Source organism: Agelaius tricolor, unplaced genomic scaffold (genome assembly GCF_023055355.1).
Source record: "Agelaius tricolor isolate 1412-34295 unplaced genomic scaffold, bAgeTri1.0.p SCAF_1, whole genome shotgun sequence".
NCBI lineage: Eukaryota > Metazoa > Chordata > Aves > Passeriformes > Icteridae > Agelaius > Agelaius tricolor.
In genome coordinates this window covers 80,882,655-81,026,833 of record NW_027269261.1, presented here as the reverse complement: position 1 = coordinate 81,026,833, position 144,179 = coordinate 80,882,655, and the positions used below count along the sequence as shown (strand labels likewise).

General features: G+C 38.1%; 2 protein-coding genes across 7 annotated transcripts in view; both read right to left on the bottom strand.

Annotated features, from left to right (window-relative positions):
* The window catches only part of KIDINS220 (kinase D interacting substrate 220), a 75,674-nt gene extending 31,500 nt beyond the window's left edge, over positions 1–44,174 (bottom strand). For 2 of the 4 annotated variants that reach the window (XM_071441126.1, XM_071441142.1), the window contains exons 1-22: positions 44,003–44,174; positions 36,583–36,727; positions 32,220–32,318; positions 30,666–30,764; positions 29,133–29,231; positions 28,084–28,185; positions 27,559–27,657; positions 26,459–26,656; positions 24,510–24,608; positions 22,052–22,150; positions 21,285–21,383; positions 20,163–20,340; positions 19,480–19,644; positions 17,973–18,152; positions 17,460–17,625; positions 16,428–16,579; positions 13,811–14,100; positions 9,952–10,092; positions 9,100–9,343; positions 8,844–8,932; positions 7,725–7,869; positions 5,989–6,151 (exon numbers count right to left, since the gene is read on the bottom strand). In XM_071441126.1, coding sequence (XP_071297227.1) covers positions 5,989–6,151; positions 7,725–7,869; positions 8,844–8,932; positions 9,100–9,343; positions 9,952–10,092; positions 13,811–14,100; positions 16,428–16,579; positions 17,460–17,625; positions 17,973–18,152; positions 19,480–19,644; positions 20,163–20,340; positions 21,285–21,383; positions 22,052–22,150; positions 24,510–24,608; positions 26,459–26,656; positions 27,559–27,657; positions 28,084–28,185; positions 29,133–29,231; positions 30,666–30,764; positions 32,220–32,318; positions 36,583–36,690 — 3,014 coding nt within the window. In that variant the 5' untranslated portion in view covers positions 36,691–36,727; positions 44,003–44,174. Of the gene's footprint in view, positions 1–5,988; positions 6,152–7,724; positions 7,870–8,843; positions 8,933–9,099; positions 9,344–9,951; positions 10,093–13,810; positions 14,101–16,427; positions 16,580–17,459; positions 17,626–17,972; positions 18,153–19,479; positions 19,645–20,162; positions 20,341–21,284; positions 21,384–22,051; positions 22,151–24,509; positions 24,609–26,458; positions 26,657–27,558; positions 27,658–28,083; positions 28,186–29,132; positions 29,232–30,665; positions 30,765–32,219; positions 32,319–36,582; positions 36,733–44,002 lie in introns of all 4 variants that reach the window. The other 2 variants (XM_071441132.1, XM_071441150.1) reach the window with 2 other exon arrangements.
* A 3,681-nt stretch (positions 44,175–47,855) lies between these two features.
* Positions 47,856–141,134, bottom strand: MBOAT2 (membrane bound glycerophospholipid O-acyltransferase 2). 3 transcript variants are annotated; one of them, XM_071441100.1, is made up of 13 exons: positions 140,951–141,134; positions 123,452–123,597; positions 119,989–120,066; positions 83,067–83,162; positions 79,063–79,118; positions 71,927–71,981; positions 70,962–71,145; positions 65,079–65,271; positions 62,624–62,727; positions 62,224–62,288; positions 57,368–57,500; positions 54,743–54,894; positions 47,856–54,262 (listed from the first exon to the last, which is right to left on the bottom strand). In XM_071441100.1, exons 1-13 carry the CDS (start codon positions 141,020–141,022, stop codon positions 54,040–54,042), a joined length of 1,557 nt encoding a protein of 518 aa, XP_071297201.1. In that variant the 5' UTR covers positions 141,023–141,134; the 3' UTR covers positions 47,856–54,039. The 3 variants fall into 3 exon arrangements, with proteins under 3 accessions (XP_071297201.1, XP_071297211.1, XP_071297219.1); XM_071441110.1 differs by lacking the exon at positions 140,951–141,134 and adding an exon at positions 140,564–140,692; XM_071441118.1 differs by lacking the exons at positions 119,989–120,066; positions 123,452–123,597.
* Positions 141,135–144,179: the final 3,045 nt, after the last annotated feature.

Genomic DNA, 144,179 nt, shown 5'->3' with positions numbered 1-144,179 from the left:
AATACATTCTGCCCTTCCATTGATTTGTTGGGAACTCCTAAAGACACTGTTTCATTTTCTGACTGAAGTGGGGCACAAAACATTGTTCAGAGAAATCAGCAACAATTGATAAATTCCTTTCCTTACTGCAGATTTACTGCCCACTACTGTGTTAGCAGGATTATAGATAAGATTACTTTCCCCAGCAGGGTATGATATCTATATCCACAATGACTTTGACCTGCAACTTACTCACAGCTACTTCTACAATCTTCTGTGAAACTGTTATCCTGGTTATAAGCCCACATGGCATCACCTCCCTCTGTCAGACCATTCACTGGTATGTCAAATAGCACAAGAATTATTTTTGGAAACCTCACCTGCAAGTTTCTCACGACACACATACTACTATCTTTTGCTTCCTTCTTTTGTTTTCCTGGGGCAATCATGCCTGTTATTATCCTAGATTTTAATATGTTTAGATGTTCTAGATTAAGATCTTGCTTAAAATGTCTTAAATTTCAAAATACTTCCTTGTCTTCTTCCTACGTTCACTGACTCAGTTGAGAATTCAGTTTTGTGAAAGGTATCTTTTTTCTACAAAAGCCACAGTGACTTTTCCTAAGATATCATTTATTTAGATCTGACACTGTCATTAATTCTGGTGTCATGGATGCTTTACTTGCCTTTGCAAGAGAGCACATTCCCATAGCTGGCTAATTTACAAGTCTGAGAAGTCTCAGTTCCAAACATTCAAAAGAAACTTGCTTTAATCTGACAACTTAATTCTCTTAGAAATTTATTTGCAGAAAGCCTACATATTTTATTTCACTTCAGAGCTTTAAAAATTTGCCTTTTGCAATTTCTGCAAACCACTTTGGTATTACACAAAATTGACTCTTTACAGTAACATAGAAGAGAATGCAGCACAACATAAATGTAGAGAAATATTAACTCTATGTCATAGTTATAAATAAAATGGTGAAGATAATTAAATTAGACCAGGATGGAGATATGGGTCATGACAACAGTAAGCTTGACCACCAAAGAACCTAAACACAAAAGGGGAAGGAGAAAGAAAATCAGAATTAAGAGCTTAACCTGGAGAGAGACTACATGAAAATCCTGATGATGAGAAAAGGCAACATGTTACCTGAAGGAGTAAATACTACTACTAATAAATACACCAGGTGGAAAGCAAGACCAACCAGACAAGTAGATAGAGAGAGGCTGAAACGAGAGGATGGAAGTGAGATGATACAGCAGGTCAGTTTAAGGAAGTAAAAAGAGTAAAGACATTTTTCTCGAGCATATAAACTGAAACCAACAAAGCAGATTCAGCATTTTCTTTTCAAAATTTGCCACAGTGACAGAGCATGGGCTTGTTCCCCTCTAAAAAGATTGAGAGCATAGAGTCTCTACTTGTTACCATATGAGATGTTAAGTGACACCAGCTCATAAAGGTTCTTCACAGAATGTGCCTGTGTCACAAACTGAACCCTAATTTTCTTTAGAGTGTTGGGGGGGGGGGGTGGGTTCTGTCTGGGGTTGGGATTTTTTGTGGTTTTCTAATTGGTTGTGTGGTTTGGTTTTTTGGTTGGTTTGTTGTTGTTGTCATTGTTGTTGTTTTTGGTTGTTGTTTTGCGGGGGGAGTCTGTGTTCTTTTGGTTTTAGTGGAGTTTTTTGTGAGGGTGGTTTTTCTGTTTGTTTGTTGGGTTTTTTGTTATAGACCGTGGAAGAAAGTTCCCAATATGATATTCAGTAGGTTTTTCATCTCTGCACAGTATGAAACAGGAACTATACACTTCTCCTGACAGACCTGGTTTCATACTCATCAATTTAGTCTTTGATATTCTTCACAGTATCTATAGAAAAACACAACTTTACTTTCCCCAACAAGCCTTCATAATAAGAATATATTAGCTAGCTTTATTTTTAATGACAAATTGAATCACAGAAATAACAAGTATACTTATTTAGTTACCAAATTGAGGTATGCATTTTTTTCCAGAATACTCCACCAACTGAAAGCAGAGCTCCCAGTAGCTCCAGATATAGCTGAATACTTAGCAATATCAGCCTACAGAACCATAAGCTGTACACCACCTCCCTCCCCACAGAGGCATGAATACTATCCAAGTGAAAGGTACTACAGAGGTGACTAGTCCAGCATCACACAAACTCTAATAGTCGTGGAACGGCGTTTCATTGTCTTACTCTAGTTATTGCATTCAACTCCAAAAGATAGCACTGCAATGTAACAGAAAATGGCTTTCTCTTTTACTACACTTTGCAAAATTAAATCCTGGACATCACAAGATGGGAATCTCACGGAGGCAAAATACCATGTAACCATGGAAATCATATATCATTGTGCCTGCATAGAGGAGAATTAACTAAAGACTATATTTATTCTTTTGCTTCTTAGTGCTTGACTACCCGATTCTTCCCGCTTTCCTGTATTTTTTGTATGTTATGAAAGTATCGCTTTCTCCTGGAAACAGCGAGCCGAGGCTCTGGCGCCAGCGCTCTCCGCGGCTGGGCCGAGCCGGGAGCGCCACCTGCCGGCACCGCGCCGCACTGCACAGTCCCTGCGGCACAGCGCTGCCGGGGGCAGCGGGGGACAGCCCGCCTCGGGGGGCACAGGCGGGGACAGCCCGCCTCGGGGGACACCGCTGGGGACAGCCCGCCTCGGGGGGCACAGGCGGGGACAGCCCGCCTCGGGGGACACCGCTGGGGACAGCCCGCCTCGGGGGACACCGCTGGGGACAGCCCGCCTCGGGGGACACCGCTGGGAACAGCCCGCCTCGGGGGACACAGGCGGGGACAGCCCGCCTCGGGGGACACCGCTGGGAACAGCCCGCCTCGGAGGGCACAGGCGGGAACAGCCCGCCTCGGGGACACCGCTGGGGACACAGCCGTAGGGCAAGACGGGGTTAACTGCCCCATCCCCACCGCTGCACCCCCACCGCACACAGCGACCATCCACAGTAACTCCTCCGCTAAAGGGAGCTGTAAGTGGTCAGTCCAGCGCGGTCACCCTCTGCTCTGCACCGTCTGCAGCAGAGGGGAAGGCAATGGAGAGCTCTCACTGCAAGGGAATCCTTGTGATTCAAAAGCCTTTTAACACTTGATCTTTTAAAATCTGGAAAAGCAACTGTAATATCAAAGGATTCTCTTTATAGAGAACACGATCAAGTGTGAAACTCTTACATTTAACACAGAACCTACAAGATTCCTTTCAGCGACGAGATATCCAAGCAGCAACCCTAAAGCTGCAGTGTCACAATAAAAAGTAGTTTGACAAAAACTATTAAATACTAGGAAAACTATATTCTTGATTCTGATCTAAAATATCAAGATATTAAAAGAAAACCCTTAAGAATAAAAAGCAGAGAACAACAAACTCAGTACAGGAACAAGCTACATAATTATCAATATCTGGTATCTATTTATGAGACTCCAAATGGGAAAGCTGCTCTATAAACTAATAAAACTTAGAAAACTGAAACTGAAATTTTAGAAGAGGAATGAACTTTGAAATGATAGTGAAACAGTTATTTGAGTCACGTTACTTTGAACAGCTGCAGATAAAAAGACACTGAAAAGATTACTTTGGATAAAACAGAATTTTTAGAGCTCTATATAATTCCAGAGAAGAGTTTACAGACCTTTTCACATTCAGCATATGGTAAAGATGATCACCCAAATCACCTGACAGATGAGACCTCAGCTTTGTCAATACTTCAGGAGAGTTACATATTTAGTTCCTTACACAGGTTCAACAGAAGGGGCTGAGACACATCAATTCTCTTTCTGAGCATGCAGCAACATTATTGTTAGAAAACTTTTTTTCTTTAATTATTAACAAGCTAAAGAAACTGAGTCTTTTAGCTTTATCATTTTTGTACCAAATAACCCTGTTGGTATTTTTTTTGCTAAACAGAAAATCCTGAATATTGGTCTTGCTTTCCTTTTCCTCATTTTTCTGGTATTGCAGATAGAATACAAACATCTTTCCTTAAAAGATGATGATCACCTTCCCTTTTCCAATATATTGTACAGGGTTCTTCATTGTTTCTTCCCATTATGTACTCTGGTTTTAAACACTAAAAAATCACCTATACACTTGTAATTGTCAGTTATGAACTAGCAGTCTACTCAAGTGGCTGTATCACTTCCAAACAACCTGCATAGCAAGAGGTACAACATAGCAGCAGTCATGAATCTCTTCCACACCTTAACTAATAAACCATGACATGCTCCAGCTGGCACTAAGCATCAACAACTCAAGTGTTTGTGCTAACAACAAACAATCCAGAACCCAAGCTATTCACATTCACTTGTGAATGTCCTTTTCTTTTATTTATGTTGGTTTACTACGATTTAACATCCATGAATACTGAAATTACTAGCACCCATTTACGAGAATAAATCAGGTCTCTAATACCTCCTCTGGTTTATCAGAGGACAAATACTGTTATGTCTTGAAGACATCTTTGGACTTCAATCATCCCAAAGTGATTTATTACTCTGGGTGCCAACAGTCAGAAAACTGTAATGAGTTTGTTGGGTAAATAATGAAAATATAAAATTGTGAAACATGCTATACAGAAATCTGAACAATGAGAAGTTTGAATAAAAAGCATGACAGGAAAGGGAATTCCTGATGATTCTGAATTACTTTACTTAGCTGATCACATAAACGTTTGTGACACTAGTTGTGTGAACATATACAGTGGAAAGATGGGTTCCCTGTGCTTTGATTTCACAGGTATATTATACTCACAGAGGAAATGCAAAACTCAAAAACTGGGTCCATACTCTAGAGGAGAGTGTTTTCTAAACATGCACTCAATTTACCTGTGAAGTCTGGTATTTCTAAAGCCATCTTCCAGCTTCAAGCCAGTCAACTACTTCAGTCTACTACTTGCCCTCTTCATTTGTCTTCAATCCTCAGCCTCATCATGCCCAATCTACTCTTATCCCTCTACCTTCTGAGATTTCTGTGTTCAGATCCTAACTGCACTTCAACTTTTCTAAAACAACTCATTCAATCTTTCTCAAACAATCCTAATTCCATTCTCAACACTTCAACCATTCTCAGCCCACCCCAGACCCTCACACAGTTGATCTCCTACTCCTTGACTTCCACTGCAGAGCACACTTCCAGTATTTTCTCTCCAAGTTCATTGCCCTGGACCCGGCAAAATCTCTAGATTTTCTGGTAACTTGCTCAATCAGTCACAATCTTCTCTCTTTACCTTAGCTGTTCTTTTCATCTGATCTCCATTATATTTTATCCAAGTCAAACCTTTCCTTCTTCCCCCCGACTCTGATTCTCAGATTCTGCTTTTCTTCTATAGGCCCCACTCTCAATGACATCTCTCTCTTCCATTCCTCTCACTGTCATCAGGTCACAATCCACAAATCCTTTCTTACAAGCAGAGGGATCTGGAGAGAGATGTTCACTGGCAACACTGGGCAATTTGTTCTCAGTAGTAATACCTAGACAGCTCTGTTGGAAAGCAGCTAGTAGCAGAAATGGAGAAAATCATGCCTCTTTTTTCACATCCCTAACTGCAGCACATGGCATTGCCATAGCACACCTGCTAAGCACAAAACCTTCAGAGATTTTTATCAGTAAGGCCAGTTTCTGCTGAGCTTACTTCAGATTAACAAAGAAGTGGAAAAAATACCCAACTTGTAGCTTGGCCAAGGTAAAGATGAAAAGGATATCAAGAGACAAAAGTACAGTTAGCTGCCTGTGAAAGAATACCTGTACAGTTCTCTTTAGTTTAAATACAAAGCACTCATTCATACATAGTGCATCAAATAGCAATGAAACTCACTTAGAAGTTTTCAAAAGTCAGCAAAAGAGGGTGAGATTGTGGGAATTTTAGATTACAACCTGATAAATGTTTGAAAGCCATGTTATTCTAGTGATCATTAATAACGATCACTATTTTAATCACTGAAATTGCACACCATTACCAGAATAATGACTACCTCTCATAGATGGTTTTTAAAGTCAGGTGATCTGGAACACCTTCAGTCTCTTCAAGATGCAGGATGAGCCAAGATGTTCTGTATGGCCACTGCTCTGTGAGATTGATCCAACTTGCCAGTCTGTCCCAATTGAATGTGATTTGATTGGCTCTCAATAAACGACCTAAAAGAACAAGAAAGAATAAAAGAAAACATAGAGGATTTTTTCTCCCATTTGAAAGACATCTTTTTTTCCCCTCAAAGTAACATCTATGTTACTATATCATTATCTGATGTGTGAACTTCCTGCTATTACATTTTTAGCTCAGTAAATTCAAAATCATTGCAAGGTGCATCTAAAAATATAACTTTACAGTCTAATAAAAATCCTTGCAAATACTGGTCAAAATATGAGACTCTCCAAAACTGTCAACTTCAGCCCCAGTTTAAACACTAATTACTATCATCCTGCTGCGGGTGAATCTTAACTTACTTCAACCAAATTCAATAAAGAATTTCACACAGCATTAATTTCTCCATCTAAACACAGAATTTTATGCTAATACTTTGACAGATTTTCTATGCACTGCCATATGAAATGTGGTCAAAACAAGTTAAGCATACAACTGCCAACTTCAATAGCTATAAAAAAAAGGTTTTAGGTTAGTAAGGTAAGGTATAAATTACAAATAACTTTATTTTAAAAACCAGAAAAAGTCAATGCTACAATTTAGGCACTTGAAGTTTCAGCAAATTTTCTGTAAGTCCTTTATTAGTATCTGCAATTACATGTAACCTACAGCCTGAAGACTCTGTTCATAAAGGCGTTTATGAAATCACCATGTCTAACCACAGATTATACTACACTAAAGTGTTCTTGTAAGGTCTATTTTTTTAAGTTTAATTTTACAACTAACTTTTGTGATTTTGTTATACTTTCACAACTGCACTGTAATTTGCCAAAACAAGACAGGTTACATGCAACAAATTGCAGTAACAAGCTAAGAGAAAGGACACTTATTTAAAACATTAGCCCAGAATTTGACATCTGTTGCAGATTTATTCTCTTAACTATACAGTGTAAAAAGTAACTCACTTTCTTTGCTCTGGATAGCTGTAGGGCTACCCAGTGCCTTCTAGTGTCCGTAATAGAAAAGACACTAAATAATCACTCCCCATTCACTTACTACACGAAACATGTTTTTATTAAACCTCTGTAAGCCCTTTCCCAGTTATTTCCAGTTTTTAAAGTTCAGAGATACCAATGTCTTGACTGTGTTTTATTGAAGAAAAACAGGTGACAAAATGCTTTCATCAGTCTCACACAATCATTTAGGGAAAAAGAACTGCAAATACTCATAGCAAAAATAAACAGGATATATACTTGGTTTTCCACTCACACCTTACGTTTTCACATGTCAGCACTATAATCTTTGCTCACACCACAGTATTATGAAATGGAAAAATGTAATTTTCTTATACCATTTCAAAATAAAAAAATGTAAAATTTCCTAAAAATGCATCATTTGTCTCCCAACTGAAGTCAATGAAACAACAAATATTATGTATCTTTCAATTCCATGTAGAATGGTCAATAATGTTTTCTTACATTCTGGAAGAGTTTGCTTCAGAAGGACTTTCAAAAGCAACTCATGGACTGACTTGTTCAATTTAGTTTACATACGTACAAGTCTGAGTGTAACTAGAAGGAGCCAAAACACAATCCTGTTTACTGCACACCAGCATGTCATGCTTACCAGTCACTGAAACAATATTTAGCAACCTCCTCATGGTCTGAGGGCTGATATCACTGAACCAATCCTCTGTAACCAACAGCTTGGTCAAATCAAATGACATTTGGCGGGTAATGGTCCTCTGCATCTGGCGCCTTCGGTAAGTATCCTGATAATGAAACAAAAACCCAAGGAATACTGATTAATACCAAAAGCTTTTATGTATTTCAAATACTTCAGTTTTACTTGATAATCAAGTTAGAGCCTTTGTGAGTAAGTCTGTGAGGCTGACAGGTAATATCAAGCACACAAGAATTTAATTCTGATTTACCTATGTAAAAGCTGAACATTATTTCCATAGAAGCCAAGAAGTGGTAAGAGTTACACATTTTACTTCTACATCAATTCTGAGAGGGCAAAATAGAGTGGCATAGCCCAATATTTTCTAGAAAGACTACTACTTTCAGCATTTCCATCATCACTTCTGACTGTCTTTCTAGTGAATTAATATGATCCATTTGCTAACTACAAGTAAAAATTCAAGTGACCATCAGGCTCCTCCACTACAAAACTCCCAAAGTCTCTACCAACGGCAGCTCTAAAACCTCAGTAGCCTCAGAGGCTGTGTTGCTTTTCACAACTTTCTAGATACCTTTTATTCAACCAGTTTTGATTTTATGAAAATTTGAAAGAACAGATAGCAGGAAAAGAATGTGTTAGACATTGCAGTACAAGTCTCGTACTTAATATTGCTTTGATTAACTCAGTTACTGTCTCTTGTTGCAACATCCTGCAACAACTGATGTCAGGCTTACACAAAAAAAATCCAAAATACACACAGAGACCATAGCTCCTACCAGATCTGCTGTATCACCTCAGCATTCACAGAGAGCTGTATTTATTTTTTGTGGAAAGGAATACTTTGGTGAGCAAGCAAACTTTTTCCTCTTTGACAGAGCATCCATCTAATCATGTAAGAATGGACTTTTCTTATATGGATAATTTATAAAAATTTAATAAGAATGGTTTGATAAGTCTTCCAAGTTGATATTATTGAAAATGTCAAAGAAAAAAAAAACAAAAATAAACAGAAAAGAAAAAAAGGTTTTACCAGTATCTATTTAGACTAAAAATCCTTCTCACCCGCCTGTTGAGAGCAGTTTTGCTACCAAGCTTGGCCATGTCTCCAAGACTGTTCTGAGAAACTCTCCTGTCAACCTCTTCATGCAATCCTATGGAAAGGAAAACAAAGGTAGGCATCTTCTCCAGTCATATACATTCGACTGACCTATAAAAATAACACTAAGGATCTGTCAATTATTTAAACAATTTTTTCCAGAACACAGATTTTGGATCATTGTTTTTGTAATGCTCATATCACCGTCCTGCAGAACCTTACCTACATTATCTGAATAAGGAATATCCCCATTGGTTGTTGAAGCTACCATCAGTTTTTTTGCATTACTAAGCCCTCGGCTGTTCAGAAAAACGGGCAAATGGACAATATTTCGCATGTAATCATGGCCATTGATGTTTGAATCCCGTAGAACACTGTTGAGATTCTGGTTAATTGCCTTTATAATAATGTGTGGGTCACTTGCAAAAATCGCAATGAACGGGCCTTTCGAAAACAAGACTCGCACCTGGAAAAAAGTAGACAGTAAACCTTGTTAGTAACAACTAACTGTAGCTGCAGATCACTTGAACATTTGGCTCAACACTTTATATTCATTCTGTTCAAGGAATAAACCTGAGAGGCCAAGAGATGAACGGACATGTCAGCTTCTTCTATATGTAATATCTAACATTAGGAACTTATCCACAGCTAGAAATAAGCACACGCAGCAATTTAACAGTAGAAGTTACAGTGGAAGTCATCACCAAGGATGTATCATGCAGTAATGTTCCAGTTCCCCACAAATATTTAGCATTTAAGTATTCTTCATCTAAAGTACTTCAATGGTAAAAATATGAAAAACCCTCCAAACATTTTAAGCTTGTTTCAACAGAATAATTATTTTCCATAGTTTATGTTTGATTGTTTCAAACCTTCTCAAAAGTACTAACATGCAATTTAATAAATAAAGCCCATCACTCTTAGCATTACAGTATGCCAATGTACACAAATATTAATTACCACACAGCTTTCTTTCTACAGAAAACATACAATAACTGTATTTATCTGAGCTCATTTGTGGAAGAGATCATGCATTTAATCCAGAGGTTATCTTTATAAAATGATCCAACTCACAGTATCAAGCATCTGTAAAACCTTGTCCTGTTCGCAAGCATCCAGTCCATCAATAATTACAACAAGCCTTGTCTGATTCTGAGTGAAGCTGTCAATGGTTTTTGCCATTTTGGCCATCAGTTCCACTTCACATTTCAAAACCTATAAAAATGAAAAAAAAAAAAAAAGAAGGAAAAGACATGTCTATAATACTTAAAACTGATAAAAATACATATATTTCCTTTTGCAGATTGCTATTTGTCCTGAAAATACTTCAGTAAGATTACAAGAATAAATTTACAAATACTCAAAGTGAAAAGTCCTAAAATGTCACTACCAACATATTAATTTCCTATTTGAACAAAAATGTACAGCAGAACCATATATTCCACTTTGATATAACAAACTATCCTTATTTAAAAACCATTACAAGGTTATTTAAGAAAATAATATTTATGCACAGTAAAACAGAAGTAAATAAAAGAGCATTTGTGGCTTCAGCTAGTCCTCAAACATTGCTCTGCATAAAATGTACAGCAAAGTTTTCTATCTGCCTTCCAGCCAAGCACATTATGCTCTTAATCTAATACTCAGTCACTGCTCTTCAAGATATGCAGTCTGAAGATTTGTTAGGCTTTTCAACATTGTTACACATGTAATAACCAACCATAACATAGAAACAAAGGTGGAATTTGCCTTTCCTAACTTCAGCAGCTAACAGGTAGACATTAAAATCTGAACTCTTAATCAGTAGATTCATTAGAATGTGCACAATAAGATGACATAAAACACGAGATTAATAACTCTCATGAAATAACTACTTCTTTCCTTTGATGGGAAAGGGTGAACCTAACTCCTAAAGGCTGAAGTTATGTCAGATAAATACCACTCAACAAACAACTGTCAAGAAACACAGTACCAAGACACAATCAGGTCCTCTGTACTGTAAAAGCATGGCACTAGGCATGCTGGCATCAGATGGGATTCACCTTTCTCAAAGGGCAAAGAGAGCCTTTGATCAGGAGCCAGCAGGGTTAACTAACAAAGCTTTAAACAAGAGAAGTGGGATAAATCAGGCTTGCCCACCACAAACTGTGGTATGACACACCAAGGTTAGAGGGATGCAGGGCTAGTGAGGGCCCTCATCTGAGATGTGCTGGCCACACTGGAGCATACTTAGAAGTCTTATGGAGATGAGGCAGGAACTACTGAGGTAACAGAAGCCAACAGGGAAACACCACTAAAATACTTCAAAGGAATTAAAGGGTGCTCCTCTAAGAAGGTGACACAGCTGACAGCCCAGCTGAGGTGCCCCTACCCCAGTGCACACAGACTGGGCAACCAACAGGAGGAGCTGTGCTGCCAGAAAGCTTTGACCTAGCTACCATTCCAGAAACTTGGTGGATGAATCCCATGACTGGAGTGCAACTGTTGATGGCTGCAGGCTGTTCAAATGGGACAGGAGGGGAAGGAGTGGAGGAGAGGTTGCCCTCTACATCAAGAGATGGAGAGATCACAAAAAGATGCCTCTGAGAAGCAGCCACAAACTGTCAGTGCAAAAAAATTTGCAAGGACCAGACCAATAAATGACACCTTGGGGTTTGTGTCTGTAACAGGCCTGATCAAGGGGGACCTATTGGCAAAGGCTTTGTGTCCTACATGAAGGATGCTACAGGAGGCATCATGCTCATGGGCTTGCATCCTCCTGGGGAACTTAGATGACGCCAGCATCTGGAAATGTAGCCCCATGAGCTGCCAGCAATCCAGGAGATTGTTGGAATTCAGCTAGGTAATAAGAGACAAGCCCTACCAGAAGGGGAGCAGCACTGGACCTGGTGGTCACTAATGTAAGTGAGCTAACTGGAGATGTCAAGCTTGGAGCTGCATCCTGGGCTGCAGTGATCACACACTGCTGGAGTTTGCAGTCCTGAGGGACATGGGTCAGGTAAGGAGTAAAGTCAGCACACTGCATTTCAGGAAAACAAACTTTCAGCTCTTCAAAGAGATAGTCAACAGACCCCCTGGAAAACTGACCACAGGGACAACACAGCTGGAAGATGTTTTAAGGATGCTTTCCACGGAATACAAAAGCCTGTAATCCCTAGAAGAAGAAGAAAATTGGCAAGGAAGAATAAAAGCTGGTTTCACTGAGTAGAGACCTGCTGGTCAAACCAACAACCAAGATGTAAATGCACAGGCAGTAGAAGCAAGCACAGGTATGCTAGGAAGAGTATAGGGACACGGTCTGGTTGTGAGAGGATGTAGTGAGGAAGGCCAAGGTACAGTCGGAGCTGAACTTATCATGAGATGCAAAAAATAACAAAGTGTCAATGGCTCAGTATCCCAATGGACACCAGCGACAAGTGCTGTCCCTCAGAGATCCACACTGGGACCAGTGTTATTTAATATCTGCATTATTGACATGAATGAAGGGATCAAGTGCATGCCCAGCAAGTTTGCAGATGACACCAAGGTAAGTGGCACGGTTGACACACCTGAGGGACAGGATGTCATCCAGAAGGACCTACACAAGCTCAGGAAGGGGGTTCATGAGGTTCAACAAGGCCAAGAGCAAGGCCCTGCACCTGTGTACTGAATCCTTGGTATCAATCCAGTCTGGGGGATAAACAGATGTAGAGGAGCTCCGCCAAGAAGGACTTGGGGGATGCTGGGGTGAGAGGCCATGTGCCCTTGCAGCCCAGAAAGCCAAAACGTGTTCTGGGATGCATCCAAAGCAGTGTGGACAGCAGGGGAGGGAGGGATTTTGTCCCTCTCCTCCACTCTACTGAGACCCTACCTGCAGTGCTGCATCCAGCTCTGCACTCCTCAATACAGCAATGACACCAATGCATTGGAGCAAGTCCAGAGAAGGCCACAAAGATGATTAGAGGGATGGAGCACCTCTGCTGTGATGAAAGGCTGAGAGAATTGAGATTATTCAACCTGAAGAAGATAAAATTCTGGGGAGATGTTTATTGTGGCTTTCCAGTACCTATAGAGGCCTGTAGGTAATATGAGAACAAACTTTTTGGTAGGGCCTTTTGCAAGAGGACAAGGGAGATTGGTTTTAAAAACTGAAGGACAATCAATTTAGGCTAGATATAAGAAAGAAGTTTGTTTAAAATGAGGTGGTAAAGCACTGGTACAGATTGCCCAGAGAAGTTGTGGATGCCCATCCTTGGAAATATTCAAGGTCAGGTTGCACTAACTGACCTTCAAAAGGTCCCTTTCAACTCAAACTATTCTATGACTGTATGAAAAATATTTGTACAACAGATTTTTATACATTGGCTGTAATCTACAAAGCTAAAAATCACGATGCTACATTTTACTTTCAAAGAGGAGCATATAGCATATCTGATGACAGCCTGAGAGTATATTTATCAGTTTATAGATATAAGTCAGCAAAACAATAGTATTTCCTCCCATTTTTCATTAAATATGTGGAGTGTTTTGTAACATTCTTTCAGTGCTACAATTCCTTTCTTAGCAAAGAGGTCTTGCAGACAGACAAAGTTAGGCTTGTTTTTACACCTTTAGAAGATTCTCAAAGTTATTCTTTCTCATCTTGTGATCTAAAGTAAGCTTTTACAAAATAATGGAAATTGAGAATTGTTTTCCAAGTACTTTCTTCCCAGCAAAAATAAAATCAGAAAACTGAAACCCCAAATTTAACATTCATGATTAAGCAGATAGATGTCATATACTAAGCACAATTACCACTGGCACAGAAGTGTTCCATTCAGTAAAAACTCACCAAGTCTCATTCTCCTGTTGTGAGACTTAGCCTGATTAAATTAATGGTGCCCCTAATTAATAATGCTCCATGTCTGGGGGTTTGTTTCATTTCTTCTAAGGGCCAATTCATACAAACACTCACCTTCATGAAGCCCTCGCTTTTCAGCTTGTGAAGCTTGGAGGCAGCACTGTGCAGACGTTTTCTCTGAGAATTCAAAACCGAGTCCATCACCTGCCACCATGTGCGGCAATTCAAGAAAAAGGCCAAGCCAACAATACAGGTCACTGTTATGAGAATAACGTTCACTGTCATGTTGGCTGACTCCACATTAAAAATCGCCAACAGGGCGATCGCAGAAACAACGCAAGACAAGATGAACAGGAAAATCACAAAGGATGGGAGGCAGCAAGTTTTCTTCCATTTCTTTTTACCTAGGAAACAGGTATTGCTGTTAGAATTAATGAACAATGATAGGTGAGTGAAAAATCTATTAACTTGCACACTTCTCATAAAACACTAACTGGCACAAAAGCTTACTGCAGTGTTACCACCTAGTCACAAACCAGTGGAGAAAAAAATCTATTATTTGCCAAAATTCTTGGAAATCATAAAGCAGACATATTCCTTTAATCTTTAGTTTATTTCCATCATTTCAAGAAATCCACACTGGATAGAAATTACAATTTTGTATCAGTGCTATCACCCCTTTTGTGGCATCTCTTTGCAAAGTGTATTTATGTAAATAAATTGTAGGACAACAGTACAGGAACTACTCAGTTTTAAACTGGAACCTGGTACTTACATAATCTAATAGTAATGGTACCATTGAAGAATTAAACCAAAATTGCAAGCTGCAGCCTGAGGCCATCCTTTCTCGCATGCTAAAAAACACACAAACAGCAAAACTGCAGCAAATCTACTTTGGACAGCTCACAAGGGCCCCAGAGGAGAGTACAGAGCTCCTGACTTCAACTGGACTGATAAGAAAGAAGCAAATACTGCAGCTGGAGCTTAGCACAGCTAAATCAGTGACCAAAGAAACAGCAGTTTTCCAAAGCAGCAGTCTCTGCCTTTAGGACTTGTACAGATCCAGTGGTACATCTAGAAGATTGCTATCTTCTGGACACATTTGTTGATAACAAAGAACAGAACAGCAATGATCTGAAGCACAATTATGAGAGCTAAACATCAGTATTTGAACTACAGGGGGAAAATCAAACTTTTAATATTCTAAGTAGAAAGAATACTCAAGGTTTATATGTGGCCCATATTATTCTCTATACCAAGGCATGAGCTGCAAAGGTTTTTCACATTGCTGACATAACTGACTTATAGGATTGTGCTGCAGGACAAAAGCAACAGAAATGCATTATGACAGAAGTGAGAGGCAAGAAACAAAGGGGAACAGCTCAGATATAATTAGATTCAGTTCTAGGCTTAAATAAAAATGCAAGCATCCACTTACTAGAAAGAGACAGAACTGGATTAGAGAAACACTTGAATATCATGAACAATGTCATGACAATTGAAAGAGGTGCGTCTGCAAGTTTACAGACATAGCAAAAATTAAGATACAGAAGGCTAAAAATAAGCCTCTATGGAATTTCTGTGAACAACTAGAGGCAATAAACCTATGACCCTGGACCTGTAAACAACTTGAAAAAGGAGAGAATGTGCAAAATCATCAAATAAATAAATTTTAAAAATCAATTAGATATGTAGACAGAGCACAGGAAGGCAACAGGGCAAAGAATACAAGTGAATGTAAGATTACAAATGAAAGGGAAAAGATGATTACTGCAAATAATCACAAGAAGCCAACACTACACTGCCACTCTCTTCAGGAGAAATTAGAGCATCATGAAAGCTGTTTCACTGAGATTAAGGAGAGGAACTGCAGAACCTAACGTGGAAAAAAGGGTGAAAAAATCCACACATCTCTTTCATAAAGAACACTTAGTGAATTTGAAAAAGAACAATGAGGAGTAAGTTGGTTCAGCACACAGCTGAACATAGCAAACATAGCATGTCTTTTCTAGCCTCTGCAAAATAGAAGTCATTTCACTTTGTGAGAGGTGACAGATTCCTCAATTTCTGGACAAAAAGAAATGAAAAATAACTGACACACACTAAACTTAAAGTACAAATAAATCCTCAATTAATTGCAAGTTAAGCTCTAGTACTCCTTCACAACATCATACTCTACTCTGCAAATTTCTTTTTCTAGAAACCTACAGATGAAGCAGAATGAAAAAGCTTGTAGGATCAAGTGGTACATTTCATCCCCCTAATCACAGCAATTTATAGGATTAGACCAACATGTTCTACACATTTACTATTTCCAAGAGTAAGTAGTGGTCACTCATAAAAGCTCTAAATTAAAATCTAATAAACTAAACAAACCTATCATAGCAATACATAAAACATACATTTCCCTTTATCTGACTCAGACACATTGACTTAATTTCTATGGAAATATGCTGCATCGATAAGGATATAATATAAATATGTATTTCCACTGACATTTCTGAAAACTGTACTTCACAGGAGATATTCCTTTATTATATTAATAAAATCAAGATTAGCAAATAAAACAGGGCATTCCAAACAAAGAGTTTCCCCTTCTCTATGAATTTCTGCATGGCTACAACAATTTCTAAAAAGAGCTTATAATGCAAAAAACAGAAGCCCGGGTAACAGTGCACTGAAATGGAATAATTGGAAATGTCACTCAGGTAAAAAAAAAAACAACAACCACCTTGTGTATCTTCTGTCTTGAAAACTCGAAATAGCCTTGTTGCTAGGAAACCAAATTCCCTTTCACACGCATCAGAGAGGGTAGCAATCATCTCAGCCAGTGAAGTCTCTCCACCTACACTGGACAGTCTATTGTAGTCTGTAAACAAAAATCTGAAAGAGAAAAAGCATGTATTTTGTATACTTCAGAAAACTTTAAATATTTTCTGGCTACTTAAACAGAAGTCTTGCTGCATCTCTCTACTAAGAAGTTTTTTTAAGTGGTACAAAATGTAAAACACTTAAATTTTTTTTTAAATCTACATGGAATTTAACTATTTTCCTATTTATCAACCTCTTCTTTGCCCCACTTCCTATTCTAAAACTTAATTTCTTTTAAAGATAAAAACTGTCACATCACTAATAGTACCTCAGATGACAGTAAAAACATCAAAATATCTTTATGATGCCAAACCATAATATTGACAAATATTTTCAAAACTGCATTCTGATCTATTTTCAAATATTTATAGAGGACTAGAAAAAATACAGAAACACAAGATGACATAAAAGTACCATGAGGCTAAAATAGAAGTCTTTAAGCAATAGATGTAAATTAAATTTTCAAACACACAGCATAAATTTTCTTGCTTTCAGGTACACTAGAAGCTTTGAACAGTCTGTTGCTCTACTTGCATGGAGGAAAAAAAACCCCAAACCTTAACAGAAGTAATCAGTGGAACAAGCATTAAACATAGATAATACACAACATACATAATTCTTATTTTATCTGGTATGAATTTTCATTAGTACAACAGCCAAAACCCCTAATTCTAAAAAGCACTTCCACCAACTTTGGCAGATAGTAGTGTTCTCAAGAAAAACTATCTTCTTCACACTGAAAAGTTTATTATCTTCTAGAGCTACTGTTTTTCTAACAGGAATCTCAATAACTTTTCCTGTGAAGTTAACATGCACATTAAACACACAGTTTGAGAAGTATCAGAGCAAGCCTGACTGATTTATTCAAGAGTAAATAAATGAAATAACTAACCTGACAGGTAAAGCTTTAGTGGTTTGCTCTGGTAGTTCTGGTGGGTTCACAAACATGAGTTTGAGCAGCAACTCTAAATATCCAACATGTCTTGCCAACCTTGTACTTAACACCCAGGCCCAGTTCCATCTCTCCCCTTCTCTCCGGCCACCAAAGTAAATTACAGCTAAAATATTAAAAAGATGTTACAGTTTTAATTTAGTCAACATTGACAGCTGAAAGAATCAGGAAGTTTGAACAGATAAAGTATGGAGTTGTGTAAAAAAAGTTATGAACTTTTAGCAGTTAGGCTAAAAATGAGAATGGTAATAGTAACACAATGAAATTAATAAACAAAATCCTTCTTTGTTCTCAAGAATGCCCTCTCACAAATTACCAGCAAAACGAAAGGTCCAAAGGGGTCTTATTGTCTACAAAACCATTTATTTTTTCTGAATAGCAAAGCATATCTACAAAGCAATATTTAATCCCAAAAATAGATAAAAACCTTCAAGAATTCCATACAAGACTTACTAAAGAAAATGTAGAGAACAGCTAATAAGCTGAGTGACACTGCTATTCCAAGCTTTGCATCCACGGTGAAGGCAAGCAATAAACCCAAACCTCCACACAGCATGAGTGTGAGGAATACAACAAGCCAAGAGAACTGAAACAAAGGTTCAATCTGTTGTCCTGCAAAAGTCTTCATTTCATCTGAAACAAAAACACAAAGACCAGTTAACATAGGAAGTCACTAAAGAACAGATCATTTTTGAAAAGAACTTTTTCAGCAGACTGAATAACTTATCTCGATTATTGATCCAAAAAGACAATGATGCTTGAATTCTTCTTCAAACATCAATACAAAACCTTAAGTTTTCATCTATGCAATGAATGGAAATATTTAAATACACAATACTCAGATTCCTTGCTGCAGATTTGCTACTTCTAAAAGCATATTAAAAGTCATGCAATCCTCCTGCAAAGTGTAAAACATATTTTATGACTCTGAGAAAAATAAATCCACCACATCTGTCAAAAAACCCCACCCAACCCCAAAATCTCAATCACTGAAACATGGACTGTGTTCCTCAGTCAGATATAAGAGTACAATGTGAAGGTGGTGGTATTATTTCTGTTTGTGGATTCTTATTTACTAAAACAGGAATTCCTGAAGGAACTTATTTTGGTTCTATGGAGTAAGAAATAATAGATACACAATCCAGAACAAAAACAGGAATGAGGAACAGGAAGAAAACACTGAGAAAGTGCTTTAGAAATGTAAAAGCTCATCAGTAACAAATATTGCAGTCTTTTTGTATATGACATAGAACAGGAGATGAAAAAATGAATGCAGAGATCCCATTTTGGCTAATAGAGAAATCACAGAAAGTAAGAAACACCAAGATTGGTAGAATTATTTTGAATTATATTGAAACTTCTCAGAAAAACACCCTTTATAAGAAAATGCTAAAACTAAATAAGATGCCTATATTTATCAGGAATAATATTGATTCATTTCATATACTGCATTTGCCTTCCTCTGTCATTTCAGAAAAAATACAAAAATAAGAAACAGGAAAGGAGAAGAAAACTAGGTGCAAAGAACATACACTAAAGAGAATAAAAGATTAATAGCCTGATAATTGTTCTTAGGCATTGAAAAGAAAAAGACACATAGGATGCACAACAAATAAATACTGCAGGAAGAGGTCTGAACCTGATCTGACACACAAACAGGCCCAGCAAGGCATATTTTGGCAGTCAGACTTTCTGCAGTACCTAAAGGGTAGATTCACTGCTGCAGGAAACTCACAGGAAAATAGACAAAAGCACTTAAAGACTGTCTTGACATTGTTTGAATGAACAAAGCAATCTATGGATGAACTGACCACAGTAAAATTTAAATCCTTTCATCATAGAAACAGAGACCAGATACAACATCACATGGACCAACAAACCTCACAAAAACTACTAACTCCAATGTGATACTTTTCATAGAAAGATTGTAAGTACTGAAAAGACTAAATCAAGCTTTTACCTTCCAGTTTCTTAAGCAGGAAAGATTTTCCACTTCCCCACTGTGCATACAAGCCTACACAGATGGGGGGCTGCATGGTTGGTTCACTCAGAATATCAGCCAAAGCGCTGCTGTACAGATCATAGCCCAGCATGTCACCATCAGATTCAGTGGGAGACAAGTGTCCTGCAACACAAACACTGTGCTACACAACTTTGCTCTAAGAAAGCTCTTCAGTACAACAATTTTCATACATAAAGTCATGACACGTTCACCCATATCTGTGTATATACTCCTGCCCTATAACAGCTCTTGTTCTTTGTACATTCCTGTTCAAAGGAATTTTAAATCATCCACAAAAATGATACATAATTATCACAACTATTAAAGTCTACTACAAGATTCAAGACTCCAAACCACAGGAAGTCAAAGAAAGTAATTCCACACAAGCAAGATCCAAATAAAAACAAAGCAATCAACAGAAGTCACGTAGTATCTAACACCTAAAGTCAAAATAAAAGGTTATTTTACCTCTGCCAGGCTTTTAGAGTGATGAGTTTTTTCCCCAACTCATTATTTTTAAGCCTTCCTGTTAGGTGCAACATTAAAACATTAAAAAATCTGTAGTCACCTTTCAAAACATAATTGAATAAACTGGATTGTCAACATATGAGTGATTTAAAAAAAAAACAACTTATACTTACTGGCACCAAATATCTGTGTTAAAATACTCTTCTGGTGGCTACAGTCAATATTGTAAGGGGTTTCTCCTGTCTTGTTGGGTCTATAAAGCAATCGACCATCTTTTGGATTTCTTAGGAGTAATTCAGCAAGTTTACGGCTTCTTCCACGAATAGCAATGTGAAGTGGAGTATCTCCTTTCTGCAATTAAGTGAGAAGCCAGTAATATCTAACAGGAATTCCTAAAACTATGGACACACTATATGTTCAACACTGTTTCAGAAGCACTATTTCCTTGAAATAAACTTTAGGACAGTTTCAAAAGCATTACAGCAAGCATTTTTGCCCTTGAAAAAGCATTACAAATGCTTCAGAGAAGACATGTGAAAAAGCAGTTCTTAGAATGCTAAACTTTAGACATTGCCTTCTTTCTTAAATGCTTATTAATATCTTAAAGCTCATGAAAACTGTAGTCTCTGTGTAGAAATAAATGTCTACAGGCAAACTCAGGGACTTGTTTGGAACAAGAGATAGTGCTTGTTTCAATGTCTGCTCAGACTTCCCCAAAAGCTTCACAGTAAAAGCTTTCTTATTGCATCAAATCAATATAATTACTTATTCACCCTAAATAAGAGGTAAAAAAAAAAAGCACCAAATAAATATTCCTGTATTTAAGAGGTTTGCAGTCAAAGTAGGTAATGCATAACAAGACAGCAATAACCAGCTGTATTTGTCCTTGGTGTCCTTTAGTTTCATGTTTATTAATCAAAAACTAACATTAGTGACAAATGGCAACCATTCTGTATGCTCTTCTTCAAGTGTACTAAAAATTAGCTGTTTTATCTGTGCAAGTTTTTATTCCTCACCTGGATTTTTTTTCAAGTAATTAAGAGCGCCCTAATACAAAACAAACTAAAACCCAACAATACACTTATGGTGGAAACAAATTTACACTTAAGTGTTCTTATCTTATTATTTAATTATTAAACATATGGGAGACTAAGCATTTAAGTCTTATTGTCTACTTAATTATTAACCATATGGGAAGCTCTCTTTCTGTATTAGCCTCAACAGCTCTCTCCAAAATCCTGCTGCAAAACTAAAATGATTAAATATACTAAAGTAAACAAACAAATATTCTTTACCTTGTCTACAGCAGAGACCTTAGCTCCTTTATCCAGAAGAAGCTCTACTATTTCAATATTTCTCATCTTGGTTGCCTTTATAAGCGGTGTCTCTCCATCCTAAAATGGAAAAGTAGGACCAATATAAAGATCTCCATATATCCAAAACCAAGAAAAAGAAATTGTGATTGGGTAACAAATTAAAACAAAAAGATTTAAGATAATTAAATGTGCTACTGTGCAAGCAACAACACTTCAGCACCTACGTCTGTGAAAAAGTATCCCAGACCCAGTTATAGACTGATTAAAATCAAAGAACAAAATACATTTCTGTCAATAACAGTGTCAAATAGAGAAAGACAAAATTCAGATATAACACAAGATATCTGAAAATATTTCAATGCTGTGCCAACTACTTCTCTTATTTTTTTCCTTACTGCTGCACATGCCTGAACTCATGCCTAGTAATATCAGAAACCTCTTTCCTCAGCTTCCAGTAGCATTTGCTCTTTACTTCTTATTGCTGGTCATGTCAATGATGCTGAGGTAAAGAATCCACATGCTCCCTCCTATCCCTGTTTGCTATTTAACAGCAAATCATATTTATCAACAGAGGGAACATTACTATTGCTGAGAAGTCTTATTTCATGAAAAAAAAAAAAAATTAACAGTATTAGGGGTACCAACACTTCACAAAAACTGAATGTGGTATGATCTTCACATCACACAAGAGCTGAGAAAAGAACAGATGTTAAAAAAAGCAATTCAATTAAAATTCTAATTGTTACCTTGGTACATGTCTCAGTATCAGGGTTGCATTGCAAGATATCCCTCACCATTGTAGCATTTCCTTTCTCAACTGCCCAATATAAAGCAGTTTTATTATCCTAAAAAAATAAAAAGAGAGTATTAAACACTAACAGTACTTTCATTTAGTTGGATTAATTTCAAAAAAAGTATTTAAAGTACAACTACTATATATTGAAAACTGCATATAATACAGCAATTTTTAGCACAGCTGAAGGCAAAGGGAAAGGTCAACAAATCTAATTGGCATAACAGAAGAATTTAGAGGGGACGATTTGGCTAGGGAGTATAAATCTATTTTGAAAACCTTTGTGAAATGTTTTAAGAGCTTTAACAATCCAAGCAGACTTAATCTGTCTTGAAAAAGTTTCTGAAACTACATGTAAGTATTCAGTTCTAACTCAAATATACAAATTACCTAATGAAATAAACCAACTTTTTTTCAGAGGCTTTGGAAGTTGGGAAGCTATAAAAGTAGATGGACAAGAAAGTCAACACAAAGAATGCAGATCAGAATACTAGAATGCAGATCAGCAAGACATTTCATCAGTAAACCTGGGGGAAGGTTCACAGCCACAAATCTGCTTCTGTCATCTTCTTTTCCTCCCAGTGATGTGTGGATGAGTGCTACCCAGAAAGTCTTCACATATGGGAAGACTTTCACAATCTTTCTGTAGCCTAGTGATTGCATCATGACTCTTTCTGTTTGATGCATATTTGTGTAGAGACATTTAAGAATAGCCTCTGAACACACACCTACTTCTAAGCAGGAATGTCAAAGTGTCCCTTGCAGCCTTCTACCTAGCCTGCTTCTTTCATTTGCAGCTCTTTCTCTTCCACTCATGGGCTCCACTGCAAACTGAGTTTAAAGCCTTTCTCAACAGTTTAACAAGCCCAGTCACTAAGATTTCTTTCCTCTCCAATCACTTGAGTTTCATCTTCTCTGTCCTTCAGTGAGCTGGCTTCTAAGACATCAGCCTGAGCTGTACATCAGTCACACAGCCAGGTGCTCCCATCTGGGTCCTTGCCCTGCCCAGCAGGGCTGAGGAAAACTCTGAGCCCTCACCTGCCCCAACACCCACTCTCAATGGCCTTTTAGTCACGTTTTATCTGCTGAAGCTATCCACCAGCTAGTGACCATATGAATGAATGATCAGCCAGGAACACTGTTGCTGGAAAGCTGATCAAGACTCAGCAGTATTTCTGAAACATCACAAATTTGGGCAGTCAACACATCTCCCCAGAACAGGCCAGCAGGCAGGTGCTGCAGTGCCAAACAGCAGGGAAGTTGCTCCCAGCAGGGAAGTAGCACTCATCTCCAATTTTGATACTGCTGGTCCTAAACTATGATCTGAAGTGAGGAGCCAAAATGTTGCTCTGATGATACTGACTCCTGCTGTGCCTCCTGTAAGGCCACAGAAGTGTTCTCTAGATCAACCACTGCAAATTGCCACTCAAGCAGCCTCACATTGCCAGAAGTCACAAGCTTCCCTGCTACCAAAGATGCTGCATCCTCCTGCTGCTTCTGTATTGCTTCTGTCACAGCAAGATGTTGAAAAGCTTCAGATTTTCAAACCCATGTCACAGCCAGAAGCTGAGACACATGGGTTGCCAATGTCAGGGTAGAGGAAGAGATTCAAACACTACTTTTTCTTGAGAATAAGAACTTGTTGGCTCCTCAGAGACGCTCTGCAGAAGCAGCAGGCACTGAACCTTTGCAGCTCTCAGTGACTAGTTAAGTTTTCTGTACCAACTTGGCAGAACCCACGTGCCAACAAAGCAGAGTGATTTGAATAACTTCAAGCAAAAGAAAGCAAACTGAATGTAACAAACACAAGTACCATGCTGAATGAGAGAGCTTCCAGTAGAAGAGTAAAACTAATACCTTGATCAAAGGACAAGAAAGAAAGAAGAGGTAGGTAGAAAACGTGGAAATCACTAACAGTATTTAACAGAAAGCAACACAGAAAATTGGTGGAGACAAGAGCCAATCAAGCACAGAATTGCTTGATAGAATAGTGACAGAATTGCTCTGACAACAGATATAATCTCTGGTGCATCACATTTCATTGATACTCTGTTTAAAATATGATTTAAATCATTATATTAAGTGCCTTTAAAAGTATGTCATTATTCTAAATCTGTTCAGTAGTGCAGATGAAGTTCAGTTTACATTTTTTGCTTTTCAACCATTATAGAATTGAGTGAAAAAACTGTGCTTAACAAGCTGTTACAATTACATGTATCTTATAGCTTAAAACCTGCACAGCAACATAATGTATCTTACTGTTTGATGGAATTTGAATTTCCTACAGAGTAGACAGTGCAAACCTTAATGCCCTGTTTTCAGGAACACAGTTTGGTAATTGTTTGGTATAAAGATTCACATGCTATTTAAGAAGTACTCTAGTATTTACACTTGTTGTTACTTGTACTTACCTGACCTCTGATATCTATATCAGCATATTTATGGAGCAGGGCTCTCACAATTTCAACGTGACCACCTCTAACAGCCCCAATCAACACTGTATCTCCACTCTAAAAAAATGTGAAAGAATATTCAACATGAATTAACATTATTTACCAATAAGAAATGCAACACAGAATGAATTATAGCTTCCAAATATGCACTATGCCTATTCATATTAAGAAATCGCCACTCATTTTCAAAAAGATACAGAAAAAAGAACTATCTCTAAAAAAATGGGTATTTAATAGAAAAAAATCTTGACTTTTTTTTCAATTGTTCAGGAAAACAAACACTCCATAAATACATCTAGCTTAAACCATTATCCTAAAAAAAATAGCATAAATTAATAATAAATATGAAAAAAGCCAACCAGGAAGACCAAGTACTCATAGTAATAACCTTCTTACAACCAAACAAGAATATTGTCAATCTCTTTGAGATGTTTCACAGCTGACAAAAGCTCCTCAAGAATTTTAAATAAATTTATCTTGTTTACATACACTATGCTATTATAAAGAAAAAAGCAAGAGGCTAATTTCATCTCAGATAAAAAAAAATGTAGTGTGGTAAATAAATGAAGCTGTATATACATAAAACAAAGTTACAGTTGTGCTTAAGGCTTCTGATTTTAACACACTTAAGGACATGCTAGAATTTCAGAAATTACCTTACAGTTCTGAAACTGCCTATTACTCCTTTTAGGATGAAACAGGAAAAATAAATAAAAGTGTAGCAAAATCACAGGTGTGGAACTGAGAGAACTCAGCAGAAGGAAATGCCCCATCAATCAGTCATTACATACTTGGCTGTAAACCAAGAAATTTTCTTTATCAAAACCTACTCCAGCATCTGAAACTAAGAGTACTCATTGTTAGGTGTATTTTTGAAGGCAGTCAGCTGTGCTGAAAGCTGTAATTTCTCCTTCCTGAAAGCACAGAAATGCAGACCGTTGTAGAACATTGTGGCAAAAGAGGTGCTAAGAGGATTGCAATGTATTTTCTTAAATATTTTAAGTTTGCTTTGCTATGTGCCTGAGGTCAAATTTGTCATAACATGACTGTAGCTCAGTACACTGCCATCTAAGAAACGCACTGACACCTGAAATAGAGGAAAATGCATCCAAAATAATTTTAAATTTATGAAGCTAACATTAGAAAGCTTTCCTCTATTCTCTGCAACCCCAAGCAATCCAACTTATGCAGTGTCAAAAACATATTACCCCTCTGAACTAAGTCACTGACCCTGACAGAGACATCTAAGTTCAGGTATCTATCTCAAGGCTGCAGTGCTTGACCTATCTCTGACACTTCAGAAATACCTCCCTCTCAGGAGGGCACTGCAGACAGCCCAAAGCACCTGTATAAGTAACCACCTAAACTCCTGAACTGCCAGCAAGCAGATTCCCACTGTGGGCACTGTTCATGTCACATCTCTGCTGAGTAATGCAATTATGGGTCAGGTACACAGCATTACATTTACATCTCTTAACCCAGAGCTGAAGTCTCCCTCTCATATATGCAAGTTTTCTAGTAAAAATGTTTATTGTAAAAGATAAAGGTACACGCTGAATACATTCTTTTTTACAGAAGCCATGATTTACAGTTTTAGCAGCACCAACCCACCCCAAACCTACAGATTAGTTCAGAATTAGTCTTATGTTACAGATATGTCAGATGCCCTATGTTCTCAATTCAAGCATCTCAAAGAAAAAGAGTAGCTTCAGTAATTTATCCTTGATCTCCACATAGCAACATTTAACAGTTAATGTACTTGTAAAAGAGCAATACACAAAAATACCCCTAGATGGCAGAAAAATTAGAAAGCCAGAAAAATCACATATTTACAAATCTGCATACACTGGTATTTAAACATAAACTATATAGATATAAAATGACAATTATGATGAAAATTGACTCACTCTGTCAGGAATGTTCACGTAAGTTCCAGCATCAAGAAGATCCTGCACAATTTCAGTATGTCCCTCCTTTGATGCAATCATCAAAGCTGTATTTCCATCTTTATCTGTTAGGTTTACATTTGGGTTCCTTTTCAGTATTTCTTTTACTGAGTCAGTATAGCCACCTTTCACTGCTACAATAAGTGCAGTCATAGAATTCTTTAAATAAAACCAGAAGATTTTACTGTACAGAGGATATAACAATCATCATTATATCAGCAGTTCAAATAAGAAGAGAACACTCACTGACATCACTCTCTTAATCATCCAAATGCTACTTCAGTTTTGTGTTTTAAAGTGCACCAAAACACATGCTTTTTAAAAACAAAGAAATAAACTAAGAGCAATAGTAGAGAACACTTCAAATGCAAAAAGTAAAGTTCAGATCAGTTTATTCTATCTCCTGAATGTCATATGTATGATAAAAAATTTTCTTATCATATGGGAACATAGTATTATCAAAGCACCCAAGTCTACCAATACTGTTCACAAATAGGATTCTTAAAGAACTTCAGAAATAATCATATGAATACCAAAAGTTTTCCTAATCTTCCACTTAACTTTTAATGGACTTTGGTTTTGTTTTGACAAGCAATTTAAATGTAATCTGTTTTATTTTAAAACATAATGCAGCTGAAACTTCTGAAAAAAAATTCAATTTCTGAAAAGTTGCAGTCAACATTATTATTTTCAAAAGATGATTTGTGTTTGATTTCCTTTTCAAATGGCACTGAGGAATAGGATATTTGATGTATTAGGCGTGGATACTGAATGAATTCTGATAGCATTAATCTTCAGGTAACAATTACCTAAATTAATTTACAGTCATTAAAATTTACACTTAACATACTGGCATGTGCACTGTCAATACAACTCCCTAGTTACATCATTAAAAGGCATTAAGAAATTTCAGTAACTCTCACAGGCAGTCAGCAAACAGCTGAAAAACAAAACATCTCAACACCAACATTTCATCTTGTCGCATGTATTTCTTGGTATTTGTTTTATAAAAAACCCCAAATAGGACACACAGATGTACTTATTAAAATGCAGCTACTTACAGCTCCTTCTTGGTCAACATCAGCTCCCATCTGCAGCAGGTATTTCACACACTCCAAATGACCTTTCCTTGCTGCCCAAACCAGTGGGGTGGTTCCATACTGAAAAAACATTCACAACATTTTATCATATTGCTTTCTGTATTTAGTATCCCATACAATCTAGTACTTATCCTATACTTCATTGCTCTAGTCTTTACAAAAATATAATTTGGACTTATGAATTAACACAAGCATTTGAAAAGCCACTCCAATTTTTCTTTTGTAGATAGCTGTAAGAATTATTTTTCTATACAACCTAGGATAGCAAGGTTTCCAACAGCTCTGAAAATAGAAATATCAAAACCATCTTGAGTGTACTATGCAAAAACCTCTTTCAAGCATAACAACTTACTCTAGCACACTAATTCTAACCTCATGGGTAAAATACAACAGCAAGTGTTTTTCTAATTAAGAACTCACAGATTTCCTTTCACAGGAAATTCATCAAACATTACAGAAATTAAATGTTATATAGGTATAACTTACTTTGTCAGAGCAGTTCACTTTAGCTCCATGCTGCAGCAACAGATGGACTATATCTGAGTGGCCACGTCCTGCTGCCCAAATGATTGGATAAACACTGTATTGCTTAGAATTAAAAAACAAATAAATAATTATAGTCTTATGCATTTTAATTATTTTACATCAACAAAACAAGTCTCAAGAGAGGTTAAACCTATAGAAGAATGAACATACAGAAATAAATCCAACTACATTACCAATAATTGTTATCTAGTACATTACCTAGATGATATCTAGGAAGATGTCCACTGTTTTGAATCAGTTTTGATTTATAACTCTTTAAACAAGGTTTGTAAATTCACATCCTTGTCTTAATAGGAACAGTTGTAAGGTAGAAAGGAAGCAACAGACAGCTGTGTAATACCCCTGAGTAATCAGGACTGCAGAGGAGTTGTGCCATGCACACAGAACTGCATATATAAACCTGGAAAAGTCAACCATCACAAAGGTTGTTCTGGCCACTGGGATTCTTCCTTCATTGTTCACTGCCTCAAACAGCAGAGAACTGACAGTATAAACAAATTGTTCAATGCCTGCACTTTTGTAAAAGATGCTTATAAATGAGCTAAATCTCAAAATCTTATGTTATTTTATTCTCCAATATGAATGGTATATGTTCACATAATCTAAATTATTACGAAACAATTAAAGCAAATTATGGTTTCTACACTGCACACATTAGTTACTCCATTAACTTCTACAGTTGCAGAAAAATGACAGCTGTTATACAAGTAACATTAGATACACTACTTATCTTTTCTATGATTTCCTTTCCTGATAATTTGAATCTCAATATGAACTATACACTAATTTGCTTCAATTTAAAAAAAATTCAAAATTATTAAAAAAGCCAGTGGCATTAAAACAGATTATTAAAGCAAATTCTTTATAAAGTACAGTAAAAAATATCATATTGCAAAAAATGCAAAATGTTTGATCAAGATAATAAGATAAGTGTACAATTCAGGACTTCAAACATTTGGGAGGAGGAGATGTTTAAGACTAAAACTTACCATGCCTGTGATGTTTGGATTTGCTCCTTTCTCAAGCAGCAGTTTAGCCACTTCAGTGCGACCTTTATATGATGCCCACATCAGGGCAGTCCATCCTCCCTAGCAAACACAAGAATTGTAAAAACTGAAAAATACTTAGAAATATAACTTTTATTTCATTCTGCATTTGTACTAAAACTATTCTGCAAATTCAAAATATAGTAAGGACTGACCACACAATGTTGTAATTCTATTTATTCAAAATAAATATTAAGCTCCTGTATGGAAGTACTAATTTCCTGTTATATGCAAAATTTGGGAAAACATCACGTTCTTAATGTTGCTGAACACTGAATTCAGATTTCAAATGCATACAAATCCAACCACTGGATTAAAAAAAAAAAACAAGAAACACATCAATGTCTTAAAGTCTAGATTCCAAATCAATTAACATGGAAAGTTTACCTTTGAGTTCTGTAGCAGGGAGTAATAAGAGCAATTAAACTACAATTCAAACTACACTGGTGTGCTCATTTAAGTTTGTAAGCTAGGAGACAATAAGGTTTTCACTGCCTAAGGCATTTGACAGGTCAGGTAAACAAATATCATTTTAAAATAACAGTATACCTCCAATAACCGTAAGCACAGTTTTTATTCATTTTTTTTTATTCACTTTTGGAATGTTTGTATCCTTTGTATTCACTTTTGGAGATGTGAAAGATCCTTCTGACTGGCAGAGGTCTAGAAATCAAGCACTTGGCCATGTGAATGTGCTTAACGTTAAACAAAAAGTCTTGGTTTGTGAAGATGCCTCAGCTTTCAGACAGAGTGGAACTTCAATTAAAGGAAGCACTTGAACTCATCCCTAGTGGTTTTCCACATTTTAACTTCAGCAGAACAAAATTAGTCCTTGCAGGTACCTAATTCCATATTCTGTCAATGGGGACAGTTTATAGCTCTTCAGAGCCAGCTAACCTTAGACTCATGTCAGCTTTTGTAACTCTTTAGATGGGCTGGACTGCAGTCCCCACTTTGCCATATAAAAATTTGGCAAGATGAATGAAAGCAAGTATTAGGAGACTGAAAACAAGGGCTGCTGTACAAGCAATCATGGCTGCCCAGAGTAAAAGTAAATACGGACAGGTATCTTCTGGGAAAGATAATGTTTATTTTACCAGAATACTTAAAAAAAACAAAAAGCCACTACCACCCAAAAAAACCTCCAACAAAAAAAAAACCACAAACCAATCCTCCTCCTGCAAAAAACTCTCACAACACAAAACACACCTCAAAATCAAACTGTTTTTTAGTTTAGCTTTTTTTCCAAAGCAAATTAAGGGGGGAATAGCAGCCCTAGTAAACTACCATTATTAACAGTAAAGCAATCATTTGATAGCTGTAAAAAGCAATATTTAACTATATATTCTTTTCCTTTCAGCAGCACTGGGTACATAACGTAAAAATGAAAGATCTTTCCTTATTTTTATGGAATTGAAAACCTCCAACTCACACAAGTGTTTTTCTATTTTATTTTTACACTAAGCCAACACATACCAAATCCCGATGCTCCAAATTGACATTATAATTGAGTAGCTCTGCTACAATAGCTGCATGTCCTTCTTTAGCTGCTGAAATAAGGGCTGTCCAGTTATCCTAGAAAAAAAGGAAAAAATGTTATAAAGTAATATTCAATATTTCAATACAAGTAACCTTGTTTTTCAAATGTTTAATCCACAACAGGAAATATGAAGCCCTTAAAATAGCTGTCCTTTAAAAAAAATAACAATACTAATAAACTCACAGCATGCCAGTTATACCCAGGGAAATTCAGAGCAATTACTCCAAATATCCCCTCCAGTTTTGTGCTCTCCTATCCAATATCTAGCCCTTTCCACTCCTCAGTTCACTGTAGGTTATCTTAATAAATATATGGAGGAAGCAGCAAAAGGACTACAAAGGACTAGAAAATGAGGTCAAGGTATTAAAAACTACTGAGAGGGAATGAGATGCTAACCAAGACAACAGAAAACAGTGGCAGTAAATCTCCACAGATAGTGTGTGACAGCACTCAAGGGACTGATATGCAGGGTAATCTGGACCACAGCTTTTCACACTTTTGATCACTTCAGGAAGCTACATTCCCCCTTGCATTATGCTTATTTCCCCCCCACCGCTCAAAGCTCATCCAGGTGTGGAGTGATTTTTTATATGCTATACTTATAAAATATAGCATATATTTATATTTATTTATATGCTATTTATATGCATATTTTTTATATGCTATACTTATAAAATATAGCTGCCCTTCTAGAAGTATAGAAATTGTAGCATTTACAGCAACTGTAATAAAATGTCCAATAACAATAGAGACTTGGTTGGTTGGTAGGTTTTGGTTGGTTTGGATTTTTTAGGTGACAGATTCCACAGAAGACTTTTCCAGGATATCCATGTTACTACACTTAAACTAAGTGCAGAAGTAAAAAAAACAAGTGATATCCTTTCCCTGGTTATCACTCTTCACTGGACTATACTGGACTTCACTGGAGCCTTCAAAACTTTCTAACAATATCTCTGTTCCATTCACCCCTTTTGAGCATCTTTCATCTGGAGTCAACCTCTTGCTGAGGCACAAAGACAATTCATAAATGTGAAACCTCTCTCTGCCACTGTTCTGAAATAATCCTTTAACCTAAATTCTCTCTAGGTATTTGCTGTAAAAACACCAAAACCAAATTAAAAAACCCCAAACAACTAAAGAAAAATTCAACCCACTGACATACCTCAACAACACTGAGATGAGCAAAATACTTGGACCTCATCTTTGATGCTGTATTTCTCCATTCTGATTTCCCAGAAGACACACCAGCAAATTCAGCAGAGATTAAGGTGTTTTAAACATCTGAGGAATATCCCTACTCTTCATGAGGGCTCAGAGAAATACATGAGCTAAGCAATTTTGTATAAAGTTTCTCTTATGTGTCATCATTTTCCACCTGCTTTATTCCCTCCTGAGCTCAACACTAACCTAAATTCCCACTCCTCTCCCACTCCTTGAAATTTCTTCTTCTTCCACTGTTAGATGCCATCACATAAAACACTAATACTTACTGCATCTTCCAAGTTGCAATTAGCTCCCTTCTTGAGAAGCTCCTGGACAATTTCTAAATTGCCTTGCTCAGCAGCCAACATAAGTGGAGTCTGGCCATTCTGAAATCAAAGTGACAGGAAAATAGATGCACTGGGAAATTATGACAATGACACACATAACCACACAATAAAAACCCAGAAACTACAGAGCAACATTGTTTCCATTTTTAATTACCACTGAGAAGTAGTAAGAAGGAGTGGTGTTGAAACCACACTGCATACTTGCAATAAAAATGGAGAATATGGTATTAAATCCTGTCCCATAGGGCTTTAAAAAACAAACAGAAAAAACCCCAAACATTTCAGACATTAAAAAGGGCCACTAAAAGGAAAAAAGTTGCATTATTAAATATCTACCTTTTTGAATGATTTCCTCACTGCAGACATCATCAGTACATGTTACATCGCTACAACTTGGAATAACTCATTCACATTGTAAAAAAATTAATAAAGAAATATATCTACCTCTGGAACCACAATGGCCATTAAAACATGCACACTGATTCAGAGGAACAGTTGCTAAAGCATTGGAAAAAATAGTCAGGTTATATACCCCAGTTTTATCTCACAGCACAGGAAATACAGACATCACTCCTGTCCTCTGCAACATGGGTTCTTAGCAGACAGTCTCATCTCAGGGAAGATGAAAGACAGAAAATCTGGTTTATTTGCCTTCAGAAGTACTTTAAAAGTCAGTTAGAATCTGTCACCCTTCAATCAGCCTACATTTGTGTCAGCAAATTTCTGAGATACAATTCCTCTGTATGCTGAAAAGTAAAACTTTCTGAATTTTACAGTAAATTTATTAATTACAAGTTTAAAAAAATACGAGAATTTTTCCTGACCTTGCTTCTATATTTTCTCTGCACCATACAGAAAACCAAATTAACTAGTTTCTTAATAATGTAAAAGCTACATGTTAGGAGCTATATACCAGCAATTTCCCTGGAAAGAATAAAAATCAATGCAGAACCACAATACAGTAATATCACTAATCTCCATAATTGAAACTATTAACAATATGATTACTAAAGATACTTGATGATTCTTTCTGCTCTTTCCACACATAGAATCACAGAAATGCATGGATTCTTTCAAAATTGCTTGCTGGCCCATCAGCTGTTCCTTATGTAATTATATTTAGGAAGTAATTTTTCACAAGGAAAAATTACGCCCTCATGTAAGTTTATGTTGTTATAATTGTACATTGTATACATTTAAAAGGACACCATTGCTTTTAGATCCTAAAGTATCTTTCGTATCAACAAGAAGTAGTTTTAGGTCTGGTCATTAAAAAAAAGGAATTAAAATGCTCAAAAAATCAAGACAAAACAAAATGCTACTTTTTAGAAAAAAACAGCTCTCTTTGGAGGAGAAAACAGTCATAACTTCTGCTCTTTACGATATGCAAGTTACTAAGTTGGGAATACACATGCCAAGTGATTTCAGAAACCCTGACTGACCCCTCTTCTTTCTGGGATGTCATCACTGGGCAGTGGATGCAGAGCTGAGACATTGTTTATGCCATACCTAGCAAGGATTTCAACACTGTCTCCCACAACCAGGGGCACTAATGAAGTACAAACTAGACAAATGGACAGTGAGGTAGACTGAAACTGGCTGCAAGTGCTGGGCTCAGAGCACTGGGATCAGCAGTACAAAGTGCAGCTGGAGGCCAGTCCCTAGTGCAGGGAATCAATACTGGGATCCTATTTAACCCTTTCATGAAGGATGGGGCAATGGCACAGAGTGCATCCACAGCACCTTCAGAGCCTGGACAAAGTTGGGAGGAGTGGCTGATGCACCTGAGGCTGATGCACCTCTGCAAAGGGCACTGAGGGGCTGGGCAGACAGGAACCTCACTGCACTGAGTACAGGTGTCTGGCTGGGATGTCCAGAGGGAACTGCACTGAACCTTGGTGAAGAGAGGCTGCACCAGACACAGGCAATTCCAGCTGGCTCCAACCAACCCACCTCAGGACACAGGACTAGATAATTTCCAGGGATCCCTTCCAAGCAATGCTTTGGCAAAACAAATAAAACCCCCTATTTTAGCCTGACCATTCTTCTCACCTCCTTCTGAACAGTTACTTTTGTTATCACTCTGATTGTCTTCCACAAGTGGGTAACACAAAAGCATAATACATTCCAAATAAAAGTATGTCTGGATAAGAAGAGGCTGTGGATGGTAAAATTATTCCCTTCTGTAAGAAGTGTCATACAGCTGCAGACTGGCTTTAGTTTTCTGAGACAGATGTAAAATTTTCTATAGGGGTACTGAAAACATCCTTCCCTTTTTGTTAGAAGACTCTTAATGTTATAAGGTTTTAGCAACCATCACAAAGATTTCACAACACAGAAACAAAAGATAATTATTGTATCTGTGACCTCCAGATTAATTCTCAAAAGTTGTCCAAGAGTCTAGATACTCCACAACAACTAAAAGCCCATATTTCTCACACACACATCAAGTACGGTCTATTTGTACACCACAGCTCAGTGTAAGTGTTGGAACAACCAAATTATAAAGGAGCACACCTACATCTTTTTGGAGAAATCAATTAGTAGTGTCACCTTACAGGTTAGCGCTCTCACAGTCCGTGAGAGAACAGAAGATTCAGAATTGAACATGGAGAAGCTCCTTCAGTACCAAGAGCAGAAAGAAAGGCACATCAAGGGAAAGTGGAGGCTGTTAGGATCAAACTGCATCACACAAAGCAAATGTCTATCATTAGCTGCTAATTCATGTGTCTGGTATGAGAGAGAAAAAAATCACACAAGCAGAAGGATGTGCAGAGAAAAGGCAGAGAGGCTGAGACTTGCCCCACTTAACTGAAACTGATGGTGTTAATGCAATAAAACTATCCATACACAACTGATTGGGACATCCCAGCTTTTCTGGCAACTGACCACAGTCAAGATAAAAAGGGTTGGTACAAAGGGTTGGTAACAATGTGGGTGATCCTACCAAGTCACAAGTCACTGCAGCCTGGGAGGTCCTGGCATTAGCAAACCTTAGCTTGCCAGCAATCTTTTTAGAAGTCCAAAGGCATTCTCCTTTTGGTATTTTCTTTTTACCCAAGAAGAAAAGATGTCTTGGTAAGTCCAAAACTGGAAACTGAACAGCACTCAAAGCCACTGAATTCCAAGGAAGAGCTACCATTTAAACAAAGCTCCTATCATTATACATATAGAGCATGCCTGCAAGGGGTTTGAAACTGATGCAAACCACACACCTCTGTCTGCAGAAATGACCTTCTCCAATGCAACAGATAAGAAGACTGAAAACAACAGGTATTGGGGAAATGATCTCTGCAAAAAAGGCAGTTAATGAAACCCAAGACTACATTTAGTCCCACCAATAAGTGAAGAAAAATTTAGAAAAGAAGGTGAAGGCGGTAACACTTGATAATATCAACACGATCTGTCTGATTTCGGCCATGTTGTTGAAAGGAGTTGCCAGCAGAGGAAACAGACATTCCCCTTCTCAGATATGCTAAATGCCAGGTGGTGAGGTTCATGTGTATGCTCTGAAACTTAAAAATTCCCCCATCTGAAATACCTCAGCATATGTGCACACACAGCATGGAACAAATGTGCCAACAATGAAAGAAAACTGTCTTAATTGAAACCAGATCTAACAAGTACAGTAAGGCTAAATTCTGTACATTGTTGTCACATTTGCATGATGCTTTTTGGGTTTGAGTAATATACGCTATTGGATTTCTTTCCAAAAAAATATTCTTTCCATCTTATGCAGATTTGAAACACCTATCAAAATAAAAGATTCTGAAAAACTGTCCTATAAACTCCCTACTGCATATCACAACTTTTGTGTACTCCTGGTAAACTCTAGACTTACCTCTTGGATACCTATTTTTTCACCTAGATGAGCATATGCTCATGTAAGTTGCAATACAGCTCTCATTTGGATTGTATAACAAAGTATCTCTTGACTGAAAACCATGTTATGAGGCAAGGGTTATCATCATACCAGGTTTCACCACAACATGAACAGGGCATATGCAGTTGGAGGTGTGAACTGAGAAACAATTCTTAGCCACAGAAATACAGGTATAAACTCCATTCACAACAGAGCTGCATTTTCCAGCTCAGAAGAACTCTCTAGAAAGCAAATACTATGAAAGATGCTTGAGGCGCTGTCAGAGACTGAACATGCAGTGTTCAGGTTATGCAAAGTAAGCAATCACTTCAAAACAAGACTGAAATTTGTATATTAAATAACCAATATGATCTCACTAATTATTCATTCTATAGCTAATAAGATGCAATGTGAAATTGACCTTTTAAAAAATCATCTTACCTCATTTCTCTCATCAACATCCCTGCATTTCTCAAGAAGTGCTTTCAGAGCAGGAACATTTCCTTCTTCTACGTAGGTCAACAGACTCTGGCTCATCAGACTCGCCATCTTCACACACTATTTGCAGGGCTTCCAGATAACAAAGCTTACCTGTATTTCAGGAAAGGGAAAAAAAAAAACAGCAAAGCATAAGTAACAGCTATGACATTTGACATCAGAAAGCATGAACTGCATATGCTAATAAGTTATTGGCTGGGTACAAACACCTGCCATTCTCTTCAACAAGACACTTTGGAGATGTGCATTAAAAGGCACTACGTTTCCATGAAAAGTCTTAACTCCCTCTAGTTCTTAGAAAATTACAGAAATTATTCTGTTATGTGTTGTCTAAATAAATATTTTGAATGGAATGCACATAAGTAAATACAACATTATAGGAATATCTGTATATGCTACATACTTTATATATAATCCTTATCCTTGATGTGTATAAGCAGAGCATTGAGACTAATCAGCATTACAAAATACAGTGATGCTATCTAAATTGCAGCCATATGGAACTCTGAGAAACAAAATTTACTAAATCAGTTATCACCAACTTTATGCAGAGATGCCTGCATGTGATGGCATGCTGTTAACTCAAGAGTCAAACATAACATGGCTTCTGTTAAGTGATTATGTTTTTAAGCTCTAATATGCAAGACAGCAAAGGTTTTTCTTTCTTAAGGCAGACCACTAAGAGCCATTTCAGACTTCATAAAAAGCTGTGCCCAGTAAGTTCACAGCACCAGTAGTACTACTGTGCCAAATTTACACATACAAAGGGACAGAAGCTGAGTCAAAATTAAGTTTCACTGGATGCAGAAGAGGTCATGGGGATAAATACAAGACTCCACCATCCCTTCACACCCTTCTCCTCACCAGTGGCTGACATGATCAGGCTCTCTGGCTTTTTCTTTTAACAGCAGAGGAAAATCTCCAGTTTACTGTTAGCTAAAGCTTGGGCTATTCTCTCGCAGGGAGAAGCCAAAGACTAGTGGTTTCCCAGAAAATTATTCTTACTTTTATTCTCAAATCAAAGCAGACAATGAATTTTTCTTCAGTGCTTCCAACTGAAGTGGAAAAAGAAATGAAAGGAAGCCAGCAAGAACTTCACTGTACTTAGCACAGAGAAGTTAGTTTAGATTTGGAGATTTAAATCACACAATCCAGCTCCACTTTAAATTGTTTACATAGTCACTAACACCATCCCTTCTCCTTTACCATCTAAGTATATATATTCATACACACTGTTGTCAAGGTATGTTAGATACTACCCGAGCTCACGTACAGCACTGCAGCCATCAGATGACCCACTTACAGAAATGCCTTGTTCAAAATAAGGCCAGTTAATACCTCAGTTAAGATGACAGCAGCTCTCTGTATGTGCCAATGAAATTCAGGTGCACATGAATGACTAGTGACAAAAGAAACTACAGACATTGTTTAAAACCCACACCTAAAAAAAAATAAAATCTAGATTTGACACTTAAAGCCCAGCAGCAGTTTTCCTAGGCACTGCCCAAGCAGCCAGTCTGTCCCACAAGAAAGCTATAAATAAACTAAGAACACAAAAGGTCTGCCACGTTTACCCTACAGTTAAATTACCATCAAAGGGGGTGAGCAGCACAACAGTGGTGCTGTATTTTTGTCTCCATTTTTTCAGTAGGAGGAAGAGCCAATTGAGAGGTGGCAAACTTAAAAACAGAAAACCCACTAATCCACACAAAATACGAAAGGTTTGAAAAGAAACAGCAATTTTACTGATTTAGTGTGGACACATTGACTCCTACTGCCATTTCAGACACTAAAAATATCAGGAAAGTATGTGGTATCTTGCCTGGCATCCAGCTGCCAGTCCAGGACAACCCACCTCCCTTACAGCCTACAGCAGAATCTTACAGGTGTCTCAGATATTCTCAGGCACCTAAAATGACATTAGATATTCACATGCACCTGTATTCCTCCCATTATTTTTTACGTACAACAACAGAAATAAATGAAACATGATTTGTTTCTAGCTCCACTGCCACCACAGGTATTTTTTGTTTTTCCTGTGCTATCTCCCAGCTTCTCTCCTGTATCTGTACCATCAATCCCTATGCTATTTTCCATACCACATACTAAATCGAGAACTGTATTAAGAATATCAAAACATGACTAAAATCTCTCACCAAATGATTTATACTCTGCAGTTGCCATCAAAACTTAACCAATTAATTCTTAGCTAGTGTGAAAAGAAAGAAAGTATTCAGCATTGCTTTTTCCTCAAAGTAAGATTCTTCCCTTGATGTTCCCTATGGGCATATTTCCTAAAGGCAGAGGCAGCCCTGCTGCACTGTAGATAAGCATCCTGCTTCAGAAATCCCAGCTGGCAACAGTGCAGCTTCTGCCTCCATGCAGAGCTGAATCCTTAGAGATATCTTAAACTTCTGACTAACAGCAAAACACCTGATGCCAATGAACACATCCAGAAATGTGTTTATAAACTCCACGTTAGTATTATTTTATAAATCATAAAAGATCTGTACCAGTGAAACATGTCCACGAATATTAGTATTTCTTGTCTCCTATGCTTCACTGTCACATAACATCTCCTTCTTAGAATTAATAACAGTCTATTTTATAAAAACAAGATTCACAAGATCAGATGCTATAATTATGCATTTTATACTTTATATCCTTATACTTTTGCCTTTTTTCAGGCAAGCTTCTTAGAGCATCCTAAAGATTAACATCACTGGAGGGCATTAGGAAAGCACAGTTTAGGGGCAACAACCACCACCAAACAAACAAAACTCTCCTCACCACTCCAGAAACAAAGATAAATTTAAAAATGGTGGTATTAAGGTTTTTGGAAACTTTGCTTTATTTCTTCCCCACCAAGAACAAAGAACATGCCTGAAATAATCCTGACTGGGTCTGTTCATGATACACTCATGACAACAAGTCAACATCAGCTGAATACAGTCACAGTCCACCTTTTCATTAAACAAAATGTATGTTACTATGTTATGAAAATCAGGCATTGTACTCAAAGTTCATAGGTGTGCCAGTCACTAAAGTGTGATTTCTTCCAATGCTTCAGATTTATTTTAAGTAATCATAAAAACTGAAGCAAGACTCTGAGGAACAGTCTCTGGCTAGAGAAGCAATTCTACTCTGGTCCCTCTAATAAAAAAAGCTCCTGAAATTTATTTTCATATAGTTTTCAAACAACCCTGGAATAAAAAAAAACCAAAACTCTAAGGCTTACCCTTGACCAAATTAAAGAACGAGAACTTAATCCCTGCCAAATTTCATAAATAGAGTGCAAAACCAGGATCATTCAAGATCATCCTATACATAAATGGTCCTTAATTGCTCAATTAACACAATTACTTTCTTTGACACAGAAGTATTTTCACAACCTATAACAAAAATTTCAGTTAAAACCAGGATTCTATTTGGAAACCAATCCCTTTTCCCATAAGGATTCGTGCTGTTATTTTTCTCTCCCACCTAAGTGAGCTAATTTCCAGTGCAAAAACCTGCTCTTCATTCACAACCCAAACTTTCAAGCTTGGAAATCTCACTATGCCCTTGGGGCAGCAAATCCTGGTATTTTACAAAACTAACAACACACCAAGAACTATGAAATCATATAAAGTGCACAAATGCTCAGGTGAAGGCAATGTTTGCACAGGGATTAACCTGTTTTTGTAAGGCTCTTGCTTCCTGAGCTGAAGCAGACATACATTATCACTGTTTTGGAAAGACTGCAAAAATTTGTCAATTTAAAAAAAAATAGTTTCCCTCAACAGCACCAGTATTGATAGCAGAGGTCCTGATAACTCAAATCTGCAGGTATTTTATGTATTCTCAGAACCTCTTATGAGTTCCTAACTATATAAGAAATATTACTCACTAAATTTTCCAACTATCACAATTTTTACATAGATCTTCTGCATGTTTTTATTTATTGTGCAAACGGTGATCTTTTATGAATAAATACCAAAACTGGTTAACAACTCTAGCATTATTGAGAATATCTATTGAAAACAAAAAAAAAAGAAAAAGTCAAGATAGTAATAACGTTAAATTCATACTTTTCATTGTACAATGAAAAAACTGTTGCCACTTTTTAATTCCTCCTTCCTTTTCCAGACACAAAAGCCACCTTCCCAACATGCAACACTGTGGCAGATCTTTCAGCTAACTATAAAAGGAAATAATTACTATGCTGCTGAAATCTGAGCACGTACAACTCAAATGTGTAACTGCACAGCACTTCACCCTTAAGAACTGGAAACGCCATCTTTTCAAATTAAAATTTAAAAAAGGTGAAACATAAGAATTGTACACATTAAATTTATTATAAAAAACTAACATAATCCAGTTTCATATTCTCACATATTTTTATGCTTTATGATGGCATAAAGAAATGAAAAACCTGCTGAAACATCACCTTTACTTACAGCACACAGAATCTTAGTAACACAAGCATTGCCTAGCCTTAACAATAATTTATTGTAATCCCTTCCTAAATTGATACACTTCCTAAACATCAAGAGATCAAAAGTCAGGCATCACATGAAGTGGCAAATATTTAAAAATATTCTTTCTATTGGGACTGAGTCAACCAGGATTCTGTTTAAAGAAGAAATTTTCAGAACAGCTGAAATGAGTCTCTAAAAATATGAATTTCTGGTATCCAGAGTCAGAGAAAAATAACAAATTAAGTTTCTGTAAGTAGTCTACACCCACACTTCTTCTCCAGTGTCTGAAATTCCAGTGTGACTAATGACCTTATGCTGTATTTCTGCTTTTCCCTATTTATCTGGGAGCATTTATTCTACTTCTCTTAACCACATTTCTGTTATCCAGGTGAGAAGATTTTTTTTTAAATTACCTTATTTTTTGTTACTTTATCACAAAGAACAAAATTGTGTAACTCTAAAATATCAAAAGACACAAAAAGTGAACTACAGCTAGACACACAGACATTCTTCTTTTGAAACCTGAAACTAATATAACTAAAAAAATTGCATAAAAGGAGGTCTCTATTGTCATCATCAAAACTGCACACAGCAAGAAGGAGGAGAAATTGATAATACACAAGGCCTTCTTTTCTACCTTATGCACTCAAAGCAATGGCCATTTCCAAATATTGTTGTGATGGATTTTTTGTTAGTTTTAATAAAACAAAAGAGGCTGGGGATTACATATAAAAGACTGGAAAGATGTAAATCTATACTTAACATGCAGGGCTGGTTGTCAGATGACAGCAACTATCAGACATGCCCATATTCCACTCTGGTTAAAAAAATCAGTTAAAATAATGTGTGAAGTAGCTGACAACAGGATTTATCAGAGAAATCCGTCCATCTTTGAGACAAAATTTAAATATGGTCAATGAACAGTAACATATTGTTAAGAACATCTGAATTGTAAGACAAAATTCAATTCCTAAACAAAACACAAGGTGCTCAGTCCTACAAATCACTATTTCAGGTTTTAAATACATCAGATAAAGAAAGCAAACAGAAAGTTACCAATATTAAGGGGTTTCTTAAAATTATACCAACCAACACAAATCAATTGTCAAAACCTGTACAAAATACACAAGAGCTCAAGGAAGTCTGCAAGGTCATCTGATACATTCTCATATGGCCAACACGTTTCTCTGTATCATAAAATCAAGGGTATGTTAGTCACAGACACAAGTTATATGACAAAAAAAACCTAACTTTTGGAATGTTTCCACTTAAAAAGAGTGAATGGTGTGATGTAGAACTTTAAACTAATATGGCACCATTTCATAAGCTGTGGTCACATAGAATTTCAAGCAGATATTAATTTCTTAATAACCAATTTATTTAAAATAAACACTGTGGCAGAACAAAAAATAGATGGCTATCCAGTAGACAAAAAGATGGGTTTTCTTACATGTTCTGATCTCAGAAAAAGATCTCTGTTTTTCTGTCCATTTCTTTAGTATTTGATGGGGGGAGGAGTGGAAGGTAATTAATCAGGTAATGATTCGAACACTTTTCCAGCAAAAGACATATTACTGCATTATTCCATCACTAATCCTTTACCAAAAGTTACAGAGGGGAAATCACTTTTCCAACCAATTTTTAAGCATATATGCAAAGTGGCAAAGCCCTGCTACCTTTAAGACATTTTGCTACTCTTCCAGTGATGTCCTGTGGCAGGACCTGAGGCAATGGGCAGAAACTGAAACACAGACTCAATTAAGCTGGAAAAGACCTCTGAGAAATCATTGAGTCTAACCTGCAGCTGAGCACCACTATGTCACAGGCCAGGGCACTAAGAGGTCATTCCTTAAAAACCTCCAGGGTCAGTGACTCCAGCATCTCCCTGGGCAGTCCCATCGCAATGTCTAACCACTCTTTCTGAGAAGAAATTCTTCCTAATGTCCAAGCCAAACGTCCTCCCACACAGCTTGAGGCTACATTCTCTTGTCCTATCACTTGTTAACTGGGAGAAGAGGCTGATCCCCACTTAGCTACAAACTCCTTGCGGGTAGTTGTAGAGAGGAATAAGGTCACCCCCGAGCCTCCTTCTCTTCCAGGCTAAACACCCCCCGCACTCCGTCAGCTTCTCCTCATAGGACTTGTGCTCCAGACCTTTCACCAGCTTCGCTGCCCTTCTCTGCATTTAAAGGAGTCTCTGTCTGAACTTGTTACTGAGAGGGTGACCCAGCACTGGCACAAGTCGCCCAGAGAGGTTGCCAAATCTCCTTCCTTGCAGACACACCAAAGCCCTCTGGGCACAGTCCGGGAGATCCACTCTTGCTGTCCCTATCCGAGGAGAAGGACTGGACCCTACGACCTGGGGAGGTCCCTCCCATCCTCAGTCGTTCTGTTATTCTTTACCTTTCTTATAAACTAGATGCCAAAAACTTTCCGGACGAGTCGAACCCTTATCTACCTTTACAAGTCAACAAGAGAGAAACACCGTCCAAGAGGCTCCTCTACCCCCAGGACAGGGGTGACAGGGCCCCCGGCCGTGCCCGCGGCACCTGCGGAACGCTTCACCCACGGGGCGGTGCCCCCGACACCCGCACACCGAGCCCGGGCCGCCCCGCACACGGCACCGCCGGAGCCCCGCGATGCCCAGCGCAGACCGGAGCGGGCGCGCCGCCGCCCCGGACCCGCAACCCTGCACTGAGGGGACCGGAGCGTGAGGGGACGGAGACCGGGCCCTGGAGCCACGGCAGCCATGAACCGCCCGAGCCCAGCGCTCCCCCGGGGCCCCGCTGGAGTGGCCCCACCGCGCCCTTTGTTTGGCATCGGGAGCGCCGCCTCCCCCACAGCCCGTGCCCTTCCCCTGCCCTTCCGCGGCCGGCCCGTACCCCCCGCCTTTCCGCCAAAACTCACCCCACGGCCGGGGGGGTCTCGGCCCCTGCGGCGGCTGCCCGGGCCCAGCAGGAGCCTGACACGGAAGGAGGCGGCGGTCCCGAGCGCTGCTCAGCTGGGCCCGGCGGCGCCCGCCATCTTCCGCCACTGCACTCCGCCCGCCCGGGCCGTGACGCGCGGGGGCGGCTCCGCCCGCCTCAGGCCGCGCCCATCGCCGCGGGCGGCGGCAACAGCCGGCACGGGCACTGCCCTGCCCGGGAGCTTCGGGCACCGCCGGCCCGGCGCGGAGTGGGCCTGGCTGAGCCGGAGCGCAGCGCTGGGCAGCCCAGAGGATGGCACCAGCAGTCACCCCCCGGGTGCTTTCTGACAGAAAATAAGGGGGGAAAGGGTAGTGAACAATTGGTGCCTGATATACGGACGGACTAGGGACCGAGAGGCTGGAAAGCAGCGCCGCGGAAAGGGACCACACCTTGAGCCCTGCGGGCAGTTTTGGGCACCACAATATAAGAAAGACATTGAGTTGTTAGAGAGCGTCCAAAGGAGGGCAACGAAGGTTGTGAAGGGCCTTGAGCCGAGGAAATGCGAGGAGTGGCTGATGTCACTTGTCTTTGGTCTGGAGAAGAAGTGAGGAGAGGCCTCAATGCAGTTACACCTTCCTCATGTGGGAAAGAGGAGGGGCAGGCACTGATCTCTTTCTTCTCTGTAGTGATCAGTGACAGGACCTGAGGGAACAGCATGAAGCTGAGTCGGGAGGTTGAGGCTGAATGTTAGAAAGAGGTTCTTCACCCAGAGGGTGATGGGCACTGGAACCGGCTCTCCAGGGAAGTTGTCAGCACCAAGGCCAACAGAGTTCAAGAAGCGTTTGGGCAATGCTCTCAGGCCCATGGTGTGACTCTTGGGGTTGTACTGTGCATGGCCAGGAGCTGGACTTGATAATTCCGATGGGTTCCTTCCAACTCAGAGTATTTTATGTTTCTGTGGTTTATACACAGAAGATGTGTCAGTAACCTCCCAAGTGCAGCTCCTCCTTCGTGGCTGGGTTGTAATTTCCATACAAGCTACATAACCCCAGCTGGCTTCTGTGCATGCTCAGGAGAAGGGTCTTCACATGGGCAAGGTCTTTTTGACTTTCATGAGTGAGTGATTTTTAGTATAATAATGAAGACAGACCAACTATAGGATCCATGGACCTTGAATCTTTTGCCAAGGTGGCAACATATACATAGACATACATCAATATCTTTATTTACTTCATCCTTACAGCTTGTTAGCTCCAGGATGTCCTGACTAAGGGATGCTAGCTGCTATCTGTTCTACTGATTACATCTCCTTTCTTGATGAGTAGACTTGAAAGTATATAAAGACCAAATATCAAGTACATCCTGATTTAAGATAATTTTGACATAATGCACATTTTGCAATACCACCACATACCTCGAGACCCACCAGCTTCTCTCAGACTCCCCCACAGCCCAGATCTCCAAGAAGCTTTATGGGTATTTTGAAAATTTCCATCTTCAGCACAGTCCAAATCCATGATAATGGATGCGTGTAATTCATCTGGACAACTGGATGAGAGATGACCTCTGATGACTACAGCAATACCATCTCCACAGGAGATGACAGAACCTTGCCTAAACCAATGATGGCAACAGAACAGCCAGGGAAAGGAGCACAGTTCCCACAGTACTGCTGATTTCTAAGGTTACTGAGTTTCAAGCGTCAAAGCATTGATTTAATTCTTTATGAGACTGAGATCTTCAACCTCAGTAAAGAGCCATGACTGTTTCCTTCTTAAAGAAACATCTGACAGGTCTTCCTCTATATCCTGAATACTTATAAACCAGAAACCACGCAGCAAGGGCTTTGCTCATTTTTTTAAGCATGAATTCTCCAATGACCTTAAAGTCTTCACACCCTGATAAAATACACAGCTTCCTTACCTGCTCTAAAGTTGTTAACACAAAGCAAAGGCACAAGCAGTGAAATTCAAAAGCTAAATCCACTTAATCTTGCACCAAAACATTGTTTCAGCTAAAAAATGGAAAAATTAAGAACATTCTCCTTCTTTACACTCATTTGCAGAAATGAAATGTGAGCAAATGGAGGATGAGTCCCTGCAAGTTAGTGTGGGGCTGAAAAGGGCTCTCTGTGCCACCTGAACATATGCATAAGGGCCACTGCTCAAGAAGAGTAGTCCTGATGCTTCAGGCATCCATAGAATCTTGTGTACCTAAGAGAAACCACAGTCTGACAAGACTGCCTGTGTTAGCCTCTTAAGGTTTATAGATTTTGAAACACTTTCAAGATATTACTTTTTTTTCACACTTTATACAAAAATGTATATTAGTATCTCACTTCATAATCTCCCATCATCCAAAATCCTTATTCCCATATCATAATGTTCCCACCCATCAGGTCTTAGCTGTGTTCTCACCATTAATTTGTAGTTACAAATTTCAGGCAGAAACAGTAGCTCCTTCCCTCCTGCATAAAAAGGAACTGTACAAACACTCTGAATGTGGAGGCAGAAAGGCAGTTTTCTGTATGGTCCTTCACTATCACCCACTTTTGCTACAGATGGATCCAGCTCCTGACATCCTTGTGCTCCTCTAAATTTTACCCTTGCTTAGATTAGGAGCAACACTTTCCCACCAGTGACTAATTCACACAGGCAGTGAAACATGGTGCAATTGTTATTTATTCAGTTTGAAAAGATCATGTGCAGCCCCCATGGAGAAATAGCTCCTTTGCTACGATATATGACCACCTTTGGAAGAGCTGTAAGATGTACTGCCAAACTCTGGACAGATCTCCAACTCTCACCTAGTAATTAGGTTGAAGACATCTCCCCCTAAAACTACTTCTGTATTCTGTACTGAAACATCCTGCATGTTATTAGGAAGTTGCTGAGATGGAACTAAGTTAATTACAGGCACAGGAAAATATCTGCTGGCTCCAGGATGCTCTCAATTATGACTCCTTCTGTGCAGCAACAATTTACAACACTTATGAGGACATTTTATACTCCTGAATGACTCTGTTGTGAATGTGTATTTGAGAAGGCAATTTCCATTGAAGTCTAACTTCTAGTTAAAATGACAACACCAGACCTTCTAAAATTTCATCTGTAGTCCTTTGAGTTGGAATGGCAAGTATTTCCATCTCCTGTGATACCACTTGCTAAAAGAGAATTCTAAACACAGAGAGAAAATGCTTCAGTGTGTGACAGGAAGTGATGGAAACAGCCTCTCTTTAGTAGTGACACCTGATATCTCTTATTTTCTCCAACACTCTAAGCTCACACGGTAAAAACCTGCAGGTCCAGGAGGCTCAGCCAGCTTTGACATACTGTCACCAGCCAACAGAAACTGCCTTAGCAGAGTCCTGGAAGCTGAGTTTCAAAAAGAAAAAAATGTGCATGTATGGTACACATCTAGCCCTGCTTCTTTGGAACCAGCAATTAAAGCAACAGCTTCTCCAAAGCACCGAGTTTGATGTCTCAGTTATGAGGTTTCCATTTCTCAAGATAAAAACACCCCAGTTGTCACATCCAGAAGCAACGCTCGTGGGGTAGCAATATGCTCTGAGATGGAGGGTTTAAATTGCTTCAGCACCTTTCCCAAGTAACAAGGGGCTAGACTCAAAATTCTGTTTACTAGCTCTACTGAAAAATAATTATATACATATACTTGTATATAAGCTCTAGAAAACAAACTAAATAAATGCAATTTTGAACTAGAATATTCCAAATAACAGTGTAAATGCATGCAATGTATATTTAGCAATCTAAAAGGAGAAACTGCATTAAAATAATTTTCTTCTTCACCACTCATTAAAGACAGACAGCAAAGAATTTAGAAAAACAAGTTTGCTTTTTTTAAACTACAGTTTAATCAGATTTAAAGACACAAATTAGAAAAGAACATTTATAGGCAAGTTAAAAACACCTTTAAAACATAACAGCACGCTGCTTCTGCAGCACTGCTGAGACAAATTAGAAATAAGTAATTATTAAAATATCACAATCACAGTGTAACTAACAGTGGTATTTTAATTTTACCATACACCAACACTTAGTTTATGGATCTGTTGAAAAATAACACTTTTTAAAAAATATATATTTTGGAATAATAAAAATGAAATTCACCGACAATGTATTATAATCTGAACCAGGAAAGGCAAATTTAGGAATACTGTAGCTATCCACTTTTAGGGGTGTTCTCTCACCTTAACATACGGGTGGTTGGAGGCATAACTACTTCTGCATTGAGGTAAAACTATTCCTTTGAATGTGTAACCAAGGCAGGAAAGAATAAAGTTCCATATTTTAAATTCTTAAATTGAATAACTTATTACAACATCTTTGAATAATGCTATATTACCCATCTTACACTATTTCTCATCCAATACATTTTGAATGTTCTCGTCTAACTGATCTAGAACACATCTGAGGTCTGGGATTTAAGAGTAACTACCTAATTACTATTGTAGCATTTTGACACCTTTGTCACAGTAAGACACATCAGCAGATTCTCCACAGAAATAGTCAACACCACTGGACAAAAAAGGTACAAAGAAAAGATGTAAAGAGAACTGAAAAACATAGAGAAAGGCAAAAGATGCATAGGCAAATACTCCTTAACTTATTGTAGTAATATTTGCACCTTTAATAAGCAGTGTTGCATTTTCTGATTACCAATCTCTAGGCACCCCATTTTCTCTATTTTTTTGTTTCAGATTACACTGTCCCAGTTTTCAAGTCTAATCTGGCTAGAGCATGGACCCCAGCTATCTATTCATATGACATATTATAGTGAAACCTAAATGAAAATCCAGCCTGGGGTACCTCCCCCTTAGAGAACAAAAGGAAGGAAGAAGATTGTGCAGAGGTCTCTTTTGCCAAGAGGTTTGTTTGGAATAAGGTGCTGGACTGAGTCACTAGCAAGACAAAAACCTTCCTCCAGAAGTAGCCCTACCTCAGATCTCAGTCTGAAGTCACACAGTTTTTCAATTCAAAATTTATGCAATGTTTATGTGGATATGCACATGGGTTCAGAAAATCTAAAACCATCTACAATCAAGACCAGGTCTAAATCACTGAACACACAGCTAATGCACAAATGATGATAAAGTGGCAACATTTGCTTTTGCACATTTGTATACCTAAACTGAGCAAAACTGTGGTTTAAATATTTAATGTGATGAAAATGGATACATTTGGTGGTTAGATTTTGTAAAAAACCTACAAAAAGCCCATTCTGAAATAAGTTTTAAGAAATCATTTTTTTTCATTTAGCTTTGACCATAATAAACAAGTGTTGCAGTATTTGTAATTGTAACTTTGCAGGGTGACTTTGTGGATGCCTGGATTTCATGATGTTTGCAAAACGTCTACATTAAGACAGCAAACATGTCAAAAATCCATCCAGATATAGTACAGAGCAGCTGCAGCCTGGGTCACAAGCAAGCACAACCTCTGCCAAGCTCTGCACACAGGGTTGGCTCCCAGTGGGAACTGTGGAAACCCTTCCAGCCACAGATGGGACATGATCTGACCAGAGACTTCTCCACTGCAATCTTTTCCCACCAAGACTCTGAGGATGAAGATCAACAGTGCAAACTAGCTGAGATGCAGACAGATCTGGTAATCTTATGAGAGTAGGCTCAGTTCACTAGAGTGCCTGCTTACTTATTCAGAGTAGCATTTAAATACTTACTGAAGTGCTTATTGTCAATTGATTTTTAAACAGGAAAATTAAAAAATACACCAAGTGCAGTTCAGAGTATTACTGAACCTAAATAAATACATAAAGGTCAATCATGTAGCGAAATGCTGTCATGAATCAGCACAGAACTAATGTGTATTTTTTAATACGTAGTCTGCATCATATTAAAAACCCTAAATTTATTTCCATCTGTTTTTCTAACACTGATCACTTTTCTACATAGATGGTAGTATTTCAAAATTTTCAATGAAAATTAAATTCTCAAACCTGATTTCAGAATTCAATGAGAATTACAAAATGAAAGAATTAAAGATATGGGAAATGAAAGCCTAAATTATATAACTTGTGCTTTTAAATTTCTTTATCTTTCAAGGCCAACTTATAAAGTTGAACATGTGAAAGTTTACATATAAGCAAGTTACACATTTTTATGCAAACACGAAGACACATTTGATCATGTATTTAAACAAATTGTCAACAACTTGTTTGCAAAGCTTCTGAGAGAAAAAAAAATCTAGATTTTGTTAAAATTACTTTTGATATGAATTAGGAGGTGACTATCTCAACCATCTCCTCTGCATCAGAAGACATTTTACCACTATCCAAATCAATGCCATCAAAAGAGGCAAAACTACCTAGTGTGCACCCTGTCATACAAACCTAGCATTTATATTATTACTTATTCCCCTGGGGGAAACAGAACAAGTTCTTAAAGTGTAAAATTTCTCTAATAAATAATTTACTATATTGGTAAAACTTACACCATATCTCAGTGTAGAGCAGGGAATATACCAAGGTCTCTTCATGGTCTTCTCACTAAAGTGTGATTTGTAATCAAGAGCATATTGAAATGTATACCAATATTTTTACATGTAATACATCTTCAAATGTCACAAATTACTGAAATCTTGTCTACATGTCAACTTAAGGAATGGCCAGGGAAGAATAAGTTTCCTGAATAAGAAGGGCATATCTGTAACTGCAAAGCTAACAAAGCCTTTTTGATTACAACAGTAGTGGTCACCACTGAAAGTATTATTTAAATATGTAATATATATCTCTCTCATTCATACAGAATCATATAAGTTAAAAAATGTTAAGCAAGCAAATAGTTATGATTGGGGTGACTGCATTTACTAACTAACATTAACTCATTAAGTGCCTGAATGAACTGTTCACAATAGGCAAATATCTGCAAAGCACCATAAAATTAGGAATGATATGTTGTATTTACTTTTCATAGTGTGCTGATCTGAAATACAGGAAACACTTTTACTTTTTGGATATACATTATTTAATGAGTGAAAGAATACTTTGAAAACCATGTTTCCTTCATGTCCAAAACATTTATAGGAAATATACTTTATACAATTTTTGTTAGGAAGAGCAATAAGAATCACTTCCATCCTTTCAAATTCAGTATTATCAAATGATGTGTGTAAAACCTAAATATTATCTAAGCATTGGGGCTGGCTGCTCTTGACTTTCTGACTGACTGGATAAAAAGGATCCAGTGTGACAGCAAGGCAGAAAATGAGTAAAGCAGAGGGAAAGAAACATCAAAACCCCAGTCTGACTAAAATCAGGGTGCTACCATTAAAATAAAACAGTTCTTTTCATAGTCCCCAAGAGAATTCATTCTTGTGAAGAGCAGATTTTTATTCAAAGTACTTTTATATTTAACAATGGCATTTAAAGTGTAAATCCTAGGACACTATACTTAAATTCTGTGCAGAATTACTTCAAATATTTTTCTTGTGTTTCAATTACTGAGTTCAAATCATGAAGAAAAAAAAGTCGTGTCCAATTTTGAAACCTGTATTTTGCCACCTGTGCTCAATGAAAGTATGAATGTATTTTCTTAGTTGTTTCAACCTCCCAAGATACAACATACAAAAGTTCTGAACAAAACTGTACCTCTGAATTCACTCACATTCAAGTACCAGTCTGCACAACCCTAAACCTTATTTTCTGGGAGCCTTTACAACTGTTTGCATATTTCATTAAGAAGAGTTAGCCTCCACAGCACACATGGGCATGCATGCCAAAACAGTAAATCAAGAGTACGAGAACATAAATAGGAAAACATCACATTGTACTGGCATCCAAAAGTGGTTTTTTTTAAATAGATTTGGAGACTGCACCAATAAGATGAATTTAAATTCAAGAGTAACAAATGCTGAAAGAATCAACCCTATTTCTACTTACCCACCCAGAAATGTGCAAATCTCATTTGTTCCTTTATGTAAATGTCCCTTCAAGTGCAGAATGCAAAAAAAGTCTTTCCTGATTCTGTATCTAACAAGGATGATCAAACAAACTACCATACTCTTACTCATTAACAAAAAGAAAACCATAATGTGGTGTCAAAGAAGTTTATGACAACCACAACCCCGTGTAAGGGGAAGTCTACCTGGGCAATCAAAGTAAGGATTTAGAAGTGAGATTATTTTATCTTAAAGATAATACACCTGTCACTGAAACAATGAACATCCCTCCTCATCTAAACAGACTCATCCACTCTCATTTCATATTCAGTTCCCTCTTTCTGAGTAGATTAATTAGTGCTAACATACATATATGGGAAGTTATGTTCTCTTCTTCCTGGAGTTTTAGGCAAGGAGCCAAGGGCCAGAGAGTTATGACAGCAAGGAAACAACTCTGACCTAACTTAGGCTGGTTCTTCAGGGAGTACTGTGATGATTTTTGCATGGCAATATCTCCAAAGCTGAGGACCATCATTGCACTTCTGGCAGTAAGAATATTCATCCAACTGGAGCTAGAGATTTGATTAAAACTTTAGGTTTCAAAATATTATGACAAAATTTTCTTAATCACTTGTTAGTTATGAATCAATCAGCTGCATTATTTTTCTCTGGTATTATTTTATATCTGGTTTAAATTAAGAATAAACCCCACATGGATAAACATCTTGTATTTACTTTAAAAAATTTTATGAAAATACAGAATATATGCAATTAAAATGTAGCCCTTTAACAGTAGTACTCTAGCACTAACCATCATCACTATAAATGATTGGAAATAGATATAACCACTACATTGTTTCCTTGATTTGTGGAATTAAACTTCCCTAATTCAGACAGTCAGATATTCTGAAGGACTTCTTTCATTATGTTACCCAGAAATATGACATGAAATTTGCATCTAAAATTCTAATTCAAAGAAAAAGCTTTTCCTTAAATTCATGCACTTCTTTGGATAAAGGTTCATCAATTCTCAAGCATACAGAAATTGGTTGTGATAGTCATTTCATGTTTGACTACCTATGTGCTGGAGCTTCAAGGTAATTTTGCTATTTTATACTGAAGGCATCATCAACTAACTGATGCCTGAAACTTCAAAATAACTTTAAGTATTAAAAATTACTTTTTGTAAAACAGTTCTATTCTAGAACAAGTATTTACGGTATTTAAGGGCAAAACTGCACTTTCATTGAAATCCCAGTGCTTGCACATTGTCTTCTGTGCCTTGTGGCTGCTTTTCCCCCTCTGTCTGCAATGCCCACTTGGCAGTGTATTATTGAGTTTAGGTACTTTAAAGTAAAAGAAACCTACATTAGAGCTATCAGCTACCAGCTTACCCTGGAAAAGGTAAATCTTCAGGTGTTTTTAATCCGTTCAGAAGGGCCATTTTAATCCATTCAGAGTAATTTTTCTCTTTATTAAAGAAACCTAACTATAATTTGGCATCAATGTTTACAGTTCTGTAATGTACTCTAATAGTTTGAGATAAGAAAACCCTCCAAATACTGAGATGCTTATTGCAATTCCCTTTGAAAGACTCCAAAGTCTTCTAGCGACTTTGCATTTCCTCTCATTATCTTCTTTATAGCACATAGTGTTATATATTTGAAATACTTTCCACATAAAATCAAACTTGAAATACCCACTTAGAAACAATATTTCAGTAAATAGAGGGTTTAAGGCAAGTCATTCAGTTGGAAAATTAATTTCCATTTGTTAATCCTAGACTGACACAATTTTATTCCACCCCATCGGTGCCTTGGGATACACAACGTACATTCAGCAGAGGGCACACATATGACCCTATGGACATACGTTGCAAGTCCTGAGTGCCCATTGAAGTAATGGTAATATCTTCATATAAGGCGTGACCCACAGGGACATGGCATGGGAGGGGTTAGTTTGTTTTGTTTCCAGTCTTGCTATTGTATGTGATTTTTCCTAGGTAATGTATTCTTTTCTTACTAAATATCTTTGCAAACAAATACAAACCCCTTTAAAAGGTGCTAAAAATGGGTTTCTGAAAACATACAAAATATATTCATCATAGTATTTCCTCAATCACTGTTTTAATGCTTGATATCTGCAGGTTATTTCTTGTTTCTGACTGAAACTATTATTTGTTGTGGAATAATTGTTCTTTTGCAAAAGACTTTCTTCTTCTAGTTTTCTGGACCACACAGGCTGGACACTTTCATGCTTTTTACTTCCTTTTTGAGTTCTTTTCAATGGAAAAACCAACAACACTAGGATGCTGGCAATATGAAGACAGAAATAGCAGGAGCTAAAAAACAAACAGAAATAATAAATCAGTGAAACTCTGAGCACTCTAACAAATATACTTGGCACATAAGATGTGAAAACATTAATATTTTATTTAAGAAAAGTAAAATAAGGGGAAAATTAAGTCTTCCTTCACATTATTTAGGACTGTATAAAGTGAACAGAAGTCTGCTTTCAACTTTTTTCAGAAGTTATTTCTGGGAAGTCAATATTTAGTCTTGCTATAAAATGTTCCAAGGGCAAATAGTAATTTCAAAGGTATCCTCTGGTTTTGTTTTTGGCTAGGATTTTTCCCTTGCCCCCTGAAAAATAAGTCTGTTATGACAGAAAAGTGTGAGCAACACAAGACACACTGTTCAAGCACTAGAAATTTGCTACAAATCAATCTCAGAATTGTATCACTAAAATAGCTTCAGAAATCTGCCACTGAAAATATTTCTATTCCAAGTGAAAGAAAAGGAAACAGGTAGAATGTGCTTACCTGTAAAAGGTGAGAGAGGGTTTTACAGAGAGCAGTACAAATGGCACGACTGTGTAACTTATTGCTGCTTGAGTTGCCATCCATGTTACAATATCATAACATAGTTTAACAGCAGGAGATTGAACAAAATAGTGTCTGATATTGTTTCTTATCTGAAAAAGCAGGTAATACTGAGTTAGCTGAGGAATAAACCTTGAGAGCTCAGTTTGTTGCATTGACAAAAAAGTCATAGGATGAATTTACATGTTACAGTTTGGTCAAATATATTTGAACTATTCAAAATGCCCGTTAACTTCAAAAATTGGTTCAAATTCCCTGCAATTCATTCAGCATGGGAATTAAGCATTTATCAATTTAAACAGAATTTAAATAAATTAATCCTACCCTAAATCCAATGCAAATTTGCACTGATTGTCTGAATGAGGCAGAAATTGTATTCTATCAAGCCATACGGTAAATATAGAGGGTTGGAGTAAGTGAAGGCCAGAATCTTTCTGACAAAAGCCTCTATATAGAGTAAGCCATTTTTATACACTTGTTAATAAAAATATATTTTAAAGCAAGTAGGGTATATATCAGAATATACAAAATATCAGTTCTAATAACATATTTCAGGGGTCTTAACTTCTGTCAAGTGGGATTATTATAAAATTACTCAAATTTCTATGCTGAATTTTCTTTTATTCTAAAATTCTGCTCAAAAGATTGAATACCAGAAGTATTTAAAAACTCAAATCCAAATCCCACACAGGGTTGGGTCCAGTTTTATTTAAGTCTATAATTATAAAGACATAAATAAAACTTTGCCTCTCCTTCCTTTGACTGAACTGTTCTCCTTGCTCACACTCTGTCTTAGGTGCTGACAAACCAAAATGGGCTCAATTCAGCCTTTGACCCCACTTCATATCACAGTTCCACCTCCCAGTCACCTGCACTGAAGCAGTGCTCTCTGAAAAGCTGCACACCAGAGTGTACTGTTCAGCCTCCTTAACCCCCAGTTTCTTTAGAACTCCTCCTTCCAAAGAATGTATCCAAAGCTACCTCCTGCTGATTTAATTCTTCACATTAAAAACCCTTTTTGACCCTTCTGGTTCTTCTAATTGCCCTGTAGATGCCACATTCCCACTCAGTCTTTTCTTAGTTAAGCTAAGTCAAACAAGTAATTCTAGCTACATACCCTTCATTCTGCCATCTCCCTCTAATTATTCCTATGGTCACATGCAAGGACTTGCTCCTGAGTTCTGTAGAACCCAGATGAAGCTTCACAAACTTTCTTGTAATCTTGTATTTTTTAGGACTTGGAGAACAACTTTTAACACAAATCTATGGCTGCCACTAGTAAACACCCGGTTATGAAATCTGCAATGATTAAAGGTAGTAAAATAAGTTGGATACATGCTTAGGCATAACAGAACAAAGTGTGGATCAGTGTTGCCAAACTTTGCAATTAAAGGCTAGTAGAGTTAAATAACAAATATGCTCTAACATATCTTAGTTAATATTAAGTACCTGTTGATACAGAAACTGAAAATACTTTTTTACTAGCCTATTGATTGATACATAGGAAACATGAATACGATATAGTCTACTAGACCAGCCCTGGATGAAGGGCAGTGAGCACTCCACTTACTGGGCTCATCTCACTAAGTAAACAACTTTTATCTGTGAACTGTCCCAGAACCTTGGCTTTTGCTCCAGCCCCTAGCTGACAAATGTCAAAAGTTCCCTGTGATAGATCTGGAAGAAGAAGAAAGCTGTATCTATTATAAAGAACGGAGTCGGTTCTGTCAAACAAGGACTATACCCATATTTTGTGAAGAAAGAGAAGCATTTGTTTATTGATGTAGTAGCAATCTTAATCTGAAGTACCACCTTCCCCTAGCTATTATAGCAACCACAGAGCAGTCGGCTTCATTTCTCATTCCCCTGGTTCTTTCAACAAAAAAGTGCTCTGTTATGCTGCTCTGATCTGATGTGTAATTTGCTCCTCTTTTCCACTGAGTGACTGATAAACCTGTCTCTGTTCTTACACAGCTTTCTCAGGCAGAACAGTGAGAGATTTCTTGGCAGATTTGCTGTCTCCATATGGTTCTGAATAGCAACTGCAAAAGCTTGTTAATATGACTGCACTATTGGCTGGCCAGCTTGAAATAGTAACTGCACTAGAGACTTTTATGTGCTGCTTGAGGGGGAACATTCTTTAGTTATCATCCTTACAATAGTACTGGAGAGAAATTAGGAATGAGGCAGACTCTAGAAATATATAGCAATGACACCCAAATTTTAAGCTACTCATCATCACTAATGTTTTCAAAATTACTTTAGATAACATCAACTGTTCAGCATGCAATAGTAACACACTAACAGTTAATATAGAGGAAGAGCTTCCACAAAAGATACAAAGGTGCTACAAAGATGTTACAGGCTGTGTATAGTCTAGTTTTTTTCCACCAATCAAGCCCTCCTTTTCATTAATCATCCCCATTGTTCTCATAACGAAAAAAAGTAAACACCACTATCAGACAGATTGTGTATTAACAGTAAAGGGCATCTTTGGAGCAATGAACATGATCAATTTGCTTTTACAAAACTTATTATTTATGAAGATACGTGGTTTGTACTTACAGCTCGTGCTGCTAGTGTCATTAGTACTCCTGTTAAAAATGTTAAATAATATCCTGGATAAACCCCATGCCAGATGGCAGAAAGAATGAAGGTTTGGATCGTTGGGCTGAAGGTGGCTCGCTCATAGCACACTCTAGCAAGTCAGAAATAATTCAAGATAAGTAACATGAAACAAATCACCCAGTCTTCCCAGCTATCATTGATACTTTTACCAGTTTCATCTCCAACAAAGAGGTTTCAATGCAATTGCAGTTTTCTATTATTTAATAATGTTGTCACTATATTATGGCTTACAAAAAACACTTAAAGCTATTCACAGCTCCCAATTCCAGCCCTCAGTGCTAAACTTGTGCTCAGTGCCATCACACATTGTCCTTATTCCTAATGAAGTGATACACAAGCATCCAAAGATGAGTTTTGGCATTATACAGGATCTTGAGCCATCAAAGAATGCGTTTGAAAAGCTGCACTGGAAGGTACAAACCACCGCCAGATTCTTGGGATGAGTCAGGTATGTTTTCCATAAAATAAGAGCAGCTTATAGGAACAGGGGAAAACTAATAACTGCCTTCAATTTTGAATAATAAAGAAACTACAGTTGAAAACGTGTCTGTGTGACACAATTAAGTGAGCATGACAATGAAATTGTAATAAATACGCTAGTGCTGAGAGAGTATTAAATAAGGAGAAAGCTGAACTCTGCTTTTTTTAAAACTGAGACTGAATTACTAGGCAAGGTCCTATAGTAAGGAATTCTAGAAGGAAGAAGGGAAAAAGGAATCCAAGAAAGGTGGTTTCTAGAAGACAACATTATATCACACAATGACAAACCATCATGATGTGGAAGAATGATAGGAAACATGGTAAAGTCCTGATATAGCTTCATCAAGAGTTCTTTAATGCCTTTAATGATCTGAAAACCAAAAAGCAATAGGAAAAATGGAAACAGATACTAACTAACAAAGCAAAAATAAACACCACAAGCATGCATGAGCACGAATCTATAGCTAATATACAAAAATGAGTTTTAACTAAAAAAGCTATAGACACAAATATGTTAAAAGGTTTTATAACCACACAGCAAGTAAGAGAGAGAGATAAGAGAATGGACATCTGTTGTTCAAAGATAACAAACTAATGATACTGAGAGCCGCAACATCCACTACCAATCTAACTACTTTACTGCAACTTCCACAAAAAGATTACTGAAACCTAATGATGTAGCCTATGTTGAAGAACAGAAGGTAAAAAGACAGGATCTGAAGAGGGGAAGATTAAAAGTGTAATTTTCTAATTTAGTTTATTTCAGTCAAATAGATGTGGTAAGTTTTATCTTATGAGGTCTTCAGTGGGATATGTGCACAACTCCCTCCTCTTGCTAAAGGGCTTCATTCAGAGTGGCAATTAAGATGAGAACATGGGGCTGGCCTAATACTTAAGACTGTCTGAGGACATTTGCCCAAAACAGATCACTTTAAAGAGGAAAGCAACACTGGCCAGGCTGAATAGTAAATAGAGACATTTTTGACAGAGAATCTATCAGCCTCGGGAGTAGCAAAGCATGAGGAAAATGCGCTGAGTCAGGGAGACATCTTGGAGCAAAATACTTCTCATCAAAACCTCATTTGACACTGCCAGAAGTCATCCCACCAACACAATGACCTCTGTCTTGGCCAAGACAGAGCATCCCTGCTAGACACAGAGTAGCTGCATCCAGATAGGGCCTGTCAGTGCAGTGCACCATGAGAGGGAGCAGTGTCTCATCCCTGTCAGCTGCAGGCACATGAATTTGTGCCAGGCTTTTCTAGGGGGCATGTGAAATCACCAGATGCACACCAAGCTGGAGTACCCACATCTCCCACAGGCAGTGCATGCCAGCAGGGTTTTGTGTCCCACACATCCTTAGGAGAGGAGGTGCAGTTTGCATGTAATTGTGTACATACAGGTGTGCTTTTTAATCTGCTTGAGATTAGTTGCAGAAGAGTGTTTTAAAATGTTTACTACTCCAAAGCACTAAACATGTCAAATGTTATGTGTTCTAATACTGCTATTAATTCTAAATGTATATGACTGGTGGCTAATTACATCTCATTAGAAAAGTGATACATGTCTTCAATCTTTATTTGGTTTAAAGTACTGAAATTATCCCTGGAAAGCATTCAGGAGTGAACAAAACTCACTAAATTAACTAACCAAATTTCACCTGTATCAATGCAAGTGGGGTAAAACAGTACAAAAAAAATTCCTCAGATTTCAATTTCAAAGAGTAAAAAGTAAACTTAAATGCTTCCATGGATTTGGCAATAATAAATCTTGTTCAAATACTTCATTTGATGATCCTAGAAACAAATGAAGGAAATATGGTCATCACAATAGGTTGAGAAAATCTATTCAAATATAGGTGGTTCAGGTTATCCATAATGCTCTAGAAGTGGGAAGATGCATCAACTGTTCAGCAAGGTACTGTCTTCAGTCTGGTTCTATGATTTTTTTACTAACTTAAGTAGTAGACTGAGAAGTATTTCTTCCACCTTGTCTTCCCTTCTTTTTTTGAGATGGAAGGTGGGATGGACAAGATTGACATTGTTTTCTTAATTGAGAGCACTAGAATCCAAAATGTTCTTGGCAGACTTGAAGGATGTTCTGAAACCAACCAGATGAAGTCCAAAGCATAGAACATCTAATAAGAAAAGTGGAAGACACAAACCAGTACCATTTCTGTAGCATTACTCAAAAAGTATAGCTGAGTATGAATATGGATCAGCAGTATGAAACACTGAGCATCAGCTAAGCATGAATCAACAGTAGATTGCTGCTGCAAAAAAAGACAGATAACACCCTTTCTAACACATCACAGTATTACCCAAAGAAAATAATTATAAATAATCCACTCAAATTAATCAACTCTGCCTCTAAAAAGCCAGGGAAAAAATCTTGAAGGTCTTAGTAGAAGTACTACATCTACTCTAAGAAGACAGAAGGTTTGGAAAGATGTCAGAATTGAGCAACAAGAACCACAGAGGTTTTGGAAACATGACCAAAGACAAATGGGATGAGATGGTTTCTTTAAAAAAGAGAAAGAATGGGCTGAGTGGAACATAACAGCTTTCCCAGCCAGGAAACATTATAATGACAAATATTGTCATATATGTAACTATGCTATATATGATACTATGTAAATGTCTATTTTAACTTGCATGCTTGTAATAATAATGCCTTTAAATTGCTGTATACTATGGTCTACACTAAACATTTATTAAACCTCTTTGTGATCTGTAGCTCCATTAACTGTGTTTTTTACAAGTTTGTTTTTACACACAATCAAGCTTTAACTGATGGTTCCTTTTCTACAATTGTCAGAAAAGAACAGAACAAATGCTACTGTCTGGTATTTCATGTAAGATGAATGGCTGAACTTTTAGGTACTTCTATAAATGGTAAAAAAAGTGAGTTATTAAAAGTGGATGTTTAAAGTAATCCATGACTTTGTCCTCTATGCAAATTGTTGGAGCATTGCCACTAACCAAATGATTAGTAACAAAGTATATATTCTCTACCACTATTTATGGATCTCTTTTACTTGCAACAAAACTTTCACAGAACATCCACCTTTCCACACCCTTTCACTTTGACAGAATCAATTTAGACCATCCCCAAGGATTCTTTTATTATTGTTTTTAAAAAATACCTATTAAAAGAGATGCTATAATTTTTCTTCACATCTTCTTTTATTATCACCCTGAGCAATTGACTTGCATTTTTTTCTTTCAATTTTTAACAGAAATATTATGCTTCTTCACTAATAATTTTTGCTTAGAATCATTCTGTTTAGCAGATTTGAAAGTTTGTTGAAAGTTAATCTTGTCCTATTATATTTTAATACTGTTAAACTTCTGTTCTCTAAATCAAAACAGCTAAATTACATATTTGGTTTTTGAAATGCTACATTTGAATACCTGCAAACATGCAATTTTTTGTTGACTGTCATAGAAACAGATTCCATTGACCATTGAGCCAACCAGAATAATCACATAAAATTCAACTTCTTTTTTAAACTGGGTGAGCAAAATATTTAGAGATGAAATGATGGAAGAAAGAGAACGTACTATGAAGAAATCTGATGGAAGAGACATCCAGTTGCCAGCTATCCTAGAATAAGGGGTAAAGTCCTCTAAGTGATCCCAAGATAGGGGCCTCAGTTAAACTTGCACCTGTGGATAGGAGATCAACTCAACAGTCTGACTGGAAGAAGGGAAACAACACCCATGAGCTACTCAAGAACACTTCTACTTTCTCCTTACCACAAAGAAGCAGAATGGTGCAATTCACAGGGACTGTACCTGTTCCCCAGGCAAGGAAAGAGAGTGCAGCTGAGAGAGTGTCATTTGGAATTTTTGCTGACAGCACATTGTAGGGTTTGATGTCTGTCATACACTCATAATGGAAGGAGCACAGAAAGTCCTCTCAGAGAACATAGAGAAGTTCCTGTATCACTTTGTGGCTAAAAATAATGCAGAGCTTTCACAGGCCGAGACGTACACTTTGCCTGCTGCTCTCAACAACGTGCACTGGCTGAATGCTAAGAGAGGGGAAAAAGACACCTCTACAGATTAACAGTTTTAGGTTCCCTATGGCTTGTGAAGGAAAACAGAATCTATCATAACCTGATAGTTTACACTATGAGAGAAGTCCTAAACTCAGAAGCTTTACTTCAAGTATTACAAGAAGAATCTCCTGCACAGTTGCTAAACAAGTGATGTTTTGTGGGCATTAGCTCCAAATGCTATACCATTTTCAAAGAAATACAGATCTCAGAATTTTCAGTGAAAAAAAAATTTCCTTTAAGAAATAAATACCTTTTGAGCCAAAGAGCTGTTTGGATATTCCAGTTATCAAGAAACATCTTGAAACTTGTGGAAAACTGTAAAGTAAAACAAACTAATTATTTCCGTAATTGCAGAGTGTCACAATGTGTTTCAAAATTCTTGTGTATAAATTATAAATCCTCTCACCCAAATTTGTGATGAGCTGAACAAGTTATTTACTCAACTACTTATAACCACAGAATATTTTGGAAATCAATTGACATGTTCAAAACAGGCTATTTTCCACCCTTTTTTAAAGGTGTGAACACATCATTTTTGACTTAGAACATATTCACTATCTAAAGGAACAAATGTGTAGGAAAAGTTATTGAAATTAAGAGTAACTACCTACATGGGCATGTGTGTTTTTTTGAAAGAACCAGAAACAAACCTCTATTTGCTGGATTCTCAGATTTGATATTAGATCCCAACGTGTAACTCCATTTTTATCGTAGCCTCTAAAACCAAACCCTGCTGCATTATTAATTGCATCTGCTGCAATGACACAAGAAGAAACAAATGAATTATCAACTGTCTGTATTACAAACTGTGCATCACACAACAGGTAGTTTATTCAAAACATTTATCACATTTTAAAGACCGTGTTTAATTTTTCTTTTAAATACTGAGGATCACTTGAACAAACAGAAAACAATCCAAGCAACACTAGCTTCCAATTCAAAAATTTGCACAAAAGCCTAAGAATGAGAGGTAGCACTAGCTACTACACAGTACAGATGTTCCCTGTCTCCCATACCACCTACTTAGACTTGCTTGAGCAATCAGACAGAAAAACAAACTCGGTGAGATGCATCAAGACTATAAAACAGTAGCTGGTTTTAATGATTTGAAACAGCAGGTCAATGTTCACATGCATGTCTTTGGTCTTCATTATGCAGCAACAGTGATGCTAAAAGCATAAAGATTAAATTGTGTGATTCCCTCCATGCAGGTGCACATTCACAGCACCCCATGGAGAGCAGTGCAAAGCAAACAGACAAAACCAGGAACTTTCTAAGGAATGCAGAGCTCATCAAACTTCCACTAATGGCACAAGGCCACTGTTACAACACCTTTGAATGTGAAGTGTTTACAGTGCATGTCAAAGGTCAGATGTTTGAAGCAAACAATATTTTTCCATAGGAGAAAAAGCTTCTACTGTCATCTGGGCTATGCAAGAAAATACCAGGGATCTCTACTGCCTGTCGCTTTCAGTCACCACCTTCGCCTGAGCTTTGTTAGCTCAGACACTAACATTTCCTTACCTGTATTTTCAAAATTAGGATGGCCACACATAAGGAAATGACATGTGCTTAATATTTATAATGATTTATAATGAATTTATAATATTTTTGCTTCCTTGTGAATTTTTTCTAAATATCTTTGAAAGTAACAAAATTTGCTGCCTTACATCTGACATTGCTATGCCAACTTCAAATACTGGGCAATAGTTTTACGCTCAATGAGAAACAACTGCAAACACAAACTCCATAATCTTTTGCAAGCTAGAATGCGAAGACTGTAACTAGAGTAAGTACTCGTTTTATTAACTAGCATTTTAGTATTCATTTTAAGTAATTAATTTCATTAACACTTTTTTTAAAGTGGAAAGAATAGTAATGAACAACTCAAAGGTGTAACATCCAGTAAAACTGTTAAAGCCCCTCACATTCTACTCCTACCATTATAGGTTTAGATGAGACAAAGTAGAAGGAAGAAGGCTAACAAACTAGAAGTACAGAGTTGGCATAGTTCATTTTTTTTGGTATTTACCAGAGGAATGCTAGCTTTACACTGCTACCAAGTGCATAAAGAGGAATCCAACTGAAGTATTAAAGGCCAAAAAAAGCCCAACTGAAATTATTCACTTTTCAGATGACTACTACTATTTATAGATGATGATATGGGTGTATAAGAGCATAATATTCAAATTTATTTCCACAACAAGCCCCAGAACTACTATATCCAGACAAGCTGAAAGTATTTAATTCATTGACCAGAAATGAAAGCAGCAGCTGTAAATGAGTCATGCTGCTCTGCTACCCTAAAGCTTTCTTTATTGCATTGTTCCCACAGATTTTCTCTCAAAAGAACTATCAGACAAATATGCAAAATTGGAGAGGAGGAGGAAGCTGATGAAATCTGTTGTGTGAGCCACTTTCAAGATGTCAGCTTACTTAAATAAAGCATCTTCCTGTTGTACACATTGTTTTTTTACAAGTAACATAAACGGAAATGCAAAATATTCTTTAAACGCTATAATCTATTCAAGTGTCTTAAATAAGTTACTAAGCATGTTATCCCACCAGTCATTCAAACTTTTAGTAAACTAAGGCTAAAACTGAAGTGTCACCCATCAAATTCTGAAAATGCCACCTACTATTAACAACAGTATCATGTACCTGAATTCCAGAGTATTAATTTTCCTTTGTGATTGAATAAAATCAAGCAAATTACTGATAACTAACCACAGAAAGAGGTTAAAATTAACTCTGAAGATATGCCAAAAATAAAGGTATCAAAATAATTTTTTAAAAATCATAAACAAAAAGGATTGTACATCAGAACAGATGTACCACTACTTTTCCTTTTTTTAAAGTTACTGTTCATTGGAACACTATCACCTTCCAAAAAGAGAGTGATCACTTCTCAAAAAGAGACACTACTCAATGTACTTAATACCTTGAAAGACTTAAATGCAATCAGGTTTTCCTAAGGCCTCAAGAGGGCACTGCCACTTTTTAATACACACTGAAGTGAACACATCTCAGATGACTCTCAGTACACTTTGATATTCAACAATGGTATTTCTGTTGTTATTATTATATTTTTAAACATATACTTACCTAAAGTCCATGCAAAATAATACTTGGGTCTGGCAGCCATAAGAGACACATACAGGTAGAAAAACCTTACAGGCCATGATGCTGTAGCTCTGAAGTTATCATCAATGTTGTATTCCACAGGCAAAGTTTGTGTAATAGTCATGTGGAAGAGTAAGGACAGTCCACAGATCAAGAGCTTCTGTGCCACAGCTATCTGAAAATTTAAGGGAGATTCTGTAAGCTTCATTTTTTTGTTTATCTTTTGGAAACAAAGGAAAGTTATAATCTTCCTTCCCTATACAGACATACATATATGTTAATTTTTCAGTAATATATATACAAGCAACTTTAAAATAGTTTATAAAAAATCTGTTTTATAGAGATTCAAGGAATGTTGTTATATTGATCAAGTTGTGAGCATCACTTCCCATGGCCAACGCAATAAATCCACTCTGACTACACTGACTCTCCAAAAGTCCTTTTAATAACCAGAGCACCTTTTGCAGGTCAGTTTTTTTTTTCTTACTTTCTTGTCAAATTACTGAAGCAATTAAATTGTTAAGACATCATAACACAAAACATATAATCTAGGACAAAGTAAGATTATTACTGCAGAGATTCCAGAATAATGGCAAAACTTCAGTTTCTTTTCAGGACCCTTTGGCATAATGCAGGTGCTCAATTTCTGCCCAACTCAATACATCAATGATCTCTGTTACATTACTGAAGCATCTAAATTATAAACCAACTAAAATACTGAAATGATTTATGAATTTCAGCCCAAATTTCAGCCAATCAGTTCTAGATGGACCTGTTTTCCCAATCAGAGTGATCAAGCTACAATGGTACAAATAGTATGCTCACAGATATGTTACAAGTGTGTTGTTCAGATAGGACCTACTCAAATTTTCTCAAAACTCAGCTTTGCTATAACCACCACAGTAAAGAGTATGTATCTTCAGTAGAACTTTTCTAAGGTTCTATTATAAAACATACAGAGCAATATAAGCAATATATGCCTGACACTGACTGCTTTAAGTCACTAGTCTGATCCACATCCCAAAGGCAGACACCATATTTTGTGAAAGACCCCAGTAACATACTAAAGGAGGCACCAACAAGAGAAGCTCGAGAGCTAATTCACAGAAATGTAATTTTCAAGCTTTTGTTTTAAGCAATCTCAATATTTAAACATTACTGGTTTAATTTACATTACAATTATACAGATACTAAACTTGACAAGAAAACAATCAATCTACTTTTGTTGGAAGCATCAGAACAAAAATATAACCAGAATCTGTCTGTGCTGCTTCCAGTACACCCACCCAAACTTTTAAAGATAACATCCTGCTTCACTGAGAGTTCAGCTCAACATCTAGCTCCAAAACAAAGGGCAATTTTTTTCCATGATACAGAATGGGGCAGTAAATGTCCAACTGAAAGCACACACTTTGGCAAGACATAACATATCAAAGATTCACCCAGTTGCACAGATGTAAGAAGTGGTACAACCTGATTAAAGAGTGAGACTTGGAAAAGTTCTAAAACAGTGAGGGTATTTTTGGATATTGCATATATTTCACTTGGCTCATCTCAGAAGATATTTCAGAGAGGATCAGGAATCGCAATGATTTCACAAAAAACATCTGCCAGATAATTCAGGAGGCAACTACCTATTAATGGTTAAAGCTGGTGCTTAATTATCTGTTTGCTTTCTAATGAACTTCATTTTAATACTTTATTCTATTACAAGAGCTCAACATGACGAGCATTAATTTTCTAGAAGCATTCCTTGGTTATTTCAGAACTATTCATAATCCCTCTCTTTGCTACAGCAGAGGGAAAGTTCAGTTGACTTAATGCCTTCAGGATCTTCAATAGAAATGTATGTTCATAAAATCAGTTACTACTAATACTAATGAATCTTTAATTCTGGTAATTCTGGTGACAAATACAAAAGTCTGAAATATTATATTTATTTATATTTGATATTTACAAATATCAAGTCTGATATTTGTAAGTATCAGAAGGCATCACCCCAAGTTTGAAGACATTTGCAAGGATTTAACTTTAAGGCCTAGGCCATAATTACAAGTCATGTTCAATTCTGCAGGAGAAACAATAAGCTGGTAACAGTAACATGCAAGTTAAAACAGAAGTATGAATATATAAAATAGGTTCTTTCCATCTGAAGATGACCACAAAGTCTCAAAAAATGTTTTGGCCACTTATATTGTAATCTCTGTTCAAGGACCTGCCTTGTGCCACTGCCTCTATTTGCCAATTTTTCTTTTAGTAAACAGATGTCATTCACCTGCCTATTCAACACCAAATATGCTTTGCATTTCTCTGAAGGTTGTTAAATAAATTGTGGAGGGGAAAACACCTCTTTTATGCAGGAGCATCAGATTTTCAACAAAATTTATTTTAAGAACAAATAATGAACTCATACAGTACTCTGTCATGAATTAAACTTTTTTTTTTTTTTTAATTACACTACTTCACTCAATAATTATAAATCCCAGCATGCTGATACCACTTACAGGGATCAGAATCAGGGATTACAGGGTCCTTAGAAAACTGTGGTGGAAATAAATCTCCCACCTCTGGGGAGCTGCTGTTTCCAGACTGGTTTAAGCAGAGTTTCTGAGGCCAAGCCAAACACAGGCTGCAATGCAAAGGAGTCCTGCCCTGCCTCCACTCCCTCTCTGAAGGTTTGGCTCCTTAGGCTGAGTCAGATTAGAGAAACAAATCAGATGAAAACCTAGATTTTTGGCATTTTGCAGGAGGGGGTTTGTTGGAAATTTTTTGGTGGGAAGGTGTGGTGATATGTCTGGTAGGTTTTGGTGGGTTTTTGTTTGTTTTTTCACGACAAGTTAGTTTCAGACAAATCAAATTATCTGACTCAAACTACAACACTGTGCAATGATACCAACAAAATCATTGTTCAATTTTTCAATTACCTATTGAAATGCATTTGGTAAAACATTCATTCACTTCTTATTACTTAATTAACCTTTCTTTGCCAAGGCATAAATGGGAAATCACTGAATTGCACAGTCACATAGAAGGGTTCGTCAATTTTTACAAGGATGAAGTAATTTGTAGTTTCATTTATTTTACTTGTTTAAGTTTTCAACATAGCAAAATAACTGTTCTGTTAAGAAATTAAAAGACAGTAAAATGCAGGATAACTTTGACCTCAGAAGAAGCACAAAATACAAATTATTTTACAACAAAAAAGTAAAAAGATCTGTCTCATCCAGTTTTGATGAACAACTGAGCATACCTGTATAAAAATATGAAATATGATCAACACTAGGAAGGGAAGGAGGTACTTAAGCTAGAAGACAGTGCCAGGACAAAACTAGATGTGCATAAATTAGATGGGAATATAATTAGGTTGAAAGCTAGATACCTAATTGGAGAAAGCAGTTCAGGAGCAGCTTTCTAACTGAAGAAATAAAGGTAAAGCACTCACAGAGCTCAGAAAGTTTAGAAATAAATTACTGCATAAGCATGTATAACATATACAAATAGATTTTAAAAAGTAGAGAGGAATCTTGAAAAATTTTATTTGAATGAACTTGTTCTTAATTTGATAAAGAATCAGTACTTAATATTTAGTGGTATTAAAGCACATTATTTTGGAGAGGTTGGTGCCTCAGACAAAAACTATAGATATTTAAGCAAGAACATTATAACCTGTAGGAAGATTCTGCATAATAAGCAAGAAAGCAGATATCTGCTGACAGGAATCTTGTATTTTAAGGGTAGCCATAATAAAAAGAAACTTACAAAGACAGATATTAATTTCTGAGAGTTGACACCACTTTGAGCACCAACAACTGATAGCTTGCAAAAAGGCACAATAGGAGGGATATAAGAAGTAAGTTTTAATATGGTGACTTGTTTCATTTAACATGCAATGAACACAGCAAAAGTACTAATCCAAGTTTACATCATGCAGTCAACACACATTATAGAGGAGGAGGCTGGCATGAACTACTTCAGTTATGTAATTTTACTTAACAATAAATGAAACTTACTGTAACTCAGCTCAAGGATTCTTTTTTATTTATGACATTAACATTTGCTGATCTCCTCTACATTTCAAACTTTTTTGAGTTACGTAAAAATTTATTCTTCTTGAAATAATAACAAATTTTAAGTATTAATATAAAGTTAATGGTATTTAAACATTCTTCTAGAACAAGACAATGAATATTTTAATTGATACAGCAAATGCAGTGAAATTGTGTCATTCATCTTTCTCCAAAAGCACACAATACTCACTGGTGTTATAAAATGCAGCCAGATTTCTCTAACACCAGTTGGGAGATGAAATATCAGGAGCATAAACAGCTTCTCTTTGTTTTTATGTCAAAAGCTAATGCAGCATAAATTGCAAAAGTTTCAAGCATTTAAGAGCAAATAATTTTAAGGAAAAGCACTTACCTGAAAGAAGAAGCCATCATAGGTTTATATTTATTTCTATTGACCTTCTCCATATTACTAGCAAGATTATGTGGTAAAAAGCCAGGAAGTCCTATCAGGCAATCAGTGGATGTGTGTCCAGAAGTACTGATACAGGCAGGTTTGGTTTACCTCCATTTATTTGCAATAATTTTATTATATAACAGTTTTCTGCAGAAATAGGACTTCAGTACACAAGACTTTACTGGGCCAAAACAACATTTAGAAACAAAAGTGCCTGCAACTTTGTGGATACAACACATCAAAGCAGAGCATGGGCCATGTGATGCTGATCTACACAAGGAATTCTCAGTGTCTCACCCTTCCTAACATGTTCCACAGCTCACTTGCGTGAACTCACATGCTCTGTCAATTCGTGGAGCACCTTCAAGTGTTATCATCCTCCAGCCATGAGTTTAGATTCCAGTTGTGCAAGTTACTACAATCACACAAGATGGGTAGAATGGAACATGCAAAGAGTCCTCACCCACCTTTCCAAGGATGGAAGTGATTGGGAAGCACTCCCTGTTGGCCCAGCTGTGGGGCCATGACCTCTAGATGGTAGGACAAGACAAGCACCTCCATGTGGGAAAACACCTCCATCTGCTCCAGCAACAGCTGGTCTCACAAGACAAGCAGAACATGGGCAAGTGGTGCTGGAATTAGCAAAAGCCATCCATGTGACCCCATGATAAATCTGCCTCTTATGGGAGGTAAGAATTATCTTAGGCACATGTAAATTTAAACGCCTGATACATTACTACGTAAGACAATATGAAAAGAGTGAAAAGATAATATTCAATACTCTGGGCATTAACCTAATTGGACTAAATTTTAAAAGTTTTGTGAGCTTTTGATTTAAATTCAGGTCATACAATCTCTCTTGTAAGGCATGATCAACTGGATTATCTTTTCTAAGTATTTGGTCTCTTCTCCAGTAACAGACCAAAGAAAAAAAAGACTTATGTGTCTTGAAGTATTGTTCATAGTGTTATGGGTAGTACATCTTTTGCTACACCTTCAGATCAAAATCCTTCTTTAATACCTCTCTACATGACTGCAAGCATGAAAAATAAACTATTTCTATGACCTTTTCAATTTGTTACATATGACTGGGTTTTTATGCACAGTATATGCTTTGAAGTGAACATGCATGAACAGTTTTCATTTAAAGATGGCTTTTTACCATATAAACTTGTTAGGAAGCTCCAAATTAATCTGCTTTTATCCACAAGATCCAGACTGGAAACCATGGAGAAAACCTGCCTTTAAAAAATAAGCATGTAACTTTTTGAACAAGGAACTATTCTGTTGATGAACGAACTCCAGACTCAGCTCAGCAGTTATGCCTGTAAATGAAGAGTGCAAACCAAGCTTTCCATGCAATGATTCCATAAGCATCAGCACTGCAAGAGTCACACATCTTACATTTGGGGAAGGATCCGTTTGTTCATACTTTGTATCTTCCTTCCCATTTGCTTCAGACTGTTGCAGTTGGTATGATCTGCCTTCAATGAAAGTAATATAGTCTTTGTAAGAGCATAACGGGCCTGCCAGGATACCCATGAAATTACAGTTGTAACTTAAATACTCCAGTAGACTTGGCATGCGTCTGTAATTCAAAGACAAGCAACTGGTGAGATGGATTGTGTAGTTCTTCAGGATTTCCACAGTAGGAAAAATCACACTCCATGCTACCACTCTCTCTAACTGCAGTAAAAACCACATGGACAAGAGCAGTTTGTCTGTCTTTCGTAATCACAGCTTGAAACATTCTACACATAGCATTTCTTTCCAATCCATACTGGGCATTTTGAGACAGACCTCCTGAACTCTACTGAGTCTCTCCCTGCCCAGCAGAGGTGTTTGACTGAAGCTGAGCCTGAGGAAGGAAAGGGAGGGCTGTTTTCCTAAGTGTTTGTTCCACTGCGTAAACTATTTTTCCCTCAACAATTGAATCAATAAACAAAGGTTTGGCCTAACTGGCAATAACTTCAATTTAAACAGATGTCTCAACACTCTCTTGCCCAAAGCAACATACTATTTTCAAGTGTCCTGAATAAAGTACTGAGAAAAGGCAAGTTAAATACTGAAAAACAGGATTTAACAATGTTTCTTCACCAGCTACTTCATATGTGTACTCCTATCTGATATGGCATGCATTTGCATAGACTGCATAGAACTTAGAATGTTCTTTTTAAATAACTATAAAATCTCCTCCTAGTGATATTTTTCAGAAGAAAAGATATACAAATTAAACTAAAAATATATAAAAACATGGATCTGTTTTACATGACCTTATAAATTCTGTCTTGAACCTGAGCTGTAGAAACTGCAGAGAGCATTAAGAAAATACACAAAACATCCCCAAAGCAGAATGTCTGAAAGCCTACCTTACAGCTAAACACCTCTGTGATGGAGTCAAGTCTTCATTTTTCCGAAACATTCCTAGGGAAGAGGACAAGAAAAAGAAAAAAATAAAGAAAGCTAAATCCCCCCATATTTTACTCAGCAGAACAAGTCTCGTGCTGCAATGTAATTTCTTAATGCCTCAATCGATTTCAGAGCTATTATGTCACATAACATTTTTGCTGGAGTTGGATCAAACAATTCTTACAAACAAAATCACAAACTCTCGTATCTTCAGTTATATCCAGCAGTGCCTAAACGTGAAATCATGTGGATTTCAGGAAAGCAATGACAACTTGAAAAAAGTGTTAACAAAAACAATTCTTCTACATTAGTTGAGACTTCAAAGTCTGCAGGTTTTAAAACCCTTTATTTCCAATTCTGGAAACAGGACAAGCCCCAAAACACAGCCATTGTCATAGCCATAGTCACTGCAGTTTCAATGCATGAAATGGACACAGTCCAAGAGAGATTTCAGCAATTGGATACTTAGAACAGATCTCAAGAACAGCTTTGCACTGCAAATAAAGGTCATGACCAAGCTCCAGTGAAGCAGGCATGGCAGTAAAGGGTGCCACAGCCTTTTTCCTGAGCACTAACATGAAAAGCTCTAACCCCTACTAGCAGAAGAGGGCAGTCCAAGTCTAAGTTCAGCAACAAGACTGAGTTTACTTCTTGCCATATGTGGCTATTTCTGAAATGCTGGCAATCTATCCCTGTAAAATAGTCTTCAAAATCTCTTTACTTTCATCAAAGAGAAAAGTAAAAAATAAGACTTTCAACATTTTCATTTATTATGAAATATACTAATTCAGGTATAGTAAAAAAAAAGTAAGAGCTCCCTCCTTCAGATAGCCCTGGCTAATACCAGCCAGCACTGCCTGCCAGAATGACCACTTCAGTTCCTCCTGCAGCCTTCTCCAGTGCCTCAGATATTCCCACATGCAGCCATTTCCTGCTATTTGTACTTCATTTTTTCTTTACAATTGCAACTACTAAAAACTTTATCCACATAGCTTCCTAAAGGAAATCAAATTTATGGGATCACACTTCAATTATCTTTCTCCACAGCAGTGCTTAAACCCAGCAGCCAATTTCTAATCAAGTTTGACAAAAGAGCAGGGCAATCTAAATATGAAATCCTAATGTGCTTTATGAAAATAGATGTTTCTATAGAAGATACTCCTCCTGTCATAGAAAGGTTGCCTCCAACCCCACTCTTTGATGCCAGTAAATCCACAGAGGGGAGCCCTTATTCTTGATCCAGGCTAAGTTTCAACTGGAGCCAATTTTTTTTTTAGATATCAAAATCAGTGAGCCTTATGACAAAAAAGATTGAGGAGCTGAGGGGAAGTAAAAGCTAATTTAATTCTGTGACTCATGGAAACACTTGTTATCTACAACGAAGGAAATTCTGTTGCCTTAGAGTGTGACTCCACTATGGCCACGATCTACACACACTTATGACTTCAAAACCACACTTTAAGTCCTCAACAGAGCTGAGAATACAGAGGAAGTTACCAACTTGCCACCTCCTCTGCTTCAATACAACCTGGGAAAATGCCTTCGTTGCTCCTGATCCTCCACAGTCAAAAGTTATCACCATTCAGACTCATTCAAGGCAAGAAAAAACTGAAGAATAAATTATCATCCCCTAACTTCATGCAGCACCTTTGATGCCTCAGGTTTTAGCTTTTCTATTTTTCAGATTCTGTGCTGCTTTAGTGTGTGGGTCTGGGTTTCATATTAGGGGATGGTGAGCTCTCTTCACAGAGTAGGGAGACAAAACAATTCCTTCTCTAGCTGGGGACCAAGGACAGCCGATCCAGATCTCAGGCCCAAGAGCATAAACAACATGGACTGAAGACAGAAAAACAAGAAGGATGTGACTTCACAAGCTAAAGCTGTAATTGGACTTTTAACTCCGATACGCTAACGGACCAGAATGTATAAAAGTGAGAGACCCCGTGCCCGGTCATCTATTCTTGTGACCATTTTGGGTTCACCTTGGGTGTAGGCCTGGCTGGGCTCTTGTGCTGCCCAAGGTGGATCTACTGAGGCCTCCTAATAAATACCTACTTTATTCTTTAGCTCTGTCTAGTCTCTGCTCTAGGTCAGCCTTCCCAAGGCATCACCTTCTCTTCCTCATCATTACATTTTCACATCTTCTTGGTTCTGTAGCAACGGCTTTTATGCTGATAAAGGCACTGAATAAAAAATGTGGAAGAAGCATTTTGAAAGATTCTGTAACCTTTAAGGCCATAATATTACAGTTCTCAGGTAGTGAATCTCTGAATTTAATACAAACAAATTTAACACATCTATAGATGGATGTAGATCCCATCACATAGTGAAGTGTGTCATTCAGAGCCTTCAGTCTCTCACAGCCCACACAATGTAAACTGATTGGAGCAGGAGCCTCCTTTGCCATTATATTCCATATAAGTATTTTACCCTGAAGTCAGAAAGAGGAAGCTATCACCCAGTGTGTCCAAATGAACTTGCATAAAGCAAGATTAGTCATTAAATAAAGGTAATTAGTCAAATGAAATATTTCATATTACAAATGTGTGACCAAAAAGGAGGAAAGACCCTCAAACCTGAAATAGAAGAATCTAAGCAATGGAATATGATCTGTGGTTTTGGAGAGGTAGGAGGAAACAGGTTTAAAACAGGTTTTAGTTATGTTATGTATGTAATTGTTACATATATACATATGAAGTCATTTAAGGCCCTTTGTGAGCAATGCACTTGCTGTCTAAAATATACTGCATCCAAGTAGGCCTCCGTTAATTTTTCATTTCCTATCTCAAGAAGGTTTCCCTCCAGCCAGCAGATTCTTTGAGGTCAGGTTAGTGGCTTTCCCTGTTTTGTTGGGGCTTCTTTTTAAATGCCTTCTCAGTGTCTTCAAGGTCCATTTATCATCTTAGCACAGCATGCAAGAACATGATGATCTCTGTCATACTCTTGAAAGCTTTCAGGAAGCTACCGTTAAGATTTTTTAAATCATAGAAAATAAACATGGAAGAGGTGCTCTTACATTGCTGCTTATTCAGTATGAGATGAATTAATAAATACACATTCACTACTTCCCAGGCCCATGGGAAAAGAGACCTGATAAACCATAGCTGTTCCCTACCTACTACACACTGGAGATGAAGAGCTCCCACTTCAGCAGCACACTGCTGCTAGGGAACTCATGAGGTTTTGTAGCATTCCTTTGGGGATTTTAAGAATTGCTTTCCTCTGTCCTAAAGCGAGAGACTACCACAACAACTCCTTCTTACTACAAAATCACATGGCAGAGATTAGAGAAAATGGGTTTTATTGAACATCTGTTAGAGAGGTGAAACAATTCAGTCACTCAGCAACGGTAACTCCATTTTCTCATCTGTAAAGCAGGAAATACTCCTATGTTCCTTCCTTGGTAAAAGAATTATGTAAATCATCAGTAAAAAAATTTCCCACGTGGTCTACATCATGAGGAAGTTCTGTCTTTACATTCCTTCTCAAGAGCCCATATCCTAATGGTAACAAACCCTTAGGCACACACCACTATCCTGCCACACAGACTTTATTATGGAATATTATGACTGCTTCTGAGCTCTCACTGCAACAGTATTTACAAATATTATCACCCCATCTTTGTGGTTAAACTTATCCACTTTTATATTTGTATGGAAATCTGGCTAATCAGTAACTAAAAATGCCTAGACACAGGATTATACATTAATAATAACCATAGATCCTATCACAGGATCTGTTGCAATTACAGTAAATTTTTCTAGTTCTGAATTGAATCACCAACTGAGCCCAAATGCTGTTGTTATTAAAACATTTTAAGATCCAAAGACAGCCAATAACAGTTTTAGTTGTTATTACCACACTGGCAGCAACAAAGGCAAATAGGTAGAATGCCCACTGAGTAAAATTGGAAAAAACCTACCAAAAAAGCAAGAAAATGTACAAGTCTTCATATCCAGAGAGCCATACAAGCAAAACAGAGGCACAAAACTATACTTGAAAACTTAGAAGGGGAAAAATACAATATAATTCTTTTAACCACTAAGGACACATATGATAAAAAAATAATTCGGTAACTGATACTGAAACATAGTGCTGTCACTATCATAACAGAGAGCACATTAAAAAAATAAATAAAAATCAAGAGGTAGATGGAGACAGCATTAAAAGGAAATCCTAACCATAATAACCACATCCTAATAATAATCCTAACCATAATAAGAAAGCAGCAAGTTACTAAATAAAAACCCCAAAACAGCACTACACCATGACAGTTTCACTGATATAATTAACAGAAATATTAGAAAGCAATATTTTTTTGTTAAACAGCTGCAAATTTTTTGTTCTAATAAAAATAAAATTCCTTTTTCTCCCTTAACTCTGTTATTTGCCCGAAGTGTTGCTTAAATAAATCTAAATCTTCACATAAAGAATTAATATGGACATCAGCAGTTTCCAAATTACATAAAAACATTTCTCCCTTTAGAATATACATGTGAGATGCCAGGGGTAATCAGCAAAAAATACAAAGCAAATGTTAACACACTGACTACTCATTTTTGGCATTGCTCATTTGAGTAACAAGGAACTGCAAGGTAAGAACTACCAAAGACTGAAGTTCAAAATGTAGATCAGAATACATGAAAGGCATACACCAAATCTCTTCAGGTGTAAGTTTGTGATCCATGCAAACTTCTGGAATGTTTGTATTGTACAGCAAGCTTAAAGTACAGTATCACAGAATAAGCTGAATTGGAAGGGACCCCCAAGGATCATCAAGTCCAAATCATACGCAACTTGCATTTAATTTCCCTGCTTAAAAAAATCCCTCACGGTAAGAGCACAAGGGTCTAACAGTTATAGGGGTAGCTGTTATTTGCGTATGGGATTCCATACTAGTTTTCAGTTTGGAATCAAGCATATCCACTTAGCTAGACAGACACCTGAATATGCAGCAAGAGTGAGTGGCCTTTGTGGCTACACTCAGTTCACTCCAGGACCTTCAAATGAAACCAGCTGAAGACAACAAACTGGCTGCCATGGAAAGATCAAGTCCAGAAGACTGGCCTTTACCAAAAACCAACCCAGCTACCAATGGAACCTTGAAGTTTACCAGGAACTTCCAACACAGCAACATTTTTTCCCGGCTGTTTATTTTCATTACACTCCTTGGATGTACTGGTAAAAAAATGAGGGAAGAAAATAAAGTAATTGGTGTTTAATATAGCCAAGCTGATGTAACTAGAGGCTCAGAGTGTCATTAATCACTTAGAATTATTTGCAACATTATCTCCTCTCCTGTCCCTATATCTCTAAGTAATTTCCAATGGAAGCATGTACCTTTGTAGAGTGAACAAAAGCCCACTGACAGCAGGGCTTGTTTTCATTAATTTTTCATGAAGGATCCCTTTTAGGTTGTCTAAGATTAAAAAATTTTGCTTTAAAGCAATCTTAGTCTTCCCTGCACATCTTTTCTTATCATCTCATGACACCAGACTATCAGCTGCTTCTGAATTCACATTGGTCACATCAACTTTTCAAAGTCGTGTTCACAACTGTGACTATTCAACTCAAGGAATCTGCTAAACTGCTGACACAACCAGAGAAATTTTTCCAATATAGTTACTACTCAAGGGCTGACAAAGAATTTAGAGGTCAATGAGGAACAAAATGTCAAGACTTACACTAAAAATTCAATGTATAAAGAAATCCAGAAGAAAATACAAATTATCTGAATTAATTTAAGTAGGAAAAAATCTAGTCTAGTTCATGATGAAAGTTAAGAATAGAGCTGACTAAATGAAACATTTGTCTCAAGACTGCCAGGAGCACTCACATGCTTGTTCCATACCACCACTCCACTATTTGTGCATGATGTCAGCAAATTCAGAATAGCTCTTTCCCCAGCAAAATAATAGTAAGAGGAAGCATTCATGCCTGATACCAGAACTATTACTTCCTTATAATAACCTGTTTCCACTAACCTGTGTACTCTTTACTTTAGTTGATTATAGATTGCAAAATTACTACTTCCTTCCGAATAAAATATTTTCTCTGGAAGGTAAACATCAATGTCTTTGACCAACTAGATAAGCCCAGCATTATTTATTTTCATTCACACAAAAATATTTTTAAAAGGTCTTTACCCAACTTTTCATATTCCTGAAAGTTTTTGCCCACAGGCTTCTCTAGACAGTGCCACTTAACAATGGAAAAAACATTAAACACCAAGAGCACTAAAGCAAGGATACATATGAGGCAGAAACATATTAAACTTCATGCACAGTGTTAATAAGCAATATCAGAACAGCAGGTGTCTTTATCCAGGTGTCTGGAGCTACACTCCCAAATCTTCAACTGACATCTGTAGCTCCAAGTGATTCAAGCTAATTGGATAGATTTATGAGATGACATTTTCAAACTTTAAAATGAAAATTACTCCTTTGAATTTTAAGGTAACTAAAAACCTAGCTATTCTGCCCATGAAAGCCAACATTAGGATTCATTGTCACAGGGCCCACTTATCTGATGGATACATCTGACAGGAGAAAAGACATAAACATAATTAGATAATCTCCCTGTTCACCGCAATCTGTTAGCTATGAGTGTAATTATGATACTAAACAAAGTGAAACACACAAAGGTTTTATAAAAATCAGCATATATGGCACAAACTAGGGAAGTGCTCAAGAATTAGCATTTTAAAACAAAAGGTGCTCAACAGCTGAAATTACATGTGCCTTTTCTATCCATCTGTCAGCGACAGAGGTCTCTGAATCTGGAAGTTCTTTAGTTAACTCTCACAGTCAATACCCCAGCCCAAAAGAATATCATTGCTCTTTAGACATTGACTCCAGAAGCGTCACTGGTCTGATAAGTCATATCTTCTGCACAGTGCCAGCATTTTTAGAGCTTCTGTCGAGTCAGAACAACATTTCCCAGTACTTTCATTAATAAGCATCAATGAAACAACCGAGGCACAGAAATTTATTTTGCATTGAAACACAAGTGTGGTCTAAAGTAATTCACTGACTCATGATGAACTTTGGTAAAATTTATTTTGTATGGAAAATTAAACACAGTAAAGAAATCTTACCATCATGAATCTCAAATGCCAAACTAGTGATCTTCTGTGTAATTATCATCATTGGACTGTCACAAAAAAAGGGAAGAAAGAACAATTTAGATACAAATTCAGGATTTTCTTTCACTTATAAATACCAGGGAAATTTTATATTAGGACTCCAGGTTAACTACTCTAAGCTGGAACATCTTCAATGCAAGAACAAAGTGTTTCATTTTTTCAAGCCATTGCAGAGTTTTCAATGCAATGAGAAGAATTTAAGCCTTAAATGCAGTATTTGATAACACCGGTCTTTTATTGCTGCATTAGGTTCTACAAATACAGCTGAAGTGTTTCACATTTATTTTTACTAACATAGTTTATTTTCTTTTTACAGGGAGAAGAGTAAAGAAGAAAGGACAGAGCAATTATATTCATTGCAAGATACAGCAGCAGTAAGCAAAAGACAAGAAAATTATAACGAAGTTGAATATTAAAATAAGTTATTTAGCTATGCAGACCACTTCCATGGTTTCTACTAACACCTGATCCTATCTTTGATTTTTCCATCAAGAATTATTATTTGCTCCAAGTAAACATGGCAAAATACCTGGCAAAACAAAAACCCAGCATAATTATGATGACTCAAACAGAGTTCACTTTGTTCTGAATTTGGTACACTTGAGTGAATCTTAAACTGTCCAAGAAATATTCTGCCATGGCTATCCAAGTCAGTTTTGTACTGAGAAATTATACCATTTTCATAGTATCTAAGAGTTTTTGCCTGATGTGACTCTCAAAATTATGAACCCCCTCCCTGGGGTAGGGAAGCAATGGGGAATGCATAAAGTGAACTACTACAATTTAGAAATTTAATTTTTAAATCAGATCTCAAAAAACACATCAGGGGCTGAATTTACCTAGAAGTATCTGAGCTGGAGAAAAAAAAAAAAACCCAAACAACAACCACCAAACAAAAAAAAAAAAAAAAAAACCACAGCAAGCAAAAAAACCCTCACAATAAAAAATAATGTTGTACAATGGGCACTTAGTTTTGTTCATGTCTTGAGTGTACTTGGCATCTTTGTAACATGTTATGTTGGCACGGAAACACAAATCCAAAAGCCATCAAGTCCACCTTCATCAACAAGGCAGTATTTTGCCATATGGTTCAGTCCATAAAATTGATTTTCTTTTTAGGTAATGGTTAAAATGGTTTTAAAACACACAACTATTTCCAGTCCTCAACATACACTCAGGGGAAAAAAAATTCTACAGTACTACCAGTACCCCAAAATCCTGATACCAAGACTAAAGTGACACACAAGGGTCATAAAGGAAGAAGACTAAACAGGAACAAATAGTCTGATAAATCCCTCATACCTTTTTCTAGCATTTAATCTGTAGGCCTGCCTGGTGCTGGCAGAAATCCCCAACTGACTCTAAACATAATGGGTTTTCCTTCTGTAAGCAGACATGTGACAGCATGGGTCCTGCCTGGTGGAAGGATGGAGTCCAGGAGGAGCTCAGTCGGCCCTTACATTAATTCCAGCTGATAAATCTGTCATTGTTATCATAGCAGACCCTGGTATTCTATTTTTTTTTCTCCTGAAGTGGCTATTCCAGTACCATCAAATATTTGGCTGAGGAGCAAAAATCTGGAGACTAAAAGAGGAAGAGTCCTTCCTGGCACAGTGAGGCTGTGAAGCAGGATTTTAACAATCCCTTTTAGGTGCTGGCAGAAAGGCAAAGGAGGCAGCTGGGATCTGTTAGTACTGCAGCCAGGACCACACAGCTCTGCACAAGCAATTGCATCTCCAGCATGAGGTGTCCCCAGCTTTCTCCTCTGCCAGTGCACTGAGAGCTTCCTTCAAATTTTGAGCAGATTTTCTCAGCTTGGGCACCTCAGACAAGCACTGCATGCTAGGAGAAATATCTACGTAAACACACATTAAAGCTCTTTTGGGTCTAACCACTGTACAAATCCATGCCAACATCTTTAGAAAGAAGAACTTGCTCATACTGGAGCTCAGCAGTAGTTAGGCAACTTTAGGGGTTTTTTTGAGCTTACTGTCTTCTCCTAGAACCAGAGAAAGTTTTCTTTCTCTGCCTGTTTTGGAAGTAATCTCTGTCTTGTGTCAAGGGAGCACATGCAGTGTATGCCAGAGATTTAATGTGATGTGCATACATCAAGCTCCCAAACTGGTGCATGAAAGGGTGGTTGAAATCTGCCATCTCAAACACACAATCAGAGAGTTGGATCCAGGCTTCAGAACAGTTCTGTCCAGAGCACAGAGCTCATAAATCATGAAATGCTTTGGGTTGGAAGGGACCTTGAAAATCACCTACCTCCATCATCCCTGCCCTGAGCAGACACCTTCAATTAGATCAGGTTGCTCCACCCAACCTGGCCTTGAACTTCCCTGGGGATAGGATGTGGGTATCTTTGGATGTGTTTAGACCTAACAGAAATCTCTGAGCTACCACCAAACCATCAGAGCCACAACTGAAAGCAGTACAGTCCCATGTGAGCAATGGTGTGCTCAAGCTCTACTAATTGTTTTGAGAATGAGAACAACAAAGTGTAAGTACACTGTTTCCACAGTCAGCTCAGAACTTTGATCACTGCCAGGGTTGTACACTTTGACCCTACAGTGAACTGGAAGGGACAGCATCTGGATTACAGTTTCACTAGAAATGGTGAAATTATGTCCAACATCAGTAAATCTAGTGTCTTTATGCATATGACTGTGCTGCAAGCTCTCATTACAGCCAGTGGAGATGTGGTCCAGAGTCAGGGACATCTGGCAAGTGACCCAGTTCACACTCAGGTAGACACTTAGTGCTGGGTCAGCTGCAATGCCCTCCAGCCTCTACTGTCCACATCAATCACATCTCTGCTGACTACAACTGGAACTTGGGTATCTGGCTTGAAGGCAGACACTTGGATGTAAGACAAATGTAGGAAGATGTTGTAGAAGGTAAGAAGATAAAGATGACAGAAAAGATGAACTCAACCATAAGAGCTTTTGGCTTCAGCCTACAAGTTAATTTTCTGGACTACATGCCTGTTACCAATAAAGACTGAGAAGTAACAAGGCTAACAAGTACAATTCTATCACAGGTTATGCTAAACTACAAAGACCACAGCCATTCACAGTATCCCTGGAAAGTACTTAATGCATTATTTTAAGCAGACTAGCAAGTACTCCTCATCTCTTTTTTTTTCCCCCCCCTTTTTTTTTTAAAGGAGAGAATATACACTCTCCTTTAAACCAACAAAAGCACTATCACAGCAGCAAACTTATTTGTAAGAAATGTTGCACTTCACTTCTTTGTGTCTGCATCAGAAAGAAGAATTACCAATACGGTTTATTTTTATTTTGCCCATTTAATTCTGTTTTGCTCCTATACAGTTCAAGTCAAATATAGGTATAAGTTCACGATATAATATGAGGGCAAACAGACAAAACTTTCTGTTTCTCTGTGACTACCTCAACATCCAGGTGCCTGTCTCCTTAGCTTTCTCCTTCTGGAACATCTAACATAAAATGAAAAAAAAGAAAGAAGCTAAAAGCTAAATTCCATAAAATGTTCTGATTTTCCTCAAAAAGTGGTATCAGACTGCGCCAGGCAAGTAAGTACACCAGACACAATTCAAGGTTCATCATGCTGTCAAGGATGGTAGCAGACACTTTAATGGAAAAATCAAAGAGAAAAAATTCCCATAGCCACCAAATCCTTTATGCCATTCAGCCAGGAACAAGAGGCAATAAATAACACACTGGTGGTTCTAAGAAGAACAATTGTTCATAAGAATTCTCAATTTGTATGATTAAAGCATAGTTACTTATATATTTGCACGTGTGCCAATATGCACATACATGCTCAGCTTTCTCCCAAAGTTTTAAAGGTTGACACAATTAATTGGGGGGGGGGGCAGGGAAGAGGGGAGAGCAACAAGTAAAAAATCCCCAACAACAACAGATACAGTATCACTTAGGAGGAAAAGATAGGAAGATTATTTTTGTCCTTACCCAGAAAAATCAGCAGAATACTGTCCATAATCAAAGATATAGACCCTAGTAATTTGGCACACAGTGAGGTATCCTAAAGCAAAAACAAAGCAATACCTGGAAAGAAAATGGGGAAAGAAATTCAATTAAAAATCATAAACATTTCTCCACTGAATAAAGTATCATTTCAATAGAATTTAATCTCCAATTATTTCTACAAAATATTACATAATAGGAATCTGTAATTATACTTTATTCTGCCTGAGGTTTTTTTGCAATGTTTATTCTATGCAAGCCCATACTTTTTTATTTGAAAGTGTGCAGTTCAACCATAGAAATTCTATTGTCAGTAGCCAAAATACTTAATCACACCAATGAAGCCTAGAATTTACAATTGTAAGCACCACTGTAAAAACTGCAAGTCCTATAAAGAGAAAATTAATCTGTTAAGGTTGGTTTTTTTTGTTTTTTGTTTTGTACTTCGGGGCTAATTTTTGTCTCTATGAGCATAGAAGTTTGGAAAATGATACATCAAATAATTCCCATTGCATGTATACTGCTATGCATTCAAAATTCAGTACCACAAATCGTATTGCTGCTGTTTTCAAAGGAACTGGAAAAGTCAAGTAATTTTCAAATACACATATTAAAATACAGCTGAGTGAAAAAGGAACAGGACACCTTTTGTCTTCTGTTAAGCTGATCCTGAGCAAAGGTAAGAAAAAACACATATAGGAACTGTAAAACTGTTACAATGTTATAACTAGATGAACTGTGAAAGTGTTCTATGTATGACTAAATTAGTTTTACACACCATTTTCTCAACAACACACTAGAGAGAACTGATCTGCCAGTACACCTCACAAAATCTGCCAGATGTTCTTTGAAGTGCAAAAGGACAGTGAATGCCAGCAGGAACTTAACTAATCCTTTAGGACTTTAATGTATGAACTCCACAGTCTTTACTTCATGCACAAGACTGATGTGCAATCCCTGCAGCAGACTGCATAACGCATCTAAAATCCAGTTAGAATGAAAATATTCATTCAACAAACTGAAAATCACAGCCAGGACTGGATTTAGGTGAACTAGTGAGGGACACTGCAAGACTGCTTTGGAACATGACTTTCTTTTCCAAATAAATATTTTGCAAGAATTCATTAAGAAAAATCTAAGGTCTTAGAAACTACTCTTCAATCTGACACTTGCAGTTTAACTGGAAAACACGCTATATATAAACCATTGAATATTTTAAAGCATCCAACTTTGAAATCACAGATTACCTTATATACCATTAAATTACATGTATTTTGGTGAAAAAAAAATTAGAGGGTCTGTTTTAGCAATAGTTTATTTTATGTTTTCATTAGCATTCACAATCCAAAAACAGTATTATACTGGGAGACTAACTAGTACAAAACTGCTTATAGTAAGAATACACTGGCACAGGTTGCCCAGAGAGGTGACAGATGCCCCATCCCTGGGAACATTCAAGGTCAGGTTGAATAGGGCTCTGAAGAACCTGTTCTAGTTGAAGATGTTCCTTGCAGGGTGGACTAGATGTCCTTTAAAATTAAATTCAAAGTAACCCACAATTATATGAAATAAACAATAGTCATCATGACCAACATGGTAGGCGTTTCTCACAACATTCAGTTAATACCCACACTGAAGTTAAAGTACAGAAATGGAAGAAAGAAAAACAAAACACCTTAAACTTCTTGATTTGATTCGAAATTCCAGTCTAAAACAAAAGCTGTCTTCTGACAGAGCAGTGAAATTTGCTGCTGTTGCACTCACCAAATACAACTATGAAACTTAACTATCTTCCAATTATTTCAGCCACAGTTCCAAGTTACACACAGACTGGAAGACTGAAAATTTTTAATTGATGAGTAAAACACAGGAACTTGCAACCCATACAATGCTTTTCAACTTCCACCTGCATCTCTGCACATTAGTCATGCCACACCACATCCCTTGTTCATGAGAAAGGTCATTTCACCAGGCAAAGTGCAGCAATACATTCTCCCCTAAGGAACTTAAATGATTTATGACAGCTTGCATCATTCCTGTTATTTCTTCTGCAGGTTTGTAGTGCAACTTGCTGATCATCCTAACTCTCATGTAAATCCATCTTTAGTTTAAAAAAATCAGATAAGATCTGAAAATGTTTTGAGAACTTTCTAGAATCCTCTTACTACAATGTTTCTTACTCTCTTCAATAATTCATTCAACAACCCTTAGATCAGAAAATTGAGTGAAGTTTTGCAGAGCTCAACCACATCAAGCTTTACCCAACTATACAGCTAATTACAAGCTTCACACAAATGCAATTTACCCAACTTTCTCCACCAGCAGAAATGCAATTGGTCTTAAAAGTCAATGTTACTCTATACTTGCTTCTCACTGTATAATGTTCTTGTGAGCAGAAAGATGAAAATATTTCACACTGAAGATGAACAGCTACAAGCAAGTCACAACACAGTTATTATTACAAGTAACTTTTAGACAAACTGACCTGCAATGAACATAATACCTGTGTTATGTAACAGAAAGACCCAAAAACATTCATTTAAAATATGTCTAATTCCCAGGATCTTTGTCAATACAACCTTACTTTATCTATCAACAGATGCACCAAATTCAGACACATCTGGGAGACACTGTAGCATGTACCAGAAACCAGATATGTTTAACTCCTAATTAAAAGTTTAAAAAAAAAAGAAAGAAATTAAGCCAACAATACTGGATAGCCTATTATATAGAGGGGCTTTTCTTGTACAGGTATTTAATATAATATTTCAATTCCTTACAATTTTTAACATCTCAGAACACTAAAAACAGTATGCAATATGTTTTACTCATAAAATTTTATCTTTCCTTTAAAAAGAAATGTATCAAGTAAACTACTCAATGTTTTTTAGAAGTATATTCTAGCATATTATAAATGAAGTACCTTAACTATGCACATAAATACTACAATATATAGAAAATTCTAAGTAAGCAGCCTCTCCATGAACTTCTTTACAGAAGGTGTTCATAAAGAGAACATCCACTTATTTCTATTTTTTTAACAAAGGCAAATTAATATCTTATTAGCAAATAAAATACGTTGTCCTATTCACTATTTTTTGTCTAGTCCTGTTTTGACAACTAATATTTAGCAATATACATATCAGGAATTTTTACCTGCATGAATACATATAAAACCAAAATACATCATTCTATCTATATGTATGTATCTATCTATCTATATATATATCTGTACACACACACGGATATACAGATATACAGGGGTTGGCTTCTTCCCATTACATGAACTTTCTTCTAGTCTCCAAACATCCTGATGGAATTTGATACGCATTTTCTATTACACTTTCTACTGCTAACATTACATAGAATGACTCCTGAAACACCATTTCTGTTAATGAAGAAAACTTCAATCTCTTCCCTGTACTCCTCTTTTTTACTGTCCTCGTAAGTTTAGCACAGCCAACACAGTAATAGCATTGCTCAGTTCAGTGTAAAGTGGTTGGATTTTGTTTGCACAGTTGATTTTTTTTTTCCTACAGGCAAAGCATTTTTATCCAGTGTCACCTTAGAATTCACTCCACATGACACAGCGTCACAGTAACTCCAGCTGGCAGCCACTCCCTCACTGCTTCCACCATACACCCACCACCCACGGGGAAAAGGAGGAGTAGAAAGAAAAGGTGAACCTCACAGGTTGAGATAAGACAATTTATTAAGTGCAACTAGATATCATAATAATAAATATACTAATACTGATAATAATTGAAATTAAAAGGAAAGGAAGAACATGTAATAGTACCCAAGAGAAAAGAGATGCACAGTACAATTGCTCATCACCTTACTGCTTACTGAGGAGCAGATCACTCCCCTTCCAGGTAACTCCCCCCAGTTTATCCAGTGACCATGTCACTCTATGGTATGGAATATCCCTTTGGCCAGCTCAGGTCAGCTGTCATGGCCATGCTTCCTCACAGCTTCTTGTGCACTTCCTCACTGGCAGAGCATGGGAATCTGACATGCATCTGCCTTATAGCAAGCATTACCTAGCCACAACCAAAATGTCAGTGTGTTATCAACACTATTCTCATACCAAATCCCAAGCACAGCGATGCACCAGCTACTAGGAAGAAAATAACATTGTCCCAGTCAAAAGCAGGGCATACAGCAGCCATCCTGCCCAGCATATCCTGTGTAACAGGAGGACATAAAGGCTCAGACACAGTCTCCATCTAGCCCAGGTTCCAGAACTGTCCACAGCAGGAGCTCAAACACCAATGCCCAGGAATGCAGATGAGCAGAACAAGCACTGAAGTTGCTTCCCAGTGCTCTCCCACACTAAAACCATCAGCATAGTCCCAGATTCAAACCCATTATCCACGTGTTTACAGCATACTACACCTCTATCAACTTCTGGCTCCATAGCACACTCTCATCTTTGCCACACTCTGTTGCTCCAAATACACTTGAGAAAGAGCTGTTCATCTCAGTATCTTCAGCATAACCATAGACAAATTCGGTAGAACTGAATGAGCCAGCAGAGCCCACTTATATAAAGCTTCCACATATTTAAGAATGTGAAGATTACATATGTGGTTTAAAGGCAGAATCCCCATCTTTTACCTGTGTTCCTCAGAAATTTTGGGTTGCTAGTCAAGAAAGAACATCCACACATTAATTCTAGAGCTTTGCCTCTGTGATGAGCAAGCTGAGCAGCACAGAGATCCAGGCTAACAATCAGCCAATATATGTTATGTTTTTGTATAACAAAGCGTGGGAGTTGCTTTTGCATTTTACTCTTTTGGGGGACTCAGCATCTTAGTTATAAAATGTACATTCCTACTGTACCTATCTCTGATTGCACAAAATGCAGCAAAAATAGAACAGTGACCTTGACAAAGGCAGGCTTTGAGAGATGTCATAACAGCTTCTGTTATTTTAGGCTCTTCTCATGCAGTAGAAGGACAACAGCACAATATGCTATTTTGCTGGAAGAAAGTTAAATAAACCAACCAACACAGGGTGCTTTTTTACCACCTAGTTGGCAAATACTACAGATTTAGCCTTGAAATAAAGGCTTCATGTCCAGTCAAGATCTACTTATTGCACTATGTTAGGAAAAAGTACTTTTTTTTTCTTTAAATGTGTAATTATTCCATTTCAAAAGGCAGACCTAGACACCACATAACATTATACTGCATTGATTTTTAGAAAAGGTAACAGAATAGCCTCTGAGTTTTCCCAAGCCCTGTGCTGAAAGCTGCTGCATGGGTTTGCTTGTTTGTTTTTCTACAGATTATGCTGAATATAGAAAAAGAAACCCTAAAAAAATTAAGTTCTTGCCTCTAGGGTCAGAACTAAATTCTTATTAAAATCCAGCTATATTATTTTTTAATTCTAATGATCATAATCAGTTTGCATTGTTCACACAGAGAAATTCAACTCTGTGCAGTTAGAACATACAATATTTGCTTATAAAACTTTAAAGGGAAAAATGTACATCAAAAAAAATCCAAAGTGTCAAAGCTAAACATCTAATTCTGCAATCATCCAGCACAAGCCAAGAGAAATACTGATTAGAATTAGCTTAGTTTTGACTCTCTGAGAGCCTCAAGGTAAACTACTCTGCTTAATCTGCTTTTTTTATGCCAAAAAAAGTTGTCTATTTATAATTTTTTTTATGTATGTGTTATTGACATACATAATTGCTACTTCTTAGGAAACAGAGCAGGTTTATGATGTAAACAATAACAGCCTCAGAGTGTGTGTGCCTCTAAAATACAAGCAATAATAATAATCCTCCTGCCCACTCAGAAGCTTCTGATTCACACACTAATCCTTCCCTCCTGATTACTTCAAGTAGAGATCCAAAATGCACTGAAATAAACAGCAAACAAAAAGACAAAACCAGGCTGTCTCTGAGCCGATTTCCAGAGAAGGAAGCATTCATACCATCATACTTTGGTAATAAGCAATTTGACTATTACATTCCACCAATTTCCAGCCCTCAGATGAAGATTTTTGGGTCTGACAGGCATTTTAAAGCAAATTTAACAAGTGGACAGAGTTCTCCAACCCTCAGATCCAACAGCAGCCTGACCCAACCCATGGCAGGAAGGCTGCACTGGTCCCCAGCAGCCCGGCCTGGCCTGGCCTGCCTGTCCCAGCAGCGCCCAGCCTGCAGCCCCAGGGCCCACGGCAGGTTTTGCTCAGTGTCCTAGGGTGGTGTTATGATGTTTGTATTCCCATTCACGTGTTCTGTTTATGCTGGATGTTATGTTCTGCGCCTTCAAGACTGGCTGTGAAGAGCGAAGTTTTGTTTTGGTTTTGTTATCAGCTGCTCCCCCACGGCTGGCACAACACGCAGACAGGGCAATACATGGTGCTACTTTTGCTTTGTGCTTGGCTTTCTGCTTTGCTCTTGCTTTCTGCTTCTGCTCATTAGTTTAGCTAAGCAGTCCGATTTTTTTCCTGGACTGTTTTTCCTTTCCCTTTCTTGGAACCACTCGAACCTGCTCTGGACTAGGACCTGGGAACGACAAGAGTTTGCACCTTGTGGCCTGCAGCAGCTGCCCCAGTGCCAGAGGGAATGATAACAGAGCGACCACCCCCAAGAGAGACTTTCTGTATTTATCATCTTTTTCAGAGCAGTGAAAGAGCGGTGTCATCCTGTATTGTTCATTTTGTGTGCTGGGGGTGCTGTGCCTGGTAAATAAACAGGTTCCTTCCACTTCTCTCCAAGAAATCCTACCCGAACCAGTTGGGGGTAGGGGCCATGTGGGTTTGCTTTCTAGAGGGGCCCCCTTTGGAGGTTTTCTCCCAAATTTGCCCTAAACCAGGACACTCAAGCACAGGGAAAACACCAGCCAGGCCCCTCGGTGCCGTGCACACAGACACACAAGGCTGGGTACACAATGATTCATTGGCTCAACTGTCCCAGAAGCATTTGTGGTGGCTTGACTGTTTGTTTACTGCAGATCCGCTGCTGACATTATCACTTGACTAATGTATTTTGATGTTTTGCTACATAATGGCAACATAATGGTTTGGTAAAGTAAATCTTTACCAAGCTAAATTAAATGATCATTCCAGTTATAGCTACAGGCCATATTGCAAATGCAACATTAATACGTGACAAACGCAACACAGATATTCTTGTCAAAAACACATGCAAGAACACTTCATCTCTTCCACGTGCTCCCTAATGTTACATTCTCTTGCTCTCCCCCCTGCTCCTTTCAATTCTGGAACATCTCAAGGACAAGGAGACCAGCTTCAGACTCCAATAAATGAGAGAAACATCATCTAAAACAGAAGACAGGCAGGAGGGAGGGTGCTTTCATATCTTCCCTGGAATGGAAGACACATATTGTGTGAATCATTCTTCCTGAAAGACTCCAAAAGGAACACAGAAAGAAAGTAGAAATAAAAAATATTTGCTCCCCTAGAAAACTCAAAGCTGAGAGCTGAAGTTGACTATGCCCAAAATTTAATGTTAAATTGAGATAAGACATGAGGGGTCACCTGAGTTCTCTCTCACTAGAGAGAACTTGATATGACCCATATTGGGTCATATCAACCCCTATTTCTGCAATCACTTGAAAGTGTAACAGTAAACAACGCAGATAAGAGCACCAAGTCTGACCTTTGCATTTCAAAAAGTTGACAATAGTATAGAGCACTTAAAAACACAAATCCTAACAGCTTCACAACACAAAACCCGTAAAGGCAGAACTCCACAATGCTGGAATCTGCCTTTACAAAACCCTGATGAAGGAAGTAGAATCTTGAGATCTTCTGACAAAAATGAGTACTCATAACTCAGAAAACAAATAGCTGACATGCTGGTGCTGTGAATTTTCATCTGTTCACTCATTTTTCTACATAATATTTGCCTAGCTCTAGGATGTTTCAGCATCACAGCATGCAAGTAATTTTATGCTTACTCTTTCTTCTATGTGATACATAAGTAACTTTTCTGCAAACACCAGAACTGGTTTGCAAAATTAACTATCATTAATTCTGCAAACCAGCAGAAACCCACTGACCACAGAGTCAGAAAACAGTCTCATATTAGGTGTGTGGCAGCAACACAACTTCTGAGAGTATTTTTAAGGAAATAAAAATGTCATTACAGAACACTGACAATAATGGGACTACTGCAAGTGCTATTTTAAATAACATTTTTAATAGTCATAATGGTTTAGAAACAGTAAACTAGAACTGCTAAGTACAAAGTACTTTGTAATAATTCTATTTCACTGGACCAGTTAGCTTTATACAAGAGCTCACAGGAAGTTTAAGAGAACAAGTTTTCTGATGACAAAACAATAGCAAGGTCAATCATTAAACCCATCACCGCTGTTAACTCGGCACTTGGCAAGTATCATCTTGGATGAAGATAAGAGGGAGCTGTTATTTCCATTCTCCCACTCATCACCCTGCTCCAGCTACACACTCCCTCGTGCCCCATGCTCATGCCCATGTTCCCTGGGGAAGGAGCACATTCCCAGCTGCCTCAGCCCTCCAATCTCTGCTGCAGCCCCACATCTTTGCCTTGAGACACAAAAACCGAGGCAGAGAACCGGTGTGGCTGCAACACTGCGGAGAAAGAGGCCAGGTTTTGCTCAGCCACGAGGTGATGCCAGCTGGAATTTGTGTTCAGCCAGCCAGGAGACATTTTCTGCATGTGTTAAGGATGGCAGCAGCTGGGGAACATACGGGATATGATTTGCTGAGAAAGTGGCTGTGCAGCCAGAATCAGTACACAGGGCAGCCAGCAGATGAATAAACAACCCAGCTCCCTGCAAGCAGCATGCAAAACAAAAGGACACAGGAATCAGATTTAGTTACAAAAACCAAGTATTTTAATGATTCCAAGACCAAAGGAAAGCCAGGAGTTTGTGCTAACAACCTAACATAGCTGCATTTTCTTTTAAACCATTTCTCAAAACAAAATGCCCTACAGAAGTATTTTATCAGAGGGGATGATGGTATTTATATTTCCCACCCTATTTCTTGCTTTGCCTATAGGAAGGACTCAAACATTTCTTTGTTTTCAGCAGGGTACTGAATCAACTGCAAGCCACACAGCTGGTCAGACCTGCACCAACAGTGCAGCCCTATACCTTGCTGAGCTATTTACACCATCTTGCAATCAGACACACATCTCAAACAGCATAATGGCTGCAATAAAACACTTCTGAAACAATTTCTGAAAAATACAATTTGCTTAAAACATAGCATAAATGAAACACCTGCTTTTCTCCAATGTTTAACATTCCTCTAACCTGGAAAGACCTATCCCCCTTCAGATGATTTGTTTCATTTCTGTCCAATCCCCATCCCCCAGCTAAGTTAAAGCACTGCTACAATGTCCTATCTTCTGCATCCTTTAATCAATGCATGCCGATGTATATCACATTCACATGATGCATCAACGTCACCACTGTCACAGTATTTGTCATATGGTCCTGCAGAAACACACGCAGAGACCTAAATCAGCTGTTTCCTGCTCTCAGTCAGGAGAAAACCTGTGGGTAGCTCCGTTTTCTTTGCTCAATGATGAAGCCTGACACAGGAATAGATGATGGCAACTTCTATTTTTGTGTAGATTTTTCTCCTGCATGTGAGAAATACTAATGACTATTTCCGGGGATGAACTTGAAATACTCCACAAAAAACAATGATACACAAGAAACCCATTATGAAAAAGCCTTGCATTTATTTTTGAAACATTTTTCATGCTTCCAGTTAGTAATGCAAAATAAAAACAAAACAAAAACAAAACCCCAACAAACAAACAAACACCACACACAAAAAACCCCACAGCAAATTAAACACCTACTCAATGACAGTCCAAGTCATGGCTCAATCACTTATGACCTACTTCAACCACAGGCAAACAATATTACACAAAGATGTATTTATGATCTTTAAATTAGAAAGTAACTATGTTGCCTGATATGTATGTACATATCACATATATTTGTATTTATATAACCCATACCTTTTAAAATTTTTGATTTATTGGAATACTGTCTGGAACCTATTTCATGCATATTTGAATTTGGTGGCACTTTTGGCCTACCATAGCCACTGAACTGCTTGCACTCTGGTTTGGCACCTCCCTGCTTTTCAGTGGAGACATACAAACCACTCATGTTTGTCATTTTCCAATACACTTCAAAAATTTCCCTTTAAATGCCCAGTGCAATCAAATTATCTCACAATTTATTAAAAAATAACTGAAATTTTAAAAATTAGAATAGCTCAGGTTATTCCAGTCAAATTAATCATATGACCTTCACAGTAAGTTGCATGAAGTTAACTAATAGATACTTCTGGGTAGATTTAATCACAATATATGCTAGCACAAGAGGCTACATTTCTGTAAAAATGCAGTCTTGATGTCAATGCTAATAAGGAACTTCAGGCTATTCATCAATTATCCTTTGAGATATGGGATTAAAACAAAGAATCAATGAATTATTCACCTATATGTATACCCATATTACTGCGATTTGTCTATAACTCTTCATCAAGGTGTTTCATTATCTTCCTGAGTTATTGTCTCCCTTATATTTCCTACTGTAAGAACTCACTACAGATTCTCAACTTTCAATTCACTGAATTTACATAATAGAGAAAAGCCATTTAAGATTCTCTGAAGAAAACAAATTATCATCAACCTTACTTCAATAATTTCTTTCTCCCAGCATTCAAGCAATTTTCATACTCAATATCTGGAAATTTCTTATACTACTGGTTTCTTCTGCTTTGGATGAAGATAAGAGGGAGCTGTTAAGTAGGGCTGATAAGTAGGGATATGACCAAACACAATGAGCCATTCTTTATGCAGGGTAAGACCTTTCTTTCCTCATTACAAACAGGGTGTCCAAACAAATGAACTTCTCACTCCCAAATCTTTTGCAGTACTGATTTATCAATAGTGCTGCAAAAGAACAAAATCTTCTGCTGCTAGCAGGACTGTCTAGAGACAGCAAGTTACACACAAAGAAGGCATCTGCAATCGTTTTTGCCAGCTCAAAGCTTCCTTTGTGAAAATTTTTATTACTCGAGTTCTTTTATCTACAGGTAACACAAAAGGCACAAGAGAATTCTAAAGAGAGAGGTATAAATTTTAAACCTGAACTACAAAAAAGAGACTAAGAAGGGAGTTCATCTTGAGTTGCACTATTCATAACTGGCACTATTCAGAATTAGGAAATATGCTCAAATTTTTTCATCATTATTGGAGCCATTATACAGTGAAAAACTTAGTATTTACTAAAAGCCAAATATTATAAATTCAAAGTTTGTTAAACTCAGAGCAATAATTAAAAAAGCAGTTTACAAGAAATAGCTTACACCTTTTTGTTCATAGCAAGAGATACACATTACATAGATATAGAAGAAGTTTACTACGATTACAGTGGCAAAGGTCCCACTGCACATTAGACAATTCATCACAACACCACTGAACAGCAAGCACAGACAGGCAGAATGAAGGAAGATAAGTGGACTCCAACAGCCTGGGAAACCTATCACAGACTCATCATATCATTACAAACAGGTGGTTTAAACCAAGATCCACAAATGCAGTGTTGCTCTTTATACAGCTGTTCTCTAGGCATTCGAATTCCCATTGTATAAATCCACAGAACCTTGATATTTAGTTGCTAAATTTACAGAGCTATTTCAATCCCTCTGACTGGCCCATCTATAGAACACATACAGAAAAACCTGGTGCACAAGAGCATTCCATGAGCAAGTGTATTATAGATTACAATTCACTGAACTGAATAACAAGATCACAGAATACCAGATTAGAAGGGACAAGAACTACCTGATCCAACCTTTCCTGGAAAAAGCACAGTCTAGACAAATAGCCCAGTACCCTCTCCAGGTGAATCTTGAAAGTGTCCAATACTGGGGAATCCATCACTACACTGGAGAGATTATTCTAATGCTTGATTGCTCTCACTGTGAAAAATATTCTTCTTATATCTAATTGGAATCTTCCCAGGAGTAACTTGTACCCATTACAAGTCATTTTCCCCTTTTTTTTCCAGAAGGAATCATATGAAGTCTCCATTTTCTCTATATCCACACTTTAAATGTTGGAATACAGTGGTAAGGTCTCCCCTGAACTTTCTTTTCTCAAGACTGAACAAACCCAGTTCTCTCAGCCTTTCCTCATATGGCAGGCTGCCTGGTCCTTTTACCTTTTCTGTGCCCCTCTCTGGATCCTCTCCAGCCTGTCCACATCCTTTTCTGCAGAGCAGGGACCAAAACTGAACACAGTGTGCCAGATGAGGGCTGACAATCACTGAATAGTTTAGGACAATGATTTATTTTTCTCTGCTGCTGATGTCCCTGAGCAGCATCCTGTTGGTTTCCTTTGCTGCTGCAGCAGCAGCACAATGTTCACCCTTGAGGGCCCCCAGGTCCATTTCCCAGACAGGGAGATCCCAGCCTGTGCTGCACTCCTGGACTTTGCTCTCCCAGGACCTTACACCTGCCCTTGTGGAACTTCACAAGGTTCTTGTCAGCTCACTCTTCCAGCCTATCCAGGTCTTTCTACAGGAAGATAGTCTCTTCCCAAGTGCCTACTTCTCTACTTGGTTTCATCCCATCTTGCTGATTACATTTGAAGATATTAAAGTGCACTGGGCCCAGTATCAAGCTCAAATTGGGGGAACCACAGGAAATGGTATTGAAAGCCTTGGAGAAATCCAGGTAGACAACATCCACCCTTCACTCCCCATCAAACAAGCAGGCTATTTTGTCACAGAAGTCGAGCAGGTTTGTCAAGCACCATTGTTCTTGGGGAATCCATGCTGGCTTTTCCCAACTACATACTTCATCTGACTTGTGATCATCTGCAGTGGAAAGAGATACTGTGCTCTCCTAACTGCATCTCTGCACACACTGGCAATGTCCTTGTATTTTTCAACAGGTGTGCAACCACTTTTCCATCTCTGTTACAGTTCTCTTTTGGTTTTGAACACACTCAGAAGCTCACAGTTAAGCCAACGGGACCTTTTGTTCTGCTTACTCCCCTCACCTTTGAAGGGGATCAGCTGCTTTTGTGCTTCCAGGAAAACATCCTTGAAAAACTCCCAGCACTCACTAGCTCCTTTATCCTCCATGGATCCCTCCCAGCTGAGCTCTGTGTGAGCTCAAGTGTGCTCTTCTAAACTCCAAAGTTTTTGTCTCAGTACTGCCTTCAATATGCTCAGCCAGATCCCAAATACCACAATATTGTGATCACTGCCACCAAGGCTATCACTAATTCAGCTATTACAAAACAGGTCTTGTCCATTTTTGAGCAGTGCCTCACTCCTGGTTGGCACATCTCACAATTGTACGAGAAAGCAGTTCCCAGTGCATTCCAGAAACTTGATGGATGGCACATGAACTGCTATATGGTCCTTCCAAGAAATGTCTGGATAGTTGAATTCACCCATAAGAACCAAGTTCTGTTGACCTGAAGTTTGCTTAAGTGACCCAAGTTTGCTTCACTGGCCCTATCATCTTGGTTTGGAGGTCAATGGCAGATGTCTACTGTAAGACTCCCCTTGGAGACAACTACTCTGAACTTGACCCAGAAGCATTCAAAAGGATCTCCATGATCACCGCAGATGGCTATTACACATTCAAGGTTCTCCTTAACATGGAGCACAACTCCTCCTCCTCTTCCTCCCTACCTATCTTTATGAAACACCTACAGCTGTCCATGGCAGTTCTCCAGATACATGACCCGGCCCACCATGTTTCAGTTATTTCTATGATATAGTAACTTTGTGGCTGCACAAGGAGCTCCAGTTCCTCCTGTTCCCCAGCTGGATGTGATGATGTATGTGAGCATTGCCACTTTGGACCCTTCACTTAAAAACCAGCCTCACCAAATTGGTTAGCCTGCTGTCAGACTCCCTCACCTCTTCCACACTGGTGGATCCCACCCCTCCATAACAGACTACAGTCATCAAAGAATGTCCCATTGTCATAAAGCTCAAACCCTCATGATGATGATGAGCCACAAAGTCAGAAGTTAACTCACATCATACACCTCTTTCTGGCTGCACCCTTTCCTCTAACCATCACAATAGAAGAATACTCATACTTCTCATTTGGACTCCCAGGGCTCTGTAGTTTTCCCCGATTTTAATTTATGCTGAACTGCTCTATTTCACTATAATAAGAACACCTAAACACTAAACTTGTCTACTCTCCAAAACAAGTTTTTAATAAGAAGGGTGCAACATACTTATAAATGGTCTTCAAGTTAATCAAAATCACTAATTTTCAGATAGAACTTTTAATTTTATTCAAAGCATGTGAAACTCTACACTGTAAGCCTTCAAGTCTAAAAATAGTGTGATTGCCAGTCAGCCAGAAATTTAGAATGCATCCAGAAGCTCCTACGCTGCACTTGCCAGGAATGTCAAGACTTTGAAAAATCACATACATTATAACAGTCAAGACAGACTAATCTGTAATACAAGCACACAGAACACACTCTGATTTTTCATTATTGTGAAGCCTGGCAGTATCACTGCAGTTCACTTCCTTCTGTATTTTCATTATAAACCAAATCTGAAGAAATCTTTCAGCTAAATGTGCATGTCCTGGTCTACATGCCTTAAAAAAACACAGTTTAACATGTTTGGTGATTATGACACTTAGTAGTGACTTGAGAATATGAAAGGAAATTGACAGTATCTTTTAAGTAAACAATTTCATACTGTTTTGGTGACTGAAATCTAGAAGTACTCATGAAGTCTCAGACCAAAATAATGAGAACTCCTCCATGAGGGGTTTGGATCAGCTGAATTCTATTTGTCAAACAAAACATGGTGAGTTCATACACCTATATTTTGTCACTAGCTATTTAATTAAATATGTTTTCACAATGTGAATAAATCTCATCAGGTGACCTTTAGATCACCAGATATCCATCCAGCCAGGGCTAAATTTTAATCGCTATTGAATACTTGGAGTGCTAGCTCTTAAATAACTTGCAATGCTCTGGTGCTACTAGTAATCATTCCTCCCACTTGTAGCTGTTGGAAGAGCTGAGAAAAGATTCTGTAAAGACATTAGTAGTCTGAAAGCACATTCTACTTAGGCCTGTTACTTGGAAAATTTCAATCACAGAATGGGTCAGGTTGGAAGAGACTATAGTGGGTCATTTGGTCAAATCTCCCTGCCAAAGCAAAGTCATCCTAGAACACATGGCACAGGATTGCGTCCAGATGGCTCCTGAGTATCTCCAGTGAGGGGGACTCCACAGCCTCTCTGGGAAACCTGTTTCTATGCATGGCCACTCACACAGTAAAGAAGCTTTTCCTCATGTTCAGGTGGAACTTCCTGTGCATCAGCTTCTGTGCACTGCCTCTTGTTCTATTAGTTGGCACCACCAAGAGCCTGGCTCCATCCTCTCCACAACCACCCTGTAGATATTTATACACACTGATGAGGTCTCCTCTCAATTGCCTCTTCTTGAGGCTGAACAGGCCCAGCTCCCTCAGGCTTTCCCCATAAGAGAGATTCTCCAGACCAATTTAGTAGCTCTCTGCTGGACAAAGGCATAAGATGGGAAAAAATTTAATGATGGAATGCTTTTCAAACTTCAGCTGGGTCTTCTTCTAGGGACAAGTAGTGCTTGCTGTAACACCACTTCACATACAGTCTTATGCCAGCACACACATTCAAATTAGAAAGAAGCAACAGCAAGAAAAAGGTTGGTGGCAGTCTTGTGAGAAGACAACAGAACTAAAAACAGGCAAACAGACTGTAAGATTCATATCTTGTTTTAGTGATTTCAGCTGAATTCCAGAACCTTGTCATACTTCATCTCTGGAGATGCAAAGATAACAAGTGTTGACTGAGAAAGGATGGGGAAAAAAGAAACAACAGAAGCCAACGTGAGAAAAAACATTCTACTTGAAGCAGCATCAAGTATAAAGGACACCTACAAAAGGGAGATGCAGTCCTGTCACAATTCATAGAGAATTATATATTTAATAAGTAACCACAGTAGTCTTAAACCTTTCAGTTGATGGTTTATTGAAGTATTTTCAGTATTTATGAAGTTCTACTGTGCAGGTCAGATATTTCGATTATAGTTGAAAGCAGTACATAGGTTAGCCTTCAGCTGTTAGTAAATTAAGATCAGTGACACAGCCAAAAAATCAGCAGTGCACCCCTAAGTTATTTGTGCCTTGGCCAGAGAAGGTATTTTAGGAGACTACTATATTAGCACACCTCTAGCCTAAACTGATTATTTTAACAAGACACAGACATGTTGCACTTCTGCAATGACCTGAGTTCGTTTCTCAAATTATTTCAACAGTGAACCAATAAAGCCTGTGAATGCAATGATACATAAAAAAGTGAAAACACGTGCCTCCTATAAAATCTACAACTGCAAAAATAAAGGGACAAAGATTTTAATCCAAAAACATAGTAATTTATCATGGCCCAATCACACTGGATCACTGCAAAACCATGAGACCAGGTTTGCAAGGTAGAGAAGGAAACCTCAGACAATCAGAACTGCTGTTAAGCAGCCCACAGCTTTGTCTTGTTTGGCCTCAGAGATGTTTCATGAAGTGGTAATTCAGGTAATTTTAATTCAATGTGAATGATGAGGCATTGGGTAAGTTTTTGTTGTCAAGGTCCACCTCAACCTTATACAGATCTACTCCTAGCTGATGATCAGCTTGAAGGAGAAAGCATAGGATGGCAATCCAGACCCAACAGGACAAAGTCCTGACTAACTTCATCTGTTCCCACCACTGACCCTGCTTTGAGCAGGAGGCTGAGTCAGAGACCTTGATGCCCCTCATTTTATGAATTTACTCAGTCTATTTAACTGTTAAGAGTTTATTAATTGCTAATTTTTAAGATAAAATGAGAAAGAAAATAAGCAATTTCTTTTATTAAAGCTTGCTATCACATCATATGTGCATTCCAAATACAAACCAATAATGTTTAACAGCTCTTTGTCCCAAAACAAGTTTATTTTCCTCAAACAATCCTAATCCTTCCTAGGACTTGCAGTAGGGGACAGCTGCACAGAAGAATGCCACAGATGCAGGGTGAAGCAAACCCTACTGAAAGAAACTACATTGCAGCAAAGAATACTGGAGCACAATTGAGATGGGGCCACATGGGATAAATGTAATTATTATACTTTTGCACAGTTTCATCTGTACAGTACCCATATATCTCCATACAGCAAGTTATAAACTATTGCTGCATTTATGGAATTGTACTAAAAGCCTCTTACTCTAAAATCCCAATATTTTAACTTAATAGTAGGAACATATACCTCCTACACAAACTTCCTAAAATGTTAATTTAAATAGCAGATTCTGTTGCACTTTAAGCATCACAGTTAAGTCAGATTTCTGTTACCACTCCAGCTACAAAACTATTTACTCCCAAGTACGTATTTTCAAGTTGCAGAGGTCCCTAACTATAAGAGCAAATGTGTCATCTCAACTTTTAGTACAGGTGGCAGAGATTGTAAAAAAAATTACCATTTTTATCAAAGACACCAAATATTTCTAAAGATAATTTGAAACAAATAACTGGAAAATGAGCATCTGAGAAGAAAGATATAAAAAGAAAAATTTACTTTAATAACCAGAAGCTCCATCAGTCACTACAATTCGCTGTGGGAAAACTTCAGTAAGAAAGCCTCCACATGTGAATGACCCAAAGTGCTTAGTCAAAGGACAGGATTTATGCAAAGCACCCAGAGTTAGCCACAGTCTTAAAATTAAGTGTCTGGATTCTCATACCACTCTCCTCTTTATGCAGTTTTTGAGGATTGCTTTAAAGGCTTTTAAATTTTCTTTTTGGGGGGTGGGAGGGGAGCAGACACAAAAAGGGGGAACATGATACACAATAAAACAAAACAACATACGCTTTACTAGAACAAGAACTAGAAGCTTAAATTCCTAACAGAAAAATCTGAGAGCAAGTAGGGCAGCCAGAACACAAAGCACATCCCTGCCTTTGTTCATTGTGTCCTTGGCAGACAGACCCACACTTCCAGCCAAGTCTAGTATTTTCTGAACAGTGGCAGACTCTGCTCAACTACCCCAATCCCTCAGAAGCTTCCCTTGTCCCCTCTGAGAACTGGCTGCCTGTTCCCAGCTCCTCTCCACAGCCCTGCAGCCCCTCGAGGAGCCCTGGGCATCTGCAGCTCTCCTTTTGCCACACTTCTCAGTCCATTAACCCCTAAGCAAGCTCTCATGGGAAGAAACAGTTTCTACCTACACCTATCCTTGTCTTCAAAAGGAGAAAGTAGGCATGATGCCTTCTGTTCACTGCTATTGATTTTGATACTTCTTAGGCAATTTATAGGTTTTACATACAGGATCAAACCCATGGCTTGCTTAGCACACTCCCCTTGTCAGAATAAATATATCAGAAGCAGTTGTGAGAACCACATGGCACAGTAGCTCAGACTAGAAAACACCTGGTTAGAAGACAAATGTTACTTTCATAGTGAAAGAATGAGAGCTCCATCAGGACACTCAGTAAAAAGGCAAAAACCAGGCAGGCATAACAAGAAATAATGCCAGGAATACAGCTCAAAACACTCAGATTAGAATCAATAAAAGTGATTACCAGAATCCAGTTTAATGGAAAACATTTTCTGACTCTTCGAATCTTACACAAAAGCATCCAATCTTGATTTTGAAATACATTTAATTAAACAACTTACTGGTTTGACCATGGAAATATTATGTCTATGCTACATCAGAAGCCAAGGTGAACTCAAAAAATCTTCCTTTAAAAGTCTGTCTCCAGAAGAATTTATTTTTCTTTGCTCTTTACAGTAGGAAACCATTTTAGGTACTGACACCTGGCATTTACAAACCTTCCAAAAAACTTTCTCTTCAGTAAGGATATCGGGGCTCTTCTTGGCATTTTTCTAGTCTTAGCCCCAGCAACTTCTAAGAAAATTACAACCTGTATTTCCACTAAGAACTGAGATAGAAGCAAACGCCCGCCCCTTTTGAAAGGGGAATTTTAAAAGCAATTTGGATTTACATTCTTCCTGAGGGAAAAATTAATAAGCTGACTTTTCTGTGATGCTCATATGCATCTCCATTCATAGCTAGAACTGGGTATATCGTTAAAAGTAGGTACATGCTTAGGGCAAGAGACTACCATGAACAAAAATACTTATTTTTAGAAATGAGTAGTCTTGTTTAACAGGACAATCATAACTCCTGCTTTTCTCAGCAATAGAAGGATGAAATCCAGGTTTCCATCCCAGATCCCTTTCCAGCCTCCTCCCCACTGTGGTACAAGAGAAATGCAGTGTCTCCTGTGCAGACAAACAGCTTTGGGCAGGTTACAACGTTCCATCTCTTTTAAATAATTTCTTCTTCAAGATAGCCAACTCAGACATCCACAATGCCTCATCTGAATTTTCCACACCTATTGTTCTTGTGTTAATTTATCTTCTCCAAATCCACAATAACCTGCAGTACTCAATGTGAAAAAGTCCCTGACACTGGGCTCAGAATTATACCACATCCCCTATCCATGTAACAACACTGTGTCCTCCCTGTTATTCTCCACTTCACACAGTTTGCTTTACAAAGCTTCTCTTGGAGATTGTCCATGACATATATATCCCACTCCTAAATTCAAGCCACCATGTTGCACGCACAATTGAACAGCCTCCACTCAAGTATGTATTGTTGGATTTTTCAGTGTTGAACCAAGCCTGTCTTTTTTTGGTCCATTTATTCTTTATTACTTGCCTCATTCAGCCAAACCTTGCAAAGTGTTGCCAGTAATTCAAGGGAGGTGACACATACTCCTTACACAGAGCTGCACCATGAGGCCACATCTGGAGTAGTAGGTGCAGCTCTGGCCTCCTCAGCAAGGGGGAAACATGGACATACTGGAGAGAGTCCCAAAGGCCCCAAGGATAGTGGAGGGACTAGACTTTCTCTCCTGTTGGGAAAGGCTGAGAGAGCTGGGACTGTTCACCCTGGAAACAAGAAGGCTCAGGGGTTCCTCATCAATGTATGCAAGGCTCTTTACAGTTGCTCTAAGTAACAGGACCAGAAGCAATGGACACAAACTGAAACACACAAGGTGCTTTGTTCACAGCAGAAAACCTTTTCTTATTTAAGAGTGACATGGCACAGGTTGTCCAGAGAGCTTGTGGAGTCTTCTCACCTTTGATACACACAAAAGCCACCTGGGCAATGGACCAGGCCATTATGCTCCGGGTGGCCTGGCTTGAGCAGTGCAATTGGACCAGGTGGCTAACACAGGCTCCTCCTGACCTCAATAATTCTGTGATTCTATTGTTATTAGTGTCTCTTTCAGATCATTAATAACCATAATTGAGTTGTGTGGTTACTGCACTTTCACCCAGATACACCTTATTTCTACAAGCTTCCTAACAGAAGGTGACAATTGACAGCAGCTCCTTCTCTCTAACAAATGCTTAAACCTTAAGTGCAATTCACAAAGAGCTGCTTTTGAGACATCTTTCTTTTTAACAGTCACAATGCATTCAAAAACACAAATCAAATAGCCTGTAAATCATAAAGGCAGTATGGACAATTTCAGAAAGCAAATGGAAGATAAGGTTCAGAAACAATCTGGAGAAGTAGGAGCTGACAAATCAAAATACAAGTAAAATCCCTAAGATATTAAGCTAAATGAAGCTTAGTCATATTTAATAATTATCCGCCGAGAAAAAATTTGCATGGGTAAGATTTCCTTGAAACTGGAAAAAAAAAAGGGCTACACTTCTTTAGAACATTGTCTTTAAAAGTAGAAAGGCAATTCAAAAAACCATAGACCCTTGAACTGGAAATTAAATACTATAAAGGTTTTGTTGGCTTTTTACACAGTACATATTTATAAACACCTAGAAGGTAAACAGTGCAACACAACTGAATCAAAAGCTTGTCCAAAACAAGTACAACTTGATTATATGAGTGCAACTAACAGATGTGGTCTGTCACATAAGCATGACCACCATACATGATCAAAGCTATCCTTAGAACAGCCAGGGTGAGGAACAGCTGGGACAAAGTTGATTTGCTTCCTAGTAACGTTGATAACACACTGAAGTTTCAGTTGTTGCTGAGCAGTGCTTACTCCAAGTCCAGGACTTGGCCGTGTCTCATGCTGTGCCAGCAGGGAGGTACACAAGAAGCTGGGAGAGAACATGGCCTGGGCAGGTGACAAACCAGTCAAAGGGATATTGCACACCATAGGGCATCGTGCTCAGGATAGAAACTGGGGGGAACTGGCTCCAGGGACCAGTCACTGCTAAGGGACATGCTGGGCATCAGTCAGTGGTATGATGTGCAATTGTACCGTGCATCACTTCTTTCTCTGCAATTTTATTTCTTTGTTTCCCTTTTTATTAGTTTATTACTGCATGGTACTTAGTTGCTGGCTATAGTTGAAGTTATGCCTACAGCCAGTCAGTCTTAATTCTAACATTTGGGCTGCTGGAAAATATCAACCCAAATTCAAATTGTACCAAAAAAGTTGATGAAATACGATCAAATCATAAGGCTCTATCAGCCATCATTCCACTAATCAAACCTACAAAAACAACAGGAAACATTTAAATAGTTTGGTAACCGTAAGTACACTAATTAAAGCTTCAAGTAGACATTACATTAGAAAAATTGCAAACACTCAGTTGATCAGAAAATCTTGGGAAAAAAAGAAAAACTAAAAAAGGTTTAAAAGCTTCTAATGGAGCTCAATTAAGTTACATGCAAAGCACAGTTTTGCTTGGTAAATAATCAACCATAAAAGTCTGTAATGGAAACCAACTATTAGGCAGCATTAGAGCAGGAAAGGATCCATGCAAAGTAACAGCATTGCTAAACAGACAGAATAAGCCTTTTACTCTGCTTAGCATTACAAATACCTCAACCTGTTTTGAGAAGCACATCTCCAAATGACATAGAACAACTGGAAGAATTCCAAAAGCAGCTACACAAAAAAAGGAAAGAGGCCTTGAAAAAACAAGCAACCTAAGTAGAGATTTAAAGAGACTTTTTCAGGCTTTAGTGGACTGAAAGAAGACAATATAAATGGAAGATTCCTGCAAACACAAGGGAAATACACTTCCCTACACAGATGAAAGGGGCTCAAATTACAGATTATTTAGGCTAAACTTGGGCTAATTTCTAGGGCAACCTGACTGCAAGCATAGTTAAGCACCTGTACAGATTGCCAAATAAGACCAAAATCTTCGTAGAATTTTTAAGTTATTTTTAAAGCTTTCAAACTGACTTTGATCAGAGGTCCAGATAAACTCTCAAATCCCTTTCAGCCTCCATTTCCAGAATTCTATATTGGATTTTGTTTACCAAAGAAATATTTTTCAAAATGAGAGAAAAGGAATCTGCCTAAAAAATTTTCCAGTACATAGATGAAGAGACATCTATATTTAAAATATTTATAATTTAAAGTCCGCTAAGAGACCAGATGCAATAGGCAGGAAAAACAGCTGTGGGAGCCAGTCAAGATATTGATGATCTGGCAAGACAAATCAAGTACAGGAACAAGACACACCCACAGGAGCTGGTTTTGTGTCATACCATTCTAGTACTATTCAAATTTCTTTTAAATGCTTCCCATCTTGTCAAACCAAGGTTACATTTGCTGAAAAGATTTCACATTATAGTCATGTACTTGGTTTTGAACACATTCCATATGTTAAACTTTGATTAGGAGTTCAGCTATGCTGTGAGGGCGGGCAGTCTGCACCTCCCTTATCTCCCGATCAATGCAAACAAATATTTTCAAGTGAGGATGAGCCTTTAGCACCAGTAAATTCAGAAACTTCTGCTTGCTGAGAGAGAGGTAACCTACAACGTCTATCTTCTAATTCACAGATTGTTCAAATATTTTGTGTGTTAAACTTGTTTACAATCAGCCACAGAACACATCATTGAATGCCAAAAAAAAAAAAAGCAAGCAGTGTAAAAAATTGAACTGAGCTGAAATTCTCACCCACACTTTTTCCTTTCTATATGTGCATGCCTTTACTCTACATGCTTGTCTCCTTGAAAAGCCCGATGTAGCATTTCTTATTAATTCCTTTGGGAAAGCTGGGACTGAAGAAATGCAGAAATCCAAAGACCATGCTTAGAATAATGGATTTCTTAACTTCCATAAAAGGGGGAAAAATGAGCAAGAAGCAAACCTAGAAACAGCACTCTAATTTGATTCAGCACCATCCCAAATGGGGGTACAAAGCTCATGGTCAAAAGCTACATAGATAGCAATCCATGTAAGACAAGCTATTTCTAAAATTTTCATTATAAAAACCCAATTCTGCATATATACCTTGGGGACAGGTGTAGAGAAGCTGTGGATTAAGAACCTGAGTTACATTCCATGAGAAGCTTTGTCCCTCCTCCTCAGGCAGAGATCTTGGACTCTGCAGCAGAACTGCACCCACACATTGATTCTCACAAGGCATGCCCTGATGAGAACAAGTAAGAAACAGGAAGACTGGCAAGCATGAAAATAGATGAAGGCTTCTTCCTTCAGAAAGACACTTCCAGAAGTGTTGATCTGTTGACAAAAGTCTTATTGTTTTCTCCTTTTCAGCAACTCAGAGAAGACAGTGTAGAAAGAAGTGGAACACTGTTTCTAATATACTCTTTTATTTCTGCTGGTTTCTTCATAGTCTATCTGGTCTACCAAAGGGTATAAAAATCAAAACCATAGTGAAACACTTAAATACAGAAACTTCCTTTGCTTTTAAGGAGAAAAAACAGAACCAAAAATGCAAACAACCCCCTCATATTAACTTGAAAACACTTTTGATAGTCTCCAGTTCAGAAAAAAAGCCTTCAATTTTCAATTAACATTTTCATACCAACAGATCCTGAAGAATCAATCTCTCTCTTTCTAAAAGTCTAAGCTTGTCTAAAAGGAAGGTGCATACTGGTTTCATTTAAATGGTGACTTTTGCATTAGTAGTTGGTCAGTAGACTTCCTGCACCCTGTATTTTGGACAGCTTTGTGTTCCAGTGCAACAGAAATGCTCTTACTATCTAGAAATGCTTCCTATGGAATTGGAGCTCAATTTATGTAATCTCTGGAAATCACATTTCATTGTATTTATCAAGTTGAAACAGCAAGAAGATTGACATTTCATGAATAATACAGCATCTTTTATTACTGCAGCCAAATAATCTCTAAAACAGCCTATGATGTTTAAAGGGTAAAGCTACTAGCTCCCTTTGAGAAATTAAATCACCCCTTCCCCCAAGATTTAGTCAGAAAGCATGACGCAAAGATTTAAAAAAAAACCAAAACCGTCACAACTATATTAGTAGAAAATAGTAACACCTACCAAAGTCCCTATGTACACTAATTAAGTCAGAGGTCCTGTTCCCAACTTGGTTTTCCATTTTTTTTGCTGTCCTTCCCTCTTCTTAGAATTTGGAATACTGAACTATGTCAGATTATAAAACAACGATCAATGCTCAGGATTTGCATTTTGTCGTTGTTTGTTTGGGGAGGTTTGAGGCTTAGTTCTAGAGTGAGGCTTTTTGGTGGGGTTTTTTGGTTTTTGTTTGCTTTTGGTTATTTGTTTGTTTGTCCATGTTTTTCACAATCAAGATACCCTAGCAAAAAAGATTATCTCAAAATGATCTTTTAAAAGATCCCTAAAGGAAATGAGATTCTGATAGATGCTGTGACAGCATCCTGTATTTGAGAGAGTAGTTAATCCCTTGGAAAAGAACAGGAGCATTAAAATAATTTGGAAGTAGCAGGCTCTAATTAACGTAATCCAACACAAAGTCCTGGAAGACAGAGACAGAAAATTCTTTCTATCTGAAGCTGACAAGCCCATCCTCTGCCCAGGCTTGAGCAGATACAGAAAAACACAAGAGCATGCAGTACAAAACAGCCAGATAAAGAACACCAGTTCAAATTAAAAAAAAAAAAAAAAAAAAAAAGCACACCCTTCAAACTGCAAAGCACGGAAAGGTATGGCAGTTCACACACAAAGGTCATGGCACCACACAGTTTCTCCACAGAGGAAAGAGAGACAGGCAGAAGAAAAACAGCATGGAGTTGCACCAGTTCACAAGAATGCAACCATTAGTAGGTACTCAGAATGGAAATACAAGGTCCAGCTACCAAAAGGGAATCCTGAGTGTAAAAAAGAATGGCAAAGTTTGGTCTACAGGATACATCAAGTTCACAAGATGGGCAAAAGCTTTGAAAAACATCACAGATTTAGAATGACAGTACTCTCTTCATTCAGCTTCTAATTTTCATAACATGCAAAGAAAACTATCTTTATAAAAGTCAAATTTATGCTCAGGCTGACTGAACCAGTCAGCCAATTTCAAATGCACAAGCACAGCATTAGCTTCTATTCATTAAGGGATTGAAAAAAATAAGATTAAACCAATCACATACAGCCCATAACCATCTTCCATTTTTAGGAATCAAAAGGAACCAGAAAGGGACTGAACTGTGGAACAACAATTCATAGGATCACAGAATGGCTTGGATCAGAAGGGACCATAAGGATTATCTAGTTCCAACCCCCCTGCCCAAGGGTACTTTTCATTAGACCAAGCTGCTGAGGGCTCCATCCAGCCTGGGCTTGAACACTTTTCAGGATGAGGCATCCACAACCTCTCTGGGCAACTGCTGTGGTTCCAGCACCTCATCACCCTTACAGGGAAGTATTTCTTTCTTATATCTAAACTAAACCTCTGCTCTTTCAGTTTAAAGCCATTCCCTCTTGCCCTATCATTACATGCTCTTCTGAACAGTTCCTCTGCTGTTCTTCTGCTGGCCCCTTTAGGTACTGGAAGGTGCTCTGAGGTTTCTCCAAAGCCTTTCCTTCTCCAGGCTGAATAGCTTCATCTCTCTCCGTCTGTAGTCACAGGAGAAGTCCTCCAGCCTTCTGATCATCTTCATGGTCCTCCTCTGGACTACCTCCAACACTCTGATGTCCTTATGTTGGGGATCCCAGATCTGAACACAGCCCTCCAGGTAGGGTCCCATAGGAACAGAACTGGCTCCTTGACCCGCTGGCCACGCTTCCTGTGATGCAGCCCAGGATACAATTGGCTTTCTGGGCTGAAAGTGCACATTGCCAGCACAGGCTGAGCATCTCAGCACACAGCACCGGAATCCTCCTCAAGGCTACTCTCAATCTGCTCTCTACCCAGCCTGTACTTGCCTAGGATTACCCCAGCCCAGGTGCATTGTCCCCTTGCATTTGTCCTTGCTGAACCTCATGAGGTCTGCACACCTCTCAAGCCTGTCCAGGTCCCTCTGGATGGCACTCCTTCCCTGCAGTGGTGTTGGCCACACCACAGTTTGATGTCATTGGAAAACTTGCTGAGAGTGCACTCAATCCTTTAGCACTGATCCCAGTGCAGACCTCTGAGGGACACCACCCATCACAGGTTTCCACTAGGACATGGGGCCACTGACCACAACTCTTTAACCCCATTAATACTAAAACAGAGACCTGATCTTTGGAAATCTGCACATGTCTTCAGGTATTGCTTTATAACTAAAAAGATAAAAGCAAAATCAAACAAACCAAAACAAGCCATTATAGCTTAAGATACAGAAATCAGAAAAATAAATAACATGTCTAGAAATACTTTTACAAAAGCAAGTTCAGATTTTTTGAAGCTGGTAGACTTAAGTAGTTAAATAACTTTTCTTAAAAAAAAAAACCACCCTCAGAACAGAAGAAATGTTCCTTGTATTTAGAAAACAGCCTATTTCATACAGCAGCCAGCTGCATGCTCTTAGCACAAAGACTAGTGGCATTCCAGGCTGCATTAGGCAAAGCATTGCCAGCAGGTCAAGGGTGGTAACCCATCTTCTCTATCAGGCACTGGGTGAGGCCACAAGGAATGCTGGGTACAGTGCTGTGTTTTCCAATACAAGGGAGGTGTGAACATACCAGAGAGAATCCAAAAAGGGCCTCTAAGACATGGGACTGGAGCATTCTTCTTACACAGAAAGGCTGAGAGAGCTGGGAGAGTTCAGTCTGGAGAAGGCTCAGGGAGGTCTCACCAATGTGTGTAAATACCTGAAGGGAGGCTACATGGAGGATGGAGCCAGGCTCTTTTCAATGGTGCCCAGTGACAGGAGCATGCCCAGAGGCAATGCACAAACTCAAACACAGAAGGTGCTCTCTGAACAGCAGGAAACAGCTGGCAGAAGTTCCTTAGGGCATTGAGAACTCTCCCTCCTTAGAGATACTCAAAAGCTACTTGGACATACTTTTGGACAACTGGGTCTAGGTTGCCCTGTTTCAACAGGAAGGTGATCTCTGGGAGGTTCCTTCCAATTTCTACCAATCTCAAATTCCACAAAGACTTTTTAGGCTGTTACAATTAATACAAGAGATTATCTCAGAAAATACACATCAGAAAACCAGGACTTGCTCCCATGTGAGTCAATCCCAGAAACCCAAGCTCAGAACTTTGGCATTAGAAAATAAGATGCTGACAGAGCAGACTAAGCAACCAGTTGCTGCAGGGGAAGGCTCACTGCTGAGCCTTTAACAAGAACTGTCTGGCTGAACTGAGGCTACCATCCATTTTCTCCCTCTGTTTCCTGAGATCTCCTGGCTGGATTTAAAGCATCCACCAACCAGCATCCATCTGGCAGGAGTCCTATTCTGGAATCCCTCAGGCTCTCAGAGATGGGTATTCTGAACTTCTCTGGCAAAAGGAATCAATATTTCCATTTACAGAAGATTCCCTTTAACAGAGAATCCTTAACTGAGCACACTGATAGTTCAAGGACTGTCTGCTGAAGTTACCCCATGACAATGTCTGATTACTCAAGTATAAGAGAACAGGTCAGGACAACCATAAGTACACAAAGTCTGTCATTCAGGTACTAGTTATTCTGTTTGGGTTATTTGGTCTCCTCTTCACCACTTCATCTTTTCTCAACTACATAATGAAGCACAGTTTGCATGAGTTACCTGTTAATCACAACCTACTACAGTTCTTAACACACAGAGGCAGACAGGAAAAGAGCAAGAATTTTCACAGCCAAGGAGAGGAAAGGAAAGTGACCTAAAACAGGTTGCTCAGACATCTGCTCAGTGACTTGACCAAATGCCATTTTAAACATATGTTATCACTGTTCATGCCCTGTGGCATGAAAACTGAGGCAGTGCACCCAGAACAAACTAGACAGTGTCACAGTGCTCCTATGTGTTTGCAGAAGATAGAAAGCACAATTAAGAAACAGAAGCTATTTTCTGATTGATCAGATATTTTCACTCTGAGTATGAGAGACCAAGGAAAAAAAATTCAATATGTGATTATGAAACACTGCAGGAATACACTATGGACAAATAATGGCTTCATTTCACAATGAACACAAGCACACAGTAGGTCATTACCATCCTGATAATATACTTTAAACAAATGCCTCTCAGTGCTGACCTGAAGAGTATGATTAGTCAATATAATTCTTGTAAACCATGTTCTTACATCAGTTGACACCTACAGCAAAAGATTTAAAAGATTAAGAATTATTTTATTTCTTCATTGATTCTGCTCATAAACACGAAGTGGTGATGCTTGTAAGGAACTGATGTATTAGCAAACACTGTTAATGCTTCTACCATTGCCCATTTTACCAATTTCACAAAGCATCACTTACCTGATTTCATTATTATTAACTGCTACTATAGATGGGATTTTCTACTTCCAGCAAAAGGATTTCTTCTACCATAAGAACTGGACAAGGACTGCATCTGATCGTTGTGTGTTTATGTTGTAGCTTTTATTTCAATTCTCATGTGTAAGAGGGTGATGTATAAGAGCAGAAATCATTTAATATTCCTGAGCTAACTGCACTTCTGCACTGCAAAGGGAATACATTTTCAGTATCTTTGAAAAATGTACTGAGTAGTTATATGAGTAGCAAAACATAGCTGGCACAACAAACCAAACATTCTGCTTCTAGATGTCTCAGGCTCCTTTATTTAGCCCCTTCTTCTATTTATACAGACTGTGTCACATATACTAATTGCTCAAACAAGTATGGAAAAAACACCAGAGAAACTAACCATACTTGACATCAAACCAAGATCAGAATAAAGCTTTATTTTAACACTTTTCAGAAGCTACCTATGAATCAAGTTTTGGTCTCACATCCAAAAGCTGCACCTTCTTCAGTGTGAAGCTATCCTAACTGGACACGGATGTTGACACATTAGATATTTACATAAAACACAGCAAAAGCTGTGTTTTACATAAATTCTGCTCTCCAGCAGCTAGGATTGATGAAACCATTGGCTTCTGACTGCAGCTCTGATAGAAGCTTGGTAAGGCCCTCACTCCATTCTGGAAAGGTACCTCAGGTACAGAATTAGAATCTACCACATCATTGTCACATAGACCAAATTTTAATTTTGTTATCACAAAAATGGTAAGAACTTACTGTGGGGACAACTCTAAAGTAATCACAATCACACTGCTTACATGGATTTCTGAAGCAAACCTACTGCAGTGAGGACAATTGAAAACAAACACCACCAAGCCTATAGGTTTGTATGAATGTTCTCTCTCTGCAGAAGAATGTAGCCACAGCATGTACCAGTCAGCTCTTCAGAGCACCATGGTCATGCAGAGAAAGAGATCCAGAGAAGCCCACACTCTTGTTTCATAACAACTGAAGACAAATGGATATTACTGTTCAATGAGACCTCCTTTCATCTTGTAGGGAAAAAAAGGATGACTCTATAGGTTTTTCTTTTGTTGTAACACATTTACCAAGTTTTAGCTGACACCTGTACATCTTATGTAGGGAAATGGTAAAACCTTATTATTTAATCCCACTGTATGCATACCATCTCATTTACACCTCAAGATATCCCTAAAGTATTCAAGAGATTAATATTATTTGAGGACAAAAAGCTTTTTACAGAAACATTAACACCTACCACTAAAACCAGCACTCAGTATCAAAGCCAGAAGACAGTGATTAGGCACACAGATGATGACACAGCAAATATTAAACATGGTATCACAAGTGGACACTACAGTGGAGGGCAGCAAAAGAGGAAACCTCAACGACCTGAAAACGGTTACACTTATTAAAGAGCTTCCAGAATATGGGACTTTAAACAGACACTCCTAGAGAGAGCAGTATACCAAGAAAAAGAAAGTTACTCAGGTGACTCTTGTTTAAAATGGTGCATTACTTGTATGCATTGTGCATTTCCATGTGGTATGATCTATTAATAAAACAGATTATTCACTCTTTAAGTAATCATACAGCAAATTACCCAGAGCTTCCTTTCGCAAGCCTACTGACTTCACAGTTCCTGTTGTGCCTGTGATGAGTAATGACTGCAAGAACAGCTTAGCACTTGGCTATTCTAAGTATTTTTTATTTCAGTATTATCCAGTTTTGAAGATAAACTCCATGCTACGTTGCCTAAGATACTTGCATCTTCTTACCAGATGTAAACACACAACAAACCTGCTAAAGTATCACATACCTAAAATTCCCCAGAAAACAGAACACTGGAAGTTCAAATTTAAGATAAGTACTGTAAATTCTACAGTAAATTTAAACTGTACTCTGATTTCTATCTTTTGTTTACCCATTTCTCTTCCAACATAATTCCATGTAACTTTTAAATAGAAAGTTTAAAATTTACTGTTCTAAAGCACTAAGCTTCTCAATTAAAAATTATGCCAACCAATACATAAGGAAATTGCTTTCAGGAGGGCTATGTGCAAGAAATCCAATTTGTCCATAATGATGGGAGGACAAGTAAATCAACTGCATATCTTCTCCTAGCACCACAGACTATGGTAAGTTGAAAGGGATCCACAAAGATCACAGAGTCTCACTCCCAGCCCTGCACAGTACCATCCCCAAGAGTCACACCCTGTGCCCAAGAGCATTGTCCAAATGCTTCTTGAGCTCTGTCAGGCTGGTGCTGTGGCCACTTCCCTGGGGAGCCTGAACCAGTGCCCAACCACCCTCTGGGTGAAAAACCTTTTCCTAATATCCAACCTAAACCTGCCTGACACAACTTCAGGTGATTCTCTCAGCTCCTATCACTGGTCCAGTACTTCCACAGATGCCAGATCAGCTGCTTTTCCAATACAAAAAATTCTGGTCACCACAGAGAAGAGATTGCTATCTCCTCTCACAAGAAAGTTGTAACTGCAGTGAGGTTCCCCTTCAGTCTCCCATTCTCAAGGCTAAACAGACCAAGTGACCTCAGCCTCTCCTCACACAGCTTCTCCTCAAGATCCTTCACTATCTTTGTCAAGAAGATGAGATTTCTTGGTTGAAAACTGGAAGAACGTTTATCTTTGAACATAACTGAAAAGTTAATTCAAAGTAAAACAAACTTGCAGTGTCAAATACTCCTCTGACATGTCTGCATTACTCAGCCAGGCTTCCACCTGTTTCTACTGATTAAAGACATAAGACTTCTGTACTTTTTCTTGACATGGTCTTTGTTTCATGTGTTTTGCCCTCACCCCTCTTTTTATTATTAATGCTTCCTCTTACAAAAAAGGATAGACTGACATGCTACTACTCATTGCCTAATATGGTCTCCTCCTATAAAGTAACTGTCTCAAGTATAGCTGGTTTATTTGACCTTAAGTTGAAATGAGCCTGATCAATTTAAGTTAACAATACCAAATCTGGACAATTATTGGGTGAGGGAAAATTAAAGCATAAAAAGCTTTTGTGCAAGTTCAAAACAGATGGGAAAACTAAGCTGCATGAAGTCACCTCAAATAAATTTTAAACTATAATCAACATTGAAGCAAGACACCAAAAGGAAATGGCTAGCATGCTTATGACAACTGGAACTATTCATGTCAGTACTAAGGAAGACTTGGATTTCACAGAGCAACCTGCTCTAGCTGATCCTGCTTTGAGCAGTCAGGGTGGGAGTCAGAAACACTTCCCTCCACAGCTATTCTATGATTCTGTGATCCTATCTTTAACTTCCAGTAAAGACATTTGATCCGCAAAACTGATCAGCTTTAAAAGCTAGATGAAACTTAATATCTTTAATTGAGGCACTGGATTTTAAAATTAAGATGTTTGTATTTCTTAAATATCAATGCTTTCTATTTACATCCACCCTCCTTTAAAGGAAAAGAAAAAAAACAGAAACAGAATTTTTATGGTTTGCAGTGCATTGGTATCAAAGGTCATGATCTTCTAGCTCCAACTCAGACACTTCATACACCATCACCTGCAGTTCTGCAGGCAAAACTGACTTGCCAAACTTAGAGCCAGCAGTTTCATTAAGAACAATGAAAATTATTGTTTGCTGAGCTTGTTGTAATTAGTCAAGTGAAATTTGTCTCAAATGCAAGAAATTTCACCAAAGAATAAATAGCCATGGATAATTATGCTCCTAGAGAAGAAAATTAACTCTAATATATGGTACCCTTGCACATAATCTCTTTATCCCAAACACCACTGTCTCCATTCAGTCAATGCCATGCAACCAGAATTTTTAATCATCTCTTATTAGTGGCTGTCTTTGCCAGGAGCTGAAGAAGAACATAGCTTTCACTGAATTCTTCTAGGTACAATTTATTCTGCCACTTCATTTTGTAGAGAGCCTGATTTATTTGACATCAATAGTTTGTTGAAGTAATAAACCATGCAGCAATGATACCATGACTCAGAGCTCATTTGCTAACAGTCAAGTTGCTTGGCAGCATGACAGGCAGAGTAATGTGCCTTGAAGAACTCTGTATAGATGCCACAGAGATTACCAAACAAATACAGAGCCCCAAAACACAACTTTATCAACTCTGCTTTGATTGACTGATTGTGCTCAGCTTCACTTTGAGCACAAAGATTAAAAAAAAAAAAATCTATATGCAAGCCAAAAAGCTGCTCCATCCCAACAGATTTCTAACACACCCAGGCAATTTTACACTACAACTTCCTTCCAAGACAGGGCTGTCCTCCACATGCTTACAGAAGCACACAGTGTAAGGGAGCCCTCCTTCAGGTAAACATCAATACTCAATGAAGCATAGCTACTTCCTACAACCAAAGTACAAGTTTTTTTTTTAACCTGAGTTTGCAAGAGGGATAAGAGGTTTTATGTGTCAATAGCACTATTTAAAAACCCTGTTCTTTTGAGAACTCTGTTCTTTTGAGTAACATCAGCAATCAAGCATAAAATGAAATAAAATTTTAAAAAGGAGGTGGGGATTTAAAAAAAAGACTGATTTTCACTCCTCTCTGGAAATACAAGAATATAATCAGATTTTTTCCTAGTGGCATTAAGGCAGCATATATCTTTTTTGTACCAAACCAACTGAGAAGGCTATAATACTAAATATGCCCATGCATTATCTTTTTCAGCCTCTCTACTTAAGTACCAACATTTACAAATCTGCAGATACTGGATGATTCCTATCCTTTCTCCCTATACCTCTATAGGGACACAAACACACCTCCCCCAAGATTAAATAAGTGTATTTAATCTTTATTTTAAAGTACAGCAAAAAGTGATAGGCACTACAAGTAAGCAAATTGTAGTTCTCTTTTCACTCCTTTCCTGTCATTACAAAATACATGCTCATTAAAGGCCTTTCCATTTAAACATTCCAATTTTAGGAAGGATATATCAACTTATTTTTCAACTTATACATGATTGTTTGAAGCCATGCATTGAGTTCTATACAGGCTCAGCCTGGAGTGTTACAGGAAGTTACCAGAGTGGATGAACTTGCAATAGCTACTTAGAGCAAATACTTTTAGAAGAAATTCACAAGGATTACTAAGAAATTCCTTCACAGCTCTTAACATCAACAAGTGCTTATTTTTCCAAGTAATTGAAGATAGACAATTTACAATCCATTTATATGGTTATTTTTGTTATCATCAAATCTCCAATATACAGAAAATCACTGCCTGGTGCTAGTCAGTGTTTCCATCCACAAACTTTAGAGTACAAGTCTGATTTCTAGGTAAGCATCAGAAAAATCAAGACATTCAGCATCATTGAACACCTGACTAACAAATTAGGTGCCACAATTAGCATGCCAAGGGAATTAGTTTACTCAGATGATCAGGACTTATTTGGCTCCAATCTGAGATTTTTAAGATAAAACTATCAAATCTTCACCACACCTCCTTTGCCACATCTATTGTTTATCAACTCCACAGTAAGGAGTGAAGGCAAAGGGGAGCCTCCCTCTCAGTCCTGGCTCTAACTTTGAGTGTAAGGGAACTTACTGAAGACTAACATTCCAAGATTCCAAGAAAGGTATGACCAGGAAGTACCTCCACAGATACCAGACCAGTTACAACCAAAGTTTGTTTACTCTAATTCAAATATCTTTTTACATTATCATGTTCAAACAGCTCACATACATGGGCACAGGAACAGTACAAAGAACTGTATGCCCATCAAAACAAACAGAATAGGACATAACAGCTACCATGAAAGGTTAAAGTGCTTTGGTGAATGTAAAAATTTATCAAAAACCTCTCCTGGCTTCAGAGGGTAAGGAAACCTGTTTAAGCAGTGCACAGCAACTGAAGTGATAGCATTTTTAAAAATTTAGTTGTTTCTTACTTGTTTAAGCAATTTTTAGAGAGGCTGGAGACCCTGAGGAGCTATGTTAGAAGGTAAGGAAAACAGCAAGGAGAGGAATAATGTTTTTCCTATCCATACACTCATGAAATCTGCAGGACAGCCAGCAGGGCAGGGAAAAGAAGGAAACTTAGGTCAGTGAATCAATTTAGATAATAGACAAATATCATTTCTACAATACACAACTGCTTTTCCAATACAAAGTCCACTTGAATCTATATTTACATCACATATAGGTATTTGATGTTCAACTCCAAGGTTAAGATGCTCATTGAACAATGCAGGTAACATCTAGATAGGACTGCCAGCCAATGGGTCCCTCTACCCCGTAAAAAGTAAATACCAAACCTGGGGCTATGCAGGTATATACAAGCACTATAATTACTTGTACACACATCCCCATAAAACACTGACATTCTTCAGTCCTGAGGCCAGCTGGTACCAGCTGCACTCTGCTGTACAGTACTTAACCTTCAGTCTCCCCTGGGCAACATGACACACATTCATAGCCTGAAGGCAAACACTTAGGTGGGGAGGGGAGTCATTCACATTGGTTTCTATTCAGACTGCCAAACAGAAAGCTGTAAGTGGCATTTTCCTGACAGAAAATTAAGTGTACCTGGTGCATTCCTTAGGCATCATCACTTCTGGGATACTCCAGCAGTGGAAGGAGCAAACCTTGTGTAGTCTTGCCTGTTTCACTAGAAGTGGTTCCTGCAGCTTGCCATACAGCATCCACACATTGTCCACAGTTTAAAGTAACAAATGACTCTTACATTTTTTTTTTCTTCCGCTGAAAGAAGAGCTTTTTAGCTTTATCCAATGGCAGACTAATTCATATGGTGACAAAGCAATATAAGCTCTGTAATCAAATCTAGGTTCCCCTCCCAGCTGCACAGTAACAGCTGTGTATAACACAGCCAACATCTCAGCAGATCAGGCCATGCAGTGAAAGCAGCTGGGATGAATTAGGAGGATCAGGAATTACTGTTCCCTTGCCACAGAGCAGGAAATCTGCCTACCTGTCTCACGCTATTAGGAATGTAAACCACTTCTGGATTTCCATTTTTGAGAAACCTACATACCTTGTTATGGTAAAGGCCAAAGTGCTCCTGACTGGCACCTCCCTTTGCTGCATTTAACCACATTAATCATTTCTTTTAGAATATTAAGTAACATAAGTTTTAGCTTACATTGTTGAATGTCTAAAGAGGAATTTACATGAACAAGTTACTTTACAACAACCAGTAATCAAAGAAGCGGTTTGTCTATAAACCAGCTATCCAACCAAATGAGATTCTCTCACATCCACAGTACTTTGAATATATGAGGCCTTGAAGAAAATCCTGAACATAAGAGCCTAATATGGGATATTTTAAAAGACAATAAAACTACACTCACTATCACACTACAATTCAGCAGAGTATTCTAACAGATAGGATCGTGAACTAAGGCTGCCCTGGCTTTGCGCTTTCTGTGTAAAGCAATTTTCCTCTTTGTTTTTTCTACCAGCATTTTTCTCACAGGCTCACATACTTCAGGAACTTATTCAAGCAAGGATTTGCTATTTTACTAAACATTTATGCAGGAATTAACACAGTGGGAACTTAATTTGTTTCTGATCTCTAGGCTACTGGAATAGTAAAACATATGCATACAGTAATAAATGTCTTCCCTGCTTTTAAGAGTGACTGAAAAAGAGAACCAAGTGTTTTTCTATATGGATTCAGATACTCAAACAAGATATAATCAGGCATTCAAACTTCAAATAATTCTGTATGTGTTTTATAAATGTATTCTTAACCAAAGACAGCATTCATACTGATATTAAAAAAAAAAGGAATTATATATATATATTATAGTTGCTAAGGAAATTTCTCAAACAAATTGTTTTCTGTTCAGACATCTTCCATCTACTAGCATTGTCTGTTTTCAAATTACATTTCTCATCTGTCAACACCAAGAAATACTTAAGATTAAACAATGATGAAAAAAGAAGAATATGGAAACACAAAATACGTCTCAGTGGAGTATTATTTTAATGAGCTTTAGATATTTCAAAAGGCTGGCAAAAATTCCCAAATAAGTCATCTTCTCACCTGAAAATAAAACCATGGTTAGAGAATTCAAATACTGAAATGTTATGATACAACTAGAATTATGGTATATATGCATGATTACAAAAAAAACCTCTCAACAGTAGCATTCTTGTAAAGGCAAAGTAAAATAAATTTTAGAATGGAAACTTACTTGTGCATATTTTCCACTCCTATTATGATCATGATATAGTAGGAAATTCCACTTTGTATAACAAAATGTAAGGCATACCTGGGGGAAAAAAAAGTAAACCCTCATAGCATTTTCTTTAATGACAATCAACTGCACACATTTATTGTGAGATTAAAGAGGTTCAAAGTTTAAAGCTACCACTGCTCCCAAAGAAAAATCCCCTTTTATTCTATTTAGGTTTTCTGTTACCCTTCTTTCTGCTGAGAACTTCTCCCTTTACACGGAGAGCAGTACTGAACAAAACCTAGACACCCAGCTACAATGCTCCAGCTCAACCAAGAATATTGCAAATGCTGATAATTATTAAAACACAAAGAATATGTCTTATGTCTTCCATTTGGCATTACTTCATGAGTAAATAACTGTAAACAACATGAAAGTTTTGTGGTTTTATTTCCATATTCATCTTTCTACCCATTTACAGCAATAGATATTCCAGATAAGGCCAACAATTTCTTAGTATCCACAATATTGTAAGATTTCCCACTCAACAGAAATGGTGACTGTGTCCAGCCAGTCTCTTTGTCCCAGGCTGTCAGTAACTTTTAAAGGGATGGTGGTGATGGTCACAAAAAACACACACAAAAAAAGCCCTACACACCAACAAGCCACAGATTTATTTCACAAAGATGCTCTAAGCTCCTCCTTTTGTTTTCCACAGCTTACCACCACAGCTATCCAACAGCTCAGCTTTGGGAGTTTGCCTTGGCCTTTGAAGGAGTTATACTTCAGTAAGCTGAAGAGCACTGCCATCAAAGCAGTGCCAGTGAATGGGAAAAGAGCTGATCTTCAGTAACTTGGGTTTTTTTTCATTCTGGTACCTCAAGTGCCCCAGTACCAGATGTACATAGGCTCAAGTGACACAACTCATCTAATTTGGGATTTTTTTTTTCCCCCCATGAAAAGCAGCCTAAAAAGCAGCAATCATTTTGCTACAGTGACGCTATTTTCTTTCAGCTTATCACCAACAATTCCTTAATTTCACTCCTCCTCTACTAACAAGGAAGTGACTTCAAACAAGAAAACCAGTTCTATCCAACTAAAATCCTTCATCCTATACAGCAGGAACCGAGCCAAAACTTGGATTCAAGGTTATTCACTTGGACATGAATTAATCTTGAAAAATCTTGACTTTTTACAGAAGAGCCAGTCTGTACATGCTCTCCCATGCTTCACTTCTAGTTAGTCTCATTTAGGATAGGACTACCTAAAATTCAAGTTTAATACAGTAATTGTCAATTTAAAAAGTATTTACTTCCTTTTCTTATCTGCCAAGCATTAGCAATATTGTATAGCAAAGACAGACATTAGTGAAATGACAAAAACTTAAGAGGCTTGTTCTTTTACAGAGAAAGGAGACTAAGATATCAAAGCCTAAAAGAGTGTGGACTGACATGGAGTACCATACCAGGATTACAGTCACTGAAAACATTTCTCTTTCAGAGCTGCTAACAATAGCAATATGTTCTTTGATTCAAACATTCAAAGGGATGTATTGAGATACCACAGAGAATAGTGATTTTTAACTACATACAAAGGGTACATATTCAGGGCCTTTTATGCTATTTGCTGTTATGCAAAGGGAATTATTGCTTCTCTTCCTTTCCTCTACCACCCTCACAAGTATTACAAGTGACTGAAAACTAACACACTTGAAGATAACATAACTACTACTTAATGTCCTTAAAAGAGTGCAGATTACAAACTACTTCCCACATTTAAATTTGCATGATCTACAAGTTACTACATTTACTAGTAACACTATATAACAAAACAGTAACAGTTTCCTTCTTGTTATATACGTTCATAAATGTTCATCATGTTATAGCAGCACAAACCAAGAGTCACTGAAGATGTTATCAGGGGCTTGTAACCAGTATGCATCCTTGATTTCTTGGAAAGGGGGAACCAAAAAAACCAAACCCTCGAAAAACCTGCTTGTATAACATGTACTTAACCAAAAGGAAAAAGCATTGGCAGAAGTACCAATCTTTAAAGAATGTGTACTTTCAACAACTCAAATTATGTTATTTTCATAATTTTTAAATAGTATTTAGCTCAGTAACTGTAAAATAGAAATTAACCTCTTAAAAAGAAAACATCTTTTTTTTTTCCAGGGCATATTGCTGGTGAGAAGCTTCCACAAATTTTTATTTATGTCTGTTGGGAGTAGAGGCTGTTTCTTTCCAAAATCTCCCATATCCAAAATTCATATGTGAATATATTAGTAACCCTTCTAATTACAAGTTACAATTAATGATTTCTGCTTCTAAAGCAATGGAAACAATGTGCTTCTCAAAAAAAATCTTCACATAGTACCTCCTATCTCCCATATCCTCCTCATTTTCTGTAGTGTTAAGACTGGAAGTCTTTGAGATCAGATCATTCCCCAAAGCAGAATACCATGGCCACCTGTTTAAGAAACGGACTGGCATAGTAGAGTTTTATATAAGTCAGTCATGCATGTAAATCTAAAGAATAAAGGTTACTGATTTCCTTTCCCAAAATTTAAAAACAAGATATATCAATTAATGTTGGGAGAGTTCTGCAACATGCCTACATAGAGGCCAACACATTCTGCATGTGCAGAGACAGATGCAGGCATACCCTGTGTGCAGTTTCCCACCTGCACAACAGCTTGATTAATCCCCCCCTAGCTCACTAATGCTCTATAATAGTCAGCATAAATAAGAGTCTTTTATACAATTGAAGCCAAGTAAGCACCTTGTTTACAATGCAATAAAATGAAACTGGCACTCAAACCATCTTGGGAAGATGTGAGCCATTTAGTAAGCTATTTTTTGAAGGAAAAAAATTCACCAAGCTAAATGAATACCCTTTTCTAACTTTACTAACATTCTGTCTTGCTACACTGTGAAAGATCAAGATACGCAAACAGCAGTCACACAAAATATGTGTCTGAAAAACAATCACATCTTCCCTCCCTCCAAATCATTAAAGAAAAAAAAGAAACCATGAAACAGGGCATTTTATACTACTAGGAGTGTCACTAGATATACTTTACAGTTCCAGCAACTCTTCCTTAAAATGTCACATTATATTCAATATTTAGAAAAAGACCCTGAGTTATCTCATGTCATGAGTATTTCTAGGGAATTATCCTAGTCACCACATCCGTGCTGTGCCTCAAGAGAATGCCTCTCCAGCAAGTTCACAGAAAAAAAAGCTGTAGAAGTTAAACAAACTGCACCTGCTTCATCTTTCCAAAACCACAGGTAGCCAGTATGGTAGTTACCAGTTTACAGATGACCTTTCAAAATTTGTGGGCCTCATCAGAATATTTAAGCTGATTTCAGTACATTTGCAGCAGCTAAAAACCCCACAGAATTAGGCAATATGGTTCTTTGTAACACAGAAATAAAAATTGACAAGTTCCTGAAAAATGAATTTAAGTGTAACTTACCATCCAAAACAAAAAAGTGCAAGATAAAGGCCCAAGAGTGTTGCAACAACATGTCTTATAAATGGGCTAGTTTTGCTTGAATGAAGGTATGTTCGAAACCAAACAGCCGCAAGCAAGGCAAACAGTTGGCACACTACAAAGTTGACCTGCGTAAAAAAAGAAAAGAAAGAAGAACTCACACAAGTGTGTATTAAAAATTAACAGCAATATCCACACATTTTCAGCAATTTGCAGAACCTGTAGCTTTGCCGTGGCTTTTACCACAGCATGTCTAAGAGCTTCTCCCATGTGTCCCTCCCAGGCCAAAGCACAAACCAGTGCTCCCCCAAGCAGCTCAGAGGAAAAGATGCATCGAACATGAAGCAGTATGTGCTTAAATCAAGAAAAGAAAATGTCTTTTGCTGTAGATTTTTTGAATAGCAAACCACTATCAACCATTAAATCACCTCTACTCTCCCAGTAATGTGAAGATCTGAGCTGCAGTTTTATTTGCTTTTTTAAGTGAGCAGGACTCAAAGCTACATATCAGTTCCAAAAATCACTGATAGATCACTATAGATCACTTCAGTAGCCTGTGCAGAAGCAAGGCTCAATGCAGTGCATTTCAGTGCTATGTAATCAGATAAACAGCTTGGTTGCACACTGCATTTTCTTCTTGTACATTCAAGTAGGATCGTTTCGGAAATTCTTCCTCCCTTCAGGCCATTTATTCTTGAAGACAGAAAATTTCTTGTATATTAAATATTTAAAGACATTAGGGCACTGAAAGCAAAAGCAGAATTGAATAAAACTAAATCAGTGAGCACAAAGAATTGTTCTGACTGTGGCCTGAAAAAAATGTAACAGTAAGGGCACAATAAAGAAACAAACTCTTCAAATACAGCAACCACTACCAAAAGTAGCTTAAGCTACAAAAATCTGGACAAATTACTTTATTTAGAAAGTAACATTTCTCGCTTCATAGATTTTATTTTTTACTCATATAGAAAACTGCCTAACAATTTTCTATGTCTAATAGTGGCATCCCAAGTCATCACAAGCAACAGCTTGGAAACCACTGCTTCAGGTTCTAAGCACTTCAAGAACAGAAACCTGTACATCCTGCATGCTTCACTGGTTCTCTGCACAACAGTATTTTAGACTCTTTGATGGCACTTAGCTGAAATACATACTTAATCTTAACACCACAGGGTACAATGGCAATACTATTTTTATGCTCCTGACAGCAAGTGTAATATTGATGTCTGCAGCAACATAGTGCACACTTGCAGTACCATAATTCACCTTGTCCATTCCTTAATCATTTTTCAACCAAGTTTCAGGCCATAATAGGTAAGGGTCAGAGTATGAAAACATGGTCATTTTTGAAGTAGCAATTAAAACAACTACAGAACTCTTTCTTGTAACAACTGAACCACTCCAAAACCCGTAACATCAAGTTCAAGCATTAAGTGCTAGCAGGGAAAGACTCAAAAGGCAGGGCTGTGCTTTTTAATAGGCACAATTCCCTAAATTAAACTGTTCTTTAAAATGTCACGTACACTTTTCCATCCGTTCTCTTACTACCGCATTTCTATTATGCTTTTAACAGTATTTGAAAAATCCTAAATAAATGAGGAGATATTCTTCCAGGGCATAACTTGACCTGTTTTCTCTCCTTTATAAGCAATGATGCAAATGAAACAGAGTGAGGTTTATTACTCAAGATGATTCTATGCATTTAGTGAAAAAGTTTCATACAAAACAGTCAAATGAACTACTGAAAGGGAAACAAACTGATAATGTTTTAGAAAAGAGGGCAAGAAAAAAATGAAAACAAAAAAATTATTACTTCAGTACCAACATTTGTATGAATATTTGTTACAGAAATTATGCCATGTAACCCACAAAGCACGTTTCTGACCCAAAGAATTCACATCCTAGACAGACCAGAAGGGGAAGGGAGACAGAGAAGGTTGCACATTCACAGATTTGTAGTGAAGCTGAGGTAAAGAGACAGAGGGAAGAAATGAGCATGAATACCTGTCCTGAAATGGACACACTTGCATTGCTGGTTTTACTGAATGCCCAGACATTAGTGCTTTGACTGCAATATAATTTACCAACTGGTATCACATGGTGTCCTTCTTTTTCAGATTACTACTAAAAGCAAACTAGCAAGACCCAGGGAAAAAGGAAAGTCATCATCTGTCTCCTACTACTACTGTGAAAAGGGTAGAAGTGCTTGGCACTTCTGACCTGTATCACCAACTCTTTAGGAGCAGACAATAACAAAACAACAAACCTTGAATCTCACAATTCAGGATGAGCCTGCAGGTTTAGGAATGAGTAAAATCCTCACACTAAACACAAAAAGCAAACCTGAGAAAGGTTTCAGTTGGTAGGGAGTGAAAAGGTGGTACCTTGCTTGGGCACTTGCTATTTGTTTAGCTATTTACTCAAATGATCCAATCTGTATTTCAAAAACAGTATCCCATTAATTAAAAAACAAACAAAACCTGATAAGAAAAAAAAACCAAACAAACCAAAGCACCTTCCCCAAGAAGAATATTTTGAGAAAAGGAATGAAATGCAGGATAACACACCTTCAGATCAACCCCACAAGCCAACTTCCAGGGATGTGAATTTATTATGTCAGTATTTTGAACATGAAACTAAGTGACCCAAGCAGCACAAGCCTTTTCCAAAAGCCTTCCTCACAAATGAATCCAAAACTGCCAGTGGATATTTTTAAAGTGCTCTTCTCAAAAAGGGCATAAACATATACAATACTTGGAAATCTAAGGCATCACCACAATAGTCACACACCACCCTGCATTTCTTCTCTACTCTTACCAATCCCATTCTTATCCTTGTCTCAGTGCACCAAAATGCAGATTACAAGGCACCAAGCTCCCAAAGCTTTAAATACATATCTGTAAAACCCAGCTATGCAGCAGTTAAGGTTTGAAAGCCATGCAACTTGAGTTTAGCCTTTATACATACCTACTTTTGACTATATTCTTCTGCTGCTTTATTCTATTTTCCCCAGCAGTATTTCTGAATCATTCAGCAAATGGACAATTGCCCAGTTTTTGCCTTCATCCTGTGACCCATTAAATGCTTACCATCTGCATTCTACATTGAATATAAGAACTTTACATGTTATGCAGCTCTGTCCATAACATGGTAAGACTACATACAATAAATGTAAACTTTGCAATAATTTCCTAAGATCAGTATTCCTATACTAAAGGTGAATGACTGGCACAAAAATTATGAAAGCCCAAAGGGTAAAATAAATGCCCACTAACTTTGGTTGCTCAATTTCAGACACTCGGTGCCTAGTTTTTCAGTCAGTACTTTTAAAAGAACTTTAACTAGAAATGCGTTTTGAAAATATAAATTCAGCTGCTATTCTGATTATCCAGCATGCCTCTAAATCAGGCCCAAAGTATCTAAAAATACAAGCAAAATTTAAAGTCATCACTACAATCTATCTTTTTTCCCTATTTTTTCTCCGGTTCACAAAAACCCTCTGGTTTACTACTGATTTGCCTTCCAAATCAAGGAAGTCATATGGAAGAGTTTGTGAGCACTGCTGGGCAGTGTTAGAGTCACAGGGGTAATCTTCATCTGACACTTATTCTGATTTTTGAGCACCTGCTATCACAGGTTATATATTCTCTTGGTAAACATCTTGAATACTTGACTACTTACATTTTAAAAGAAAACACAGAATTCCTACAACAAAAATCAAAACTTACCTGTGGCTTTCAGTCCACAGTACTCATTTCTACCACTTGTACTCGTTTCCACATGGAAAGAAGTTTCATGCCTTGCCAATACTACAGGAAGTAGAATGAGAAACAGACTCTGTGGGCTCCCCAATTCCATTGGATACACTTCCAACTCCAGCAGTGAGATAGTTTGTGCATCTCCACAGTGGTTTAGTTCAGATCAGAGGGGGCTCCTGAAGCCTCCCAGTTAGCTGCACTTCACGTGCTTTGCAAGTGGTGTGCAATGGTGTCTGGATACACAACCCTGATTTCCTTTAAACTAAACTGAACGAAGTATCTGCTCCAAAAGTTACAGAACATTAAGCCCACAGACTAACCTAGGCAAAAGCAGTATTTCCCAAAATTATAAAAGCACCCATGCTGGATCCTCAATGCCAACCACTTCATCCCACAGAAACACTTCTTTCTGTACTGCACTACTTGGTTTAGTAAACAATGCCAAAATTTAATTTTCAGGCTTTTCCTAACTCCATGTCCCATCTTAAGCCATGCTGAGCAGTGTGGAATTGACAGACAGCTTCCTTGTATGCACATGCTGAGACAGATGAAGAACTTCCCTTCACATACAGAGCCTGCCTTGAAAGAGTGACCAAAATGACCTGGCTGTCTATAGGAATAGACAATAGGAACAGACAGCAAATGAGCAGGAACAAGGACAGAGCTGGACACCACCACCTTGAAAGCTTCCATGAGAACCAGGCATTCAACCAAGAAGCGATTTTGTTGGCAAATGTTATATATACAAACTTCAACAACTGGGAATTGTAAACTTATGTACCTTTTGAAAACTTATGTCAAGCTCTTATAACATTGTGAGCATGGGCAAAATACAACTTTCTAAATACCATATGACTTGGTCAGATGTGAGCAGAACACCCACAAAGAACAAAGACAACACGTTCCCTAAAGCTGCATGATGCATTCTTTAAACCTAATTGCAATGTGCCTCCATGAGATCACAAAACCTGTTCCAATAAGAAGCTTCAATTTTATAGAAAAAATTTTTAAAAAAACCTAACCAAGATCTATTTAAAGCTGAGATTTCATGGAGGGAAAAAAACCATCTTGCCATAGAATGGCAAGTTTCACCCTGAGCAGTTACAATTTAGCACATATATAAGAAAACAAACAATTTTTTATTCCTCCTCACATACAGGATATCAAAAGCTCAGCCAATGAGAATAACACCTCAAAATCTTACAGAGAGAGCAACATGTAATGGAAAGTTATGTGCACATAAGAATAAAAAACATACAACTACAATGTAAATTATCACCACTAGTTATTCAGCAATGAATGATGCAAGTGTGTGTTACACATACTAAGCTATTACAGATCCTGCTGTGTGTAGCCTAGCAATTTCAAAATTAAATCCACTATTTTGGTTCAAAACTAGTCATACAAGCACTGCAGTTCATAGGCACAACTCATGCCAAATGTAATAGTAAAACATGAACACAAATTCACAGTTTCAATATTTGGAGTAGCTACACAAAATACAAATCCATTATATCAGTAACTGTATTAAGCTATCTACATAAGAAACTCCCTATATGCATGACCTCTGCAAAAGTCAACAGAAAGTATGAAACTTCTAAAGACATTTATTTTCGTATTTTAAAAGAAGAAAATGTAATTTATGCCATGCTTTTTATTGATTCCCTAAATACTTTTCCCTTAGCAATTCTTAACATAAAGAAAAAAAAAAAAAAGGTCACTGTCACAAGGATTTTCATCATCAAGAGGAAATTCTAACATAACATTGGATTTGAAGACCTGGAAGTCTCCAACTTTACAACACAGACAGCATCTTTAATGAATTGTTAAAGAAACTTAAGTTCACACTAAAATGAAATACAGAAGAAAGTTTATTTCTTCCACAAAACTAATTTTAATACATGCAAATTTTATCTACTAATTCAGATTTTAGGCTAAGCTTCCTCTTCCTATCAGCTATATTTTAGTATCAAAAGCCAATTGCTGCAGTCAATTGCAGCAGAATCCTCCAGAATCCTGCTACTTCACAGCACAGAAGGCATTTGCCTCATTCAGAAAAGCAGCCAAAGCAGAGAGGGAATTTTATTGATACAGATAATTCCTAACTGGATGGCACAAGTTAATCATACAGGCCCACACTGTACAGCCTACTAACAATCCACTGAAAAGCAGCAACACAATGGCACAGTTTTGCTTACCAGCTAGAGTGAGGTAGTGAGAGATACCCAAAGAACAACATTTACAACAAAGGACCTCACAACAGAAACAATGGTTGAGCAGGTGAAGCACCAAAGATGACCCAATAATGTTGCATTTTACTCTTTCTGCCAACAACCCACACAAACTCTTGGCAAGTTGCCTTGTCTTGGTGCATCTCTATTTTCTCATTTTTAACAAATTTTCTCCAATAAGAAGAAAAACAAGTATTCAAACCTTTAAAATGCAGTGAATGCCTGTGGCCTCACTACAACACTTTGGATAAATTAAAGCTGATGTGAGGGTTGTGTTTGGGGGGTTGTGTTTTTCTGTGGATTTTTGTCTGTTCGTTCTTTAGTGCATTTTTTCTAAGTTATTCCTGAAGAAAAATAAGAAGACACTTCTGTTCTTATTGCTGATGAATTAGGCTTTGAAAAAAGACTACCCAGACAGAAGCAGGAGCACTGAAGCCTACCTACCTCCAATCATGTGCAGAGCCTAAACTAACAAGATGCAAGATGCTTTACAGACAGTAGTCAAGAACCTGTGGATACAGCAATTCTGCAGATAGAGATTCAGGAGTACCCCTCTTAGCCACACCACGGTACATTTCCCCCCTGGAATTCAGTTTTTCTGAGGTGCAAGATAGCAGCATTACTTGTTTCCCTCTACAGTAATTTTTGGCCCTCCCTTCTGCCACAAAGTGATGACCTATGCTTCCTCCTGTATCTGACAGGGCCGCTGAGCAAGGTGCACTAAAGCAGCATTCCTCTTCTCCAGCCTTTAGCCCTTCTTTTCAATATCTATGGCTATTAGAGAAAAAATACTTTTTAGGAAAAGAAATAGAATATGAACTACAAAACCACTTTAAAATGAGTTCTTGCAAGAGCTAAGAGATCAAGACAGAATAATGCACATACACCTTATGAAGACCTTAAAACCGAGGCTTTGATGTTTTTTCTAAATCTGTAGGGTCACTTTAGCAGTAACATTTTAAACACAAACCTCTTCAAGCATGATGTTTGTTGACACATACTTGTCAAAAATTGCCAAACCTTACCACAATTAATGAAGCATCAGTTCTGCCTTGCTCCTTAAACATCATTATTTTCTTGTTCCTGCTCCAAGTTAAGTCAAAACTATCTCCCTTTCCCACAAAAACAATGAGCTGAGGAATGAAAAATATCTACAAGAGTTCACAAAAAGCTGCTTATAACATACAGGGGAGTTAATGTTTCTCCACAGCAACCAGACAGCAGCATGGATGGATATTCTTCTGTCCAATTTCTAACCTTCTTCAAGTATAAAAACAACTTGTACAATTATCCAATAATTGCTTAATGCCAGACAGCTAAGAACTGAAAAGTGAGCATGACTTACTTGAAACCCATGTCAATTTTCCAACTACTGCCTCAAAGTTGCTGCATTAGTTATTACAGGGGGGAAAAAAAGGAAATAACATTTTTCACACTAAAGCTGAAAAAAGTAATTCCATTACAAGGTTCAAAAATCAAACCACTTGGTAATTTTCTTCAATTTATCGGGAAATGTCAGCAAGATGAGTTCAGAGATACTGGCAAGGGTATTTGATAAAGTTGACAGATACTTAAGAGTAGTTCAGAGAACCTTTCTTCTCTGAATGATAAGAAACAAGATTCCTCTTTCAACTGAAAGCATCATACACCAGCAAAAAAGCTTTCAGATGTATTTTTTATTCAATTAATACTCTGCCTTACATGATGAAAATATAACTAATTAACACTCCTGCTGTGAAGACTCAACCTTGCTTCATGGGTGAAATGTGAAGAAATGGAGGATAAGCAGCAGTGATTATTTTGAAATCATACCAGCATGGGAGATGTTTGTATTAAGGCACAATGCTCTTTGTAGCAAAGACTGCATTACTGAATGTTTATACAGTATCCAGTGTGAAGGGACACTTACTCAGATGAAAACTCCGAGCACAGCCCTCTGGTATCAGCCACTTCCTTGAAGTGCATGCTCTAACCATTTGTGTTAGTCAGCATCAACATCACTAGCAAATGCTTTTTAATACTGGACACATACACTTCATCTTCCCATTAATTTGTTGGCAGATGAAAGGACTTAACATAAGATCCTGAACGTTTTCTTTCCAAGTTGGTTTCATTCCAAAAGATCAAATCCAGTTATGACACAGGTTAGCAATAGTAGTTCTATTTCCAGTATTAACTCCCAGTTTGCAATTTTAAAGTATGCAACACAGAGAGCAAAGCACATCACAAACAACATGATGGAGGCAGTAGTAATCTGGTTTGTGCAATAAATGAGCATCAAATCCAATAAGCCTATTCAAAGAAGGCTTACTTAATCATTACTCAGAATTACTCTAAAATAAACTGTATGACTAAAGATGTAAAATGAAACATCAATGTACATTTTATGGTGAGAACAACCAAAACTAATTCATTAAGGATAGGAAGATATTGGCTGAAGGGTGTTGTCTCTGATAGGCGCTTAAGAATTCACCATTACAGATCACAAGTTGTCAAAAAAAGCTATTTATTCATGGGAATACCCAAAATCTAGGATGCAAGTTTGATTCAAAGGTGAAATCAGACTAAGAATGCTGGCTTGGGTGTTTTTGTTTGTGTGTTTTGTTTTCTTCTCTCTTCAGAAACAATAAGGACCTAAACCACTTGCTTCTGTTGAGCAAAAACTGGTTTGGCCAGTTAAGGATTGCAGATCTCAGACTACCAAGGAAAAAGAGTTTACACCATCAGAACATCACAGCCTGGCATTATGTTGGCAAAACACAGCCCCAAACAAGGACCAGCTCAGTTACTGTGCTTTTAAAATCATGGCTTTTTATCACACACTCACAGTGCACATGCACATAATGAGATGAACTCAAAATCTCTACTCTGTCACATGTATCAGCAGTACACTGACAACAAAATCAGCTGGAAAATAACACAATTTGAAATATTAGAAAGCAGGCATTCTTCATTAAAGTGCTGGACACTTTCAGAGGATATCTTTGCTAATCAAATGTGTGAGTGAAACTTTACAACAGTGTATTTATCCCATGATGATCATACATACTCATTACAGTGTACTTCCTAGCTAATACATAAACATCATTTTTCCTCGAACTAATTTGCATGCATCTGTCTCCTATTGGAAGCCCTTTTAAGGTCCTAGAAGGTTGTCCAAGGGGGTCTCTGGTGGTCATACTCAATGAGTGCCCCAGTATTACAGGTGACCTTTCCTTGAACTTTTTTTGGGAATGAGCTGTTACTTCTTGAGCTAGAGGTTTGTCAAAAAACCCACTATATTCCTCATTATCTGTTTATCCAATAGTTCCAGCTATGTTTATCATCCTGTGTGCATACTTTTACATTCTTTTATCCTTTTGTTGCTAGTTAATCTTTAAGCTCCATCTAGCAATTCCAGGGGAACTGAAAATGTCTATTCTCTGTCATCTATAAATACAAGGTATTCAAATGTGCATTTGAATGACAAGCTTTTGTTTGAAATCCCAGAGAACCACTACATTGTCTGAAATTTGACAAAAACTTCACAAGCTACTCACTTTCCTAGGCATTAAAAATAAAGCAAAATAACCAACATCTATGGAGGTATCTTTCTCAAATGCAACCAGAAACTGACATTTTCTCAATTAAGATCTTACTTCACTACAATTATATTCTCCTGGTATGTGAAAAACCAAAATACATCTTAAAATAAGCAATAGTAATTTTCAATTAGCAAGTAGAACAAATATTCCCCATCTTTAAAATGCCAGCTTCTCAGTGCTCTCTGTGGGAAGGAAAAAAATAGGAGAGGGCTTCATTACACTCTCCCTTGAAGGAAGTACTATCCAACACAGTCTCTATTCCTCCATATCTATTATCTTCCTGCTTTTCCCAGTTCAGGAATCATTCCCATGAGATCAGCCAAGCCTCATCTCCAAGCACCACAACAGCAGCCCTTTAAACATCTACAGTATGCAGCAATCCACACAAGCAATGGACACTACTTTGAGATGTTACATCTTTTCAAATTAATCCAGTTTTTAATAATACTTTAGCAAAATTTAGAATTATACTTCTATATTAAAATATTTTATCTGACCTCTTACATTCAATTCCATTACAGAAAATGATTTGCTAATGTATGCTACAGGTAGACCTTCTACAAACCTCAGCCATTACTGAAGTTCTAAAATTCTGCAGATTTGTGATGACCTCAAATTCTTCCTAGCTTTTCCACCATGAAGAATAAAACCCAATTCATTTTAGTCTGGGCCTTCAGTCCAATATTTCAATGCTTAGTCAATTGAATAATTGGGGTTTTATATATATGTGTGTATTTACATATATATATATGTATATATAAGATTGAGAAGAAGCAGTAGAATCAAGAACATTACTCAGCCAAAAGGCAGGTCAGAAGGGTTAAGAATTACCTGTACAGGTCACATTACTATATAGACTCTACCACTGCAGTAATACAACCAGGATGCTCAAAAGCCACATTTCAGAATAAGTACACCTTCTACAGCTTAGGTCACTTTAACTGAAAATAGAAGAAAATGCCAAAATCCCAACTACAGAAAATCTATACTATAGTCAAACCAAAACAGCTTCTTCACCTTTGGATATATTATTCTAGAATAAAAAGCAGAGCTATGGAAGTTTTCCTTTGCAAAAGATGGCTCAGTTATCAGAATGATCACTTAAAACAAGCAGGCATAACGAGCACTTCTCTAAATTTGCAGAGAAATTTAAATTCTCAAACAGATCTGTTCACTTCAGTGCTAAAAGACTAGCAATGCTGATTCAACTGACATTGAATTTAAAATCCTTCCCAAAGGAAAGAAGGAAAATAACCATACTGAAGAGCTACATCAACTTTCTTGGTAACAAAAATACTGTGAAGATGCACACATGAAGCAAACAGGTTTTCACTTGGCTACGTGTAGTTGTTCTCACTTTCCAGGAGAAAATACAACTCCAGTCTAGACTCCCTAGTTCAAGGGGAACAAGGAAAAAGAAATGAGCACGTTACTCAGGAAAAGTGTGCACATTAGTCAAAATAATAAATGTGAAGAAAGTATTCTGTAATCAAGTCTGCAAAGGATGTATCACAGTGCTTCGTTAGGTCAACACAGGAACAGGTAAACAACAAGGAAAAGTCAACAAATGTCAGGATCACCGAATGATAAAGATGACTCATCTATTTCAGTTTTATTTCTTTTTCAAAACTCCTGCTTAAAGTCAGCATAGTACTCAAGAAAAGGCCCACAGAGAAAAAAGATCTAATAGCTGTGGTACAAGAGATTAACAGCAGAAACCCTTCAGAAACAGAAAGCAACACAGTGGTAACCATGCACTCCATAAAAAGTGACTCTTGTTACCTTCCTTATGCCTTAATCTTTTTTTCTTTATTAGACTGCTCTTTGAGCATTCCACTATTTCTTTTCAACAAACCCAAGAACTTCAGTATTTTCATAGCAACTCCTGTACCCCATTTTGGATTCAGAAATGGGTTGTACTGTCTGTCATGAGCACAGATACATGTTCACACACAGCCTCAATGACTTGCATAAGGATGTGAAAAGAATGTGACAAAACAAAGCAGGTGACTATAAACTGTTCAGGTAAAGAATATTTAGTGTCAATGTTTACTGTAGAAACCTTAGGTGTAACTACATTTGACTTTTTCCACTACTTTACAAAAAACTGAAGAAACAGACCCTATGAAAGCATGTGGGAGAGCAAAATTCACTGCTGCTTCTGTAAATATTAAAGAATTAAAGCAGCTCTGTAATTTATATTCACGAACCTGAATAACAAGGATTTCTTTTCTTCTTGCACTAAACCAATCACTATCACTATATAAATGGCCCATCTTTTCTAACACTGTAACCCAGTGTTTGTTTTCCTTTCCAACTCTGCTCATGACAGGTTTCACCTCTTCCTTCAAGATAGGCACTGTCTCTTGTCAATTTTTCCTCTTATCCCAACCATTTCATCCTTCTCTTTGTATTTTTCATTGCAGAGTTAACTCTCTACCTAATGTTTGTTAAGTAAGTCAACACCTAACCACTAATAGTAAAACCTGGGAAAGGTGTCACTGTTCAGGACACTCCTGGTGATACATTCCCTCCCTTCCAAGAGTTCAAATGGAAGTTAAGAAACCATGAAAAACCTGGATAGCAAATCCAAACAATTCAAAACATCACTGAGAACAGCACATACAGAATGAAGAACAGAACTTTATTTCCACCTTTTTTTTCACCCACTACAGTCTCCACCTATCATCAGATAAGATCATGTTTTGCCATCCACCCTTCATTCTCCTGACTGCTGCTAGCAGCACATAAGGAAAATACCAGGCAAAGTAGGGGCACAATTTCCTTATCCCTACCACTCCCCTGCCTTCAGTGTTTGCATTTTACACACCCTTGAATGCTAATTTTACTCACAGCTGTTCCTTATAAATTTCCTGGGTCATATCTGAAAAATCAGTAACAAGCTGCTCTGGGTTCCACAACCAGACCCTTAGACAGGGGTCTAAGAATCCATGTTGAAAGAAGAAAACTTGGGACACTCTTCACTTTATTCATTTTTCTAGTTTGATAATGCTTCAGTCAAATGTTAGGCCATCTAAATTCTGGACAGTTATACAGGACAAACGTTTTGATATCCATTCCATGTTTAAACAAAAAGGTTTTTATCAGACTAAAACATTTCAGCCCTCAGGAGGCTAATTTGTGTTGCCTTGGCAGAAAACAAAGAATTATCATCATCTAAAATGATAAGACAGAAGACATCAGTAATGCTCAAAATTTTGTGAAATAACAGATCTAACTAGGAGACATACTCAGATACACCCTGCAGGCAAATCAAACACATCATGCTTCTCAGCAAAATTCCCTATCCCACCTCCAAGACTTGCCTTTTCTCCAAACTACAGCTGTGCTCACCTCCAAGACATCAAAATAAAGAAGGAAAAATTGCTAAATTGCTTTCTTACATGATATGCATGTAAGAAACAAATATTTCATAGGTATATACAAGGAAAAAAAATTCCTGTCCACTCTCCTTGAGGGCTTAAAGGTGAAACATGAAACACAGGCTCAACATACACCAGTGCTTTTATGTGGAAGCAAGTATGTTAAGGGCATGATGAAAGCAACTTGGATAACAGTCTGCACAAGGGAGCGTATGCAGAAAATTATGTACAGGTACAGCAAGCTGGCTTATGATCACTAAATGAAGGAAGTTTGTGTGGCTTATGATCACTAAATGAAGGAAGTTTGTGTGGCTTATGATCACTAAATGAAGGAAGTTTGTGTGGCTTATGATCACTAAATGAAGGAAGTTTGTGTGGCTTATGCAATCCATGTTTAGGAAGACTTGGATTTTTATGTCTATTCTTAATGAAAAAAGTCAGTTTAGATCCTTTGAAGATTGATGGCACCCACGTGGAAAATTGTATTTATTCTACATAAATGAGCAAACTTTAACAAATAAAAGCTAAGACTAGGATTGGGGAAAAAAAACAAACAAACCAAAACCCAAGAAAAGTGTGGAAATAGCACAGAACGTTTTTTCTTCTGTTGAAAATATTTTTACATCCTGGAGTTTAAGTCAAGTGCATAATCATAAGCATGACATTTTCTTCTGTCCACATATCTTCACACATCTATACTGTTAGTAGACGGAGCCACATTCTTCCTTTTCTTATGTAGAAGATAATCACTGAAGTTCAGACCCTATTTCAGGATCTCAAGATCAATCTTTTAGACAACTCATATAAAAAGTTGATGTTCACATATTGTTGTAGTCAGTCTCCTATCTCCCCTGTTCAAGTCTTTCTCTACTACAAATTACCAATTTCTACAAGAAATGAAGGGCAGAAATAACCCCTACAATTTCTGTACATTTTCAGTAAAAAAAATTTGCTCCCTCTGGTGGAAGCAGTGAAAGCAATGATTATTCTCTTAACTCCCCTAACCCCACAGTGACCAAAAGGCCAAAAAGAAAGCTTTGCTCTCCTAGAATCATTGTCAAAGCAAATTTAAATCTTTCCAGTTTAATAACAGGAAAGGTGACACATCAAGAGAAGTCATTTATCAATAGAAAATCAGCAAGGTAGTGATAGAATTGGAAACAGACCAAAGTCCAACACATTATTTGCCGGGCTTCACCTTAGAGAAAGAAGAAAGAAGCAGAGGCATAAATATTACACAAGAACAGACAGGAAAAATATAAAACTAGGTGACAGATGTAACTACAATAAAATAATTCAAATTGCAACCTCAATGCATTAGGCAACATGTGATACTCTTGCAGCCAAGTTTTTATGATAAACCTTCCCATACTTCTCTTGGGAAGTAGTCCAGGATGGGAAGGACATGGCTACTTTTCTTCCTTCTGTCCCCTGAGAAGGCACAAGGAATATGAAGTACATTAATATTTATTCACTCATTCATTAACTTTAAGGACCTAATGTGCCACAGCTGTTGACAGAATGCTTCCTTTCCTGAGCAGCCAATTTACGTTCTCCAAGATGTGAAAAGAAACAGTTTTTACCAGGCTTTTCACTCCCAAGCAGTGATTTTTTTTTTCCTACTACAAAATACAAGAAGAAAGGTATGTTTGTTCTAGGTTCTTGCTGATACCAAGCATCTTTCCTTTCATCAAATGACTGAAAATAACAACAGAAAAACTGGCCCAAGAAGCCTATAAAGAACAGATTAACTTTTCCAAGTAGCCCTTTAGGTTAACTTGGTGCAAGACAAAACGAGAGCCAAAGCGACGAGTTAACTGCACAATACCTTGTTGGGAGGCACACACAGAAGAAGAAAACAAGTTCTTCTCCATTCCTTTAGCTACCCAGTACTCTAGTTCCAAGAAAAAATGTCCAGCAAGTTGTTAGAGCAACAAAGCTTTTCTTTTGCCATGCAGCTGGGCACATGGAGAAGACTGCTGTGTCAAATGGCTCTGATGGAGCTCACCCTTCATATTTTGCACTGACCTCCAACTAGCCAATAACCAACACCATTCTCAAACCTCTGTCTCTAGTTCTGCCAAGCATTAAGTACAAAAGTAATCAATTTCTCTCACACAGATGTGGATCTGATTGATTAATCTTAAAGATAGCAACTTCACCTTGAACTTAATTTCTACTTCTATGCACTGCCAAATAGGGAAGGCTCTCCATTCATTTCCTTAAGAACCAGAGAGTAAGGCAACACGGACACATGCTACCTCAATTTGTCTTCCAAGAGTTATACGCCTTAGCAGGATAACTAGATAGTAATAGCTTAAATCTAAATCACAATTTAAGCAACATTTTGGAGAAAGATTAGTATCTGCTTGTGGTCAAAACTGAAACTGAATGGAGAAAAAACCCCCTACTGATCTCCAGCAGTTGAGTGCTGGTATTATACCAGAGTGCCTATTTCAAGCAGCTGCTATAATGGTATGACTGTAGTCATAGCACGCATTTGGAGCAAGTAGTAGAAACAATGTACTAACCAAAAACCTTCATTCTTCTATTATTTTTTCAAAGCAGTGCTACATTTTCATTCTGAATATGCTTATAGTATCACCAAATGTCAAGCATAATCCCTGAGCAAACATATCAGAGTATCAGAACTTCCTTTTTCTTCCCTGACCTCGTTATCTTCCTTCACTCCCTTTGATATGATTACACTGAACACAATTCACATTCCTTCTGTATTACAAACTTACTATCAAGATAGAATCTTGAGCTGAGGTTGCAAAAAACTGCTTTTTTTAAACAAGTTTTTTATAGATATGTTCTCCTCAGTGCAGCAAAATTTTGAAGCTCTTCAGTTCCTACTCCAGTCACAATCAGTGCTCTTCATACACAACTGGACCTATATTATGTACAGTCTGAAAACAATGTATGTCTGACTTCCAACTGCTTATAACAAACTTTCTAAACTAGCCACCCTCCAATGTGACTACTCTCAAAAGCACCAACAGAGCTCAAAGTGCAATTCATAAAAACTTCTTGGCTCTACAGGAGCATCTGTTGCAAAACATTCAATACAGGGAAGTTTTCCAGGCTTTGATAAAAAGTAACTTCGTTAGCATCAAAATGTTGTACCACAATTTAAAAACAACTTTGGCAGTAGTCACACCATGTCATAAACAATTAAATTTATGACTATAAATTTACTACTGTGAGTATAAAATTATACACCACCGACATCATGCCATATAGAGACTGTCAACTCTGACGTGTTTTACAGTATCCTGTAGAAGCTGCACATTTTATGGAAATAACCACATGGCAACTGGCAAGAGCAGCTCACCACCTGCAGGCAGGAGGCACCAAGCCACGAGGTGCCATCGATCCCAGCCACAGGTATCATTGCAAGGGGTGCACAGTATCTATTCCATCCCAGCAAGCTCAATTTCAACTTGCCTGTTTTACCAGTTTTCTAGAAGGTACTTTTTCATGTATATCCTTAACCATCCTTCCATTCAAACAAGTGGCTGGGGAATGGGGGAAGAAAAAAGAATGTGTAACTCAGTCACTTCCAAAATACTTTCACTAGGCATGCTCCTTCCTCTGTATTTCATTTCCAGTTACTTCTCTCACTCATCAGGTGTATTTTGTAAAAACAAGCCATCAAAGTCTCCCTCTTCTGAAGCACAGACTGTTTTCCTTGATGTGTTTCACTCATATGTACATGAATGAAGCATTAAACAAAAATAAAAATTCCTCACATGAAATTTCTTGGTGCTACAAAATTGATATGTATTTATGTATTCCTAAATATATAAATATTCTGTAGATTTCTGAGGTCTAGACCACTTCCCCCATAAACAAACATTCTGGTCCAGCTTCAGTGATTAAACTAGGCAAACCTCAGTTTCCCAATCTTATCTTGTAATCTTCTGATATTTTGTGAAGACACCGGGATTAACAGCCTTCAGGAATTTTTATACCACTTGGACAATAGATACCACAGAAACGCTCTGCCTAGAAGCACATAGGAATTCCCAGCAGCATTGTGTGCGGCGCACATTATTTAACACCGCGTGTAAACCCCCCTGGCAGGCGCATCCAGGCGCAGCGCGCTGCTTTACATTTGCAATTATTTCCCAACCTTTGCATCCCTTGAACCGATCCCGGCCCCACTCCCAGCTGCGGATCCACATCTGGCCGGCTGACAATGCCAACAAGTTGGGGCGAGGCAGGGCCGGGCAGGGCAGGGTTGGATGCGGGCGGGATGCTGGACCAGCCGGGGCGGGCGCACCTGCCCGCGAAGCGCGGCCGCCGCCCCGGCGCCCCCCCGCCCGCGGGTGCGGAGAGGAGCCGCGGCCGCCCCGCGCTCCGGGCGCCGCCCGCCCCGGCCCGGCCCGGCCCCGCCGACGGATGGAGGGGCCGCGGGGGGCCGGGGCGGGGCGGCACGGCGCGGAGCGGGGGCGCGGTGCGGTCCCTCGCCGGCGAGCCCGCGCGAGCGGCGGCGGGGCGGGCGCCTCCCCATCCTCACCTGGTCGACGGGCAGGCGCACGGCGTTGCTGAGGGGCTGCAGCAGCGTGGAGCCCGTGGTGCTGGTGGCCATGGCGAGGCCGGGGCGCCGCTCCCCACCCGGGCTCCCGCGGCGGCGGCAACAACAGCGGCGCGAACGGCCCCAGCCCCGCACGGCGCCGTGACAACAAGGGGCGGGCGCGGCTCCGCCGATGACTGGCAGCGCCGGCGGCCAATCGCTGCGCTGCTCCGCCGCGGAGTGACGGGCGGGCTCGCCCAATCCCCGCCCCCCAGCGGGCTGGGCGGGACGAGGCGGTGCCGCGGCCGCCGCTCCGCGCTGAGGGTGGGAGGGACCTGCGCGCACCGCGCAGGTACCGCGCAGGGCCCGGTGCTGTCTCACCCGGTCCCAGCCTGTATTAGGGGACATTCTTCGCAGGACGAGCTATTAGACATTGGAATGGGCTGCCCAGGGCGGTGGTGGAGTCGCCGTCCCTGGCGGTGTTTAAGGAAAGACCGCTCAGTGCTGGTCTAGTTCACTTAGTGGCGTTCGCTCGTAGGCTGGACCCGATGGTCTCGGAGTCTCTTCCTGCCTGACTCTGTGATTCCCAGCGCTGACCTGCGCCTAGGTGTGCGGGGTGAGCGCTGAGGGCGCGGGTGGGTGAACGATGCGGGCACCTCATGGGAAACGACGCTTCCCTGCGCGGGGTAGGCACGCAGGGACAGCCGGGCAGGGACCGCCGAGCAGGGACAGGCCGACAGGGAGCGCGGTGCTGGCGGGATGGCTGGCCCAGGTGGCCCCTGAGGACGTGTCTGTCGCTGGGGGTAGCCCAGACCGTGTGGGTGCAGGTAACTGTTGAGGTAATGAGGAGCTCAGCCCGTCTGGCTCCCAGCCATCGCCCTTTCTCCCAGACGGGCCCACGGGCCCTCACAGAGGGCCGGGATGGATACACAGAGCTGGATGAGGGATGGATACACACTGGGCATGAGGATGGCCTGGAGCCCTGCAGAAGTGGCACGAAAAATGGGTAAAGAAATCCTGTTTTTAAAGCCACCCATGAACTTAAGGTAGTCTGTCTATCATGCTGTAAGATATATTTTTTAGTTTATTATTGGCCTATTTCTTAAAACCAGAAACGTGAAATGATAAAAGCATCAGTTATTCAGTGGGTTCAATCTAGCAGTGCTGTTTCCTTAAAGAAAGCAAGAAGTGATGTGATCGCCATAGTACTGAATTGTGCACAGCACAACTCTTCCACCTGTCCAGTCAGCATTACCCAGTGTGAAACAAAGCACTTCGGTGAAGGCAGCACTTCAGGGAAGAGCAGAAAACTCTACCAGATGAGCTTATGCAGTAGGCTACTTATTAAGCCATTCTGGTTTAGTGCCCTGCCTGCTATTTACATTAGAGGTTTCTGTAGATTTTTTTCCCTATGAAATAACTGAAATATTAATTTTTCTAAAAGACAATATTTTCGTGGTGAAGGAGGTTGCAAAGGAATATTCTGGTCTATCTATAAAACTGCTCAAGATCCCTGTGTTTCTTGAGATAAAACTGCAAGTTATTTCTTGCAGTCTATCAAACATTTTTTATAATTTTTGTATGCTGCACCTCTAAACCACAATACAATCAGAAATTTGCCCTCAACACAAAAAACGTCACCATTTTAAGCATGTAAAAGATAAAATGCATTATCCAATGTTCTGCTAGCAGTCTGAGCGTGTCTGGATTAGTGGCCAGGTGTAGTGATTTACATAGCCATTTAAATTCATGGCTAGTGCTAATTGCTAATAGCAGGAAAATGGAGGTAAGTGTAATTATCTGAAAACACACGTTGTTTCTCTTGCTGAATTGCAGACCACACTCTGTAGTTATGTTTTAGCTTGTGGTAAGGTCTTTTGTCTGAATTTAAAGAGACTGGTTAATAGGTGCAAATAAGTGGTTTTAATTAGATTGCTTCACTGCATGACAGACAATTACAATTGAGGTAGCATCTGCAGAAGCAATAGCATAATGTTCCTGTGGTAAAGCAAAAAAAAGCTGCTTTCACAAAGGGGAAAAAAACCTCAAACTTTTCCCAATTAATTCTGAATGAGTCTCTTAAATCTAAACCTGCAAATTATATATATGTGTGAATAACACCATAGGAGTGCAGTGTCACTAGGCTCAGTACAGGCTCCATTACGCTATATATATGTATATGAAGACTCAGCTCACTTTATCTGATTCTCTTTTATTAAGATACATATCTACACACGAAATCTTTGGAAATCTTAACCTAAACATTCTCAAATGAAGCCACAGAAGAGCTGCTTTAGAAAAGGCTGATACCTAATTCTGAATCAGTCTAATCACAAGCAATTATTCTGGTGCATCTGTATAAATCTATGGAGGTGCCATTACTGACACTTTGATGAAATACTGGCAGCAAAGAATTGACCTACTGAACAAACTCCTTATTTCCAATTAACAAAAGAAACAAACTCATGATATTGCAGCATAAATGTTGGTTGGATTTAAAACACAGTGTTTTATTTTTCTGGTAACTTTTATTCTTTTGTCAGTATTCTTGCAATGCTCAGAAAATAGCAAAAATATTCTTTCCTGTATGACTCCTAGGAGTTCATCTGTCAAGCATACATCTATACTGTGTATCACAGTATTATCAAAAATAGCTTGCACCTATGGCATTAAGTTACATAGTTATGTCTTTCACAAGTTTTCAGTGGAGAAATGTGGTGCTTTGGGAAGACTTACTTGTGCTCTTATTTAGGAAGGTGTGTGTTAGGGAACACAACATCACAGAAATACATCTTGAAAACAGTTACAAAATAATAGTCTGTTTGTTGAAACCCTCCCTTGGTGGGGGAGATTGGTTACATGGAAGAACAAAAGGTGTCCTGCCCCACAGAGCTGAAAATCGAAGTTTGCAATTAAAAGTGAGGTGTACAAATGTTGCTCAGAAGAAAGTAACAGGAAAATAAGAGACTTCTGACAGAGAAAATGTGGCTTGTCTTTGATGTCTGCTGTATAAATGTATGGCAAGGGCTGTCACTGGCACTGCTGTAAAACTAGGTCTTCTGCTTTTCCTCTTTGTTTTCTTTGAAAGAAGGTTTTATTACAGATGGTTTCAGAGAACTTCCTGCCTGTGTGAGAATACTGCATGTGGGAAGGTGAAGCATTGTCTGGCGACAGGCAGCATTCTGCATCACATCGACACAATGACAGTGCAGTTGGTCCTGAAAGGTAAATG

Excerpts from the sequence above, each read along its gene's own strand:
- MBOAT2 (XM_071441100.1), bottom strand. The coding sequence starts at position 141,022 with ATGGCCACCAGCACCACGGGCTCCACGCTGCTGCAGCCCCTCAGCAAC. Across the intron at positions 71,982-79,062 it reads GGCATTTGAGATTCATGATG|GAATGTTTCGGAAAAATGAA; the intron begins GTAAGATTTCTT and ends CCTCTTCCCTAG. Across the intron at positions 54,895-57,367 it reads TGACACTAGCAGCACGAGCT|ATAAGAAACAATATCAGACA; the intron begins GTAAGTACAAAC and ends CTGCTTTTTCAG.